Source organism: Heteronotia binoei, chromosome 20, assembly GCF_032191835.1.
Source record: "Heteronotia binoei isolate CCM8104 ecotype False Entrance Well chromosome 20, APGP_CSIRO_Hbin_v1, whole genome shotgun sequence".
Classification (NCBI taxonomy): domain Eukaryota; kingdom Metazoa; phylum Chordata; class Lepidosauria; order Squamata; family Gekkonidae; genus Heteronotia; species Heteronotia binoei.
Window position 1 is genome coordinate 12,549,128 of NC_083242.1, and position 140,783 is coordinate 12,689,910.

The window sequence follows — 140,783 nt, forward strand, 5'->3', positions numbered from 1 at the left end:
TGAAGTCTGCTTAGAGCATACAAAAGCTTATTCTGAATAAAACTTAGTTGGTCTTAAAGGTGCAATTGTCTACTGCTTTGTTCTACAGCAGAACTGTGTTCACTCTTTTGGCCTCTTTTCCTCCTATCTCCCACTGTCCCTCCCTCCATTCCACTGTTTATTTGTCACTGAGCGGGTCTGGAGGGCTGTTTGTTTAAGGAGGTGAACGACAGGCTTCACACTGAGTCAATTTGTTTAATGGCACGTCTCCTGATGGATGTCCCCTCCCTTCCTCTCCAAGTTTCTCTGTCCAGAAGGATCGTGTTTCTCTCTCTGCCTCGCGCTCCCAACACCCAAAGGCACGAGTCCAGTCGTGGCCTTTATTTAGATAGACTTCCCGTTCCCCCTTGAGAGCTTTCCGTCTTCCTGCCAGTTTTTACGAGATACGCCATAAAAACGTGGAAATACAGAATCCGTTATTCAGATTCTCGGATGTGAAAAAGGAGGACTTTTATGGGCACGAGCATTTCCGGAGGACAGAAGGATCCTGAACCTTTCCAGCCTCCGAAAGATCTGCTTTGTTATCTCTCAGTCAAGCGGTCCCCAACCTTTTTGGCACTGGGGACCGGTTTTGTGAAAGACAATATTTTCATGGCGGAGTGGGGGGGGGGATGGTTTTGAGATGATACAATTGTGCACTTTATTTGGGTGTGATGGTGAAGTGCATGGACTCCTATCTGGGAGAACCGGGTTTGATTCCCTGCTCCTCCACTTGCAGCTGCTGGAATGGCCTTAGGTCAGCCATAGCTCTTGCAGGAGTTGAAAGGGCAGCTTCTGGGAGAGCTCGCTCAGCCCCACCCACCTCACAGGCTGTCTGTTGAGGGAGAGGAAGATAAAGGAGATTGTGAGCCACTCTGATTCAGAGTGGAGGGCAGGATATAAATCCAATGTTGTCTTATTATTATTATTATTATTATTATTATTATTATTATTATTATTATTATTATTATTACTACATTGTAATATATAATGAAATAATTACACAACTCACGGCCTGGTTGCTAACAGGCCACAGACTGGTATTGGTCCATGGCTCAAGGGTTGGGGTCTCCTGTAACAGAGAATGAGCCCAGGCCAATCATGAAAGCCGTTGTTGCCGACATCTAGGCAGGACCTGAAGATACCCTAGAACAGAGGTGTTGAACTCATTTGTTATCTGACATCATTGTCATTTTCTCGGGCGGGGCCATGCATTCCGTAACATGTAACATGAGATACCAGAGATATAAACTTTATAAAGGTGATTTCAGATGTCAGATGGCAATAGTAGGTGAATGGCAATAGCATAGTTGATTGGATTAGGTGTAATATACAGAAGGGCGCAGAGTGGTAAACTGCAGTCCGAGCTCTGCTTACGACATGAATTCGATCCTGGCGGAAGTAGGATTCAGGTAGCCTGCTCAAGGTTGACTCAGCCTTCCGTCTTTCCGAGATTGGTAAAATGAGGATCCAGCTTGCTGGGGAGAAAGTGTAGATGACTGGGGAAGGCAATGGCAAACCACCCCATAAAGTCTGCCATGAAAACGTCATGATGCGACGTCACCCCAGACGTCACCCCATGATGCGACATCACCCCAGACGTCACTTTACCTTAGTAGATGTGGCGTTGCCAGCATTGGTAATGAGACAGGAAACCTAGGTCTCAATTCAGTCCAGGAGGATTCAGTCCAGGAGGATGCAAAGAATAAATGGGTGTAAGTCTGACATTAGAAACCACAACATTCAGGTGCTGACCTAAGAGAAGCAATGCTCTTACAAAGGAATTTTAAAAGGAGATGGGAAAGAGAGACTGCTGAGTTGTAATTGATAATGAAGCTAACGACTGATCTCCAGAGACTGTGGAGATCAGTCCTGCTGCGGAAACTGACATTATGCCCTGCTGAGGTTCCTCTTCTCCTCCAACCCTGCTATCCTCTAGCTCTAGGGTTGCCAGCCTCCAGGTGGGGCCTGGAGATCTCCTGCTTTTCCAACTGATCGCCAGATGGCAGAGATCAGCTCCCCTTCGTATATGTTAAACTGAGAATCTAGACATTTATGTAACATGAAGCTATGATAGCTCAATATGGCAGTGATGTCTTCTCTGAAATATAAAGAGATAAGTGCGAACTTATAGCTTTAAGAACAGTTGAAATTGGACTATTTAACGAACCCTGAAGAATGGGAACAGCGAGAGCCGGCAGCAAAGGTTTAGAGCATGTGTTAATCCGTATCCGTAACATAATTACTGTGGGTGAGTGTGTATTGGATTCCGGTTTAAGTGTGATGTTGGTTGTATTTATGAGCGTTATTCTAATGGTTTTATGTTACAACAGATCCGAAAAACACTGAGAAAAGAGGCTGACGAAGTGTGAGACGGGCGAAACCGTGAGGACTCCTTTCTATACGGTCCCTCCTTTTTCTCTCTGTTGCAGCATCACAGCAGAACATTTAAGGACTCCACCCTAAAACACTTACTTATGGACTTGGTACCTATGTAGAAATGTTTTAAGTGTATGATTTGGGGGAGCACAAATACCTTATTGTTCCTTTGTTCTTCATTTTGTCTTATATTTGCACTAAATCAATAGCATGTACACACAATGAGAGTGTGAATATTTATTGTTGACCGGTGATTTGATCATTTCCCTATTTACACACTAGTACCAATTATTTACATTGTGTCCCCTGGAGAAAATGGCTGCTTTGAAGGGTGGTCTCTACGGCATTGTCTCTTGCTGAGGCCCCTCCCCTCCCCAAACCTCACCTTTTCCTGGATCCATCCCCAAAGTCTCCAGGTCTTTTCCAATACAGACCTGGCAATCCTATCTGCTCTGCCCCCCCAAATCTCCAACACTGAGCTGGCACCCAGATGAGTCACCTGTTGTCCGAAGTGAACTGCTTGCAGAGGTGGCTTTGCTGTGAGTCACAGTGCCGGATTTAGGAAGGTCATTAAAGGAAGGGTGGCGGCCCAGTGTGACTTGGATCTGAACTGTGTGGCACAGTCAGAGAAAGCTGGTGTGGTACCGTGGACCTTAGGACTAGCAGATCTCCGACTCTGACCCTGAGATTCAGTGGGGGGGCTCAAACTCAGCGCAGGGGGTCTGCGATGCCACAGTGGCCCTGGAGGAAGGGAACTGAGCAGCCCACCCAGAATTTCCCCTGTAAGCTAGAGGGGCCCATCTGCTCCTGAATGACAAGTTGAAGTCTCAGGATCATCAGCTAGCCCAGATTTCTTAAAGACATCATCTTGTGGTAGCTACAGCACAATGATTAGAAAGGGAAGGCAATGATTGACACTTAACTTAGCGACACAAGAAGGAGGAGGAGCAGGAGTTGGATTTATACCCCCACCCTTCACTCGGAGTCTAAGAGCAGTTTACAATCTCCTTCTCTTCCTCTCCCCACAACAGGCACTCTGTGAGGTAGGTGGGGCTGAGAGAACAGCTCTGTTAGAACTGTGGCTGACCCAAGGTCAGTCTTTTCCTGCATTCGGCCTCACTGAAAAGGAACATATGAACATATGAAGCTGCCTTCTACTGAATCAGACCATCAAAGTCAGTATTGTCTACTCAGACTGGCAGTGGCTCTCCAGGGTCTCAAGCTGAGGTTTTTCATGCCTATTTGCCTGGACCCTTTTTAGTTGGAGATGCCAGGGATTGCACCTGGGACCTTCTGCTTACCAAGCAGATGCTCTAACACTGAGCCACCATCCCAAGAATGTATCTAACCTGATTTTCAAATGGGCTCTCTTTCATTACGAGGTTAAGATGTGAACGATTAATATGATGCATTATTTGAACAGCACCATCCGTTTTCCTTACTGTAACCTTAACCAATTTCTCACTAGCCTTACCTCACTCTCACACTCCTCTTCTCCGTGGGGCTTCTGTTGGATTTCGCACAGGCTGCCTTGGCGCTGCAACTCGCTCCGCCTCTTTCACGCAGCAAACAAAATCCTTTAAAAACCAGTTTCTGTTTGCGTGCGAGAAAGGCAAAGCGAGTTGCAGCCCTGGGGCAGGTGGTGTGAAATCCAACAGAAACCCCACAGAGAAGAGAAGAAGAAGAAGATATTGGATTTATATCCCGCCCTCCACTCTGAAGAGTCTTAGAACGGCTTACAATCTCCTTTGCCTTCCTCCCCCACAACAGACACCCTGTGAGGTAGATGAAGATATTGGATTTATATCCTGCCCTCCACTCCAAAGGGTCTCAGAGCGGCTCACAATCTCCTTTCCCTTCCTCCCCACAACAGACACCCTGTGAGGTAGATGAAGATATTGGATTTATATCCTGCCCTCCACTCCAAAGGGTCTCAGAGCGGCTCACAATCTCCTTTCCCTTCCTCCCCCACAACAGACACCCTGTGAGGTAGATGAAGATATTGGATTTATATCTCGCCCTCCACTCCAAAGAGTCTCAGAACGGCTCACAATCTCCTTTCCCTTCCTCCCCCACAACAGACACCCTGTGAGGTGGGTGGGGCTGGAGAGGGCTCTCACAGCAGCTGCCCTTTCAAGGAGAATTCCTGCCAGACCTATGGCTGACCCAAGACCATTCCAGCAGGTGCAAGTGGAGGAGTGGGGAATCAAACCCGGTTCTCCCAGATAAGAGTCTGCACACTTCACCACTACACCAAACTGGCTCTCCAGTGAGCGTGAGGTGCGGTGTGAGAGGAGAGTGAGAGCAAAGGGAGGGATGGTGGCTCAGTGGTAGAGCATCTGCTTGGTAAGCAGAAGGTCCCAGGTTCAATCCCCGGCATCTCCAACTGAAAAGGGTCCAGGTGAAAAACCTCAGCTTGAGACCCTGGAGAGCCGCTGCCAGTCTGAGTAGACAATACTGACTTTGATAGACTGATGGTCTAATTCAGTATAAGGCAGCTTCATATGTTCATATAACCAGAGATGCCAGTGATAGATCCTGTGTTAGAGCTACATAGAATAAACAGCAGATGTTTGAGAGCTACAGGAGAGGGAAGGAAGGAAGGAAAATAGAGGGGGAGGGAGAATGGAGAGGGAGGTAGAAAGAAAGCAACTTTAACAAACCAGCTGGCTTGGTTTGGAGAAGTGATTTAAAGAGACAAATATCTTCTCCCAGTTGGCCGATGGGGTGGTGGGGGCTTCAAGAGTGTGAAATAGATGTGAAAATCCTCAGCTTGAGACCCTGGAGAGCTGCTGCCAGTTTGAGTAGACAATACTGACTTCGATGGACCCAGGGTCTGATTCAATAGAAGGCAGCTTCATATGTTCATATGAGGCAAGGGTAGTGGGAAATCGGTCACTGTCTTTCCTCTGAAGAGCTCCTGATCTGCCTTTCTTTCATTTTATCTCACGAAAACTCTATGAAAATAAATTAGTCTGAAAGAAAGTGACTTGCCCAAAATCATCCAGCGCATTTGGTACCAAAGCAGGAACCTGAATCTAGTTCTCCTTGGTTCTAGCACTACACACAGGCATTGTTCCCTTTAACGTGAGTTAGTGTGAGCTCGCTCACAGATTTTTAGCCTCCAGCTCACACATTTTTGTCTTAGTTCAGGAAGGATGACCCCAGAGCACACTAATTTATGCAGTAGCTCACAACATTAATGCCAGTAGCTCACAAAGTAGATTTTTTGCTCACAAGACTCTGCAGCTTAGAGGGAACTTTGCACACAGGTATCTTATGTATATTTTATATGTAACATGCATATTTTCCCTTGCAGGGCAAAAAACGACTGGGGTGGGGTGGGGAACATACACTGGAAACATGGCACAAGAAAGAGGTTTGAAAATAAACCTCTTCCAAAAACATGGTCCTCATCTGACGCCGTCACGCCTGTGGGTTGCTCTTAGCTCTTTAAAAAATTCCATCGGCTCATAGTCAGAGATTTTCCAAGTCGTGTCTGGTTTGACCTAAGCTACAGCCCCCGAACGTCTTGGGTCAGCCCTAATTGCTATTTTTGCATGTGTGGTTTTTGCATGATTTCTCAAAGTCATTTCCAGTCCATTTGTGAACTGGACGGATAAATGGAAGCAGTTCTCATTGCACAATGCTTTAGCAGATGGAATTTGTTACCCCAGGATGTGGTCACGTTGATGGCTAGGTCACGCTGATTGAATGGCATGCAGACTTTGGTTTTCCTGCAGGTCTTCGCTTTCATTCTTTTAAAGTAAGTTTCTGGCCGTTATGGGAAATATGTTTGAAAGGATGGGGTGGGGCGGATGACACATAGTTATATTATGACATCAAGTACCTTTTCCTGATGTACATCATAACCACTACACCAGACTGGCTCTCAATACCTTATATTGAGAGCCAGTTTGGTGTAGTGGTTATGATGTACATCAGGAAAAGGTACTTGAGATAAAAGAAATAAAACTTAGCTTACTAGCATAGATAACTATGTCTAATTTGCTACAGGTTAAGTGCACAGACTCTTATCTGGGAGAACCGGGTTTGATTCCCCACTCCCCCACTTGCAGCTGCTGGAATGGCCTTGGGTCATCCATAGCTCTCACGGAGCTGTCCTTGAAAGGGCAGCTTTTGGGAGAGCTCTCTCAGCCCCACCCACCTCACAGGGTGTCTGTTGCGGGGGAGGAAGGGAAAGGAGATTGTGAGCCACTCTGAGACTAAGATATGGAGTGGAGGGCGGGATCCAATATCTCCTCCTCGCCCTCCCCCCCTCCTTCTTCCTCCTCCTCCTCTACACTTCCTATATCCAAGTGGGCAGTCATGTTGCTCTGAAGCAATAGAAAAAAGCAGTAGACAAGTGGCAGCTTTAAGACCAACTGAGTTTTATTCAGAATGTAAGCTTTTGTATGCTATAAACAGACTTCATCAGACAAAAAATGGAATGGCAAGCAGTTCTTAATATAGAGAAAGTGGGCAGCATGTTGGTATCTAGAGTCATGGGAATGACTATATCCAGTATATCCTATAGGAAAGGAAAGGTCCCCTTCGCAAGCACCAGTCGTTTCCGACTCTGGGGTGACGTTGTTTTCACGGCAGACTTTTTTACAGGGTGGTTTGCCATTGCCTTCCGCAGTCTTTTACACTTTCCCCCCAGCAAGCTGGGTCCTCATTTTACCGACCTTGGAAGGATGGAAGGCTGAATCAACCTTGGGCCGGCTACCTGAATCCAGCTTCCGCCGGAATCGAACTCAGGTTGTGAGCAGAGAGTTCAGATCACAGTACTGCAGTACTGCTGCTTTTACCACTCTGCACCACGGAGCCACTTATATACTATATCTTATATCCAGTAGCTAATCTATGAAACTTGTTGCCACGGGATGTCAGGTACAACCTCCATATGGGGCCTTGGGGTTCTCCTGGAATTGTAGTTGCACTCCAGGTGACAAAGACCAGTTCCCATGGAGGAAACTGGCTACGAAGGGTGGATTCTATGGAATCACATCCCACTGAGCAGCTCTCCAGTGAGTTGCCAACCTCCAGGCGGGGCATGGAATCTCTTGGGATTACAATTCACCCCAGATTACAATTCCTCCAGAGGAAAGGGCCGCTTTCAAGGATGGATTCTATTATATCCTTAGGTCCCTCCCCTCCCCAAATCATGCCCTCCACAGTAGGCTTCCCAACCCTCCCGCCCTGGCGGGAGACCCCAGGATTTCCACCCTCTTACCCCACTCCCCAAAAAAACGGAAACGGGGGGAGGGGGGAAACGGCACCGGGGAGCATGGCGAGCCGCCCCATCCCCAAGCGGGCAAGGCCGCCGCGCCGCCGCCGCCCCCTCCCCGCCCACCGCAGCTGCTCCTCCAAGATGGGCCCAGGCTGAGCCCATCTCGGAGGAGCAGCCAAGAGGCGGCAGCAGCGCAGGCAAAACCAGGGGAGGGTGGAGGCAGGCCAGGAGCATGGCGAGCCGCGAATCCAGGCCCTTCTAGGACCCGGACTCGCGGCTCGCCACGCCCCTGGCCCACCTCCACCCCCCCTCCGATTCCACCCCAGAGGCGGAGCGGAGCGGGCGAGGCCGCCCGCTGCTGCCACCTCTTCTCTGCTCACCGTGGCTGCTCCTCCGAGATGGGCTCAGGGTGAGCCCATCTCAGAGGAGCAGCCACAGCAAGTGGAGAAGAGGCGGCAGCGGCGTCGCCCGCTCCGAGACGGGGCGGCTGGCCACGCTCCCTGGCGCCGTTTCCCCCCCTCCCCCCTAGCTCCACCCCAGTGTCTCCTGGCTCCACCCCCAAAGTCCCCAGATATTTCTGGGGTTGGACTTGGGAACCCTACTCCACAGTCTCCATCCCAAATTTCCAATTTCCCCAAACCTAGGGTTAACAGTCTCCAGGTGGGACAACAAACAAACAACTGTGAAAAATAACAAAAATTATCTCAAACAAATGCTATTCAATAAACAACTTACAACAATATAATATTACTGCATCAACCACTAAATACTGGGAAAAAAATTCTACGATTACAATCCTAAAAGAGAATACAAAAAATAACAGTCCAAAGTTGATTCATTCCTTCCAGGTTAACGCAGACTTCGGCAAAAGATCTTTATGACTTCCAGAATCTTCTTAAACGCCCACATTCAAGGCTTCAATTGTTAGCTTTGGAACTTAATTTTCAGAGCACCAGCACTTTAACCATACCCGACAAAATGGGTGAATCTTGGCAAGTTTTAAAAGTCGGAAGCAGACGTCTGCATTAAACTGGAAGGAATTAATCAACTTTGGACTGTTATTTTTTGTGTCCTCTTTTAGGATCGTAATCATGGGGTTTTTTGCAGTATTTAGTGGTTGATGTAGTAATATTATACTGTTGTAAGTTGCTTATTGAATAGAATTTGTTTGAAATAATTTTTCACAGTTATTTGTTTTTTTGCCTTTCACTGTGATACTCTAGGACAGGAGTGGCCAACGGTAGCTCTCCAGATGTTTTTTTGCCTACAACTCCCATCATCCCCAGCCATTGGCCATGCTGGCTGGGGCTGATGGGAGTTGTAGGCAAAAAAACGTCTGGAGAGCTACCGTTGGCTACCCCTGCTCTAGGGTTGTTCAGTCTCGAGGGGGGGGCAGGGGGTCCCCCTGTTTGAAGGCCCTCCCCCTGCTTCAGGGTCATCAGAAAGCACAGGCAACAGAGATAACTTCCCCTGGAGAAATGCGCTGATTTGGACTCTTTGGCACTATCCTCTGTTGAGGTCCCTCCCTTCTTCAAACCCCTCCCTACCCAGGCTCCGGCCCAAATCTCCAGGTTTTTCCCACCCAGATTGGCAACCACAGGTTGTTGCTAGTCATGGGCTGGGGCAGGGAGGAAGATGCTGTATTCTGATAGAGATGCCAGCCTCCAGGTGGGGCCTGGGGATCTCCTGGAATTACATCTCATCTCCAGGCTACAGAGATCAGTTTCCTTGGGGGAAAACGGCTGCTTCAGAGAGTGGGCTGTGTGGCATTGTAGAGTTGCCAGGTCCTCTCTGGCCACCAGCAGGGTCTGGAGGGGCGGGGATAAAATTACCAGATCCAAGTTGAGAGATTTGAGAATGGAGCCTGGGGAGGACAGGGACCTCAGTGGGGTACAATGCCATAGAGCCCACCCTCCAAAACAGCCATTTTCTCCAGAGGAACTGACCCTTGTAGTCTGGAGATGAGCTGTAATTCCAGGGAGTCCCCAGATCCCACCTGGAGGCTGGCATCCATAGGAGATCCCTGTCCTCCCAAGGCTCCATCTGCAAATCTCCAGGAATTTCCCAACCTGGATCTGCCATTTCAAAAATGTCTTTTTAGTTGGAGTTGCAGGGACCCTCTCATGGATTGCTGCCTTGACGTGGCGAGAGGGCTTGCGCGGTTCAGTGAGGCTGTGGGCTATGCTACGCAGGGCCACCCAAGATGGACAGGCCGTAGCTGAGAACCCAGACGAAATGCGATCCCCTGGAGAAGGAAATGGCAACCCACTCCAGTATTCTTGCCAAGAAAACCTCATGGACAGTAACAAAAGGCTAAAAGATATGGCACTGGAAGATGAGCCCCTCAGGTTAGAAGGTGCCCAATATGCTACTAGGGAAGAGCGCAGGGCAAATCCAAGTAACCTTGGAAAGAGTGAAGCGGCTGGGCCAAAGCCGAAAGGACGCTCAGCTGTGGATGTGTCTGATGGTGAAAGAACAGTCTGATGCTGCAAAAAACAATACTGCATTGGAACATGGAATGTAAGATCTATGAATCAAGGTAAGCTAGATGTGGTCAAACAAGAGATGGCAAGACTGAACATTGACATATTGGGAATCAGCGAACTAAAATGGACGGGAATGGGTGAATTTAACTCAGAGGATCACTACATAATAATAATAATAATAATAATAATAATAATAATAATAATAATAATAATAATAATAATAATAATAATAATAATAATAATAATAATAATAATAATAATAATAATAATAATAATAAAATAATTTTATTTATATCCCGCCCTCCCCGCTGAGGCGGGCTCAGGGCAGCTAACATCATATTCATAAAGTTATACATCTATTATTGTGGGCAAGAGTCCCGTAGAAGAAATGGTGTGGCCTTTATAGTTAACAAGAGAGTGAAGAAGGCAGTAATGGGATACAATCTCAAAAATGACAGAATGATATCAGTCTGTATCTAAGGCAAACCATTCAATATTACAGTAATCCAAGTCTATGGCCCAACCACTGATGCAGAAGAGGCTGAAGTGGACCAGTTCTATGAAGATCTACAACACCTTCTAGAATTAACACCAAAAAAAGATGTCCTCCTCATCATAGGGGACTGGAATGTCAAAGTGGGAAGTCAAAAGGTAACCGGAACAATTGACAAGTTTGGCCTTGGAGAACAAAATGAAGCCGGGCAAAGGCTAATAGAGTTTTGTCAAGAGAACAAGCTGGTCATAGCGAACACCCTCTTCCAATAACTTAAAAGGTGACTGTACACATGGACATCATCTGATGGGCAACACAGAAATCAGATTGATTATATACTCTGCAGTCAAAGATGGAGAAGCTCCTTACAGTCAGCAAAAACAAGACTTGGAGCTGACTGCAGCTCAGATCATGAGCTACTCATTGCAAAATTCAGGCTTAAACTGAAGAAAACTGGGGAAGCCATTAGGATATTCAGGTTTGACCTTGATCACATCCCTTATGAATATACAGTGGAGGTGAAGAATTGGTTTTAGGGACTAGAGTTGATAGAGTGCCTGAAAAACTATGGACAGAGGCTCATGACATTGTACAGAAGGCAGCAACCAGAACCATCCCAAAGAAAAAGAAAGCAAAGTGGCTGTCTGATGAGGGTTTACAAATAGCTGAGGAAAGAGGGAAAGCAAAAGGCAGAGGTGAAAAGGAAAGATTCACCCAACTGAATGCAGATTTCCAGAGAACAGCAAGGAGAGATAAGGAGACCTTCCTGAAGGAACAATGCAAAGCAATAGAGGAAAATAATAGAATGGGAAGGACAAGAGATCTCTTTAAGAAAATTGGAGAAATCAAGGGAACGTTTTGTGCAAAGATGGCCATGATAAAGGACAGAAACGGTAGGGACCTAACAGAAGCAGAAGAGATCAGGAAGAGATCAGGTGGCAAGAATACACAGAAGAATTATACAAGAAGGATCTCAATGTCCTTGACAATCATGACAGTGAAATCACTGGCCTAGAGCCAGACATTCTGGAGTGTGAAGTCAAATGGGCCTTAGAAAGCATTACTAACAACAAAGTGAGCGGAGATGATGGTATCCCAATTGAGCTATTCAAAGTCCTAAAAGATGATGCTGTTAAAGTTATGCACACATTATGTCAACAAGTCTGGAAAACGCAACAGTGGCCACGGGATTGGAAAAGATCAGTTTATATTCCAATCCCAAAGAAGGGTAATGCCAAGGAATGTTCAAACTATCGCACCATTGCACTCATTTCACATGCTAGCAAGGTCATGTTAAAAGATCTTACAAGCTAGGCTTCAGCAGTATGTCGATTGGGAACGACCAGAAGTTCAAGCTGGGTTTCAGAGAGGTAGAGGAACTAGAGATCAAATTGCCAACATTCACTGGATTATCGAGAAAGCACAGGAGTATCAGAAAAACGTCTATTTCTGTTTCATTGACTACGCCTTTGATTGTCACAGCAAACTGTGGCAAGTCCTTAAAGAGATGGGCGTACCAAACCACCTCATGTCTCCTGAGAAACCTGTATAAGGCTCAAGAAGCAACTGTCAGAACGGGATATGGAACAACTGATTGGTTTAGAATAGGAAAAGGAGTTCGACAAGGATGTATATTGTCACCCTGTTTATTTAATTTATATGTGGAGTACATCATGCGGAATGCTGGCCTGGATGAAGCACAAGCTTACCAGGAAAAACATCAACAACCTCAGATATGCAGATGACACCACTCTAATGGCAGAAAGTGAGGAGGACCTAAAGAACCTCTTGTTGAGGGTGAAAGAGGAGAGCACAAAAGTAGGCTTGAAACTCAACATAAAAAAAAAACTAAGATCATGGTAGCCGGCCCCATCACACCTTGGCAAATAGAAGGGAAAGATATGGAAGTAGTAACAGACTTCACATTTCTGGGATCCAAGATCACTGCAGATGGTGACTGTAGCCATGAAATTAAAAGACATTTGCTCCTTGGGAGGACAGCTATGGTGAACCTGGGCAGTATAATAAAAACATCACCCTGCCAACAAAAGTCCGTATAGTCAAAGCAATGGTATTCCCAGTAGTAATGTATGGCTGTGAGAGCTGGACCATAAGGAAGGCCAAGCGCAGAAGAATAGATCCTTTTGAGCTGTGCTGCTGGAGAAGAATCTTGAGAGTCCCTTGGACTGCAAGAAGATCCAATCAGTCAGTCCTAAGAAGATCCAATCAGTCAACCCTGACTGTTTCCTGGAAGGTCAGATGCTGAAGCTGAAGCTCAAATACTTTGGCCACCAAAGGAGAAGGGAGCACTCCCTGGAGAAGATCCTGATGCTGGGAAAGACACAAGGCAAAAGAAGAAGGGGACGGCAAAAGATGAGATGGCTGGACAGTGTTACTGATGTAACAAACACGAATTTGAGCAGACTTCGGAGGATGGTGGAAGACAGGAGGGCCTGGCATGACTTTTTCCATGGTGTAGCAAAGAGTCGGACTCGACTGTGCCACTGAACAACAAAAAACAGCGAGCCCAGGAGGGTTTTTAAAAAATGTGCTACCTAAGAGCCTAGAGTTGCTTAAACCCCAAACAGAGCTTAGCCTGGGAGGAACAGGGAGATCTTTTAGCTCCGGAGGCGTGACTAAAATTCTTGCCCCTCCCGCATACTACTTCGCGTTGGGTTTTCCTCCTTCTGAGCGCCGGAACTCCTAGAGGGGAGGACCGGTTTCCACACGGAACCGAATAAAGGTAGGACCGCCGGAGCAGGGAAACAAACCGAGCTTCCTGAATAGGTAAAGCAAGGCGTTTGTCGTGTATTGATCCATTTGTTGCCTTGCAGGAGGGAGGAGTGGCTTGCTTTATGTCCCGAGAGATAAATAGGAGACGGCGCTCATAGTCCCATTTGCATGCTGATCTAGAAGGGTTGCCAACTCTCCAGGAGAGGTGAAGCCTGGAGATTTTCTGGGATTGCAACTGGTCTCCGGACTACAGAAATCGGGTCCCCTGCAGAAAATGGCTGTTTTGGAGGGTGGAATCTAGGGTACTACCCACTGAGGTCCTTCCTGTCCCTCCCCAGTTGTAAAAGTGGGAGATCTCCAGGCCTCACCTGGAGGATTGGCAACCCTACCAGCTCTGGGTTGGAAAATGCCTTGACATTTGGGGGGTGGAGTCTGGGGAAAACAGTTTGGGAAGGGAGGGACCTCAGCAGGGTATAATGCCATACACAAAGGAAAAGGAAAGGTCCCCTGTGCAAGCACCAATCGTTTTTCGACTCTGGGGTGACGACGTTGCTTTCACAACGTTTTCACGGCAGACTTTTGCCCTTGCCTTCCCCACTCATCTACACTCTACCCCCCCCCCCCCCCCGCAAACTGGGTACTCATTTTACCGACTCGGAAGGATGGCCGCTCTCCAAATCAGCCATTTTTCTCCAGTGGAACTAATTTCTGTTTTCTGGAGATCAATTATAATAAGTCTAGGCCTTAGGCCACACCCTTAATTCCAGATATTTCCCAAACTGGAGTTGGCAACTGCACCTCGCATCCTGAACCTGAATATCGAGAGGGGATGCCCAGAAGCACATGCTTCTCAGCCCTTCTCCTATTTAAAGTCTCCCTGCCCCCTATTTCCTGCCCCCTAATTGAATTAAAAACTGGCATCTACTTTCTTTCTTACAAATGCATTCTTGCAACATAAGCTTGAGTCATCTGGGCTGCCTTGGCTCAGATCAAGCCAGGATTTTCTGTCACGTTTTGATCCTGCTGCTGCAAGCTTTTGCTCCAAAAAGGAGTTTTCTTGGTAGTCCCCTCCCCCATCTTATTTTCACAACAAGCTTTTGATTCAGATGGGGTAGCTGTGTTGGTCTAAAGCCGTAGAACAAAGTTTGAGTCCAGTTGTACCTTTAAGACCAACAAAGCTGGTGTTTGTAGGGATAGTCCCAGAAATCTGCATTGCTGTTGCTTTCTGGGATCTACACCTCAGTAGGATGATAGTGGCCAGAATCTAGCCCCCTCTCCCCCCCTTCCATGTGCCACTAGACACAAAATGTGGGGTTCTAAGAGGGGAACTTCCATTCTGAAAGAAAATTTGCCAGTTCAAAACATCAAGCACTCTGCATTAGCACTGTCAGGTTCCTAACTTTTTTTTGTTGTATTTTTATATTTGTGTATGTGCATGTGAGTGTGTGTGTGTACCTGGAAGTCATGGCAGCCTTTCATGACTGAACCCTACTGGGGGCGTGGAGGATATTCAGAGAGATGGCTGAATACAGCCTGCCCCGATTAGCTTCCAAAATCTGATGATCACATATTTTTGTGAGTGCACGCATGTAAGTGTGTGTGTGTGCACCTAGAAGTCATGGCAGCCTCTGGTGCCTGACCCCTACTGGAGGCCTCAAGGTTATACAGAGAGGTGGCTGAATACAGCCTGCCCTGCCCTCCTGACTGCTGGTATTCCAAGGAGGTGTCCCCTCTAAGTACTTCCCAGAGTTGACCCTGCTTAGCTTCCAACAAGATCGGGCTTGCCTGGGCTATCCAGGTCAGAGCTCAGCTTCCTATTTTTGAGAATCATCTCTGGCTCGCCATCACCTTAGAAATGTCACCGATTGTGACTCTTAAGCGACAAAGCACATGCACGCACATAAGGAGAACACAAAGGTGTGTGGTAGAGGCACCTGCTTGTGCACGTGAATCAAAATCACATCCCGCTATGCAATTTTGAGCCTTCCTGCTGTTCCTGTTTCCTAACACTGAGGCTCACTCACCCGTCATTTCAGATTCCAAGACCAGGCAAATCAGCATTGAAAGGAAGTGGAAGAACCCTTTGGGTGGTAGTCAGAGGATATTTTTGGCTCATCTTTTCTGGGTGACCTTCAGAACCTGAGCAGGCAAAGATGCTGTGTGGGATGAATCTCTGAAATAACAAAAACGAGGTCGGAGTGTATTGAAGGGCAAAAGCAGAAAAAATATACAGTGTCTAATGGCTGCCAGTGAAATAAAGTATAACACACCTTTTGCCAATGGTATTTCATTCAGAAGGCTTCGCTGCACTTTACTGTTGAGCAGGGGTGGAATTCCAGCAGGAGCTCCTTTGCATATTAGGCCACACGCCCCTTATTTAACCAGTCCCCCAAGAGCTTACAAGGCTCTTTTTTATAAGCTCTTGGAGAATTGGCTACATCAGGGGTGTGTGGCCTAATATGCAAAAAAGCTCCTGCTAGAATTCCACCCCTGCTGTTGAGATTGGCTACTCTTTGTTTGAATTTGCCTTTAGAGATTAGTTCCAGGCTAAGGGTGACAGGATAACCTCTTTGGAGTTGATTTGACTTTAAACAGAGGCTAGAGGCAGTGCTGATTCTCTGCGAACTTAGGCAGATTGTAGGAAGGAGGGCAGGAAGGGTTGCATCAGTGTTTAGTTCTCATGGCCCCTTCTTGAACATATGAAGCTGCCTTATACTGAATCAGACCTTTGGTCCATCAAAGTCAGTATTGTCTTCTCAGACTGGCAGCGGCTCTCCAGGGTCTCAAGCTGAGGCTTTTTCACACCTATTTGCCTGGACCCTTTTTTGGAGATGCCAGGGATTGAACCTGGGACCTTCTGCTTCCCAAGCAGATGCTCTACCACTGAGCCACCGTCCCTTCTTACATGCCCAGGGGAATGCTGATTGCCACTTAGGTGTCAAGAAGCAATTTTTCTCCAGGCCAGTTTGGCCAGGGATCCTGGAGGGTTTTTTGCCATCTTCTGGACATGGAACAGGTCACTGGGGGTGGGGGGGAGGAGGTATTTGTGAATTTTCTGTCTTGTAAAGAGGGTTGGACTAGATGACCCTGGAGGTCCCTTCCAACTCTTTTATTCTATGACTTTGAGGAAGACAACTAATAAAATGAGCTGAAATCTAGGTGTTCTTCGGTCGGAGCTTCTGTCGGTTTTTTAAGGGCTTCTATGTACAATTTCATTGGAACTGTTAATGTGATTCTTTCCAACATTGTGATTCTTGTCCACATTGTGGTATAGAAATATACAGCTCGTCCACATTGTGGTATAGAAATATACAACTCGTCCACATTGTGGTACAAATCGTGATTGGTGTGAACAACTTGTAAACTGAATGATTTTTTTAAAATGCTTTACATAAATAATAGATTGCATCACTGAATAAATGACTCAGGTCTTGTGCCCCGTGGCGCAGAGTGGTAAAGCAGCAGTACTGCAGTACTGTGATCTCAACTCTCTGCTCACAACCTGAGTTCTGTTCCAGCGAAAGCTGGTTCAGGTAGCCGGCCCAAAGTTGACTCAGCCTTCCATCCTTCTGAGGTCGGTAAAATGAGTCCCCAGCTTGCTGGGGGGAAAGTGTAAAAGACTGGGGAAGGCAATGGCAAACCACCCTGTAAAAAGTCTGCTGTGAAAATGTTGTGAAAGCAACGTCACCCCAGAGTCGGAAATGACTGGTGCTTGCACAGGGGACCTTTCCTTTCCCTTGTGAGATAGTTACATTATCCGATTAACAGCCATTTGACACAGAATATATCTTTGGCCAGGGGTGGAATTCTAGCAGGAGCTCCTTTGCATATTAAGCCACACACCCCTGATGTAGCCAATCCTCCAAGAGACTCTTTTTTGTAAGCTCTTGCAGGATTGGCTACATCAGGGGTGTGTGGCCTAATATGCAAAGGAGCCCCTGCTAGAATTACATCCCTGATGTAGCTGTATGCCACAGCTAGTCAGGTGAGCCTACCTACACCTTTTCAGATCCAGGTGGGCAGCCATGTTGGCCTGAAGCAGTAGAATAAATTAGAGTCCAGGGGCATCTTTAAAACCAACAAAGTATTATTCAGGGTATGAGCTTTCATGTGCACGCATGCCTCTTCAGATAAAAGGAGATGGAAAGCATGTACCTTGAATAAAACTGTCGGTCTTAAAGGTGCTGCTGGATTCTAACTATGTATCTGTTCAGGTACGCCAGGAACCTTCACTGCTGTGCTTCTTGTGGCCTCTGGTGGCAGCACAGTGCACAAACAGAACAGGACCAACTTACACTTGAGGAGGACTCCCTCTTATTTATCCATTGAACGTTGGGTGCAATGATATAGAAGCAAAGCATTGCTGAGCATGCCTCTTTGAGGGCTGTTGGGGTCCTTCCATTATTTGGACACTTATCATGGGGTATCGCTGGACTTTTTGCTAAGTTGTTTGTGATATATGTTTATGGACAAAAAGGTAAAGATAGTCCCCTGTGCAAGCACCAGTCGTTTTCGACTCTGGGGTGACGTTGCTTTCACGTTTTCACGGCAGACTTTTTACAGGGTGGTTTGCCATTGCCTTCCCCAGTCATCTACACTTTCCCCCCAGCAAGCCGGGGACTCATTTGACCGACCTCGGACGGATGGAAGGCTGAGTCAACCTGGAGCCGGCTACCTGAACCAACTTCCGCTGGGATCGAACTCAGGTCATGAGCAGAGGGCTCCGACTGCAGTACTGCAGCTTTACCACTTTGCGCCACAGGGCTCTTTTATGTTTATGGAGACAATAGCAAAGTTTTTGGTACATGGTGCTTTATCCGTGGATTGATATTGCACAGTTGTTTTTCAGTTCTGTCTTGTGGCTTCCTGGCATATTGACCAGGGGTGTCATTTGTAATGAAGGCCGAATCAGACATATGTGAGACCTTGCTGGGCTGGGCCACTTGTGACATAAAATGTAATGCTGGGTAGTGGGGATATAAACTTTATTAAGGACACAGACAAACACAATTAAAGATTAGCATTCTTGCAATATTTTGTTTATTTGCAGTCTTTGATAACTGACACTTCTTGGCTCTGAATTATTGCATCAAAATCTAGCATCGAAATCTGAATTATTGCATCAAAATCTGTGCTGTAGCAATCTTGACTATGCTGTTCAGGTCTTGTTCGGGTGTGCATCTGTAAGTTGCAAACCTACTTTTGATATATTGACAACCATTACTGAAGTCTCACGGTGAATGCTTTGCGCCTAAGACCCAAAGGACAACATGAAATGGCTGGGCATTGTGAGGGTTTTTTTGTAACATAAAGTGCTTCATGTGCTGGTCAGCCAACGGGAAAAATAGAGGTTTTGCTCTGTAGCTCTGTGTGATTGAGCAAGCCTGGCAAAGCAAGCTGTGATGCAGAAGGAAGCAAGAGAGGGAGAAGGAAGCAGATGACAGTGGGTTGCTTGAGGGCCTGATAGGAGCCTTCCGGGGGCCTGATCCGGCCCTCGGGCCACATGTTTGACACCCCTGTGCTACACTAAATGGAAGCGATAAGAAGCTGTGTTCCTAAATAATTGCTTTGCAAAACTTTTCCTTAGTTCTGAACTTGCGGCAATCTTAGACGTCTGTGCGCTTCCACGTTGCCTTCTGATACTCTGCTGTCTCTTGACGGTTTGCTAAATTTCCAAAAGAGAACAAGAAGCACCTACTCACTGCTCAAAATGTGATATTGCTAGGAAACGGCAAGCTTTTGACGGCCCTTCCCCGCTAATTAAGACGCTCTCCGAGACAAGCGGTGAGGTCAGGCGGGTCCCAGAGCTGTCATTTGGAATGCACGAGCAGCATTTGATTTGCAGGTCCCTTTTTTTTTTGCTTTTGCAGACATGGATCCGGAGGATGCCGAGCAGCTGGCGGCGGAGGTGCGTGGAAGGACTGCCGACGGCTGGGACCTTCTGCAGATCGCCACGGGCACCGGTTTGGCCGCCTACGTGGTGTGGGCGGGAATTCTCATGCCTGGATTCCGCAAAGTGCCTTTAAAACTCCAGGTAAAGCGACAGGTGATTCGGCAGGACTTTTTAAAGAGCAGGTGGGAAAGAGAATTTGACAGCTGGGAAGGAATTTCTGCAGCCTGGGCCATCTGCATGCAAAATATATGCTGTATCCAGGACCTAAGTTTGCCAGCTTCCAGGTGGAGCCCGGAGATCTTCTAGAACAGGGGTGGCCAAACTTGCTTAAAATAAATGTCATATATTTGAGAGGCGGAAGGCAGGCAGGCAGGCAAAGTAAATAGATGGGGGAGAGGGAAAGAAAGCAACTTTAACTTTAAATGCATTTTCCAAGCCGCTGGTTGGCTTGGCTTGGAGAAGTGATTTAAAGAGACAAATGCCTTCTCCACGCTGGCTGACGACGGGGGGGGGGGGGGGGGGCGGGGCGGCTTTGAGAGCCACGCAATTTGTGCGAAAGAGCCATATGTGGCTCCTGAGTCACAGTTTGCCCCCTCTTCTAGAATTACAGCCGATTTACAGACATCAGTTCCCCTGGAGAAAATGGCTGCTTTGGAGGGTGGACTCTATGCCGTTATATCCCTAATGAACTTCCTTCCCAAACTCCACCCTCCCCAGGCTCCACCCCAGTATCTCCCAAGAATTCCCCAACCTGGCCTTGGCAACCCTACCAGGACTCCTTCCAACTCAGGTCTTGCCTTCCTCTCTCTCTCTTCCCTCCAAACTAGGTGCCGTACATCCCAGCAAGTGCCAAACAGCTAGAGAATGTGATGTTGCTACTGGAAGGCCGCTCTGGGAAGATGGTGGATCTAGGGTCAGGAGACGGCAGAATTGTAAGAAAGGAGGGATTCTCATTGAACACAATGTTTTGGGAGTCTTGCTACAGGCCTCGGGTTCCGGATGCCTTCTCCCTGAAACACTGGTTTTCTGTATGGAGGATAGTTTTTAGTCATGTGGGGAGAGAAGGTGATAAGGTATATATCTCAGAAACTAAGCAGGGTTAATACTTGGGAGGGAGACCGCCAAGGAAGACTCTGCAGAGGAAGGCAATGGCCAACCCCCTCTGCTTCTCCCTTGCCTTGGAAGCCCCTTGCTGGAGTCGCCATAAGGCTTGGATGGTAGACCACCAAGGAAGGCTCTGCAGAGGAAGGCAGTGACCAGCCACCTTTGCTTTTCACTTGGTTTGAAAGCCCCTTGCTGGGAATCACCATAAGTCTTGGATAGGGGACCACCAAGGAAGACTCTGCAGAGGAAGGCATGGCCAACCACCTTTGCTTTTCACTTGGTTTGAAAGCCCCTTGCTGGGAATCACCATAAGTCTTGGATAGGGGACCACCAAGGAAGACTCTACAGAGGAAGGTCATGGTCAACCACCTCTGCTTCTCACTTGCCGTGGAAGCCCCTTGCAGGGGTCACCATAAGTCTTGGATGGGAGACCACCAAGGAAGGCTCTGCAGAGGAAGGCAGTGACCAACCACCTTTGCTTTTTACTTGCCTCCAAAGCTGCTTGCTGTGGTCACCATATGTCTTGGATAGGAGACCATCAAGCAAGACTCTGCAGAGGAAGGCAATGGCCAACCACCTCTGCTTCTCCCTTGCCTTGGAAGACCCTTGCTGGGGTCACCATAAGTCTTGGATGGGAGACCACCAAGGAAGACTCTGCAGAGGAAGGCAGTGGCAAACCACCTCTGCTTCTCCCTTGCCTTGAAAGCCCTTTGCTGGGGTCACCATAAGTCCTAGGTACTCAACCTAAGTGCAAGTGTACTGCTTCACCAAGAGCTGTGCTTAAACCTTGGTAGGCTTGTAGTGGCTTCCAATGTTTCTGCTGTTTGGGGAGGGAGGGTGGCTCTGCTTGGTAAGCAGAAGGTCCCAGGTTCAATCCCCGGCATCTCCAACTAAAAAGGGTCCAGGTAAGTAGGCGTGAAAAACCTCAGCATGAGATCCCGGAGAGCCGCTGCCAGTCTGAGTAGACAAGACTGACTTTGATGAACCAAGGGTGTGATTGAGTAGAAGGCAGCTTCATATGCTGTGTCTCACAAACCACTGATGTTTCTGTCCGGGTTGGCAGCCCTCTTAATTTGGCCAGGAATCTACCGGAACTGGCAACAGGGTTCTTATGAGGATACAATAGAGATCAGTATAAGCTGTGTTGGGTCTCCATTGGGGAGAACAGTAGGAAATGAATAAAATAAATATGTTGTTTGTATAAAATTTAAAAAACATACTATCCAAATAAAATAAATATTTAGCAATTTCATTGCTGCTTTCAGGAGGAAAAGTTAGTTAAATTTTGTATTTATGGTAATGTTGTTAATAATAATAATAATTGACAACACTGTATCAATCTAAAATCCAAATGCCTTTTTGAACTGTTTTGAAGTGAAAACTGTGAATTGAAAAGCTTTATTGGATTGGAAACGAATCAGGATGTAAATCTTTTTTTTAATAAAAAAAAGGGTTTAAGACCTTTCTCATGACTGGGGAGGGTGGAAAGTACTGTCTCATCATATTAGGCCACACACCCCTGATGTAGCCAATCCTCCAAGAGCTTACAAGACTCTTAGTACAGGGCCTGCTGTAAGCTCCAAGAGGACTGGCTACATCAGGGGTGTGTGGTCTAATATGCAAAGCAGTCCCTGCTCCAAAAAAAGCCCTGCAGGTGCTCTTGGGGAAGAGGTGGCCTCTCTCTCATGGGTCCTGCCACCCTGGTCACTTTGGGGAGTCCTCACGGGGCGATACTCTGTGCTTCCAGGTGCTGGAGGCCTACAGACGAGGCTTCAGGCCCGCCATCGGTTACGAACTCAATCCGTGGCTGCTGAGACTGTCCAGCTATCGCGCCTGGAGGGCTGGGTGCTACCGCAAGGTTTCTTACCGCCGGGAGGATCTGTGGAAGGTAAGAAGCCCCCAGGGAACAGCACGGAGGGTAGGGGCATCGTCAGAGGGTGCAAAGCACATTGGTCTGAAGGCGGTCGCTTTCCCTGGTCAACCTCCGTGTCATGGTTATTTCATTGATAGAGCAAGATCTTAAGACTGGTTGGATACAGCAGGGGGTATTTTGTAGCAGGAACTCCTTTGCTTATTAGGCCACACCCTTCTGATGTGGCCAATCTTCCAAGAGCTTACAGGGCTCTTAGTACAGGGCTTATAGTAAGCTCCAGGAGGATTGGCTACATCAGGGGTGTGTGGCCTAATATGCAAAGAAGTTCCTACAGCAAAAAAAGCCCTGGGATAGTAAACAGAACTAAACTGTAAAAGCTTTGAGGGGGCGGGGGGGGGAGGGGACAAGTGTACCATTTCAGGCTGCGGGGGTGGGGGGGCGGGCACTTGCAGAAATACAGTATCCACACAGGAGGAAGAGGGATTCAGTTTAGCCTGAAGGGCTCAGTCTAGCCAATTATGGTGTGGTGGTGAAGAGCGGCGGACTCGAAACTGGAGAACTGGGTTTTGATTTCCCACTAATACTCCTCCACGTGCAGCCAGCCCTAATCCCGCCTCGGCGGGGAGGACGGGGTATAAATCAAATTAAACATAAACAGCTGGGTGACCTTGGGTCAGTACCGGTTCTCAGAGCTCTCTCAGTCCATTCTACCTCATGGGGTGTCTGTTGTGGGGAGAGGAAGGGAAGAAGATTGTAAGCTGTTCCTGGACTCCTTTGGATAGTGAACAGCGGGGTATAAAACCTTCCTCATCTTCTTTTTCTCCTCTTCCTTTTCCTCCTCTTCCCCTTCTTCTTCCTTAGTACAGGAAAATGATGAGGAAAATGGGCTGATTTTCGTGTGCCAAGCAAGGACAGGGGTTTGTTGTTGCTTGTTTGATGGCGGTATATTCTGCGGTCCTGTCTAGGTAGAGATGCTGGGGCGTTTAGCACTGGACCTTGCTAACCATTTTTTCTGGTTGTTTCCTTTGAGGTGAATCTGTCCGACTGTGCTAATGTCACTGTCTTCCTGGCACCTAGTGTGGTAAGTACAATGTTTCTCCCCAGGACTGATGTAAATGAGCCATATATTCCTCCATTTCAGCCAGATTTCTAGAGGAAGGAGGTGGAATCGATTGCGTAAGAACATAAGAGAAGCCATGTTGGATCAGGCCAGTGGCCCATCCAGTCCAACACTCTGTGTCACATAAGAACATAAGAGAAGCCCTGTTGGATCAGGCCAGTGGCCCCTCCAGTCCAACACTCTGTGTCACACAGTGGCCAAAAAAACCAAGTGCCATCAAGAGGCCCACTAGTGGGGCTAGAAGCCCTCCCACTGTGCCCCCCCAAGCACCAAGAATACAGAGCATCACTGCCCCAGACAGAGTTCCAACAATAAGCTGTGGCTAATAGCCTCTGATGGACTTCTGCTCCATATGCTTATCCATTCCCCTCTTGAAGCTGTCTATGCTTGTAGCCGCCGCCACCTCCTGTGGCAGTGGATTAATACAACAGGACACGCTCGAATGTTAGAAAGAAGATTGACACAGGCTTGTACATAACCACTTGCCTGGTCACCTATGGCAAGGAAAAGGAGGATCCCTCGGCAACCAGAGATGGAAACTTTACTGTGCTTCAGTCTGATTTTCTTTTAGGCCATAAAGACGGCGGACAAGCTGGGAAAAGTGTTTAGGGTCTTTGTAGATTTGTGCTAGGGACAGGGGTGGCCAAACTGCAGCTCAGGAGCCACATGTGGCTCTTTCACACATATTGTGTGGCTCTCAAAGCCCTCACTGCCCCATCGGCTGGCTTGGAGAAGACATTTCTCTCTTTAAATCAGTGGTTCACAACCTGGGGCCCCAAGATATTTTACCAGGGGGGCCCCAGGTAAAAATTGCATAAATGGCATGAGTCTAGGGGGCCACAGAGGGAAGTGAGAAGTGAAGAAAACAGAGAAGTGACTGAGAAAAGAAAACAGAAAAGGCAGTGTGTGGGGTGCTGTTTCTTCATGCGAGTGTAACCCTGAGTCCACTAGGGGAGCTAAAGAGCAGGGGTATTCCATATAAGGAAGAAAAAGCGCAATTTCCCCAGAGTTATTGGGGGGCCTGAAGGACTCCAGATTTTGTTATAAACCTACATATTTGATAATTCTAGGTATGAGAATTCCTTATACTTATGTTAATTGGCTGTCAGTTTGTATTTTGATTGTTGTTGTGAATGTTTGTAATGGATGTTATATGAATCTTCTGAGAGTTATTGGAGGGCCTGAACTGCCAGCTTTATTATAAAAGCATGTATTCATGGGCCAGAGCAACATGGAACTCTTGAAAGGAGGAACTGACAGACCAAGACAGTGCAGAGCTGCGTGTTCACCTTCAAGGGACTATAGATAGGGTTACCAAGTGCCCTGCCTCCTGCACCCGGGAGGTTCTCAACCCGCCAGCCCACATTGAGCTGGCGGGGGGAACCTCCCCCTATGTTGCTGGCATGATGATGTCACCCGGAAGTGACATCATCGCACTGGCGACACATCGCATGGCCGCTCTAGGCGTTTCTGGAAAAACTATTGTTTTCCCGAACATTCTAGCCATTTGGGAGGGGAAAACTCTATGGTACCTATTGTGCCATAGTTTTCCCTTCCAAATGGTTAGAGCGTCTGGGAAAACCATAGAGTTTCCTCAGAAATGCCTAGATGGGCCAGCGCGTGGCATCGCTAGCACGATGTCACTTCCGGGTGACATCATTGTGCCGGCGACGTGAGGGGTGGTTCCCCCCGCCGGCCCAATGTGGGCCAGCGGTTTGGGAACCCCTAACCGTAGAAGTCAGAAAGGACTGAGCTCCTGGTCTGGTTGAACACAGCAGGCCTGAACTGTTACATGTTAATCAAGTTGGGATTACATTGTCAAAGACTTGACTTCCCTTAGTTCTTAACTGAAAAGAAAAGTTTTCTTTGGTATCCCTCTTCTAATTAAATTAGGGTTACACAAACATTACTGTGAAAAGAGGTACGTTGCTGCATGGAAGAGTTCTCCACGTAATCTTTAGGTATTTTTAGCCACTGTGTTTACCATTCCTTTCGCGGTCGCCATGTTCAGTTGCTTCTCATTATAAAGGTCTATTGGGATCAGACACAATTTTTCATTTGTGTTTGTTCAGATGTTCTGACACTGTTTTATTTCTGAGAAGTCATCTTCATTGTTAGTTTGTAGTTGCAAACATGTGTAACATTTCAGTTTCCCAGTAAGAACTGCACGTGTGCATTTTGTGTGGCTGTTTATGCTTATTTGTTCCTTGGCTATTTACAAACACAACATTGAAATAGCTACCTTCAAGTGCAACATCTTTATTGGCATATAAAATAGCTACCTTTATACCGGTAGGACCAGGGGGGGGGCCACAGGAAGGAAACAAGGTCGGAAGGGGGCCACGGTCGGAAAAAGGTTGAGAAACACTGCTTTAAATGAACTCACCAAGCCAAGCCAGCCAGCAGCTTGCATTTAAAGTTGCTTTCTTTCCACCTCTCCCCCCTCCTTCCTCTCCAATGGAGCTCTTCTTCTGCTCTCCTTAAGATACAGGTATTGGCACTACTTTCACAATTAACCCTTCTTCTCATCTTCTCCCAGCTCTTCTTCTGTTCTCCTTAAGATACAGGTATTGGCACTACTTTCACAATTAACCCTTCTTCGCATCTTCTCCCAGTTTGGTGTAGTGGTTAAGAGCAGTGGGCTGTAATCTGGGAGAACTGGGTTTGATTCCCTGCTCCTCCTCCACATGCAGCCAGCTGGGTGACCTTGGGTCAGTCACAGTTCTCTTAGAGCTCTCTCAGCCCCACCTACCTCACAGGGTGCCTGTTGTGAGGAGAGGAAGGGAAAGGAGGTTGTAAGCTGCTCTGAGACTCCAAGTGAAGGGCAGGGTATAAATCCAATCTCTTCTTCCTAATGTGTTAGTTCAGCCCTCCAGGCAGGGCCTGTTTTACTTTTGTGCAGCACCCAGGGATTTTAAGTACAGCACCGAGAACAATCACCACTGATGTAACATAAGAACATAAGAGAAGCCAGGTTGGATCAGGCCAATGGCCCATCCAGTCCAGTGTGTGACCCAGTGGCCAAAAAAAACATCAGGAGGTCCAGCAGGGGGCCAGGACAACAGAAGGCCTCCCACAGTCCCTGCCCCCCATAGCATACAGATCATCACTGCCCCAGGCAGAGAGTTCCATCTATACACTGTAGCTAATAGCCGCTGGTGGACCTCTGCTCCATATGCTTATCCAATCCCCTCTTGAAGCTGTCTATGCATGTACTGCCACCACCTCCTGTGGCAGTGAATTCCATGTGTTAACCACCCTTTGGGTGAAGAAGTACTTCCTTTTATCCATTCTAACCCGACTGCTCAGCAATTTCATTGAATGCCCAGGAGTTCTTGTGTTGTAAGAAAGGGAGAAAAGCCCTTCTTTCTCTGCTTTCTCTATCCCGTGCATAATCTTGTAAACCTTGTAAACCACAGGTTTTAAATGAAGGAGCACAAAAAGCACACACTGAATAACACAGCCTCTTTTATTTCTTTTCCAGCTGCAGCTTCTGGAAAGAAAGCTGCTCACAGAACTTCCGGATGAGGCCCGGGTGGTTGCTGGGCGCTTCCCACTTCCCGGCTGGATGCCCACAAGCACGGCTGGGGACGGGCTGAACCGAGCCTGGGCATATGATCTCAAGGCCGTACGGCAAGCCCAGCAGGACAATCCGGAAGGAAGCTCAGTGTGAGAAGTGAAGACCAAAGCTGATGGCTGCTACTAAGAGAATGGACTCAACGGAGAGGCAGTGCGGCGTAGTGGTTAAGAGCCACCGGACTCTGATCTGGAGGGCTTGTGTTCGATTCCTCCTCCTGAAGCCAGCTGGGTGACCTTGGGTCAGTCACAGTTCTCTCAGAACTCTCTCAGCCCCACCTACCTCACAGGGTGTCTGTGGTGGGGAGAGGAAAGGAAGGCGATTGTAAGCCGCTCTGGAACTCCTTCAGGTAGCGAAGGGCGAGGTATAAAACCAACTCTTCTTCTTTGCCTATTAAGGAAGGTAGGCCTTTTTTCAGCTCAAAACACCACGAAGTGCCAATTGCAAAGGGAGCAAAACAAGACGATGTGATAATTTGACAGGCAAAAGTCACATCACAAGCCGAGGATGCTGATTCTGGGACTTCCCTTGAATCTTTGCAAAAAAACAAACAAACCAGGGCGGGCTAATTGATTGGTTTTTAATGTGAGCAGTTTGTTTTAATCTGTTTGTAAGAAGCTCTTCCCACTTGATGTCACTTTATCCTTTGTACAAAAAGATCATCCCTGCCTACAGAAAGCAAGCATGTCAGGGATTGCCTGACAAGCTAGCTTTCTAGGTGCAAGGAATGTGTGAAGTAGAGGCGTTCTGAGCTGTTCTTTCAGTCCGGTCAGTTGGGTGTCCCTGTTGTCAGGACAGCGGCTCAGTCTCATTACCTTTCTCTGTTTCGTTGACCTCCCATTTCTTGGATCACAAGGCACACAAGCAGAGCCCCTCTCTAGAAATATTACCGCATAACCCTTTGCGGTGTGTAATTAACAGGCCGAGAAGGGACTCGATGAGCCGCGTTCAGTGCCTCTGAATTATTTTCAATGCTTTCACTGTGGCGCTTTTTGTGGCACGGCGGTGAGTCTCTCAGAGGATCTCCAAGCGAGAAATTCATTTTACAAGAAACCGAAAAGGCTTCGCTTCTTGAGACACTGAACTGTGTGCTGGAATACTGATTTACTGCGCTTGTGTGGTGCAGTTGCTGAAACCAAGGCTTTTTTTGTAGCAGGAGCTCCTTTGCATATTAGGCCATGCCCTCCTGATGTAGCCAGTCCTCCTGGAGCTTACAGCAGTAGGCCCTGTGCGAAGAGCCCTGGAAGCTCTTGGAGGATTGGCTACTTAAGAGGGGCTTGGCCTAATTTGCAAAGGAGTCCCTGCTGCAAAAAAAGCCTTTGCTGAAACCAAACGCTGCTTTGGAATCCAGGGCCAACTCACGAGCTGATGTGGGCCAACATACAGGACATTATCCTTCTAGTAGGAAGACCCAGGTTCAAATCTCTGCTTACCCACAAAGCTCACAAGGTCGGGATGCCATTCCCCAGTGGGGGGTGGGGGATCCCCTGGGTTTGGGAGCTCCTGCCAGCTGGCCGGCGGGGGGAAATCCCACCCCCACATGCAACATGCTGATGTCACACAGAGGTTTGAGAGCAATTTTAACAGAGCTCGGGAGACATATGTGGCTCCTTCACACATTGCATGGCTCTCAAAGCCCCCACTGCTCCATCGGCCAGCTTGGAGAAGGCGTTTCTCTCTTTAAATTACTTCAAGCCAAGCCAGCCAATGGCTTAAAGTGATTTAAAGAGACAAATGCCAACCGGCAGCTTGGAGAATGCATTTAAAGTTAAAATTGCTTTCTTTCCAACTCTCCCTCCCCCATCTTCCTTCCTTCCTTCCTTCCTTCCTTCCTTCCTTCCTTCCTTCCTTCCTTCCTTCCTTCCTTCCTTCCTTCCTTCCTTCGTGTCTTGCAGCTCTTAAACATCTGACATTTATTCTATGTGGCTCTTACATTAAGCAAGTTTGGCTACCCCTGCCATAAGAGTTTCCCCCAAAAAACAGAGCCCCACCTTGCGACGTCGCTAATGTGACAACATTGCTTCTGCATGACATCAGCACATCGTGGCACTCTGCACCCACTCCAGGAAAGTCCCTCCCTCTCCCCCATGGGCGTGATCCTCCGACCTGGCAACCCGACAACCTGGTGATCTTGGACCACTTGTGGCTTCGCAATCTAACCTCCCTTGCAGGGATGTTGGGAAGATTAAATTTGGAGGGGGTCGGGGTCGGACAGCAGCTCTTTGATGGGATTTTTGTTAAACAAGCAATTGACTGCCCAAGACTAAAGAGCTCCAAGTTTGCTATCTGGCAAGCGAAGTCGTCTGTCCTCTTGATGTCCTTTCCATAGCCACTACATTTCATTGCTCCGATTCCTTTGGGGTTTCAAAATCGGTGGAATGTCGGCAGCTCCCGCACTCAGTGCTCGGGGTCCATCTGTTCCCAGGAGCTTCCTCAGCCTCACAATCTCTTGCTTGTACCTGCAGCAAAAACAAGAAAACCTGTGTGTCGTTTCAGGTAGATTCATAGCCTAGCTGTTGACACAGATGCCCAAATTTGGCTTTCACAAGCCCTCTCCCCAACAAATGGGAAAGGGGCATGTAACTAGAGACGAGGGAGAAACCAGTGAACAGATAACAAGATAAATAATTCTGGTGGCAGATTTGGGGCTCTCTCAGCAATGCAGTGACCAGGTGGGGATTATACAATAGATTTTGAGGCTGTGTAGGAGGCACTAGCGTTGGGTTGGCTGTCTAGAGCCACCTGAATCTCAGGAAAATCTAGGCTGCGATATTTGCTTTTAACTGCCAGGGGCTTTCTCCAACCACGTGAAGTGGCAGATAGCCACATTGGACCAAAGCAAAAAAAAAAAAGGGCGGGGGGGAGTTGCATGGCTTTTGAATCTCCCTTCAACCAGTGGCCTACACTCCACTTAAACACGACGCAGGCACGGGATGGGGGAGCCGAGCATCCAGCCATGTCCCTGCACAGTGTGTCACTTAAAAAGCTTTTGGATGCTATATATACAATCTAGGGAAGCCAACACAATGCCTGCCTGTGCTCTGGATCTCTGCTGTGCTAACACATGGCAACAAAGGACTCATTTTGGATAAGACTCTGGGTGTATGCTGAGTCCCTCAGATAAAGTCTTGCCTGCCGGCACCAGCGTCACAGTGAAACCAGGCCCGGAGAGGAACAAGAGGAGGGAAAGCCAGCAAGGTGAGGCAGGGAAGCCTTTCAAGGTAGGTGGCAGCCAGACCTCAAATTCACAGAAATCTTCAGTCAGGAGGGACCTCACCTCACAAGGTGCTTATCCACATACTCGTGCAGTTCGGCCACCTGCTCTTCTGCAACCATCGCCCGTGTCAGCAGCTGGCTCCTCTCTTTCTCCAGATCTTCCTGCGTAAAGGCGAGCAGGGAGGCAGGAAGATTATCAACCCAGCAAGAATCTAGGCTAAGCCACGTTGCACAGCGAAGCCTTGTGGAATGGCTGCGGGACAGGTTGCGCTTGCGCATGGGTAGCTCAGATTGGAAAATATGTACCAGGCCACAAAGGAAATGGTATAAGCATTGGGTTCCCAACTTCCAGACGGGGGTGTGAGCAAAAAGGAACAAAGCTGCAAACAAAAATAACTCAGAAATACTTTCTACTCTTATAATTATACAAGACTTAGAATTTGACTACTGTTTTTTCAAATTGCATACAATTATGGTTTAAAGAGTCCACAAATAACAGGTCCGAAAAATCGAGTTTGCTAAGAAAGGCAAATGGGCTGCTATAGATAAGTGGGAGTCTTCGTTGGCACCCGTAATTTCCGAAAGAAGGCAAATGGACTAAAGGTGGTTTTTTTTTTTTTTAAAAGGTCAAGGTAGTCCCCTGTGCAAGCTGTTAGAGTATTTTGCACGCAGCAGAAGAGCTGAAGGAGAGGGACAGGCAAAACACAGGAATTAATAGACAAGAGAAACAGCTGTATTCAATGGTAGATATATTTACCAGGAATAGTATCCAATATTCAGAGTCGTTGCCAGGCCAAGGTCATACACAGTAATCAGTACACACTTCAGTAGATAACAGTATACAGCAGTAAGTATACACAGCACGATCCAAGCACAGTAGCATAGGATCCAACACCAGCAGTGATCGCTGCCACCCAGATAGCGGGCCTCACAGAACCCACAATCCTTACAGGCAGACTGAGCAGGCTCACTGAGCTTCCCTAAGTACACGTACCAATCATCAGGGTTGCATCAGCTCTGTGAGTCAGCACAAAGCCTAATTACAGGTGAGGTCATCCCACCTTACCTCAGTAACAGGTAACAGCTGGATCATGATGCAGCATGACTCAGCATGACATTGCAGAAACAACATTACTATTACTAAGATGGAGTCAGTCAGCCATTTTAGGACTGAGTTCCAACACAAGCACCAGTCGTTTCCGACTCTGGGGTGATGTTGCATTGCAACGTTTTTACGGCAGACTTTTTATGGGGTGTTTTGCCATTGCCTTCCCCAGTCATTTACCCTTTAGCCCCAGCAAACTGGGTACTCATTTTACCAACCTTGGCAGGATAGAAGGCTGTCAACCTTGAGCTGGCTATCTGAACCCAGCTTCAGCCAGGATCGAATTCATGACCAGAGCTTGGACTGCAGTACTGCAGCTTACCACTCTGTGCCACAGGGCTCCTATATGGATTTTGCACAACCACTATAATTCCAGATAGAGAATAATCAGATGCAGGGGTTTTTTTTGTAGCAGGAACTCCTTTGCCTATTAGACCACACCCCCTAATGTAGCCAGTCCTCCTGGAGCTTACAGTAGGCCCTGTATGAAGAGCTCACCCGCTCTTAGAGGGTTGGCTACATCAGGGGTGTGTGGCCTAATAGGCAAAGGAGTTCCTGCTACAAAAAAAAGCCCTGATCAGATATATGAACTGTGAAATGTCTACAACTGAGAACTTTGAGTGCAAATGAAGACTTTGGGTTTACTTGAGAGTATTTTTAACGGTGACGCTTAAAAACTGGAATTGCCAGTCCCCAGGTCTGAGCAGGGGAATCCTCAGTTTCGGAAACTTCTCCCCATCGCAGACCAGCTGACTGGGAAGAAACCCCGCCCCTAAACAGGGACATCACCGTGCAACGTTCCCAATATCAACGTTCCTGTGCTTTTGGGACAAAACTCTAGTTTAAGAGTGAACTTGCCATAGAGTCTTCCCCCAAAACCAGAGCATCGCCCCTGGAACTCCTGATGCGATGATGTCACTTCCCACCCCCTAGAATGCCTCCCAGATTCCCATGCCGGGACGACAAAAGGATTATTTGGCAACCCTACTTCAACTGTGTCACCTGCATTCACTGACGTACGGTCCATCTATCATTTGTACTTCTGTAATCTGCAGTTCGAGCTCTCTGCTCCCGACCTGAGTTCGATCCCGGCGGAAGCTGGGTTCAGGTAGCCAGCTCGAGGTTGACTCAGCCTTCCATCCTTCCGAGGTCAGTCAAATGAGGACCCAGCTTGCTGGGGGGAAGGTGTAGGTGACTGGGGAAGGCAATGGCAAACCACCCCATAAAAAGTCTGCCCTGAAAACATTGTGAAAGCAATGTCACCCCGGAGTCGGAAACGACTGGTGCTTGCACAGGGGACTACCTTCACCTTTAAAGCCAAGTCTGTCAGTGTTAAGTCAACCTCCTGTTCTTTATTTTGTCTTATATTTGCACTAAATCCAAAGCATGTACACACTATGAGAGTGTGAATATTTATTGTTGACCAGTGATTTCTGCAATTTTTCCATTTATACACTGGCACCAGTTATTTGAAGCCCCATGGCACAGAGTGGTAAAGCTGCAGTGCTGCAGTTGGAGCCCTCTGCTCATGACCTGAGTTCAATCCCAGCAGAAGCTGGTTCAGGTAGCCAGCTCCAGGTTGACTCAGCCTTCCATCCTTCTGAGGTCGGTAAAATGAGTCCTCAGCTTGCTGGGGGGGAAGCATAGATGTCTGGGGAAGGCAATGGCAAACCGCCCCGTAAAAAAGTCTGCTGTGAAAACGTGAAAGCAACATCACCTCATGGGTCGGTAATGACTCAGTGCTTGCACAGGGGGCTATCTTGACCTTTTTACCTTTAATCTGCAGTTTATCTTCCTCATACCCAGGACTTTTTTGGGGGGGGGGTAGAAAAAGGCCCAGCAGAGACTTATTTGCATATTAGGCCACACCCCCAGATGCCAAGCCAGCCGGAACTGCATTCCTGCTTAAAAAAAAAAAAAAAAAGCCCTGCTCTCACCCTTAAATTTGAAGGAATCTGAACGGAGCACGTAACATTTTGAGGTCTGCTCTCGAGGCACACTTGTTCTTTTAAAAAAAGAAAAAGATACGCGCAAAAGTCTCCTGAAGATGCTCTCGGTTCGAGCGTTTTTACCTGCACGGTGTGCGTGAACTCTCGAAGCTGCTTCCTAAGCTCCGCCCAGCCTTCATTCAGCATGCTAGGAAAGAAAGACGTTTGGATGAATTGAAGCCAGCCTGAGCAACCCCCTTTATTCATCATCCGCCCCCAGGATGTATCTGACCAAGAGGCCTTTCTGTCTGCAAAAAGCTTCTGCTGTTGGTTTAAGGCGGGGTGTCAAACATATGGTCCAGGGGCTGAATCAGGCTCCTGGAGGGTTCCTATCAGGCCCCTGGCAACTGGCTGTCTGCTTCCTTCTCCCTCTCTCTTGCTTCCTTCTACATCACAGCTTACTTTGCCAGACTTCCTCAGTTGCACAGAAGCTACAGAGTGAACCTGTTTTTTCCATTGGCTGAGGCTCCTCCCTTGTGGAGGAAGGGGGGAGGTAGAGCTTTCTTTGCCAGGCTCTCTCAATCGCACAGCATAGCTACTGAGCCAAGCCTCTTTTCCTTCTGTTGGCTGGGTCTCCTCCCCCTCCTGGTCCCCTGGGAAAGGCAGGAAAGAGCCAGAGCTTCCTTTCCCCGGTTCCCTGGATTGCACAGGAGGGATACAAAGAAAGCACCTTTAAGACCAACGAGTGCCAACATTTAAGTTTTTTAAAAAAAATAAAATCTTTGTGTTTGTCTGTCTCCTTTATAAAGTGTATATCTCTGCTTTAAAAAGTCAAGGTAGTCCCCTGTGCAAGCACCAGTCATTTCCGACTCTGGGGTGACGTCGCATCACGTTTTCATGGCAGACTTTTTACGGGGTAGTTTGCCATTGCCTTCCCCAGTCATCTACACTTTCCTCCCAGCAAGCTGGGGACTCGTTTTACCAACCTCGGAAAGATGGAAGGTTGAGTCAACCTTGAGCCGGCTACCTGAACCCAGCTTCCGCCGGGATCAAACTCAGGTCGCGAGCAGAGTTTGGACTGCAGCACTGCAGCTGACCACTTTGCACCCAGGGGCTCCTATGTGAACTTCGCACAATCACTTTAATTCCACATAGAGAATAATCAGATACAGGGGGGTTTTTTGTTGCAGGAACTCATTTGCATATTAGGCCACACCCCCTGATGTAGCCAATCTTCCCGGAGCTTACAGTAGGCCCTGTACTAAGAGCCCTTTAAGCTCTTGGGGGATTGGCTACAGCAGGGGTGTGTGGCCTAATATGCAAAGGAGTTCCTACTACAAAAAAAAAAAACCCTGATCAGATATATGGACTGTGAAATGTCTACAACTGAGAATTTTGAGCACAAATGAAGACTTTGGGTTTACTTGAGAGAAGTACAGAAACTTTTTTTGTACAGAAACCCAGCAGGAACTTATTTGCATATTAGGACACACCCCCTGAGGTCACCATTGTTTCACACAGGGCTTTTTGATAGAAAAAGCCCAGCAGGGATTCATTTGCATATTAGGCCACATCCCCTGAAACCAAGCCAGCTGGAACTGCATTCCTGTGCGTTCCTGCTCAAAAAAGCCCTGCTTGATCGAACTTGGGTCGTGAGCAGAGTTGAGGACTGCAGTACTGCAAGTTTACCACTCTGCGCCATAGGGCGCAGTGTACACATGGCCCGGAAGGATAGAACTTTGCCGTTCAGAGGAAGGGAGGTAACATTTCCTCTTCATCGCTGGATGCCCGTTATTCAGAACCCTGCGCGTTCCTTATCAGTAACCTCCCTACTGTGTGGCTTTGAGAGTTCTGCTGCAGATACAGGACCTGCACAACCGTGGCTCGTCTGAAAAGAGAGTGACCACCAGCAGAGTGGTCCGTGGGCTTCACTCGCCCCCTGCCTGGCGCTGCAGGCACAAACGGCTGCCATAAATGGAATCAAATCGTTGGGTTGCCATGGTCTGTACTGGGTCTCTGCAACGGGTCTTTCTCATTGCCTGCTGCACGATCCTGTAACTGGAGATGCTGGAGACTGATTGTCCCAGATCTGGATAGCCCAGGCTAGCCTGATCCCATCAGATCTCAGAAGCTAAGCAGAGCCAGCCCTAGCTAGTATTTGGAAGGGCGACCTCCAAGGAATACCAGGGTCATGACACAGAGGCAGGCAATGGCAAACCACCCCTGAAATGTCTCTTGCCTTAAAAACAAGTCTAGCTCGCCACCTAGTGGTGCATAATGCTAAAAATGAGCTAGAACTTCTGGCTGCCAGACAATCTTCGGATCTCCTGGCTATTCTGTGATAATAATTGTTATTATTGCTGGGGTTTTCTCATTGCCAATTTTAATCTTGATTGCAGGCTTCCCGCAGTCTAGACCAGAGGTGGCCAAACCGTGGCTCTTTCCCACATATAGTGTGGTTCTCAAAGCTCCCATCGCCCCATCAGCCAGCTTGGAGAAGGCATTTCTCTTTTGAAATCACTTCGCCAAGCCAAGCGAGCTGCTTGGAGAATGCATTAAAGGTTAACGGGTGGAATTCTAGCAGGAGCTCCTTTGCATATTAGGCCACACACCCCGGATGTAGCCAATCCTCCCAGGAGCTTACAAGCAACGTTCCCTCTAAGCTGCAGAGTCTTGTGAGCAAAAATTCTACTTTGTGAGCTACTGGCAATAAAGCTGTGAGCTACTGCATAAATTAGTGTGCTCTGAGGTCATCCTTCCTGAGCTAAGACAGAAATGTGTGAGCTAGAGGCTAAAAATCTGTGAGCTAGCGCACACTAACTCAGCTTAGAGGGAACACTGCTTACAAGGCTCTTTTTTATAAGCTCTTGGAGGATTGGCTACATCAGGGGCTGTGGCCTAATATGCAAAGGAGCTCCTGCTAGAATTCCACCCCTGAAGGATAAAGTTGCTTTCTTTCCACCTCTCCCTTCCTCCTGCCATTTATTTGCCTGCCTGCCTGTCTTCCTTCCTGTCTTGTGGCTCTCAAAATCTGACCTTCATGTCTTGCAGCTCTTAAATATCTGACAGTTATTTTATGAGGCTCTTTCTTCTAGAACTTTGCGTGCTCCAGAGTTTCAGAGGCTGAGAATATCCTGCCAAGAGAGCCCCCCGACCTTCAGCAGTTATTCTAATCTAACGCCCCCAGAAAAGAGTTCTTCTAATTGAGGCACTTTGGCCAGTGGGAAACAAAGGGAAGGTTTCCCAGAATGTCAACTCTAGCCTTCAAAAAAGAAGATAAAACTCTTCTGTGCTTCTGGGCAAAATCCACATTCTTTTGCACTGGGGGTGGAACTCCAAACCGTGGGGATAGGTGATTTAATTGTGACAGAGAATGCCGGGCAACCGTGGGAAAGTTCTTCCTGGTTTGCCTGGGGACTGTTTAAGCCGAATATAGGTCACATTTGAGGTTTGGGGGGGAATTCGGGCTGTATAGAACGGATGGTATGAATTGAGGAATGTATTGTGTTTTAGGCTTGAGGTATTTAGGACGCGGAGGATGCGTTGAGGACGCGAGAGCGCCCTCTAGGGGTGCGTGAGAGCCATTAAAGCCCAGGATCTGGTCTTATTTTGAGCCTTCATACAGATAGTCTTTCTGGGAACATCTGTTAATTGTGTTTGATCACTATCTGGTCTATGATAGGTTAATACTCTGGAATTGTTTTAATTGTTTAAATTTGTTGTATAGCTATAGTCTGTTGCTGTTGTTCGGTCGCACAGTCGATTCAGGCCCTCTTGTCTTCCACCATCCTCCGAAGTCTGCTCAAATTCATGTTAGTTACATCAGTAATGCTGTCCAGCCATCTCCTCTTTTGCCGTCCCCTTCTTCTTTTGCCTTGTCTTTCCCAGCATCAGGGTCTTCTCCGGCGAGTGCTCCCTTCTCCTTTGGCGGCCAAAGTGTTTGAGCTTCAGCTTCAGCATCTGACTTTCCAGGGTACAAATTGTTAAATAATTATTGCTGTAACCAGGGGTCGTTTTGTAGAAAAATAGGTGGTGGAGCTCATCCAGGGATCGTTCTGCAGCTGCACCTACTATTCAATGGACAAGGAGGTGGAACTCTCAGAAAGGTTCAGGAGCTGCGCTCCTGGGAGCTCCCACTGAATCCGAGGCCTGGCTGTAACCCACCCTGAGGCCGGCTGTGCAGGGGAAAGTGATCTTGAAATTCAAATAAATACCTAAACCCTGCCGAAAGAGAGGCTGTAGTTTTCACAGCTACTTGGCACCACTTGAGGGTTGTTGTAAGGGGAGCAGATGCATCAGTGCTTAGTTCTCATGGCCTCCTCTTCTTACACGCCCGGGGAAATGCCGATTGCCACTTCGGGATCAGGCAGCAATTTTTCTCCAGGCCAATTTGGCCAGGGATCCTGGAACAGTGTTCTTTCTAAGCTGAGTTAGCATGGAGCAGTTCATGGATTTTTTAGCCTCCAGCTCACACCTTTTTGTCTTCGCTCAGGAAGGAGGACCCCAGAGCACACTGATTGATGCAGTCGCTCACAGCTTTAATGCCGGGAGCTCACAAAGTAGACTTTTTGCTCACAAGACTCTGCAGCTTAGTGGGAACATTGTCCTGGAGGTCTTTTTGTCATCATCTGGGCATGGAACAAGGGTCACTAGGGGTGTGGGGGGGAGGTAGTTGTAAATTTGCTGCCATGTGCAGGGGGTTGGACTAGATGACCCTGGAGGTCCCTTCCAACTCTATGATTCTGCATATTCTGTATATTTTGTCCGACTCTTCCCCTAAGGAGCTCCAGGTGATGTACAGTACACCCCACCCCTTCCTCAATTTTATCCCCTGCAACAACACTGCATGGAAGGTTAGGCTTAGGGTTGCCAATCTCCAGGTGCGGCCTAGAGATCTCCTGAAATGATAATTGATCTTCAGATCTCCAGGAAATGGCTGCTTTGGAGGGTGGACTCTGTGGTGGTAGACCCCTCTAAATTCCCCACCCTGATAGTCCAGGCAAGCCCAATCTCATCATATCTCAGAAGCTAAGCAGGTCCGACCCTGGCAAGTACTTGGAGGTGAGACTTCCAAGGAATACCAGCAGTCGGGAGGGCAGAGGCAGGCCATATCAAGCCACCTCTCTGAATGTCTTCCATGCCCCTGGAGAGGTCACCAGAAGACAGCCATGACTTCCAGGCATTCACACATACAAAAGAGAGAGAGAGAGAGAGAAAGAAAGAGAGAGAGAAAAAGAAAGAGAAAGAGAGAAAGATTGAGAGAGAAAGAAAGAGACAGAGAAAAAGAGAAAGATTGAGAGAAAGAAAAACAGAGAAAGAGAAAAAGAGAAAGACTGAGAGAGAAAGAAAGAGACAGAGAAAAGGAGAGAAAGACTGAGAGAGAAAGAGAGACAGAAAAAGAAAGAGACAGAAAAAGAGAGAAAGGTTGAGAGAGAAAGAAAGAGAGAGAAAGAAAGATCCTTCTCCTTCCCAAGCAAGCACCACCACCAAATCTCCAGGAATGTTCCAGTCAGCAACCTAGTAATGCTCTGACCGCTCCATGACACTGTTTCACATCCAATAACAACAAGTGCTCACTGTGGAGGTGAAGTCCTTGCGCTGTTTTCACTGAACTTGACCTGGAAGGGTAGAAAGAAAGGTCTGATGCATTTGAGCAAAGGTGTTCGAAAGCTCTTCTTCTAAGGAGATGTACGATAGCAAGCCAGTTAAGCCTCTTTACACATAACAGTTTGTAGGGACTGACATTAGCCATGCCGGCCTGTAAAATCCCGGTGGTCATATGTTCTCCCCCCCCCCTTCCCAAAAAACCCCAAACCCATCAAAGCATAGATCAAGATGGGTCGCCATGTTAGTCTATCTATAGCAATAGAAAAGAGCAAGATTCCAGGAGCATCTTCAAGACTAACAAAATTTGCGGCCGGGTAGGAGCTTTTGTGAGTCACCGCTCACGTCTTCAGGTATAAGTGAGCAGTGAGTCACGAAAGCTCCTACCCTGGCAGAAATCTTGTTAGTCTTTGAGGTGCTAACTGGACTCTTGCTTTTTTCTACTGTTCTTGTATCTGTATCTGAAGAAGTGATATTCTTATGAAGGCCTGTCTCACACAGTGGCCAACCTGTTTCTCTTAAGGGCCAACAACAGGACAGAGAGGCTGAGGCCTTCCTAAGAACATCAGAAGAGCCCTGCTGGATCAGACCAGGGGTCCATCTAGTCCAGCGTTCTGTCTCGCACAGTGGCCAACCAGTTCTTCTGGAGGGACAACAACAGGGCAGAGAGGCTGAGGCCTTCCTAAGAACATCAGAAGAGCCCTGCTGGATCAGACCAGTGGTCCATCTAGTCCAGCATCCTGTCTCACACAGTAGCCAACCAGTTCCTCTGGAGGGCCAACAACAGGGCAGAGAGGCCGAGGCCTTCATAAGAACATCAGAAGAGCCCTGTTGGATCAGACTAGGGGTCCAGCATCCTGTCTCGCACAGCGGCCAACAGGATGGAGGGCCAACAACAGGGCAAAGAGGCCAAAACCTTCCACCAGTGTTGCCTCCTGGCTCTGAGATTCAGAGGCTGAGTGCCTCAGTCACCATGGCTACTAGTAGCTGCTGATAGACCTGTCCTCCATGAATTTATGTAATCCATTTTTAAAGCTGTTTATTCCATTTCTGAATTCACAACATTCATGGAAGGTGCAGGTCTCTCAACAGCAATTATGATGCTTAAATGGAACCTTCCAGTTCAGGGGCAGTGTACCTTTGAATAGCAGATATTAGGGACCAGGGCTTTTTTTTGTAGCAGGAACTCCTTTGCATAATAGGCCACACACCCCTGATGGAGCCAATCCTCCTGGAGCTTACAGTAGGCCCTGTACGAAGAGCCCTGTAAGTTCTTGGAGGATTGGCTACCACAGGGGTGTGCAGCCTATTATGCAAAGGTGTTCCTGCTACAAAAAAAGCCCTGGTTTGACACAGTACTGGGCGATTTCAAACAGGCTGAAAGGAGGAACTGAGAACCAGTGTGTGTGTGTCAGAAGTACTGCATCAAACCAAGGCTTTTTTTGTAGCAGGAGCTCCTTTGCATATTAGACCACACCCTCCTGATGTAGCCAATCCTCCAAGAGCTCACAGGGCTCTTTGTACAGGGCCTTCTGTAAGCTCCAGGATGATTTGGCTCCATCAGGGAGGTGTGGCCTAATATGCAAAGGAGTTCCTGCTACAAAAAAAGCCCTGCCCGGCAACATCCCACCCCTTCCAAAGGGACCCGCCAGCCAAAAGGCAGGCAATCCATCCCCCATCATGACCTTCGTCTGCAGTTCGTGCAGCTCGCCCTCCAGCCTGGCTTTGTCTTCCCGCAGCCGGTTCAGCTCTTGAGAGGTGCTGGACAGCAGCTCTGCGTCTGTAATGGCGAGGTGGTGCTCCGGCGGGCCAGCGTCCATTTCATCACTACCCAGCAACCGGATCTGTTCGCGCTGCATCCTGTCACCAAGTAGGGGGATTAGCTCGCCAGCCTTTGAGCCCCAGAGGGTGGTTGATAACGCTGCCTGGACAGTCGCAGCCTTACCCAGAATCCCTAATAGAATTCTTCCAAATAATGAAATAATTTGGTCTCCAGTAGGAAGTGAGCTTTGCTTTGATGGGCGAATAGCTCGGGACCATGTGCATGCCACAATTTCCTGTAGGCTACCGGGGGAAAAAAAAAGGTGATCTAACCTTGATAGTCCAGGCAAACAAGATCTCGTCAGATCTCGGAAGTTAAGCAGGGCCAACTCTGGCAAGTACTTGGATGGGAGACCTCCCTGGAATACCAGTGCTGGAGCGCAGGGGCAGGCTTTAAGCAGCCACCTCTCTGAATACCCTCCAGGCCCCCAGTAGGGGTCAGTCACCAAAGGTTGCCATGACTTCCAGGTACAGACACACACACAAAAATACAAAAAAGAAAGAATGAATCCATGCTAAGCAGGGTAAACTCTGGCAACTACTTGGGTGGGAGATATCTTTGGAATACCAGCAGTCAGGAGGGCAGGGGCAGGCTCTATTCAACCACCTCTCTGAATATCCTCCAGGCCCCCAGTAGGGGTCAGTCACCAGAAGTTAACATGGCTTCCAGGTTTTTCTCTGGCAAGTACTTGAATGGAAGACCTTGGAATACCAGAGCTGGAGGGCAGGGGCAGGCTCTATTCAGCCACCTCTCTGAATATCCCCCAGGCCCCCAGCAGGGGTCAGTCACCAGAAGTCACCATGGCTTCCAGGTTCTTTTCTGGCAAATACTTGGAGGGAGACCTCCTTGGAATACCAGCAGTCGGGAGGGCAGGGGCAGGCTTTATCCAACCACCTCCATGAATATCCTCCAGGCCCCCAGTAGGGGTCAATTATCAGAGGTCCCCATGACTTCCAGGTGCACTCACACTTGCACATATAAAAATACAAAAAAAAAAGGTGATGAGTTTAGTAATTTAAGGATCTCTGCCCTCACTTGCATGGCCCTGGATGGGGGGGCAGAAGCCGCACCATCAGAACAGCATCTGGTGAGGCTCCAGCCTGCTTTGGCCAGCCACGTTTGTCATTCAGATACAAAAGAAGAAGAAGAAGAATTGCAAATTTATACCCCGCCATTCTCTCTGAATCAGAGACTCAGAGCACCTCACAGTCTCCTTTATCTTCTCTCCCCACAACAGACACCCTGTGAGGTGGGTGGGGCTGGGAGGGCTCTGACAGAAGCTGCCCTTTCAAGGACAACTCCTACGAGAGCGATGGCTGACCCAAGGCCATTCCCGCAGCTGCAAGTGGAGGAGTGGGGAATCAAACCTGGTTCTCCCAGACAAGAGTCCGCGCACTTCACCACTACACCAAACTGGCTCTTCTCGGCTGCAGCAACCATCCCCTGCGGCCTTCCCGGATGGCGTCTTCCCCTACCTGTATGCAATCAGCAGGTTCTCGTGGGTCTTCACCAGGTTCTGCAGGCGTTTCTTGTAGCCCCGGGCCGCCGTGGCCAGCTGCTCCTCCCGAGACTTGTACGAAGCCCGGATGTCCTTCAGCATGCTGTCCACGAAACGCTTCATGTGAGCCGCTTCCGATGGGGCTTTCCCGGGCCCCATCTTCTCTGCAGACTTACTGTCCATGTACGCCTTGAGAGACACAGGAGCAGTTTGCGCCAGCCCCGGCGGTGGGTGTGGGGGCACACGGAGTGCTGGGAAATGTGTGGATTTAAAAGGCTGACCCAGAAAGGAGCCCCTTCTTGTATGATCAGGAAAGTGGAGTTGCCAGCCTCCAGGTGGGGCCTGGAGATCTGCTTTTACCACTGATCTCCAGCTGGCAGAGATCAGCTCCCCTGGAGGAAATGGCTGTTTTGAAGGGTGGACTCTAGGGCAGCAGTCCTCAACCTTTTTGGCACCAGGGACTGGTTTTGTGGAAGACAATTTTTCCAGGGACCGGGGTGCAATAGTTTTGGGATGATACAATCGTGCACTTTATTTCTATAAGTCTGGCGTGGTGCTTAAGTGTGCAGACTCTTATCTGGGAGAACCGAGTTTGATTCCCCACTCCTCCACTTGCAGCTGCTGGAAGGGCCTTGGGTCAGCTATAGTTCTCACAGAGTTATCCTTGAAAGGACAGCTTCTAGGAGAGCTCTCTCATCCCCACCCACCTCACAGGGTGTCTGTTGTGGGGGAGGAAGGTAAAGGAGATTGTGAGCCGCTCTGAGTCTCTGAAATTCAAAGTGGAGGGCAGGATATAAACCTAATTCTTATTCCCATTCTTATTACTTCTACATTGTAATATATAATTATACAACTCTACAATTCTAATTCCCATTCTTCTTCTTATTACTACATTGTAATATATAATGAAATAATTATACAACTCACAGCCCAGTTGCTAACAGGCCACAAACTGGTATTGGTCCATGGCTGGGGATTGGGGACCCCTGCTCTAGGACCCCGTAGCCCGCTGAGGCCCCTCCCCTCCCCAAACCCTGCCTTCTCCTGGATCCACTCCAAAAGTCTCCAGGGATTTTCCAGGAGAGACCTGGCAACCCTGCAGGAGAGTCTTGTGACTGTCATAGGATGGTTGAGTTGGGTGGATGCTGGGGCAGAGAGCATCTTCACCTGGTGACCCTTGGAAGACCCATGGGGATTGCTAGCTCCAGATTGGGAAACACCTGGAGATTTGGGCGTAAACCTTAAGGAGGGCAGGATTTGGGAGAGGAAGGACTTCAGCGGAGTCTAATGCCTTAGAGCAGGGGTGTCAAACAGGCGGACTGAGAGCCATATCTGGCCCCTGGAGGGCTCCTATCAGGCCCACGAGCAACACGCTGTCATCTGCTTCCTTCTCTCTCTCTTCCATCTGCATCACAGCTTGCTTTGCCAGGCTTGCTCAGTCACACAGCAGCTACAGAGCAAAACCTCTGTTTTCTCCATTGGCTGACTAGCACATGAAGCAACTTAAGGATAAAAGCTCGCAATGCCCGGCCATTTCGTGTTTTCCTCTGAGTCTTAGGCTCAAAGCATTGACCATGAGTTAATGAATGTCAATAAATCAAAAGTAGATTTGTACCTTACAGACACACCTGAACGGCATACTCAAGATTGCTACCTCCCATAAGAATGGGAATTAGAATTGTATAGTTGCATAATTATATATTATAATGTAGTAATAATAAGAATGGGAATAAGAATTGTATAGTTATATAGTTATATATTACAATGTAGTAATAATTGTAATAATATATTACAATGTAGTAATAATAAGAAGACATGGTCTCCAGATTTTGATGTAATCATTCAGAGCGAGAGGTGTCAGTTATCATAGACTGTTAAATAAACACCTGGCATTACATTTTATAACGCACATGCCCTGGTCCAATAAGGTCTCATTTATTTATTTATTTATTTATTTGATGGACTTATTTATGTCAGATCCGGCCCTTGTAACAAATGAGTTTGACACCCCTGCCTTAGAATCCACCTTCAAAGCGGCGGTTTTCTCCTTGGTGAGCTGAACTCTGTCTCCTGGAGACCAGCTGTAATCGGTGTTCCCTCTAAGCTGAGTTTGCATGAACTAGCTCAGAGATTTTTAACCACCAACTCACACATTTTTGTCTTCGCTCAGGAAGGATGACCCCAAAGCACAATAATTGATGCAGTCGCTCACAACTTTAATGCCAGTCGCTCACAAAAGTAGAATTTTTGCTCGCAAGACTTAGAGGGAACATTGGTTGTAATCCCAGGAGATCTCCAGCCACTAGCTGGAGGCTGGCACCCTTCACCCTTGGCTCCCAGAAGATAACTGCTCACCGCCAGATCCGTGACGTACTGCACAAGCCGCGATCGGTACTCTTCATTCAACTCCTTCAGCTGCGTCTGGAGGCAGGAATTCTCAGCCTCAACTTCTTGGAGCTGGTTTTGGGAGCTGAGGAGAACCTGGACCCCAAAAGAGGGGGCGGGGAGAGAGAGCCTGGGGCGTTATTGTGGTTATCGGGAGGGGCAGCTGTGTTGTGGTGCGTTTCAAAAAAAGCCATGGATGGATGGAATTGATTTTCCTGAATTTAATATTTTTCAGGCCATAGATGCTTCCTTACCGCTGACTGTTCCGCTAGCTTGTGCTGGGTGTTCCGAATTGCTTTCTTGGCCTCCTGTAGCTCTTTGCCCATGGCCACCCTGCAAAGAGAAGGAACACCCACAATTATGCCCGTCACACTGGCTGGCATGCACGTCATTCACAAAGGCCTCAACGCTGGCATCTGTGTGATATGACTCCAGCACTTCCCGCATCCCTCACATCTGCATGTGCTCTGTACACCGGGTTGCCAGCTCTGGGCTGGGAAACGCCTGGAGATTTGGGGGTGGAGCTTGGAGACAGCAGGATGTGAGGGGGAGGGATCTCAGCAGGTGTAACGCCACAGAGTCCACCCTCCAAAGCAGCCATTTCCTCCAAAGGAACTGATCGTCAGCTGGAGATCAACTGGAATTCTTGGGGGTGGGGGGATTGTGCCTACCTAAAGGTTGGCAACTACTAACTCTCAATCTCACAGCACAGATCCTGAACTTTCTAGTACATGCAGGCTAGGGTTGCCAAGTCCAATTCAAGAAATATCTGGGGACTTTGGGGGTGGAGCCAGGAGACTTTGGGGGTGGAGCCAAGATCAAGACTGTGACAAGCATAATTGAACTCCAAAGGGAGTTCTGGCCCTCACATTTAAAGGGACGGCACACCTTTTTAATTCCTTCCTTCCATAGGAAATAATGAAGGATAGGGGCACCTTCTTTTGGGGCTCATAGAATTGGACCCCCTGGTCCAATCTTTTTGAAACTTGGGGGGTATTTTGGGGAGAGGCACTAGATGCTATAACGAAAATTTGGTGCCTCTACCCCAAAACACAGCCCCCCCCCAGAACCCCAGATACCCGTGGATCAATTCTCCATGATTTTCTATGGGAATGAATCTCGATAGGGAATAATAGAGTTCCCAGCAGACATTTCCCTCCCCTCCCCCCGCTTTCTGACGACCCTGAAGCGGGGGGAGGACCTCCAAACTGGGGGATCCCCTGCCCCCACCTGGGGATTGGCAACCCTAATGCAGGCTTCTGGGAGTCCCACCTTCCCCCACCCCTTTCTAAAATCCTCTTAAGTTTCTATCCCTCATGGTTGCAGAGGAAAGCTTAGAAAGCATTCCTCAGCTGGCCTGTTCACGATCCTGCTCAGGTCTGATCTGGTGCTCTTTCTAGGTTTGGCAAGTCCCTGCCCCAGCCTCCGGCGAGTGAAGTCATCAGGCCAGCTGCTTTAGGCGTTTCTGGGAAAACTCTATGGTTTTCCCGGATGCTCTAGCATTTTGGGAGGGGAAAACTTTATGGTACTTTTCCGGCCGGCACAATGATTTCACTCACCCAAAATGCTCTAGCGTTATCTGGAGGAGCAGCTGCGTTCTTGTGCGGTCTAGCATTTTGGGAGGGAAAAACTCTATGGTACCTATTGTACCTATTGTTTTCATCAAGAGAGGCCCGGCATTATAAATTTATCCTAATTACACAGTTCCCTCTTGATGAATTCAGATCCTGTGAATTTAGGAGGAGGTGTTTGTGAGTTTCCTACATGGTGCAGGGGGTTGGGCTAGATGACCCTTCCAACTTTATCATACTATGATTCTATCATTCTATGATTCAGAAAGCTTTTGATAAAGTTCCTCATCAAAGGCTCCTTAGAAAGCTCGAGAGTCATGGAGTAAAAGGACAGGTCCTCTTGTGGATCAAAAACTGGCTAATTAATAGGATGCAGAGAGTGAGTATAAATGGGCAGTCTTCGCAGTGGAGGATGGTAAGCAGTGGGGTGCCGCAGGGCTCAGTACTGGGTCCGCTGCTCTTTAACTTGTACATAAATGATTTGGAGTTGGGAGTGAGCAGTGAAGTGGCCAAGTTTGCTGATGACACTAAATTGTTCAGGGTGGTGAGAACCAGAGAGGATTGTGAGGAACTCCAAAGGGAGTGAGTGGGCGTCAATGTGGCAGATGAGGTTCAATGTGGCCAAGTGCAAAGTAATGCACATTGGGGCCAAGAATCCCAGCTACAAATACAAGTTGATGGGGTGTGAACTGGCAGAGACTGACCAAGAGAGAGATCTTGGGGTCGTGGTAGATAACTCACTGAAAATGTCAAAACAGTGTACGATTGCAATAAAAAAGGCCAACGCCATGCTGGGAATTATTAGGAAGAGAACTGAAAACAAATCAGCCAGTATCATAATGCCCCTGTATAAATCGATGTTGCGGTCTCATTTGGAATACTGTGTGCAATTCTTGTCACCGCACCTTAAAAAGGATATTATAGCATTGGAAAAAGTCCAGAAAAGGGCAACTAGAATGATTAAAGGGTTGGAACACTTTCCCTATGAAGAAAGGTTAAAACGCTTGGGGCTCTTTAGCTTGGAGAAACGTCAACTATGGGGTGACATGATAGAGGTTTACAAGATAATGCATGGGATGGAGAAAATAGAGAAAGAAGTACTTTTCTCCCTTTCTCACAATACAAGAACTCGTGGGCATTTGATGAAATTGCTGAGCAGTCAGGTTAAAACGGATAAAAGGAAGTCCTTCTTCACCCAAAGGGTGATTAACCTGTGGAATTCACTGCCACAGGAGGTGGTGGCAGCTACAAGCATAGCCAGCTTCAAGAGGGGGTTAGATAAAAATATGGAGCAGAGGTCCATCAGTGGCTATTAGCCACAGTGTGTGTGTGTATAAATATATATATATATAAATTTTTGGCCACTGTTTGACACAGAGTGTTGGACTGGATGGGCCATTGGCCTGATCCAACATAGCTTCTCTTATGTTCTTATGATTCTTCCTGGGAAACTCTTGAAGGGAACGCTGAAGATCTCTTAACAGAATTCTCCGTTCCCTTTCCAAACTACTTTTCCCAGGATTCTCTGGGACATGGGCCACACCATTTTAAGTGATATAACCCACCCTCCCACCCCACCCCCACCCCCACACACGTGTATCCCCTAGGTCACTAGCTGAGACCTGCTGGTCTCCCTCACATTCTCTCCTCCAGTTTTTGTTGCTGGGAATTGTACATTTCCTTCATCTTTTCCATCTCTGCGGCGATGTGGTCTTGATTTCCAAAGAGCTGTAGAGGAGGGAAACAAAAAGAAGGATTGCATTCCATCCTGCAAATTGCAAATACCGGCACCGACCCCTAAGAAACTGCCAATAAAAGGAACTGAACGGAACGGAAACTTCCAGAGAATTACAGGGAAGCAAAAGACTACTTCCAACTAGGCCAGCCTGAGGTTATTGAGGCTTTCAGACTCCTAACTTTTGGTGCTTGGCTCCCAGATTGGCTGTGCCAAAGCATAACTGGGGACTCAAAATGACTTCATTATGTGAGCTGTTCAGGCTATAGTCTCAAGATGCCACAAAGATGAGGAAAATAGGGTGATTAACATGTGGAATTCACTGCTACAGGAGGTGGGGGTGGCTACCAGCATAGGCAGCTTCAAGAGGGGTTTGGATAAGCATATGGAGCAAAGGTCCATCAGCGGCTATTAGCCACAGTGTATTGTTGGAACTCACTGTCTGCAGCAGTGATGCTCTGTATTCTGGATGCTGGGGGGGGGCACAGTGGGAGGGCTTCCATTGTCCTGGCTCCACTGATGGACCTCCTGATGGCACTGGAGTTTTTTGGCCCCTGTGTGACCCAGAGTGTTGGACTGGATGGGCCATTGGCCTGATCCAACATGGCTTCTCTGATGTTCTTATGCGTGACACAGAGTGTTGCACTGGATGGGCCAATGGCCTGATCCAACATGGCTTCTCTTATGTTCTTACGTGACACAAAGTGTTGGACTGGATGGGCCACTGGCCTGATCCAACATGGCTTCTCTTATGTTCTCATGTGACACAGAGTGTTGAACTGGATGGGCCATTGGCCTGATCCAACATGGCTTCTCTTATGTTCTTAAAATACTTACAGCCTATGATCTTCCTTTAAAACCCAAGTTGTTACTAAACTACTGGACGGATCCCATAGTACCATAGATAAGGAAGGACCAGACTGGGACCCTTTTAGTAGCTGCTAAACTGGCTATTGCTTCTAAATGGAAAGAAAAATCCATCCCTACTATCTTGTTGTACAGTAAAATCTGGGGACATGAAGAAAATATCAGATAGCACTGTACAATTTGAGCCACATGACAACCAATTAGGTTTTTTGAGTGGTGGTTTCGGGTTTTAGATTATAGGGTGAATCGTAACTTAGTTCTTAATAACTTTTGTCCATTAGATTTGTTGCAATTATAATCGTATGGTTTTCTGTATAAGACTTATCCGTTATTCATTGTGCAGCCTATCTCTTTAATGCTTCTATGAAACCTAGGGCGTTTTCCCACAGAGCTTACCGCAGAGCGACGTCCCTCTTCACTGCGCAGCGTCTGCGCGGATTTCCTACCAACTGCTCCGCAGAACCAGGAAGTGCCAGACCTTTTGCGTCGCAGATGTAAACCGCTAAAAACCAGTTTACGTTAGCAACGCAAAAGCCGCGGCTCTTCCTGGTTATGTGGAGCAGTTGGTGGGAAATCCGCGCAGACGCTGCGCGGTGAAGAGGGACGTCGCTCCGCGGTAAGCTCTGTGGGAAAATGCCCCTAGTCTGTAGTACATCTTCTTGAACTGGTTGGTCTTAACAATGTTGTAAATTTTGATATGTAGGCGTTACTGTTTCTGTATAAAGTTAATTGTTTGTAATTTTGGCGTTCTGTGTAAATCTCGAAAATAAAAATACATATACAATTTTAAAAAGAAGAAGAGGAAAATACCAAAACTCATGGGAGCTGCATAGGAAGAGTCCTGTTGGTTTAGAGAACTTTGTGTGGGGGAAAACTTCCTCTCAGCCTGGGCCAGTATTATAGGGCGCCATTTTGATCCCTCTCCGCTACCGATTGACACCATGTGCGGGGCCCATGCTCACCGTTTTCTCCAATTTCCGACGTTCGTGTTCTGAAGCAATCACATCTTCTGGCTAACAGCATTAAAACACAAAAGACAGTGTGAGAACACGTTAAAGTGTCTTCTCTTGAGTCACACCATTGGACTGTCAAGGTCCACATTGTCTAGTCTGACTGGCCATAGCTTATCAGGGGTCTTTCGCATCAACTCCTATCTGATCTTTTTAAATTGAAAATGCTGAGGATGGAGCAGGTAACCAAAAACATTGGGGAAAAGAGGATTGTTTTGGATACCAAAGGACTAAGCCCTGGGACCTTCTGCATGCCAAGCAGCTGCTCTACCCCTAGGGTTGCCAATTCCCAGGTGGAGGCAGGGGATCCCCCAGTTTGGAGACCCTTCCCCCGCTTCAGGGTCATCAGAAAGCAAGGGGGTGGAGGGAAATGTCTGCTGGGCACTCTATTATTCCCTATGGAGACCAAATCCCATAGGAAATAATGGAGAATTGATCCACACTTATATGGGGCTCTGGGGGAGCTATCTTTTGAGGTAGAGGCACCAAATTTTCCTTACAGCATACAGTGCCTCTCCCCAAAATATCCCCCAAGTTTCAAAAAGTTTGAACCAGGGAGTCCAATTCTATGGGCCCCCAAAGAAGGTGCCCCTATCCTTCATTATTTCCAATGGAGGTAAGGCATTGAAAAGGTGTGCAGTCCCTTTCAATGTGATGGCCAGAATTCCCTTTGGAGTTCAATTATGCTTGTCACAACCTTGCTCCTGGCTCCACCCGCAAAGTCCCCAGATATTTCTTGAATTGCACTTGGCAACCCTATCTACCCCTTAACCATGGCTCTGGTTTTGCTTGCTTGGGGGAGGTAGGCTTTTGGCAAGGGGCAGAAAAAAGAGTAGACTGACATTACGGGCTTAGATTGGTTTCAAGGGCCTTTGCCGCTGGAAGCTCTCGTTCTGCAAGAAGGGGAAGGACGTCCCTCAGAGATTCCTCAGCACCAGGACTGGCTGTGGGTTCTAAAGAGGCTGTAAGGAATTGCCTTCCTCTGCCCTTTGCATGCAGAAGTGAAAAGTGCATTCGCCGGGCACGAGGGCTTTTTTCGTAGCAGGAACTCTTTTGCATATTAGGCCACACACCCCTGATGTAGCCAATCCTCCAAGAACTTACAAGGCTCGTATTCCAGGGCCTACTGTAAGCTCTTGGAGGATTGACTACATCAGGGGAGTGTGGCCTAATATGCAAAGGAGTTCCTGCTACAAAAAAAGGTCTGCCAGGCACTAGGGTTGTCAAGTCCAATTCAAGAAATATCTGGGGGACTTTGGGGGTGGAGCCAGGAGACTTTGGGGGTGGAGCCAGGAGACTTTGGGGTGGAGCCAGGATACATTGGGGCGGAGCCAGGAGCAAGGGTGTGACAAGCATAATTGAACTCCAAGGGAGTTCTGGCCATCACATTTAAAGGGACAGCACACCTCTTTAAATGCCTTCCTTCCGTAGGAAATAATGAAGGATAGGGGCACCTCCTTTTGAGGCTCATAGAATTGGACCCCCTGGTCCAATCTTTTTTAAACTTGGAGGGTATTTTGGGGAGAGGCACTAAATGCCATACTGAAAATTTGGTGCCTCTACCCAAAAAAACAGCCCCCCCAGAGCCCCAGATACCCACAGATCAATTCTCCATGATTTTCTATGGGAATAAATCTCCCTAGGGAATAATAGAGTTCCCAGTAGACATTTCCCTCCCCTCCCCCCGCTTTCTGATGACCCTGAAGTGGGGGGACGGTCTCCAAACCGGGAGATCCCCTGCCCCCACCTGGAGATTGGCAACCCTACCAGGCACTAACCAAAACTGTGCATAGAATAGGTAGGATATCCTAAGATTGTCTGGCAGGCGTGACTTCTAGCTCTAGAGGTGAGCTAGACTCGCTTTTAGAGGCTGAGAGAGCTCTGAAAGAACTGCGACTGGCCCAGGGTAGTTGGAGCTGAGAGAACTCTCACACCCTTTCAAGGACAACTCCTCAAGAGCTATGGCTGACCCAAAGCCATTCCAGTAGCTGCAAGTGGAGGAGTGGGGAATCAGACCCGGTTCTCCCAGATAAGAGTCTGTGAACTTAACCACTACACCAAACTGGATCTCCAGCGAAACAAGCATCCTATCTATGTCAGCTGCAGGGGTGGAATTCTAGCAGGAGCTCCTTTGCATATGAGGCCACACACCCCAGATGTAGCCAATCCTCCAAGAGCTTACAAAAAAGAGCCTTGTAAGCTCTTGGAGGATTGACTACATCAGGGAGGTGTGGCCTCATATGCAAAGGAGCTCCTGCTAGAATTCCACCCCTGGTCAGCTGGCCACACAGATTGACCCAAGGAGTCATACCTTCACTTTGCGGGCAGAGAGACGGTGGACCAAAGCGCGCACCCGTTCCAGTTCGGCAGAAGGCTCGTCGGCTTGGCCGCGGGCCTGGGGGCTGTAATTCCGCCCGCAAGGGTGAGAAGTCCTAGTGCCGGCCAAGTTGAGTAGCTCTAGACTCAGCTCTTCATTCTTGGTGACCTACGAAACCAGAGCAGGTTTTGATGATTTTAGGGAACCAGAGCAGGTTTTGATGATGGTCTGGAAGAGGCCTAGAAGGTCCCCACTGCGTCCCCCACCGTACTTCCTGCTCGTGCTCCCCGCTCAGCGCCAGATAATTGCTCTTCAGAACCAGGTATTCATCCGCCAGCTCCTTGTGGTTCGCCTCTAAGGCCTGCAGCCGTTCCCGCAAGGCGTCCCGCTCCCCGCTGGTCTTCTCGTCATGGAGCTCGACTGCCAGAATACGATTCTCCAAGGCCAGGATCTGGGAAAGCAAATATCCAGCTTTGAGAGTGGAGCAGAGAAGTACGTAGTTCCATCCAGGGACGGAATTCTAGCAGGAGCTTCTTTGCATATTAGGCCACACACCCCTGATGTAGCCAATCCTCCAAGAGCTTACAGTAGGCCCTGTAATAAGAACCCTGTAAGTTCTTGAAGGATTGGCTACATCAGAGAGGTGTGGCCTAATATGCAAAGGAGCTCCTGCTAGAATTCCACCCCTGGTTCCATCCTAATCCTGCCTTGGGTTGGGGGGAGAAGGGGGATGCTATTTGAATATTGTGCATCTCTGCGCGTTTAGGATCCCTGCATCTAGTAGCCGAGGGCTGTTCTGACCAGCCCCAGTGACGATTTGGGGTTCTGCAAACTGAGGGCAAGACCACTAAATTTGCTGATAAAAATATGGCTTCAAACCCTCTCCCGAAGGTAACGGCTTCATCTGCACGGCTTCATCTGCACATCTGCAGATGTTCAGACCATCCCTCGTCCCTAAGAATATGAACCTGCAACCGTTCTTTCCTTGCCCCTCGGTAGGTTTTGAGAACACAAGTAAAATTGTCACACGCCACTCATTCCTTTGAGAGCCAGTTTGGCCTAGTGGTTAAGTGTGTGGACTCTTATCTGGGAGAACTGGGTTTGATTCCCCACTCCTCCACTTGCACCTGCTTGGAATGGCCTTGGGTCAGCCATAGCTCTCACAGGAGTTGTCCTTGAAAGGGCAGCTGCTGTGAGAGCCCTCTCAGCCCCACCCACCTCACAGGGTCTCTGTTGTGGGGGGAGAAGATATAAGAGACTAAGCCGCTCTGAGTCTGTGATTCAGAGAGAAGGACGGGGTATAAATCTGCAGTCTTCTTCATCATCTGATCCTTTTGTATACCTCTTTTCTGATTGTCTGCCCTCCCTGTCCCTCGACTAGATTCCCCTTCCTCTCCTATTTGCAGGAAACACAATTTGCAGTACCATTTAACATGATTTTGGTGTAAAGGGGGCCAGCAAGAGATATACAGCTCTATGCTCTGACCTGGATGGACGAGGCTAGCCTGATCTCGTCAGATCTTGGAAGCTAAGCAGGGTCAGCCCTGGTTAGTATTTGGAAGGGAGACCACCAAAGGAATACCAGGGCTGGGACACAGAGGCAGACAATGGCAAACTACCTCTAATGTCTCTTGCCTTGGAAACCCTATATGGACATCATAAGTTGTTTGAGACTTGATGGCAAAAATGCCTGTCTGCCCTATAAAATTAGAGTCAGTTTCAACCTCTGTAAGGTCTACAGCAGGGGCGTCAAACAAGCAGCCCGGGGACCAAATCAGGCCCCCAGAATGCTCCTATCAAGCCCCCCAGCAACTGGCTGTTGTCTGCTTCCTTCTCCCTATCTTTTGCTTCCTTCTGCATCTCAACTTGCTTTGCCAGGCTTGCTCAATCGCACAGGAGCTACAGAGCAAAACCTCTATTTTCTCCTTTGGCTGAGGCTTCTCCCTTGGGGAGGAAGGGGGGGAGGCAGAACTAGTTTTTCCAGGCTCTCTCAATCACACAGCAGAGCTACAGAGCCAAGCCTTTCTTCCTTCTATTGGCTGAGGCTCCTCCCCCTCTTGGTCACCTGGGGAAGGAAGGAAAGAGCCAGAGCTTCCTTTGCCCAGTTCCCTGGATCACATGAGAGAGATACAAAGAAAGCACCCTTAAGACCAATGAGTGCTAAAGTTTTAAGTTTAAAAAAAAATAATCGTGTTTGTCTGTGTCCTATATAAAGTTTATATCTCTGCTACCTAATCTAAAATAGGAACACCCACGGCCTGGCCCGGCAAGGTCTCATTTCTGTGAGATTCGGCCCTCATAACAAATGAGTTCGACACCCCTGGTTTCTGGCTTCCTGCAAAAGAATCCTGGGAACTGTATTGTGATGGGACATGCTCTGCTAGCCCTCCCGGTTGGGTTGCCAACTTGGGTTTGGTATGTTTAGCCTGGAGAGGAGATGACTGAGAGGTGATATGATCACCACCTTCAAGTACTTGAAGGGCTGTCCTATAGAGGACGGTGCGGAGTTTTTTCCTGTTGCCCCAGAAGGTCAGACCAGAACCAACGGATTGAAATTAAATCAGAAGAGTTTTCGGCTAAACATTAGGAAGAACTTCCTCGGTGGTTCCTCAGTGGAACAGGCTTCCTGGGGAGGTGGTGGGCTCTCCTCCTTTGGAGGCTTTTAAACAGAGGTTAATGACCATCTGACAGCAATGCTGGTTCTGTGTACTTAGGCAGATCACGAGAGGGAGGGCAGGAAGGGCTGCACCAGGTTCTCGCGGCCCTTTCTTATACATCCCGGGAAATGCTGATGGTCACTTAGGGGTTGGGCGGCAATTTTTCTCCAGGCTGGTTTCATCATGGATCCTGGAGATTTTTTGTCATCTTCTGGGCATGGAGCAGAAGTCACTGGGGGTAAGTGGGAAGGCAGGTAGTTGGGAATTTCCTGCATTGGGCAAGGGGGTTGGACTAGATGACCCCTGGAGATCCCTTCCAACTCTATGATTCTATGAAATCCTTGGAGATTTTAGGGATGGAGTCTGAGGAGGGCAGGATTTGGGGAGGGGAAGGACCTCGAGTGTGGTCTAATGCCACAGAGTCCATCTTCTGAAGCAGCTATGTTCTCCAGGTGTGTTGCCTGGGAAGCAGTGGTAGCAGGAGATCTCCAGCCAGGGGTAGAATTCTAGCAGGAGCTCCTTTGCATATTAGGCCACACAGTCCTGATGTAACCAATCCTCCTGGAGCTTTTTTGTAAGCTCTTGGAGGATTGGCTACATCGGGGTGTGTGGTCTAATATGCAAAGGAGCTCCTGCTAGAATTCCACCCCTGTCTCCAGCCATCACCTGGAGGCTGGCACCCCATCCTTGGGAAGAGAATATGGCTGCTTAAAGGGATTCAGATGGATCTGCCCAGTGTCTGCAAGGTGAGGAGTTTGAAAGTCAAAAATACAGCATCTTATACTGCCTTGGGGGACCTGCCCCAATAGACCTACCGTGCTCCTCAGTTCAAAACATTCCTCCTCGTATTGCTCTCTCATTTTGTTGCTCTCGATCTGGAAATCAACCAGGTCCTTGGAAATCTATGAGGAAGAAGAAATGACATTTCCTACTTTTGGACACAGAATAGCAGCCTGCCAGCTCTTGAAATCCCAAAATATCGAATGTTAAAAGATCAGCTCATGCCTGTCGTATCCCGCCTCCCTTGCCCCTGAAATACATCCTTGTGTGAGATGTTAGTTTTAAAGAGAACACTTTGCCTACTTTGCAGGGCTGGTGTACGGATTACTGAAATACCGCAATTGAACACTTTGGAAAGAATTCCTCCGCTCTTCAGGGAAGCTGAATGTTGTAAGATGTTCCCATGGGGCCAGCTAGCCTAGAAAGTGAACCTTCAGCTGTTTTATAGCATCTCTTATGCTTTGTGCATTGTGTAATGCTTCTATCATACTCAAATGTCTGCTGTGTTACAGAATACTGTGTGCTGAATTCTAACAATATATTTACAGGCACGTTTTTAGCTGTGAAAGCCACCCTGATTTCCCAATGGAAAGAAATTCATTTTCTACAAACAAATAAAATAAATACTGTTTATCTCTAAGTATTTTGCACCCCGCTGCTCAACCAAAGTGCTTGTTTCTAGAGTGAACATCAACAGTAAAACAGGTTTTTAAAACCCTTAAAATGTCAAATTCTAATGTGAAACTATATAATATCAAGCCATATAATATCAAGCAGGAAAAAATATACATAACGTAGTAGAGAGTAATGTATAGAACTAGCAATTTTAAACCACAGGAACCATAAAGAAAACTGACATAAAAGCATAAGCAGGCAAAATGTGTCTTTCTCCGCATTTTGTAAGAACATAAGAGAAGCCATGTTGGATCAGGCCAATGGCCCATCCAGACCAACACCCTGTGTCACACAGTGGCCAATATATGTGTGTGTGTGTATACACACACATATACATACATACATATATACACATATATATATACACACACATATGCATACATACACACACACACACACACACACACACACACACATATATACATACACTGTGGCTAATAGCCACTGATGGACCTCTGCTCCATATTTTTATCCAATCCTTGTTTAAAGCTGGCTATGCTTGTAGCTGCCACCACCTCCTGTGGCAGCGAATTCCACATGTTAATCAACCTTTGTAGAGCCCAGCAATGTTTTTGTGGGGGGGCATTTTTTGAGCAGGAGCACACAGGAATGCAGTTCCAGCTGGCTTGGTATCAAGGTGTGCAGCCTAATATGCAAAGGAGTTCCTGCTGGGCTTTCTCTAGAAAAAAAGCCCTGTGTGAAACAATGGTGCTGTTAGGGGGTGTGGCCTAATATGCAGATGAGTTTCTGCTGGGCTGTTTCTACAAACAGAAGCCCTGGTTTTGTGATTGAGGGCCTCCATTTAGTGATTGGTTCTACCTTTGTGGTAGCCATTTTCAGCTAGTACCTGCAGCAGGCAAGCCTCCAGGGGGAGAACATTCCAAACTGGAGGTCACCACTACAAAGGCCCTGCTGGTTGCCATCATCCTTCTGCCCTCTGTAAAAGGAAGACGTAGCAAGACCTCAGCTGACTGTCTGAAGAAGGAGGGAAGGCAGGAAAATAGGATAGAAGATCATATTCTCATGTCCGACATGTGCCGCTTGCGTCCCATTACCTTCAGTTTCTCTTCTTCGCTGCGGACCAGCCTTGATGACAGCGCAGTCTTCGACCCGGCCAGCTGCCCTGTCTTCTCCTGCAGCTCCCCGAGCCTGGCGTACAGCCTTTCGTTGCGGTCTTGCAGCTGAACCTGGCAACAGATAAGAGAATAGGGTTGCCAATCCCCAGTTGGGAGCAGGGGATCCCCCGGTTTGGAGGCCCTCCCCCACTTCAGGGACATCAGATAGTAGGGGGAGGGAAGGGGAATGTCTGCTGGGCACTCCATGATTCCCTGTGGAGACCAATTCCCATAGGGCAGGGGTGGCCAACAGTAGCTATCCAGAAGTTTTTTTGCCTACAACTCCCATCAGCCCCAGCCATTGGCCATGCTGGCTGGGGCTGATGGGAGTTGTAGGCAAAAAACATCTGGAGAGCTACCGTTGGCCACCCCTGCCATAGGGTATAATGGAGAATTGATCTGCGGGTATCTGGGGCTCAGGGGGGGCTGTTTTTTGAGGTACAGGCACCACATTTGCAGCATAATATCCAATGTCTCTCCTCAAGGTTTCAAAAAGATTGGACCAGGGGGTCCAATCTATGAGCCTCAAAAGAAGGTGCCCCAATCCTTCATCATTTCTATTGGGGGGAAGGCATTTAAAAGGTTTGCAGTCCCTTGAAATGTGATGGCCAAAACTCCCTTTGGAGTTCAGTGATGCTTGTCACAACCTTGCTCCTGGCTCCACCCCCAAAGTCCCCAGATAGTTCTTGAATTGGACCTGGCAACCCTAGATAAGAATGAACGCCCTCCACTTCCCCCATAGCACAAGAGGCCTGGTTCCCCCTACCTTGCATTGCAGCTAGAAGTCACAGCCTTACTAAAGGGCTGCAAATGCGATTGTCGTGCAGTATGGGGTGCGCCAAGGAACGTCAGCTCCATGTTGGAGAGTTCTGGGAGATTTAGAGGGAGAACCTTGGAAAGCGGCCTTTTTGCAGTTTTATGCCATTGAGTCCAGCCTCCAAACGAGTCATTTTTCTCCAGGGGAACTGATTTATCTGTAGCCTGGAGATTGGTTGTCATTCCAGATCTCCAGGTCTTACCTGAAGGTTACCAAGAAGTGGAGGGGGGAACACTGCAAATGGCTTGCCGATTGTGTGACATCAACCTTATCTATATACTATAACAAATAAACTCTTCTTTTAAAAAAAGAAAAGAAAGAAAGTTTACCACATTATGTTTGTTAATTAACCACCATATACAAATATCCAATAGAATTCCATACAGATTACAATATCATACAACAATCGATACAAAGCAGTATACGTCGCTGCGCCTGTATTTTACTCACGCAGTAGCCTTGTGAGGTAGACTGAGACACATTACCTGTCCCAAAGTTCCCCTTCCCCTTGCTGGGTATATAGCAGCCTTGTAGCCCTCAGAAGCTGCCAGGGGCCCCAGAGTTTCAGCCCTTAACTTCCCTCCTGAAGAGGCCCAAGACCGTCAACATTTCCACAGGACAATACTGAACTTAGAAGGAGGAAGCCTGCTCTGGAGGCCCCTTAAAGAAGGTGTGTGTGGCAAACTTGGGAATTCACGTAGGCAGTTTCAGATCTTCTTGGGTTACAGGGAAAACAGTGGCTCAGTTGCCTCTGCAGCCTTTGGTAAAGAATGACTTCTCAGAGCCTGGCCAAATGGGACTAATAATTACCTAGACTGATGTGTATTAACCCTTGAAGAATACGCTTTCTACACTGTCCAGCTGATTTGGAGAGGACATTTCTCTCTTTAAGTCATTTTGCCAAGCCAAGGCAGCATTTAAAGTTGCTTTCTTTCCACCTCTTCCCTCCCATTTCTTTGCCTTCCTTCCTTCCTTCCTTCCTTCCTTCCTTCCTTCCTTCCTTCCTTCCTTCCTTCCTTCCTTCCTTCCTTCCTTCCTTCCTTCCTTCCTTCCTGTCTCGAGGCTCTCAAACATCTGACATTTCTGTCTTGTGGCTCTCTTGTGGTTACGCAGAGGTTGGCAACCGCACACCACAGCATACCCAGTATTTCCCGTTATGTGGTAAAGACAGCTTTCTAAGGTGGTAAGGTGGTTTGTCTGAACTGATGCCAGCATCAGAAGAAATGCAACATTCTGTGGCTCTCTGAACCCAGGTACTTCTACTTTACAGTTGCCAACTCCTGGTTGGTAAATTCCTGGAGATTTGGGGAGTAGATCCTGGCGACAGTGGGGTTTGGTGAGGGGAAAGCCCTTAGCAGGGGTGGCCAAACTTGCTTCATGTGAGAGCCACATAGAATGAATGTCAGATGTTTGAGAGCCACAAGGAAGGAAAGAAGGAATACAAATAGGGGAAGGGAGAAGTGGAAAAAAGCAACTTTAAATGCATTCTCCAAGCCACTGGCTGGCTTGGCTTGGAGAAGTGATTTAAAGAGACAAATGCCTTCTCCAAGCCAGCCTGTGGGGTGGTGGGGGCTTTGAGAGCCACACGATACATGTGAAAGACCCACATGTGACTCCTGAGCCACAGTTTGGCCACCCCTGAGCCACTATAGTAGAGTGCCATAAAACCCACTCTCCAAAGTACCTGTTCTCTCCAGGGGAACTCATCTCTGTCGTCTGGAAATCAGCTGTCTGGGAGATCTCACCTGGAATTTGGCAACCCTATATAAATCTGCTGCTATTATTTCCAGGAAAGCAATTTTTTAACAGGGGAGACTTACATTCTCATTGGTAAGGCGCTGGACCTGTTCTCGAAAGGCATTGGTGGCACTGGTGCCAGAAGCGTTTCTGGAGTCCATGAGTTCCAAATGGGAAACAAGTGGGAGATTCTGGAGGGTTTATATGATGCACAGTCAGCTGCAGTGGAAAAGCTAGAAAGAATCCCGAGGGCTGTATCTGCCAGAGGCTGATTTTTCGGGCATTGCACAGTCTGGGTTGCTATCAACTCAGGTTGCTAATGGGCGTGGCTTCCACCTTGTGGACAAGGTAGAACGAGGCACCGTTTTTCTCTGGGAAGTGCTTTGGAGAATAAGGGCATGGGGTTTTTTTCCCACTTGCAGTGCTGGAAACAAAAGGAAACTCAGCCTCAGTTTCCTTTTTGTAAGGTTGCCAGCCTCCAGGCAGGGCCTGGAGATCTCCCGCTTTTCCAACTGATCTCCAGCTCGCAGAGATCAGCTTCCCTGGAGAAAACAGCTGCTAGGAAGGGTGGCCTCTGTGGCACTGGAGCCTGCTGAGGCCCCTCCCCTCCCCAAACCCCGCCCTCTCCTGGCTCTACCCACCCCCCAAAACACAGACCTGGCAACCCTATTTTTGAGAAGCTACAATGCTTCAGAGAAACGGAAAGGGGAGGGGAAACAAATCTGACTTTTAGATTTTGAAGGTCAGGGTGAATGACAAAATTAGAGGTTTTCAGACCGAAGCACGTTTTAGAACTCCCAGTTCTCTGTTTAGTCCCTAAATTCTGATATTTTTATGCAGCTTGTTCTTCTTTGCAAATCCCACAGTTTTGAATGGATGAAAAGCATATCCGTGCAACGGCCTCTCAAGATCTTGGCACCGGATCCTGTGGCAGTGAGTTCCATAAGTAAATTTAGTATTCTATGAAGAAGCAGTTCCTTTTACTGGTCTAATATGTACTGCCTTCTAGTGTGCTAGGCAGGACAACTGAAGTAACTCGCATTGATCTTGTTGCAGAAGGTGGCCCTGCTGGTCTCGAATTCGAATTCGTAGCACTTTAGAGACCAACAAGATTTTGGGGGGGATGAGCTTTCGAGAGTCAAAGCTTTGGTGAAGGGCTAGGGTTGCCAGGTCCAGTTCATGAAATCTCTGGGGACTTTGGGGGTGGAGCCAGAAGACTTTGGGGGTGGAGACAGGAGACTTTGGGGGTGGAGCCAGGAGCAAAGTTGTGACAAGCATCATTGAACTCCAAAGGGAGTTCTGGCCATCACATTTAAAGGGACCACACATCTTTTCAATGCCTTCCCTCCACTGGAAATAATGAAGGATAGGGGCAACTTCTTTTGGGGCTCATAGAATTGGACCCCTTGGTCCAATCTTTTTGAAACTTGAGGAGAGGCACTGAATGTTACGTTGAAAATTTGGCACCTCTACCTTAAAAACCAACCCCACCCCCTCAGAGCCCCAGATACCTGCGGATCAATTCTCCATTATTTCCTATGAGAATCAATCTCCATAGGGAATAACGGAATGCCCAGCGGACATTTTCCACCCACCTCCTTCCTGCTTTTTGATTACTCTGAAGCGGGGAGGGGGAGGGCCTCCAAACCGGGTGATCCCCTGCCCCCATCTGGGGTTTGGCAACCCTACAAAGGGTGTTTTGACTCTTGGGAGCTTACACCTCAAAAATCTCATTGCTCTTTAAGATACTACTGGACTTGAATCTTGTGGGAGTAACTAGGCATAGGATTGTGGTATAAAGGGCTCAGTTACTTCCAGATGGAGCATTGGGAGTAGGACTTTATTTGTAGCAGGAGCTCCTTTGCATATTAGGCCACACTCCCCTGCTGTAGCCAATCCTCCTGGAGCTTACAGTAGGCCCTGGACTAAGAGCCCTGTAAGCTCTCAGAGGATTGGCTACATCAGAGGGGTGCAAAGGAGTTCCTGCTACAAAAAAAAAAAAAACGCTGATGGGGAATAAGTCTCTGGGCACACATTTGGTTGGCACCTCCACATTTCTGCAAATACTTTCCCCCGCTACTGTGAGATACTGAGTTCTATTCTATCGATGAACACTAGAGGGCAGCAACAAGCTTGCCTGTAAAGAGCAGCCGCCTGACAGCAGAAGGGCTAATTCCCATATGGAAACAGTAAGCCGGAGGCAGGTGAGAACAAACGATACAAGCCATTAAAAAAAATAACTAATACCAATAAATAAAATGTCCAAAAATATATATAATTATATCCACAAACTTTTATACTGCCAAAAGTCCACATATACAGTCAGTACAATCTATAATCACAGGGAAAATCCTTGTAATATTGTGAATGTCTATTGAGTTGCCACACTGCGTCACGCAGGTCTTCTTATGCGCTCCTTTATTCTTCATGGAAAGTGCTTCTTGTGCCAGTCCCACAAGCTTGTTGCCGGTATCGGTACAGTTCTCTGATTTGTATGTTATTAGAGTTGGGCTTCTGATCGTGCCTCTTTGATAAAGACCTGGGAAGAAATGGATGGACAGTCGATAATGCTGAAGGAGGCTTATATTTGGACTGATACCTATATTGGAATGTGAAAATTGACAAGACCGAACTACCAACGGATTGTGAGAAACACTTCATTTATGAACTGGGACTGAATTACAAGTGATGCAGTTTGGCAACTCATTAGACATTTGCAACATTACAAGGATTTTTCCTTTGATTATAGATTGTATTGTCTGTGTATGTGGGCTTTTGGCTGTATAAGAATTTGTTGATATAATTATATAGGATAGAATAGATAGATAGCTATAGATCAGGGTTGGTCAAACTGTGACTCTTTCACACATCCTGTGTGGCTTTTGAAGCCCCCACTGCCCCATCAACCATCTTGGAGAAGGCATTTCTCTCTTTAAATTACTTTCTCAAGCCAAGCCAGCCAGCAGCTTGGAGAATGCATTTAAAGTTAATGTTGCTTTCTTTCCACCTCTCCTTCCCTCCCCCCATCTATTTGCCTCCCTCCCTCCTTTCCTTCCTGTCTTGCGGCTCTCAAACATGTTCGTGTCTTGTGGCACTCAAACATCTGACATTTATTCTATGTGGCTCTTATGTTAATCAAGTTTGGCCACCCCTGGGATGGATGGGTGGATAGATAGATGATAGATAGATAGATAGATAGATAGATAGATAGATAGATAGATAGATAGATAGATAGATAGATAGATAGATAAGAAGAAGAAGAAGGAAAGAAAGAAAGAAAGAAAGAAAGAAAGAAAGAAAGAAAGAAAGAAAGAAAGAAAGAAAGAAAGAAAGAAAGAAAGAAAGAAAGAAAGAAAGAAAGAAAGAAAGAAAGAAAGAAAGAAAGAAAGAAAGAAAGAAAGTTGTATTTATTGGTATTAGTTATTTTTCCATGGCTCCTACCTTCTGTTCTCACCAAATTCCAATATCTTACCTATCGCACGGTTGCACAAGACTGCTGCGTTCTTGTTTTGTATATATGTTGTAATAAGCTCAATAAAGTTTTTAAAGTTAAAAAAAAAAGAAGTCTGGCATGAGCTGCAATTCCTGGAATTCTCCCTGGAGGGTGGCACCCCTACCAGTGCCTCCCAATGATTCCTTGATGTGGCGTCAGAGGGAGGGTGGGTGGGGGAGAGATCACAGGAGCCTTGGAGGCTTATCTCCTCTCCTCCTCCGAGGCACCAGGGAATCTTCGTCTGCCCAAAGACTTATCGATTTTGGCCTCTGCAAGGGGAGGGCAGAAGGTACGGCTCGCTTTTCATGCTGATAAGAGCATTTCTGTTCTCAGAGGAGAAGTTTACTCAGGAGAAGACAAAGGATTTTTGGCTGATAGCCTGCTGCAAAGCCCAAGAGATTCCAATCATCGTCATCTTCCCTTTCCTCACACAAACACCCTCTTCTCAGGTGACATTTGGGGTTTCCATACCTTGTGGATAAGGCTTCTTTTGTAGCAGGAACTCCTTTGCATATTAGGCCGCACCCCTGATGTAGCCAATCCTCCTGGAGCTTACAGGACTCTTATTCCAGGGCCTACTGTAAGCTCTTGAAGGATTGGCTACATCAGGGGTGTGTGGCCTAATATGCAAAGGAGGTCCTGCTACCAAAAAAAAGCCCTGCTTGTGGATATGGGAGAAGCGCTCTCCTCCAGGGTCATAATATTTAGCCGAGGTGTTTTGGAGCAGGGGTGTCGGACCGGATCTGACATAAATGAGACCTTGGGCCAGGCCATGTGTGTCATAAAGAAGAAGAAGAATTGCAGCTTTATACTCTGCCCTTCTCCCTGAATCAGAGACTCAGAGCGGCTCACAATCTCCTTTATCTTCTTCCCCCACAACAGGCACCCTGTGAGGTGGGTGGGGCTGAGAGGGCTCTTACAGCAGCTGCCCTTTCAAGGACAACCTCTGCCACAGCTATGGCTGACCCAAGGCTATTCCAGCAGCTGCAAGTGGAGGAGTGGGGAATCAAACCCGGTTCTCCCAGATAAAAATCCACACACTTAACCACTACACCAAACTGGCAAAATGGAATGCCAGGTAGCCCAGACAGAAACTTGATAAAGGACACAGAAAAACACAAAGATTTTTAAAAGCTTAAAATAAAACATGCTTAAACCATTAGCATTTGTTGGGCTTAAAGGTGCTTTCTTTGAGAGCCAGTTTGGTGAAGCGGTTAAGTGTGCGGACTCTTATCAAGGAGAACCGGGTTTGAGGTGGGCCACTCTGAGACTCTTCGGAGTGGAGGGCGGGATATAAATCCAATATCTTCTTTGTATTTCTCCCATGGGATCCAGGGAATTAGGCAAAGGAAGCTCTGGCTCTTTCCTTCCTTCCCCAGGGGGCCAGAAGGGGGAGGAGCCTCAGCCAATATAAGGAAGAGAGGCTTGGCTGCACAACTGAGAGAGCCTGGCAAAGCAAGCTCTGCCTCCCCCCTTTCCTTCCCAAGGGAGGAGCCTCAGCCAGTGGAGAAAATACAGGCTTTGCTCTGTAGCTCCTGTGCGATTGATCATAGGGTTGCCTGGTCCAACTCAGGAAATATCTGGGGACTTTGGGGGTGGAGCCAGGAGACTTTGGGGGTGGAGCCAGGAGCAAGGGGTGTGACAAGCACAATTGAATTCCAGAGGGAGTTCTGGACATCACATTTAAAGGGACTGATCTCCTTTTAAATGCCTTTCCTTCATTGGAAATAATGGAGGATGGAGGCACCTTAGGGCGCTCATAGAATTGGACCCCGTGGTCCAATCTTTTTGAAACTTGGGGGTCCTTTTCTGTGCCTCTACCTCAAAAAACAGCCCTCCAGAGCCCCGGATACCCACAGATTGATTCTCCGTTACACCCTATGGGAACCAGTCTCCATGGAAAGCCCAGCAGACATTTCCTTCCCTCCCCTCACTTTCTGATAACCCTGAAGTGGGGGGAGGGCCTCCAAACCGGGGGATCCCCTGCCCCCAACTGGGGATTGCCTTACAGTTAGGGTTGCTAGAGATATTTGGGGTGGGGCAGAGCCTGGGAAGAGTGGGGGTTTGAGAGGACAGGGACCTCAGTGGTATTCCACACCATAGAACCTCCCCCCCCCTCCCAAACAGTCATTTCCTCCAGGGGAACTGACCTCTTTCATCGAGGATCAGTTATATTTTGGGGAGATCACCACAGACCCCGCCTGAGAGCTGGCAACCTGAAAATAATTTCCCTTTTCTTTATAAGAGGAGAAATACCAGAGACATACAGTGTTCTAGTCATATATATATATATTTTTTTACAAATCCACAGATTGAGGAAAGAAGACTCCCAGATGACTAAGAGTGACCCACCCTCATTAAAAAAAAAAATTGTTACATGTGTATCCCCCCTTTATTTATGCACAGGACAGATTATATGGTATTCCCTTCCTCTATTTATCCTCACAACAACCCTGTGAGGTAGGTTAGGCCAGGGCTTTTCTATAGCCGAAACTTCTTTGCATATTAGGCCACAGACCCCTGAGGTAGCCAATCCTCTTGGAGCTTACAGTTGGTCCTGTTCGAAGAGCCCTGTAAGCTCTTGGAGGATTGGCTACCTCAGGGGTGTGTGACCTAATATACAAAGGAGTTCCTGCTACAAAAGAAGCCCTGGGTTAGGCCAAGAGTTAGCACGTGGTCTACACTACAGTCCTCCAGCGAGTTTTGTGGCAGAATGGGGATTTGACCCTGGTTCAGCCTGGTCCATGCTTTAACCTTTTGTGAGCTCCAGCCCAATCTTCACAGACCGCCGAAATGGTCGGCGTCCGCTGCCCGCTGGTGAATCTCGCTCACAAGCTCTCGGCCAGCCAGAAGTCCTTCCTGACTGGCTTCACAGGTCCAGTTGGCCAAAAGGTCGCTGAAATCGGGGGGGTTGCTGTTGAGGAGGCCGATGGGGCTTTGAGATGGCTCCTTCCAGAAGGACTGGGGGAGCTTCCTGCTCTGCATGGGGGTGACGTGGGCGTACTTCCTCCCCACCCTTGAGTTCTGGCCTTTGGAGCTGGCGCGATGCTCCATGTACTGGCACAAGCCATACTCAAAGAGCTCGGCCAAGGGCCCCAGCTTCCCCGCCCCGTCTTTGCCACAGAGGCACTTCCACAGTTGTGGGTCCAGTGTCTTTGGGGTGGCCAAAAAATCGTCCCCTTCCTCCGGTTCCCCGCTCTGTGACATCCTGACCAAGTCCGCGTAGTACAAGACCCGACCCGACAGCTGCAGGGACCCACGGTCGTCGTAGATGTTCTGCGGGTCTCCCTCTTCATCTTTGTTCTTGCGACCAAAATACCTCTGGATGTCATCACTGATGCGCTCCGCAAACTGGAGGAGCTGCAGGGTCATTTCCGCATTGCTCAAGCTGGGCTCGTCTGAGGCAGCCTGTTCCCCTCGACCCGGACTGAGGGTCTGCGGGCTGTCCTCTGGATCTGTGTCATCCCTTTCCTCTTCTTCCTCCTCCTCCATTTCTTCCTCCTCGGATGAGTCTTGGAAAACCATCTCCTGGCAGGTGGAGGTGGGCTGGAACGAATGCTGAAAGGCCATGGGCAGCCGGAATTTACTTAGGTTCTGTATGACGCCGGCGGCCATTTTGAGCTCCCGTGATCTAGATTAAAGAACAGCGGGAAGAACAAAGCATCATTTCCCATCCATCCTACCAGGTGGATTTTTAGCTTGCTTTTCTGGGATCAGTAACCTTTTACAACACAAACAACAAATTCAGAGCGGGACACAAACAGGTGAACAAGTAAATGAGAGGTCAAGAGAGATGGAGTCTAAGAAAGCCCGTCTGCACAACTGGTCAACCGTATCGAAAGCGGCTGGCAGATCTAATAACAGCAGCACCACTGAGCCGCCTTGATCCAGATGCTGCAGGAGGTCATCTATGAAGGCAACCAGAACTGTCTCTGTCCCGTGACCCGGTCGAAAGCTGGACTGAAACGCATCCAGCACCAAAGCGTCATCCAGGAACCCCTGTAACTGAGCCGCTACAGCCCGCTCTATAACCTTACCCCAAAAGGGTAGGTTTGACACCGGTCGATAGTTTGCCAATTCGGCCGAGTCAGAAGATGGTTTTTTTAAGAGAGGGTGAACCACAGGGGCATGGGAAAGATCCCTTCACAGAGGGATCTGCTGATAATCACCTGTAATGGTTCACGTAGCATTGCCTGGCTGGCTTTCACGAGCCAAGACAGGCACGGATCCAACCCACAGGTGGTAGGGTGCACAGTGACAAGGGTCCTGTCAACTTCCTCTAGGCTGAGTGGAGTGAAGGAATCCAGAAAAGGATCAGAAGACGTGCTTGGTGCCTCGAGTTCACTCACTGTATCAAATGTGGTGGGAAGATCGTGGCGGAGTGACGAGATCTTATCTGCAAAGAAACTCGCAAAAGCCTTGCAGCCTATTTCCAATTCCCTAGCATTTGGTTTACCTTGTGACAAGGTTGTTAATGACTGAATTATACTAAATAATTGTGCCGGGTGTGAGGTCGCAGATGCAATCCGGGTCGCAAAGTACGCTTTCTTCATGGCTCGGACTGCTATCTCATAGGTCCGCATAAATGACCTATAGGATGTTCTCGCCACCTCGTCATGGGAATGTCATCACTGCCTCTCTAGTTGTCTTAGTAGCCATTTCATTGATCGCAGCTCCGGGGTATACCACGGAGCCTATCATGAACGGGGGCGAAGAGGACACCAAGGAGCAATCTCGTCGATAGCTGCGAAGAGTCGGCTATTCCAAGCCTCCGCAAGCTCATCCAACGCGTCACCTGAGGTGCATCGCCTGATGGGAGTCGCCTGAGTGCACCACTAATGCATGGTGCATTAGTGCTAGGGTTGCCAAGTCCAATTCAAGAAATATCTGGGGACTTTGGGGGTGGAGCCAGGAGACACTGGGGGTGGAGCCAGGATTAAGATTGTGACAAGCGCAATTGAACTCCAAAGGGAGTTCTCTGGCCATCATATTTAAAGGGACTACACATCTTTTGAATGCCTCCCATCCATTAGAAATAATGGAGCCCCATTTTATTTTGGGGCTCATATAACTGGACCCCCTGGTCCAATCCTTTTGAAACTTGGAGGGTGTTTTGAGAAGAGGGAGCGGATGCTATGCTGAAAATTGGTGCCTCTACCTCAAGAAACAGCCCCCCCCCAAAGCCCCAGATACCCATGGATATATTCTCCATTATACCCTCTGGGAATCCATTTCCATAGGAATGAGTGCCCAGCAGACATTTCCCTCCCCACACCGCGCTTTCTGATGACCCTGAAGCGGGGGGAGGGCCTCCAAAGTGGGGGATCCCATGCCCCCACCTGGCGATTTGTAAACCATAAGAACAACGTGGATAAATGGAGCGGGGGGGGGGGGGAGGTAAAAGCCTCCATGTTAAGCAGCCTCAAAATAATTTCACAGAATAAATATTTGATCCATCAGGTATAAATATTCTCATATCCAACACATAATATTAATGCATACAAACAAGAACATCTGCTCCCCCCACAACACAGTCTTTTATGATGCCACCATAGCAATTTCTTCAAATAAGGGCATCGGGAGGAAACTTCACAAGTAAGTATTCTTAAAAGAGTCCAGTGCTCCAGCTGCAATTTCTTGAAATCAATGCAGCTTGGCAATAATATTCAGCGACGAGGCCATACTTGTATCCTCGTTTCACTCCAGCTTCGACGAGCTTATACAATCCAATACCAATACTTCAAATACAGGCAGTCATAAGACATGCTGCAATGAAGCATTGCATTGAAGTAGGATGCAGCATGTCTTATGACTGCCTGAATTTGAAGTATTGGTATTGGATTGTATAAAGCTCATCGAAGCTGGAGTGAAACGAGGATACAAGTACGGCCTCTTCGCTGGATATTATTGCCAGATGTATGCATAAAGCCAACGCTCACAACCCGTGTTATACTGGATATAAAAGTGGTTTTATTTTTGCAGTATTTGGGTTGTGAGCTTTGACTTTGGCATACGTCAGGTTCTACACGACCTTCTCCTTGGATATTATTGCCAAGCTGCATTGATTTCAAGAAATTGCAACTGGAGCACTGGACTCTTTTAAGAAGGAGAAGGAGAAGGAGAAGGAGAAGGATGAGAAGGAGAAGGAGGAGGAGAAGGAGAAGGAGAAGGAGAAGAAGAAGAAGAAGAAGAAGAAGAAGAAGAAGAAGAAGAAGAAGAAGAAGAAGAAGAAGAAGAAGAAGAAGAAGAAGATGATGATGATATTGGATTTATATCCCGCCCTCCACTCCAAAGAGTCTCAGAGCAGCTCACAATCTCCTTTCCCTTCCTCCCCCACAACAGACGCCCTGTGAGGTGGGTGGGGCTGGAGAGGGCTCTCACAGCAGCTGCCCTTTCAAGGACAATCTCTGCCAGAGGTATGGCTGACCCAAGGCCATGCTAGCAGGTGCAAGTGGAGGAGTGGGGAATCAAACCCGGTTCTCCCAGATAAGAGTCCACACACTTAACCACTACACCAAACTGGCTCTCCAAACTGGCTTTTAAGAATACTTACTTTGTGAAGCTTCCTCCCGATGCTCTTTTTTGAAGAAATTGCTATGCTGGCATCATCAAAGACTTGTGGGGGAAGCAGATGTTCTTGTTTATATGCATTAATATTATGTGCTGGATATGGGAATACTTAAACTTGATGGATCAAATATTTATTCTGTGAAATTATTTCGAGGCTGGTTAACGTGGAGGCTTTTGCCTTTCCCCCCCTGCCCCACCTGGGAATTGGCAGCCCTAATTAGTGCTCATGCGCAGGCCTTGACTCTCATGTGCGCTAGAGACAAGATGCATCCATGCCCCTGCGCGGAGATTTAATTTGCACAGACTCGGAAGGGCTGAACCCCTGAAGAACGTTTATGCTAGAAACGTGCTCTGGCAAAACTGTAACAAGACACAAGTCGAAAATCGGAGGACATGGGAACCATTATTTGTGATGCGCAGGGACCACTCCATGGGGATGATGCATGGGAAATCACAGCTCTCCGAACTTATCTTACCGCTTATTTCTTTCTAATGTGCAGGGATAGTTTTGGTTCTCTCTCCCTCACACAAGACACCAGTGTCCCTGTTGTGCGGAACGAGGGCCTAGCAAAACACTCCACACCAATGTGGGTAAATAAATGTAGACACGAGCCACATAATTCGGATTTCTTTTAGAAAATTCATTCTACAAGAGAGTCAATGGAACACATTTTGAAACACAGTGGGGAGGGGCCGGGCTCAGTGGTAGAGCACCTCTTGGCATACAGAAGATCCCAGGTTCAATCCCGGAATCTCCAGTTAAAAGGATAAGGTAGGAGGTGATGGAAAAGGCCTCTGCCTGAGACCCTGGGGAGCCAGTCAGAGTAGGCAATAGAGATTGTGATGGACCACCAGCAGAGGAGGAGGAGGAGGAGGAAGAAGAAGGAGGAGGAGGAGGGATGGATTTATACCCTGCCTTTGCTTGGCATCTCAGAGCAGCTTACAATCACCTTCCCTTCCTCTCCCCACAAAAGACACCCTGTGAGGTGGCTGGGGCTGAGAGAGCTCTGAGAGGACTGTGAGTCTGTGCGTGACCCAAGGTCACCCAGCTAGCTGCATGTGGAGGAGGAATGGGGAATCAAACCTGGTTCCCCAGATTAGAGATTGCCGCTGTTAACTGCTACAGCAAACTGGCTCTGTGTTTGTGAGAAAGCAGCTCAGGGCGTTGGGAGGCAGCAGGGGATTCGTTCACCCTTCCTCTCCCTCTTCTCTTCTCCACTCCAAATCGACCCCTTCCAAAGCAGTAAGCAGGACAATGCCGTGAGTGAGGAGAACAGGTTCAGACGCCTGCTTGGCCATCAAATTCCCCATCTGATTTGGGGTCTGTCCCTCTCCCTCAGCCTACCCCGCAGGGTTGTTGTGAAGATGAAACAGAGGCAGGGAGAACCCAGTACACTGCCCTGAGATCCTTGGAAAGAGGGCAGAATGGAAACACGATATGTACATCCGTCTTCTAACAGTCCAGGGGACTAGGGTGTAAAATTTAACAGAGGTTTCTGCCAGGAAACGCCTTCAGGGTCATCTTTTGCCAATGCAATAGGGTCACTAATTGGGCAGTCTTGTGCAGAATCATAAAGTGGGCTTTGACAGGTATAATTCTCTTCAGGACTGCACTGATCAGTGCTGTCCCAAGTCATTAAACAACAGTCCCTATGCATTTACGATACCAGTTAAAGGTCCCTTTATAGCATTGGAGAAAGTCCAGAAAAGGGCAACTAGAATGATTAAAGGGCTGAAACCCTTTCCCTATGAAGAAAGGTTGAAACGCTTGGGGCTCTTTAGCTTGGAGAAACGTCGACTGTGGGGTGACATGGCAGAGGTTTACAAGATAATGCATGGGATGGAGAAAGTAGAGAAAGAAGTACTTTTCTCCCTTTCTCACAATACAAGAACTCGTGGGCATTCGATGAAATTGCTGAGCAGCCAGGTTAAAATGGATAAAAGGAAGTACTTCTTCACCCAAAGGGTGATTAACACGTGGAATTCACTGCCACAGGAGGTGGTGGCGGCTACAAGCAAAGCCACCTTCAAGAGGGATTTAGATAAAAATATGGAGCAGAGGTCCATCAGTGGCTATTAGCCACAGTGTTTGTGTATGTATAAAAAAAATTTGCCACTGTGTGACACAGAGTGTTGGACTGGATGGGCCATTGGCCTGATCCAACATGGCTTCTCTCATGTTCTTATGTTCCCTTTGGTCATTTCCTGGCCGACAGAAGGGACATAATTCCAAACTCCCAGTGCGGCATGCATCCAATTTTTTTATCCTCCCTCCCCTCCCCTCCCAAGAACCCTGCATGAAGAAAGCTAGCACCTCAGGAAAGACTACTTTTCTCCTTGCAGTGCTGTTCTCTTACATGCTTTTAAAAAAAAATCAGGTGGGCAGCCGTGTTGGTCCGAAGCAGTAGGACAAAGTTTGAGTCCAGTGGCTCCTTTAAAACCAGTGAAGTTTAATTTTGGGGAGAGGCTTTTGAGTGCATGCACGCTCCTTCGGATAGATTGAACAAAGTTTGTGTTCAGGAGCACCTTCAAAACAAGCAAAGTTTTATTCAAGGTATGAGCTTTTGAGTGCAGGCACACTTCCTCAGATACAGCGACATGGAAGTTGTCAGTCCATATGTATAGCTACAGGGCTAGCAACTTTCATTGCAACGTGTCTGAAGAAGCAGGCCTGCACACAAAAGTTCACATACCTCAAATAAGACTTTGTTGGTCTTAAATAGGGGTGGCCAAACTGCGGCTCAGGGGCCACGTGTGGCTCTTTCACACATACTGTGTGCTCTTGAAGTCCCTACTGCCCCATCGGCCAGCTTGGAGAAGGCATCTGTCTCTTTAAATCACTTGCCAAGTACGGTTGCCAATCCCCAGGTGGGGCAGGGAACAAGGTATACACCTCCGCAAAAAACCAGCCTCAAAAAAATATAACAAATTATATAAACGTTTATAAATATAGCAACCAAACATATAAAGCGAAATTAATCATGAAACAGACAAGGACCACGTTCGCACTCAAGTCCCTTTACAGGCGAATTAACGCCAAGAAGATGTGAAGAGTAGTCCACGTCGTGGCAAAGGCAGCTTCTTCTAGGGAGTCCAACGCTCCAGGACGTCGTCACGAATTTTAAAGATGAAATAATCCCGTGCAGCAGCTTTGGAAAACTATCATACATTTTACAATAGAGCAGAGCCTCAAAGATCTTAACGACGATGTTGTTTATATCATTTGTTATATTTTTTTGAGGCTGGTTTTTCACGGAGGTGTATGCCTTGTTCCCTGCTCCATTTTCCCGCAAGTCTCTGTTGGTTGCCTAATCCCCAGGTGGGGGCAGGGGATCCCCTGGTTTGGAAGCCCTCCCCCCGCTTCAGGGTCATCAGAAAGCAGGGGAAGGAAATGTCTGCTGGGCACTCCATTATTCCCTACGGAGGCCAATTCCCATAGGGCATAGTGGATAATCAATCTCTGGGTATCTGGGACTCCAGAGGAGCTGTTTTTTTAGGTAAAGGCACCAATTTTTCAGCATAGGATATGGTGCCTCTCCTCTAAACGCCTCCCAAGTTTCAAAAAGATTGGGCCATGGGGTCCAATTCTATGAGCCGCAAAATAAGGTGCCCCTATCCTTCATTTTTTCCAATGGAGGGATTTGAAAGGTGTGCAGTCCCTTTCAATGCAATGGCCAGAATTACCTTTAGAGTTCAATGATGCTTGTCACAACCTTGTTCCTGACTCCACCCCCAATGTCTCCTGGCTCCACCCCCAAGGTCCCCAGATATTTCTCGAATTGGACTTGGCAACCCTATTGCCAAGGCAAGCCAGCCAGCAACTTGAAGAATGCATTTAAAGTTAAAATTGCTTTCTTTCCACCTCCTCCTCCTCCCTCCCCTATCTATTTCCCTCCCTCCCCTCTCTCAAACATCTGGCATTCACGTCTTGCGGCTCTCAAACATCTGACATTTATTCTATGTGGCTCTCACATGAAGCAAGTTTGGCCATCCCTGGTCTTAAAGGTCCCACTGGACTCAAACGTTGTTCTACTGCTCTTTTTTTGTTCCGAAACGTAGATGCCATTCATTCCTAGAGCACCACACGCACCACAGCAGCCCACCGTTCTGCCTCTCGAGCCATGCATCTCTCGGGAGATCCCAAACCTTGAAACGTTGCCCTCTCCTCCTCCCCACCTTTGGAGCCTGCACTGCTTACCTGGCTGCTGCAGTTCGGACACCCCCCACGTTACTTCATGGCCATCTCAGCCCTTCCACCCGGGGGGCTGAAGTATTTATAGCAGACCTCCCCAACAGGCCGCTGGCAAATATTTAGCGGCTGTATTGTCATCGTAGGCTCGGTAAACAAAACTCTGGTTTGTTTTAGTGCCCGGCAACCAGGGAACACCGCAGACAAGGAGGAGGCCGGGACGGGAGATAGGACCCACCTTAATGGCCGACTTCCTGGGGGATTTTCAAGTGTTATTCCTGTTGATTCACCTATTAGGTCCACAGGCCCAGCTGCCGATGGGGCCAGGCCTGCGTGGACCGAGGCCTCTTATCTCCCCTGCATTGATCTGGAGACTAAATCAAGCCTCGGCAAATAGGCGTAAAATTAAATTTCACGGTGTTTTGACTCCAGGAGTAGGCATCATCTCCTGAAGAAAGCTAATGCTTATCCAACAGCCTTTGTGCAAACAAGAGGTGCCAAGCCACAGCCGGGGAGGGCGAGGGGGAGAGAGAGACTGAGAGAGAGAGAGAGAGGATAGCTACAGAACAGGGTCTTCCAGTTCGAACCCCCCTGTACGTAAATGCTGCACTCTCCTTCTTTGGAGGTTTTTCAACAGAGGCTAGATGGCCATCTGACGGCAATGCCGATTCAGTGAATAGGGGTACTTAGGAATTTTCCTGCCTTGTGCAAGGGGTTGAACTAGATGACCCTGGAAGTCCCTTCCAGCTCATGCTATGATATTGTGAGTAGCAGCACACCGCTAGGTATTTGGGGACAGGGGTCTTCGTCCAAGTTCCCTCTAAGCTGTAGAGTGTTGTGAACAAAAATTCTAGTTCATGAGCTACTGGCATTAGAGTTGTGAGCAACTGCATAGATTAGTTTGCTCCAGGGCCATTTTTCCTGAGCCGAGACACAAATGTGTGAGCCGGGGGCTGAAAAATTGTGAGCTAGCTCACCCTAACTCAGCTTAGAGGGAATCCTGGTCTTTGTGCACCCCTGCCTTTTTAACCCGCAGTTCTGAGTCCTCCACGAAATTCTGTGGCCAACTTGGAGCAGGCTTTTAGAGATGAAAGAAAGCGCTTCTATGCTGGAGCTGAAACGTTCCCTCTAAACTGAGCTGGTGTGAGCTAGCCAACAGTTTTTGAGCCCCTGGCTCCAATTTTTGTCTTTGCTCAGGAAAAAATGGCCCCAGAGGAAAAAGTAATTTATGCAGTAGCTCAAAACTTTAATGCCAGTTAGCTCACGAAGCAGAATTTTTGCTCACAAGACTCCACAGTTTAGAGGGATTATTGCCAAGGTTACCCATGGAACTCACCGCCACTGGATGTTGCTCTGCCCACTAGTTTAAGGCTAAACCAGAGGAGAGGGCTTTTTAAAAAAAATACCATTATGGCAGGGCTTTTTTTGTAACAAAAACTCTTTTGCAGAGTAAGCCACACACCCCTGATGTAGCCAATCGAAGAAGAAGAAGAAGACCGCAGATTTATACCCCGTCCTTCTCTCTGAATCAGAGTGTCAGAGTGGCTTACAATCTCCTTTATCCTTCTCCTCCACAACAGACACCCTGTGAGATGGGTGGGGCTGAGAGGGCTCTCACAGCAGCAGCTGCCCTTTCAAGGACAACTCCTGCGAGAGCTATGACTAACCCAAAGCCATTCCAGCAGGTGCAAGTGGAGGAGTGGGGAATCAAACCTGGTTCTCCCACATAAGAGTCTGCACACTTAACCACTACACCAGACCAGCTGTCTTAGAGCTTACAGGGCTCTTTGTACAGGGCCTTCTGTAAGCTCCAGGAAGATTGGCTATGTCAGGGGGGTGCGGCAAAGGAGTTCCTGCTACAAAAAAGCCCTGTTTATCAGGCATAGGGAGAGGTTAGCTGTCCATGCATTTAGTCCCCACATAAACATTAACAAGATAAGACAGGAATAAACGGCCTCGATACTGGCTAGTAGCCTATGGCCACAACTTTTAGTGAGCTCCAAATTCTAAGTTTTCTATCTTTATGTTTGTGGCGGTTATGCCACAGTAGAGGGAAGAGAAGTACCTCCCCACCAATAGTCCCTCTTAGCTGTGGAGTTTTGTGAGCAAAAATTCTACTTTATGAGCAACTTGCATTAAGGACCAGTGGGGAGCAGTGTTCCCTCTAAGCTGAGTTAGTGTGAGCTAGCTCACAGTTTTGTAGCCTCTGGCTCAAATATTTTTGTCTTAGCTCGGGAAAAATGGCTCCAGAGCAAACTGCAAGAAGATCAAACCAGTCAGTCCTAAGGGAAATCAACCCTGACTGTTCCCCGAAAGGTCAGATGCTGAAGCTGAAGCTCCAATACTTTGGCCACCAAAGGAGAAGGGAGCACTCACTGGAGAAAGCCCTGATGCTGGGAAAGACAGAAGGCAAAAGAAGAAGGGGACGGCAAAAGAGGAGATGGCTGGACAGCGCTACTGATGTAACAAACACAAATTTGTACAGACTTCGGAGGATGGTGGAAGACAGGAGGGCCTGGCGTGACTTGGTCCATGGGGGTCGCAAAGAGTCGGACTCAACTGTGCGACTGAACAACAACAACAACAACATGCACAGTGAGAGCGTAAGAGCGGCCATCTTGGACCAGACCAGTGGCCCATTCAACCCATCTGCTGTTATCGTTACAGGCAAAGGACCAGGCCGTACTGATTGTTTGGGGATCAGTTGGCAACTGTAAACACACTGCACCCTTTCTAGGGATGCCAGCCTCCTGGTGAGACCTGGGGATCCTCTGGAATTACAACTCATCTCCAGACTAAAGAGATCACTTCCTCTGGAGAGAGCAGATGTTTCGCAGGGAGGACTTTATGGCAGTCTGCCCAGCCCACTGAGGTCCCTCCCTGTCCTCCCCAGGCTCCACTCCCAAACCTCCATGAATTTCCCAACCTGGAGTTAGCGACTCTGCCCTCTCATCCTCCCCCCAGCTGCTCGTGGCCCACAGGACTGATCTTCCACTAAGCAAACTAGGTGATCGCCTAGGGCGTTGGCCATCGGGGGGCACCAAACTGGGCGCTCCCTATGTAACTTGGTGACATTATCATTTGGAGGGGGGGACTGCCAGAAGTTAGCCTCGCCTCGGGTGCCAGACAACCTAGGGCCGACCTTAGTGGCCCGGCAATCCTAGCCATTTCTGGGTTGAAGCAACTGGGGTCCCACCCCCGCAATGCCAATCCATCAGCATGCCTCAATTCAGTCCAAGTGTTGGAAATGAACTGCTCTTCGCAGGCCTCAGATTCAGCAGGAGCACGACTCCTGAACCTTTCTGCTGGTTCCTCCTTTTCCTCCCCACCTACCTTGTCCATTGAATAGTGGGTGCAGATGCATCACAATCCCTGGATGAGGAGAGCGGGCAGCCAGCCAGCCACCAGGCCACACCCCCAGCAGCCCTCATTAACCCCTGGAGAAGCCCACACCACCCTTTCTCCACTTATGATGTGATTTGGGGCGGTGTGTAGCTTGCTGGTCTTTTGTCTGGGTGGCCCAGGAGACCCCAGGTGAGCGAGACTTGCTTGGGCTGGCTGGATTTCTAGCCAGCCCAAGCAGGCCTCGCTCACCCGGGGCTCTCCTTTCTTGCATTAGGTTGCTTTTGGCTGGTGGGAGGCGGATATATGCTAATTAGTTATGCAGCTCCACCACCTATTTTTCTATAAAACGACCCCTGGCCCCTTGGATGAGGCCGCATCTGTTTCCAGACCCAGCAGGAACTCCCCCCCCCAATAATACCTGCAGAAATGGAGCTTCTCAGATGCAGTCCTCAAATGGGGCTGCAGACCATATGCATACACGCTGTCATAAACCCTTCTGAGTTTGGTGGTGCTTGCTTCTCTACAAACATGGAGGATTGTGCCATGCGTGTATGTTTGAAACGACTGGGAGAGGGCACGGAATGTTTGGAAAAAAGGTTTGTTTTTGTGAATCTGAAGCTGGGGGAAGCAAGCCAGATTGGCTGCTTCAGGAGCCAGGGTTGTAACAAGTGCGGGGGACGTGGGGGAATATGTCCCCTATCCAGGCCTCAGATTCAGCAGGAGCTCACAGGAGCGCAGCTCCTGAACCTTTCTGATGGCTCCCTCTCTTCCTCCCCATCTACCTTGTCCGTTGAATAGGAGGTGCAGCTGCATAACAATCCCTGGATTAGGAGAGCGGACAGCCAGTTTTGCCACGCCCCCAGCAGCCCTCATTAACCCCTGGAGAAGCCCACCCTTTCTCCACTTCTTACATGATTTTGGGTGGTGGGTGGCTTGCTGGCCTTTTGTCTGTGGGGGGGGGCAGCCCAGGAGAGCCCCAGGCGAGCTTCCCTCCAGATCTTGGGGAGTGCATTATAGTTTTGCAAACTTCTTTTTCTTTTTAAGCTCAAAGAGAGAAAGAGAGGCACCAGTATTTTATCTCAAAGGGCAATGGTTAATGAACAGCTGAAACCTCTCTCTCTTTTTTTCCACCTGGATCCATTTCCTCTCTCCACTCCGGGTCCCTAATGGGCTGATAATAACGGTGCTGTTGAAGTGATCTGCCTCCTTTTCTAATTGATTTGTGGGAAATCGTTTGTATTGTAAATCACCTGTAGCAACCTAATTATTTTATTTATGGAGCCCTTAGGAGGGCACACTGCAAGAGGCTTTGTACTCACAGACATCTGCCTGTGTGCAGGGAAAAGAGATTTTTGGAGCAGCGTGTGTGTAGCAGGGGAGAGATTGCATGTATCCCCCAGATAAACCAGTGTCCGTATGTCTGCAGGCTGATATAACATTATAGAGAAATGGTTGGGAGTGTATGGATAGGCCTGTTCTAGTCCTCTATTCTACAGTTCTGGAGTTGTTCTGTTTTCTTGGGGTAAAAAAAAACCTCATTGAGATGGGCAGCTATTGGCTAACATCAGTAACGTCACCCAGGCTCATTTCTTTCCCCATCTCAATTCTTGCAGTAGTTTGCAGCTGCTTGGGAAAGAAATGCGGAAACCACGGAAAGGCCAGCAAGACACACAAATATAAACCATGGCCAAATCACTAAAGAAATATGCTTATTCTCATTTCAATAAATATTATGCTAATTTCTCAGCAGTTCATTCAAGGTACGGCCAAACTGATTTGCAATACAAATAATTCCAATATGGTGTGACACAATAATCCAGTCTGATAAAGTGCTTGCACGATGTCTTCCTTCATTTTGATATTAATTCCTTAACTTCAATAAAAGGTGCCAAATCTGATGTGGTTCTGAGATATCCAACACAAGATTTCAGATTTGGCATCATTTATCAAAATTAAGGAATTAATTTCCTTATATTTATTGAAATAAAGGAAAACATCGCACAAGCATTTTATTGGATTGGATTATTGTGTCTCACCCTATTGGAATGATTTGTATTGCAAATCAGTTGGACTTATCTTGAACGAACTGTTGAGAAATTAACGTAATAGTTATTGAAATAAGAAAAAACATATTTCTGTAGTAATTTGACCACAACTGATATTTGTGCGTCTTGCTGGGGCAAGAAATGAGTCTGAGTGACGTTATTGATGTTGGCCAATAGGTGCCCACCTCAACAGGCTGTGTTCTTTTACCCCAAATATATAGATATTGCATATGTGCAGCTTCTGAAAAATAGGACAGAAGATGGGAAAAGCACGCCAAATTCATTAGATGTAAAGCAAGACTGAGGACTGACACATCGTTTTGGTGTGGGAAGCAGCTAAGCGTTTGCTCATTAGTATGTATATCTGTGCCATAAACTGGGATGCTGAGTTCTCACCAAACGTGAGATACTCACGATGTCGCCTCTTAAGACCAAAGAGGATGAGATGCTGCCTTTGCTGTCGATCACAAGCACACACACGAACACGTGAAGCCGCCTTATACTGAATCGGATGATCAGTCCATCCCGGTCAGTATTGTCTACTCAGACAGGCAGTGGCTTCCAGGGTCTCAGGCAGGCAGAAGTGGAGTTCTAGCAGGAGCTCCTTTGCATATTAGGCCACACACCCCTGATGTAGCCAATCCTCCGAGAGCTTACAAAAAAGAACCTTGTAAGCTCTCGGAGGATTGGCTACATCAGGGGTGTGTGGCCTAATATGCAAAGGAGCTCCTGCTAGAATTCCACTCCTGCAGGCAGGGGTCTTTCACGTCACCTCCTGCCAGGTCATTGTAACTGGAGAGGCTGGGAATTGAACCTGGGACCTTCTGCATGCCAAGCAGGCGCTCTATCACTGAGTCACAGGCCTTCAGTAGTATCCTAGGGAGGGTGGGGGTTCCTGTTGCAGTGGTCAGCTTGGGAGGAGCCACCCCCCCCCCTCTGTTTGGTTAAGTGGAAAAACAAACCTTGTGTATCTGGCTTCTGAACTCGCTCCCCCCTCCCCAGTTACCAGCCTTCAGTGTAGGGTTGCCAATCCCCAGGTGGGGGCAGGAGATCCCCCGGTTTGGAGGCCCTCCCCCCACTTCAGGGTCATCAGAAAGTGGGAGGGGGGAATGTCTGCTGGGCACGCCATTATTCCCTATGAAGATCGATTCCCATAGGGTATAATGGAGAATTCATCTGCGGGTATCTGGGTGAGGGGCTGGTTTTGAGGTAGAGGCACCAAATTTTCAGCATAGAATCCAATATCACTCCTCAAAACATGCCCCCCCCAAGTTTCCAAATGATTGGACCAGGGGGTCCAATTCTATGAGCCCCCAAAGAAGGTGCCCCTATCCTTCATGATTTCCAGTGGAGGGAAGGCATTCAAAAGGTGTGTGGTCCCTTTAAATGTGATGGCCAGAACTCCCTTTGGCGTTCAATCGTGCTTGTCACAACCTTGCTCCTGGCTCCACCCCCAATGTCTCCTGGCTCCACCCCCAAAGTCCCCAGGTATTTCTTGAATTGGACTTGGCAACCCTACTTCAACCTGCTGTGGCCTAATATGCAAATGAGTTCCTGCTGGGCTTTTTCTACCAAAAAGCTCTGTCGAACACTACTGAGGGACCTGAGACGATGGGGAGGGACGGTGGCTCAGTGGTAGAGCATCTACTTGGGAAGCAGAAGGTCCCAGGTTCAATCCCTGGCATCTCCAAAAAAGGATCCAGGCAAATAGGTGTCCAGGATCCAGCTTGAGACCCTGGAGAGCCGCTGCCAGTCTGAGAAGACAATACTGACTTTGATGGACCCAGGGTCTGATTCAGTATAAGGCAGCTTCAGATGTTCATATGAGACCTGAAGGAGCAGTGTTTAAAAAGTCAGTCCTTTGAGATCCAGTGGCTCCAGAGGTGGGAGGGAGATGCCTGTCCTTCCCCTGGGCTTGGGAGTGGGGGCGCAACCTCGTCCCCATGGCGCCCTTCTGCCTTCCGCGTGGTGACGTGGGGACCCAGCCCCACACGGGAGCACTTAGCCTTCTCCAAACATGTTCACCGGCAGCCCTCCCACCTCAGCGGAGCCGAGCCGGCTCGTTTGCTGGCTCAACAAACAAGTTGTAGATACACAGACAGATTCGAGCAGTGACTGATAAGGCCAGGCCGGCCATCAGCCGTCCAATATGCTCTCCTGACGTCACCAGTGGCATCGTCGCCACCTCTCCGGACATAAGGGGGAAGACAGAGGGATGCAGATGCAAGACTGGGGTGGGGCAGAGGTAGAGGAGGATGAAAGATGTGTGACTGACACCAAGTCACACCCAAGTGAACAGGCGAAGAGAACAAAGCCTGAATCTAGGGGCACCTTTAAGACCAACAAAGTTCTTTCGAGGTATCAGCTTTTGTGTGTGCTCACACTTCCTCAGACGCAGAGGAATGGAAGGTAACTGTTCATATAGAAGATGATCAGGGCTGTTTTTGAGCAGGAATGCAGTTCCTGCTGGCTTGGTGTGTGTGTGGGGGGGCTAATATGCAAATGAGTTCCCACTGGGCTTTTTCTAACAAAAGCCCCGTGTGAAACGATGCTGTCAGGGGGTGTGACCTAATATGCAAATGAGTTCCCGCTGGGCTTTTCCTACCAAAAAAACTACGTGAAACTACGCTGATGTCAGGGGGTGTGCAAATGAGTTCTACCAAAAAAGCCCTGAAGATAACCATTCCAACGTATAGACCAGGGGTGGCCAAACTGTGGCTCGGGAGCCACATGTGTCTCTTTCACACAGATTTTAATTTTCATTTTGGATTTATAGCCCGCCCTATCCCGCAAGGAGGCTCAGGGTGGCTTACAACAGTGAAATCAAACAGAATTAAAATAATATCATAAAAAGTATTACAAAATCAGGAGCAGCACAATAACAAACTTGTGTGGCTCTTGAAGCCCCCACTGCCCCACTGGCTGGCAGCTTGGAGAATGCATTTAAAGTTAAAGTTGCTTTTTTCCACCTCTCCCTCCATCATCTTCCTTTCTTCCTTCCTTCCTGTCTTGTGGCTTGCAAACATCTGACAAATTTGGCCATCCCTGTTATAAACAGAGGCTGGACAGCAAATTAACATGTAACACAATGAAGATATTTTAAGATCTCCAGAGACAAAACAGGGATAACAAGTTTATAGGGTCAACAGCAGTTTAGATTAAATTACAGGGGAACAACAGTGAAGCGATAAATATGTCAAAACAGGAAATAAATGTGTAAAATGATCCTTTCTCATCGTAAGAGGTTAACGTAAACACTCCATTCGTCTCCTCTCAAGCATGAAGGTAACAAATAGCATTTTTTCCCTTTTGCTGGGGAAGGATGCAGTGATATGTAAGGAAAAATATTCCAATTTTCATTTCTCTCCTGGCTCCACCCCCAAAGTCTCCAGGTATTTTCCAACACAGACCTGGCAACCCTACACTCAATCTGTGAAGCAGAAATGGTTTTGTATTTTTTTTTGCAGAATTTTCCAAAGAACAACAAAAAAGTCAATACAGCATTAATAATGCTTATTACTGTTACAACAATTTGGCTTTTTCCTTTTTCTCTTCCCTTTTATATTTCCAGATAACAACACCTGGTGAGGATTAATGTATATTATTTTCTGGATTTTTTTTTTTACACTTATTGGCTGCTGAGAAGGCTCATGAGGCCGAAACACATATGGCCTTGTGTTGACCACTTGAAATGTCCATCAAATTTTTACAGCATGTACAGACCTTCAAGCTTTTTTTGGTAGAAAAAACCCCAGCAGGAGCTCATTTGCATATTAGGCCACACACCCCAAAAAACCATCACCATTGTTTCACTCGGCCTTTTTGTAGGAATTACCCAGCAGGAGCATATTTGCATATCAGGCCACACCCCCGACATCACCATTGTTTCATGCAGGGCTTTTATTGTAGAAAAAGCCCAGCAGGAACTCATTTGCATCCTAGGCCACACCCCCTGACTCCAAGCCAGCCGGAACTGCATTCCTGTGCATTCCTGCTAAAAAAAAAGCCCTGCAAAGGTTGTTTTGACTCTTAAAGTAGCCTTATTCAGGTCCTTTGTTTTTAATTTGACTATTGTGTACAGGGTATAATAAATATTTACTTTGAGATTATTTTATCTGCTGTAACTTGACCTTTGAAGCAGTTACACGGCTCACTTCTTCGGATATCTTCTGTACTTGAAGAAGCAGTGACTCACAAAAGTTGAATTCTCATCAACAGTTCTTGTCAGCTCTACCAGATTTGGGGCAGGGCACCTGAAGAAGTGAGCAGTGACTTGCAAGAGCTCACATCCAGCTACGCATTGAATTCTCATCAACAGTTCTTGTGAACTCTGATATCTGATGAAGTGAGCAGCGACTCACAACAGCTCGCCCCCTGCCACAAATTTTGTTAAGTCTTTTAGCAGGGGTGGTCGAACTGTGGCTCGAGAGCCACATGCAGCTCTTTCACACGCATTGTGTGGGTCTTGAACCCGCCCCCCACCACCATTGGCCAGCTTGGAGAAGGCATCTCTCTCTTTAAATCACTTCTCCAAGCCAAACCAGCTGGTGGCTCAGATAATGCATTTTAAATTAAAGTTGCTTTCTTTCCACCTCTCCCTCCCCATCTTCATTCATTCCTTCCTTCCTCCCTCCCTCCCTCCCATCTGATGTTCATGTCTTGAGGCTCTCACATTAAGCAAGTTTAGCCACCCCTGGTCTTTAGGGTTCTGCTGGACTCTCACTCTTTTCTACTGATCATTAATTTGTTAGATTAAACCACCGTGCAAACCTCTAGCTCATAACACGTCCTGATGGCACAGAGAGACAGCATCTGCCGGGGGCATCTGTTTAATGTCGGGCAGCTGAAGTCTTTCCCATCTACCTGTCAAACCCGGCTTCGGTCTTATCACCACCCCGTTGGCTTGGAGGCCACAAAAGTGCATTTCAGTGAGGGGCTACGGCTCCAAAACCCTGCAGGAGGATTCTGGACCCTCTCTTTGGTCTCCATGCGGTGTGTGTGTGTGAAAAAATCAATAGCAGCAATATGTTAGCTCTCCATGCAAGCAGCAATCGTATCACGCCAGCTATTAACTTCAGAAGTACGTTCACTAGGGTTGCCAATCTCCACGTGGGGGCAGGGGATCCCCCGGTTTGAAAATCCTTCTGCCCACATCAGAGTAATTAGAAAGCAAGGGGGGGGGAGAGGGGAAGGCCATGTCTGCTGGGCACTCCGTTATTCCCTATGATTCCCAAAATGGAGAATCGATCCATGGGTGTCTGGGGTTGTGGGGAGGCTGTTTTTTGAGACAGAGGCACCAAATCTGCAGCATAGCATCTGGTGCCTCTCCTCAAAACACCCTCCAAGTTTCAAAAGGATTGGAACAAGGGGTCCAATTCTATGAGCCCCCAAAAAGGTACCCCTATCCTTCATTATTTCCAATGGAGGGAAGGCATTTAAAAGGTGTGCAGTCCCTTTAAATGTGATGGCCAGAACTTTCTTTGGAGTTCAGTTATGCTTGTCACACCCTGGCTCCATCCTCAAAGTCTCCCGGCTCTACCCCCAAAGACCCCAGATATTTCTTGAATTAGACTTGGCAACCCTAACCCTGTCCATTAGAAAGCACGTTAGGCAGGGGCCTCGTGTGTGCCTCTATTCACCAGGGTCTCTCTCTTGGACAGCTAATACAGGGTCAGACATTTTGGGGCAGGACAGAGCTTGCTCGGAGAAATCATTGAAAGGATTGCCAACTGTTGTATATGTGATCGGAAATGTGTCTAATATATTGAGTCCCCGTCTGGCTCATTGGAGCCTGAAGGACCAAGCTCGGGGACTCGGGAACAATGGGCAGTAGGATCCAAATCCCTGTTGCCCTGCTCCAATCACGGGCCCCCTGCTGGTTTGAATGGTCCAATAGGATGCTAGCGAAGGAAGCTGTAGTGTATGTGTATGTATATAGATATATACAGGCCTCAATTTCAGTGGGAGTTCACAGGAGTGCAGCTCCTGAACCTTATATATAAATATAGTTGGCCCATTTGGCAGTCTTGGTAGTCTTCACTACCACCTCACCTCTTCATTGCGTGGAACCCACTCAGGGGTGGCCAACGGTAGCTCTCCAGATGTTTTTTTTTGCCTACAGCTCCCATCAGCCCCAGCCAGCATGGCCAATGGCTGGGGCTGATGGGAGTTGTAGGCAAAAAACATCTGGAGAGCTAAAGTTGGCCACTCCTGCACTATATTATACCAACTTTCAAGCGGTGGCGATTTCTTGAAACTAAAGGTGATCCCCAGGCGACAGGGGTCAGCTTCCCTGGAGAGAATGGCTGCTTTGGAAGGTGGACTCTTTGTCATTATACCCCATTGAAGTGAAGTCCCTCCCCTCTCCAAACCCCACCCTCCATGCCCAAAATCTCCAGGCTTTTCCTGACCCAGAGCTAGAGTTACCAAGTCTGGGTTGGAACATATCTGGAGACTCTGGGGGGGGGGTTTGGGGAGGGGAGGGGCCTCAGCAGGGTCCAATGCCCTGTATCCACGCAGCTCTTACGTTAAGCGACGGCCACCCCAGAGCTAGGTCGAAGCTCAACTTGAGCTTCTCGAGCGGGACTACAACCCCCAGTGACCTTTGCGACCGAGGCCTAAGAGGTCACGTCCCACCTCCAGCGCCGAGCGGGCGACCCAGCCGACTTCAGCTCCCAGAGTGCATTGCGCGCGGCCGGCGCCGCTGCGCCCAATGGGGGAGTCGTGGATGACAACTTCCGGCGGAGGAAAGAGGAAGTGAGAGACGCGGAGGCGACGACGACGGCAGACGCTGTAGCCCTCCGCTCCCCCTCCCCCGCTGCCCTAGTCCCGTCGTGCTTTGCGACCCCAGAGTCGATCGCTCGCTCGCTCGCGGTCGGGGCTCGCGCCGCACCCCCCCCTTCCCCCGGTTTCCAAGGAGACGCGCCTTTCTCCCCCTTCTCTCCTCAACCGCCGCCGCCATTATGTCGGCCCAGGCCCAGATGCGGGCGCTGCTCGACCAGCTGATGGGCACAGCTCGGGACGGTGAGTAGGGGCCTGCTGGAAGGAAGCGAAAGGCCCGCCGGTCTCCTTCTGTGACCTCCTTTTTGACGGCTCAGCGGCGGGAGGGAGGGAGCTCGGCCTCGCTTGGCCCTCGTCGCCGCTGTCTTGACGGTTTGGGGCGGAGGGGAAATGGAGCAGAGATCCCGGGTCTCCAGCTCGCCGGGTGGAATCCTGACGGAGGAACACTCTGCACGTGCTCAGAGGGCACTGCTGCCTTGTTAGGTTCCCTTGAAGATGGATAATTCCTTTGCACGTGCTCAGAGGCACTGCTCCCTCTGCTGCCTGGTTAAGGTGTCATTAAGAAGGGTTATTCACTTTGCACATGCTCAGAGGAGCTGCTCTCTGCTGCCTGGTTGAGTTCCTGTTAAGGATAATGAACTTCGCACGTGCTCAGGGGAACTGCTCTCTGTTGCCTTGTTAGGTTCCCTTGAAGAAGGATAATTCCTTTGCACGTGCTCAGAGGAACTGCTCTCTGCTGCCTGGTTAAGGTGTCATTAAGAAGCGTTATTCACTTTGCACATGCTCAGAGGAGCTGCTCTCTGCTGCCTGATTGAGTTCCTGTTAAGGATAATTAACTTTGCACGTGCTCAGGGGAACTGCTCTCTGTTGCCTTGTTAGGTTCCCTTGAAGATGGATAATTCCTTTGCACGTGCTCAGAGGAACTGCTCTCTGCTGCCTGATTGAGTTCCCATTAAGAAGGGTTATTCACTTTGCACATGCTCAGAGGCGCTGTGCTCTGCTGCCTGGTTGAGGTCTGGTTAAGAAGGATAATTAACTTTGCACATGCTCAGAGGCGCTGTGCTCTGTTGCCTGGTTGAGGTCCCGTTAAGAAGGATAATTAACTGCACATGCTCAGAGGCAACGCTCTCTGCTGCCTGGTTGAGGTCCCGTTATGAAGGATAATTAACTCTGCACATGCTCAGAGGAACTCCTCACTGCTGCCTTGTTAGATTCCCCTGAAGAAGGATGATTCCTTTGCATGTGCTCAGAGGCACTGCTCTATGCTGCCCTGTTAGTTTCCCCTGAAGAAGGATAATTCTTTTGCACGTGCTCAGAGGCACTGCTCTCTGCTGCCTTGTTAGGCTCCCATGAAGAAGGACGACTGCTTTTGCACATGCTCAGAGGTATGCTGGTTTTTCAGGCTCCAGTGGAAGGTGTATATCTTTCTGCGTGCTCTGAGACACTTTTTGCTGTGACATTATCGCTCAGGCCTTTGAAAGGGGGAAACACAGTGCAGAGGCACTGCTCTCTGTTGCTGTGTTAGGTTCCTGTGCAGGATAGCTACTTCGCACGTGCTCAGAGGCACTGCTGTGCCTGCTGGGTGTTCTCAGGCCCTGGTGGAGGGTGTAAAATTTTCCACAAGCTCTGTGATACTGCTTTCTGTGACATTATTGCTCAGTAAGGTTGTAAAGGGGAAAACTGCAGAGGCGCTGATCTCTGTTCAGTTAGTTCTTCAGGCTCCTGAAAACTAAAAATTCTGCACATATGCAGATGCACTGCTTTGTTCCATGATATCTCAGGCATTTATGGGTAAACACTCTTTATGTGTTCCAAGGTGCAGTTCGCTGTTTGCCCTGCTTGAGAATTGGAGTTATCCTAGAGACCATTGGTGGGAACGTTAAAGAACCCTACTATTTGCGATAGGCAAGAATCTGCACTTTTAAGGCTGGTTCATCTGGTCTTTGTAGGTAAATTTAAAACACACATACAGCTTTTAAAAAGCTGCTTTCAGAGCGTGAGCTGTGGCTAGTGCTCATGCGAAGCCTCCACGTTCAGACGCAGTTTACCTCTGAATGCTGGGAGAAAGATCTGTTGCCCTCACCCCCTACTTCTGAGCTTCTCAGAAGCAACCATCTGCTCAGCGTTGAACATGCAGTGCTGGACTAGGTGGACATTTTGTGTGATCCAGCGTGGCTCTTCCTAAACTATTACGTGTCATATATATGTGAGTCTCGAGGAAAGACGGCCGGATGGCAGAGCGTTGAGAAAGTCAAACCAGTCTGGCCAGTTCAAAGTTTGGCCGTGCAGCTAGCCTGACGTTTGGGCAGCGAGATTCTCCTCTGGGCCCAGCCCTCAGTGGCAAGATGCCCAAACAGGATGGCCAAGTCCCCCGCCACCTGCGTCATCACATCCTCGAGGTGTGCCAACCCTAACCGCCCACCAAAGCAGGTGAGACTGTTGTTGGCACAACAGTTGATCCCCTGGAAACATCTGCTCAGTAGAGCAAAGCTCTGGTACACATGGCAGAAGGGGAACAATCTGGCCTTTCCAGAGTAACGTGCAGCATGCTCAGTGTATTTCTGGGGCTGTTTGGAAAGCAAGGAATAAATATACGTTTAATTTCTGTTAACTTGGAGAAGTCAAAGCTTTCAGAGCATGGAGTTTTTAGATGCCAGGTTTCTCTTCCATGGCTCTGTACTGTGAGCTTTTAAGTGGTGAGGCTTTTCTTCAGTAGGCTCACCCGTAGCGTTAACGCTCCACGTGTTAAAAAAAAAACACAAAGGCAGACCTGTTCTGTGTACAGACAGGATCTTAGTGTTTTTGCTCCAGGAAAACATTACGTCCCTTCCGAAAGCTGTGCATTCCTGACAAAGGTTTGTATCTGCTTCTCCGCTGGAAATCGGCAACTTAAAAAAATATATTAAAAAGTCTAGAGCATTTGCAGAACTCTGCAAGATAACCTCTCTTTTTTCTTCCCCGCACTTGGTTTCGTAAGTGAATAAGTGCTCGTTCTTTCTTTGTGTATTTGAGTTGCTTTTGAATTGCTTCCCATATTTTTATTTCATACAAACTGAACAATTGTGGCCCCTCTATTTTATTTATAAAGGTTCAGTGTATCTTTGCCTGCCTACACCAATCTGCAAGGGAGTTGCAGAAAAGCCTCATGTTCATCGAGCCGTGAGTCACAAAACAATTTTTAAAGCTGTTATAACAAAAAAACAAAGTGTTTGCTTTTTTTTTTCCACAAATAACTTTAAAAGTGTAGCTTAGAAAGAAGAAGAAGAGAGAGAAAAAAAATTTAAAAAATACATTTTCAGTAGACACAACATTTAATCCTGGATGCTTGCAAATCCTGAACTATACACAGACTAGCTTTCTTTTTTAAAGAAAAGAAATTGTCACATACCATTGCCACTTTGCCTTTACTTCTTATGTATCATTCCCCTGACTTCCTTACTGCAGGTATGGGCAAGAAAACTTTTCCTTTAAAACTTTTCAACAGCGGGCATAAAATTCTGCAGCTGAGGTCTTGAAGAATGCAGATGGGTATAGTATGTGTTGGAGCTCGCAGTGTGTATTAACCACCTTTTTTTTTTTTTTTTTTTTGGTTTTGCTTGTTTTAAGTGGCTCCCAAATGTAAAATGTTTTCGTGGGGTGGGAAGGGGGTGGGATACGACGAGATTGCCGCTTTCCAAGCCAGGACCTAACTGTCCCTGTGGCTTTGGGAAAGTCTGCTGCATGTTAATCTTTGATGTGCAGCTTGGCAGTATTCCTTTCTCCCATTACTGGATTCAGAAATAATTGCCGATCGGAATGATTCCCCCAGGCATGGGTATCATGATTCACGGCCTCCAGGTAGCGTGGGTTTTGGTATCTCCAGACCCATGTTCTTTTAGGGAAGTCTGTGTTGTCTCCATGCAGACTGCCTTTTGTTGACAGCGCCATCTCTTTTCCATAATCATCACGGACGACGTTACGATCTGCGCCATCTTTAGTCGGTGGCGCAGGTCACATTTAAATGCTACCTAGCGTGGTTCTCGGCCGTGGCGGGAAAATGACAGTTCTGTAACTTGCGCTTTTTGTAGTTTTTCCAAGCGGCCCTGGGGCTCGTGAAGTATTTTAATCCGCGCAATGAAGCAAACGTAAAAAGCATACCGCAGCTTTGCCTTGTTTGGTCCGCTCTTTTTTTTTTTTTAATGCTTTTCATATTTATAACCAAACGTGAATTTCAGGAGACGAAACCAGACAAAGGGTGAAGTTTACAGACGACCGGGTGTGCAAGAGCCATCTTCTGGACTGTTGCCCTCATGATATTCTGGCGGGAACGGTAGGTGCTCTGGGCCAGGCAGCCAAATTGTGCTGAGAATCGTTGTGGGCGATGTCTTGCTGCATGGTGGCAAAGCCTGTTTGTTATATTACTTATTAAATTGGATTTTAAACTGCCTTCCTCTGTAAAAAAACAAAAATCGGGCTCAGGGCAGTGTACAGCATGGAATAAATTCATATAACACCTAATTAAAATAGTAAAAACACAACAATCAACCTAACGGGACACTAAAAATTTCAGTTGTGCCGCTGCCTTGGAGGGAGTGGGAATGCCCGGAAGGTGGAACCACCGCTGTCCTCAACAAAACGCCTGTCAAAACCTTACAGGGCCTGTGAAATTCTTATCAGGTCCCGCAGGGCACAGATGAACATATGAAGCTGCCTTATACTGAATCAGACCCTGGGTCCGTCAAAGTCATTGTTGTCTACTCAGACTGGCAGTGGCTCTCCAGAGTCTCAAGCTGAGGTTTTTCACACCTATTTGCTTGGGCCCTTTTTAGTTGGAGGTGCCCGGGGATTGAACCTGGGACCTTCTGCTTACCAAGCAGATGCTCTACCACTGAGCCACTGTCTCTCCCCATGAACATATGAAGCTGCCTTATACTGAATCAGACCCTCGGTCCATCAAAGACAGTGTTGTCTACTCAGACTGGCAGCAGCTTTCCAGGGTCTCAAGCTGAGGTTTTTCATACCTACTTGCCTGGGCCCTTTTTAGTTGGAGAAGCCAGGGATTGAACCTGGGACCTTCTGCTTCCCAAGCAGATGCTCTACCACTGAGCCACCGTCCATCCCCTGACCAGCAGTGGCTCTCCAGGGTCTCAAGCTGAGGTTTTTCACACCTATTTGCCTGGGCCCTTTTTAGTTGGAGAAGCCAGGGATTGAACCTGGGACCTTCTGCTTCCCAAGCAGATGCTCTACCACTGAGCCACCGTCCATCCCCTGACCAGCAGTGGCTCTCCAGGGTCTCAAGCTGAGGTTTTTCACACCTATTTGCCTGGGCCCTTTTTAGTTGGAGAAGCCAGGGATTGAACCTGGGACCTTCTGCTTACCAAGCAGATGCTCTACCACTGAGCCACCGTCCCTCCCAATTGTTACTGTAATTGTAATGTTATTCGGCCACTCTGAAATAACCTCACTGGTGAGATACTACGGCTGCCGCTGTTCTTCCTACAGCAATGATAGGTGTTTTGTGCTGTGGTTGTTTCCTGAGCATCAGGCAAGGGCTGGGCTGAACAGCACCACTCAGCTTCTTGAGCAGGGAGGGCGCAGTCTTGTCACAGACGGGTTGAATGCCTCTTTGCCAAGCTACCAATGAACAATGAGCTTCAGTTGGGTCGCTGTCATCAGGCCCCTTACCAGTTGTAGGGACTTGGCTCAGTACCTGTGTTTTGGATGGAAAGGAGACCTAGAGGTGAGTGCTGCCTGGAAGTTGATGGGGTTTCACTTCAGGTTGCCAGACCACCTTGGGCAGGACTAGAGGAGCTTTGTGGGGGGGGGGGGTTAGAACCTTGTGGATCAGCCAGTACAGATAGCATACCTGTGAACTACACCAGTTTGGTGTAGTGATTAAGTGGGCAGACTCTTAACTGGGAGAACTGGGTTTGATTCCCCACTTCCAGCTGCTGGAATGGGCTTGGGTTAGCCATAGCTTTCACAAGAGTGGTCCTTGAAAGGGCAGCTTCTGGGAGAGCTCTCAGCCTTTGCAAACTACCTCACAGGGTGTTTGTTGTGGGCGTGGAAGGTAGTGAGCCCACAGGAGATTGTGAGTCGCTCTGAGATTCAGAGTGGAGGGTGGGATATAAATCAAATGTCGTCATCGTCTCTTCCTCTTTGTGCACATTTCCTGCCAGCAACAAGAAGTCTGTGCCCAGGTTTCAGTTCCCAGGCAGGTGGTCCAGAAAGATCACACAATCATCATTATTTGAAACAACACTGAGTGATCCAAGAACCAACAGGGTGTCTTGCTCGCTGTTTCTGAATGTAGGTTGCCTCTATGTCACAGAACTGGCCCTGGCCATCACCTAGAGATGTGTTAAAAGTATAGTTTCCAAAGTAATTAAATTCTTGCAGATATCGATTGCTGATAGTCACGTGTTGTCACGCTTGTACCAATATATAACAAATTTTTCACTGATCTTCCCCCTCTCCTACCTGCCTTTTCTTTGTCAACAGCGCATGGACCTGGGCGAATGTACAAAAATCCACGATTTGGCTCTCAGAGCAGATTATGAGATCGCGAGCAAAGAGAAAGACCCGTTCTTCGAGATGGACGTAAGTTCTTTTGCATTTCCTGGCACGGATATCGGGTTGGGCAATAGCAAGTCCTGACGTTCCCAGCAGTCTCAAAGAAGTGACTCTTTCTTCAGGGAACGTTCTCATTTCTAAGGTCATCCCAGGTGCGGTGCCATTTCAAAAAGTTAAGCAGTTTCTTGCTTATGCGGAACTGCAGCTGGTGGCGTTAAGATAATAGGGGCTCGGTATTCTGCACTGGGAGTGCACTTAGCAGTTCTTATAACCAATGTCCCCTCTTAAGCTGCAGAGTCTTGTGAGCAGAAATTCTACTTTGGCATTAAAGTTGTGAGTTACTGCATTAATTATTGTGCTTTGGAGTCATCCTTCCTGAGCAAAGGCAAAAATGTGTGAGCTGGAGGCTAAAAATCTGTGAGCTAGCTCACGCTAACTCAGCTTAGAGGGAGCACTGCTTATAACTGAACTGTTCTGGGATGCTTCTCTCCAGAGTTAATCCGAGATGTGGTTTAAACAATTTTATTAATAACATATGGTAACAATATCTAATTATACATTACTATCTCTAACCCATATGATATTTTCCAATCCCCCCTCCCTCCGTTACTAGACTCCCGCCGAGGTTATATACTTAAGTTCAGTTATAAAGGTACCCTTAACCAATCAAAGTTCAATATCTTTCTTTTCTTATATTCATGTTAAAAAATTGTCCAATGTCGTTTTACATTCCACTCTTTCTCTATATATCCTCTAAATTTCTTCCATTCCTTTTTAAACACATCCAAATCATAATCTCTTAAAGTTCTTGTTAATTTGTCCATCTCACTCCATGATAAAACTTTCACAATCCAACCCCATTTCTCTGGTATTTTTTCTTGCTTCCACAACTGCGCATACAATGTCCTAGCAGCTGAGAGCAAGTACCAAATTAGAGTTCTACCTTCTTTTGGAAATTTTTCCATTTGTAATCCCAGCAGAAAAGTCTCTGCAACTTTCTTAAAGTCATATCCCAAAATTTTAGAAATTTCTTGTTGTATCATCTGCCAAGTCCACCACATATGAAAAAATTCGAGATGATCCTGTTCTGTTTATTTGCACCTGCTTTCCCCAGCCCGCCAGTTGCCAAGGCGGCTAATTCACCTTTGCTTATAGCGTTTCAGCATCATAGGCTGCGTAAGCCAGCCAGCTACAGTTTTACTTGGTGGACATTGTTTATATAATCCGTCCCTGAAGTGTTGCTGTGAGATTGAGTTTGTGGCTTTTGAAGGCCCAATTAGGAAACCTTTTCCCGTTAACCTAAATTTGTTGAGATCATCCTGATACTTGCATCGAATAAGATTACCTGAAGGAGGGTGGAGTTTAGCCTGTGGGCTCACCTTTTTGTATGTATCTGTATCTTTTTAATTTTTTAAAAAAGTCATTTGAATGCTGAATGATGCTAAGCATGAGTTCAGCACTTACCATACAGTAAACAGCACTTGCAAATACACGTGCATGTGAATAAGCATATGGAGCAGAGGTCCGTCAGTGGATATTAGTCACAGCGTATTGTTGGAACTTTCTGTCTGGGGCAGTGATGCTCTCTTCTTGGTGCTGGGAGGGACACAGTGGTAGGCCTTTTAGCTCCATTGGTGGACCTCCTGATGGTGCTTGGTTTTTTTGGCCACTGTTTGACACAGAGTTTTGGACTGGATGGGCCATTGGCCCAATCCAACATGGCTTCTCTTATGTTCTTATGACTGGGGCAAGTGATGCTCTGTATTCTTGGAGGGGCAACAGTGGGAGGGCTTCTAGTGTCCTGGCCCCACTGATGGACCTCCTGATGGCACCTGGATTTTTTTGGCCACTGTGTGACCCAGAGTGTTGGACTGGATGGGCCATTGGCCTGATCCAACATGGCTTCTCTTATGTTCTTATGTGACCCAGGGTGTTGGACTGGATGGGCCATTGGCCTGATCCAACATGGCTTCTCTTATGTTCTTATGCAGGTACTGTCATCTTGGATGTTGCAGGTGCTATTCTTGCACCCTTAGGATACTAGTTGCACCTTCTTTTCTGGGGATTCCACCTCAGTATCTGACAGGATTGTCTCTAAAAAGGCCAGCTTTACTCTTGAAATAATTTCCCTAAGGCGTCCAGTGTTTAGCTGTTGTTTATTTGTTTGTGAAATTTATATTCCACCCTATCCCGCAAACAGGCTCAGAGCGGATTACAGCATAAATAATAAAAACAATAGGATTAAAGCTAATAAAATCAGTACATTAAAACAGTTGCCCTCTTCGTGACAGAGCAGGAGACAGAGTAGTTTACAGCAGTACAATTTCTACCTGACCAAAAAGTCAGACGATATAATTGAGCCATCAGATGGTGCATTCCAGCACTCTTTCAGTGGACCGCAGCGTTCTTCGGCAAGGGAGGCCAGTTATGTTTTTTTTTCTCCTCTCACGTTTCTGGTCCTGTTTCACAGATATTTGCATAAACAAGGAAATGAGTACCACCATTCTGTTTAGCAATTCAGTGTCACCACAGTGAATAAGTTTCAGCTATTCCCGGGTGCTTCGAGAAAGGGGCAGCACCGTTGCCTTTGCCAGGAAGAAACCCTTCACCGTCTTTCGCTTCCTTCACTCTGCCCATTTTGATCTATGACGTCCCACAGTTGATAACTAGAACCAGGGCTTTTTTTTGTAGCAGGAACTCTTTTGCATATTAGGCTGCACCCCCCCCTGATACAGCCAATCCTCCTGAAGCTTACGGAAGGCCCTGTACTAAGAGCCGCATAAGCTCTTGGAGAATTGACTACATCAGGGGGTTGTGGCCTAATATGCAAATGAGCTCCTGCTACAAAAAAAGCCCTGACAAGAACTAACTGCAGTGTTCTGTTGCTCTGTCCAAGCCGAACACCTTTGCGTTGGCCTCATGAGCACATGAAGCTGCCTTATATTGAATCAGTCAGACCCTTGGTCCATCAAAGTCAGCATTGTATGCTCAGACTGGCAGCAGCTCTCCAGGGTGTCAGGCTAAGGGCCTGTCACATCACCTACTGATCCCTTTTTAGCTGGAGATGCCAGGGATTGAACCTGGGATATTCTGCATGCTGAGCAGGTGCTCTACCACCAAGTCACGTTTTCTGGGAGCTTTTTCCCCCCAGGACGGAATTGCTTCAAAGCAACATCTTAAGAATGTCCAGGCACTCAGTTTTGCTTTGTTTTGTGCGCAGGCGATGGATCACTTGGAGTCCTTTATCGCCGAGTGTGACAGAAGGACCGAGTTGGCCAAAAAGCGGCTGGCAGAAACGCAGGAGGAGATCAGCGCCGAAGTGGCCGCAAAGGTATCTGATGGCTTGAGCAAAACCATGAATAGCAGGCTGCTTTAATTGTTTGGCATCTTTGGTAGAGCAGTTTTATACATCCCAGCGAAGAGCATGGACAGCTGTTGGGAAGCCTCTTCTGGCTGTCACTACAGCCATGAACTCACTAGGCAGCCTTAAGCCCCCTCACCCTCCAGCCTGCAGGGAACTTTTGGAGCAGGGGTGGCCAAACTTGCTGAACGTAAGAAATGCCAGATGTTTGAGAGTCATGAGATAGGAAGGAAGGAAAATAAATTGGGGGAGGGAGAGGTGGAAAGAAAGCAACCTTAACTTTAAATGCATTCTCCAAGCCACCAACTGGTTTGGCTTGGAGAAATGATTTAAAGAGAGAAATACCTTCTCCACCCCGGCTGACAGAGCGGGGTGGGGGGGAGGCATTTCAGGAGCTGCGCAATATGTGTGAAAGAGCCACATGTGGCTCCTGAGCCGCAGTTTGGCCACCCCTGTTTGAGAGAGTGCTGGTGATGCAGGACCATGGGTGGGAAACTAAGCAAGTCTGGGTCTGATTAGCATCTGGGTCAGAGACTGAAGGCCGAGGTGTGAACTGATGTTTGACTGGCAGTAGCCTGGTGTGAGTCTTGACCGGTGAGGTCTCAGCTCCAGCCGCCTCCTGACAGATTGAACCCCTACTGGTTTCTGAGTGTAACTTTTGTTAGTGAGGCTTAAGGGGGGAAAAAACCATAGTAACCTTTATTAATTTTCTCGGATGGCATAAGGTGGTTGATTTGAAGCTGCGTACAGGTATACAACGCACAGCGTTTGCTAAACGTACACAGTTGTAAGTTTTTGGTTGACGATTAGGAGTGCGGTCAACCAGCGAAGCTTTTCTTTTTTCTTTTTAAAAATAATTTTTATTTTAAATTTTTAAGGGGAAAATACAGAAAGAAAAAAAGGGCATTGGAGAATAGGGAGAAACGCGTGTATTGGCAATTTAACAGATGTTAAGGACATTTCTTAAAGTACATTTATGTGTAAGAAAGGTATATAATAGCTTCGCAGTTACATAACACAAAATATATACCATTTTAACATGAGAGGGTGTGTGTGTGTGTGTGTGTGTGAATGATATATGTATAGCATTATATAGCATAATTGTTTAAAAGACCAATATAGCAGCCTATATTTTACAGTATTCTCATTCCATCATGACATTTTTATTTTAACCAATGTTATCTATTATCTGATGCAGTATAAACGACCTCACGCAAACCGCTATAGAATTTTTCATGCTACAGTTTATTCTTGAGTGGCTCTTTGGCCCTTCCCCAACCTTGGGAATCGTGCAGCATAAGCGTGAGCTCTTCTGTAAATGCCAGTTCTTTAGCAAGCTTTCCTTCAGAAACCAGGCGCTGAGCCAATACAAAGCATTCACTGAAGTTAACCCTCCTTCTCCCAAAAGGCAGCCTCTGAGATGAGAGTCTTGCTCTCTGAAAGGTCAGATGCTATCTGACAAAAGTTAGTAGTAAAGGGAGAGAGGTCACTTGTAGGATAAAGACAGCACAGCCAAAGTTATAGTGACCAAATAACTAAGAATGTATTGAAACAAAATGATACGAATATGTTCCATAGAAGACTAAATAGCAATAACAATTCCTCAAAAGTTTCACAGTCCCGTCCAAGGCGTCCCAGCGAACAGGAGGTCGACTCAATTATCCCTGCTTTGAATCCTCTTCTAGCATAGGGTGCCCCAAGCACATCTCTCAACCACTGCAAAGAATAACAAAAACTCAAAAGTGTAAACTTTATACAAACTTTATACAAACAGGGATACGTGACTATACAAAAAAAAAAAAACCCTTGATGTGGTTGAGATCTGTGGTTGGAGCCCCCTATGCTAGAAGAGGATTCAAGGCAGGAATAATCGAGTCGAAATGTTCATTGGAATTGTGAAACTTTGGGGGAATTGTTATTGCTATTTAGCCTTCGGTGGAACATATTTGTATGATTCTGTTTCAATACGTTCTTAGTGATTTGGGCACTCTAGCTCTTGTTGTGCTGTCTTTAGCTGACAAAAGAGATTTTTCTCTTTCTCTCCCTCTCCCCCTCTGGCTCCGTTGGCCTTCCTTGGGTGTTGTTTTGCTGTTAGCTGCTCTTTGCACACCCCAATCAGGAATAAAGGGGACTGGGGACAGACAGGAAGGGGTAGGGCCTTTGCATCTCCATCACAGATATATAGATGAAATCCTGTGTAAGCCATCTTGCATCCTACAGTAGAAGCAACCCTGGAATACCAAGAATAAATCCACACTACAGGAATTATAATGGCCTAGTTTAAAAGGCTTAGATAATGTATATGTGCAGATTCAAAAGGCAGGCTGTGTTGTTCTGCAGACGAACAATTAGATTCAAGTCCAGTAGCGTCTTGGAAACCAACAAGCTGCCTTTGTAAGGTATTCTAAATATATATGTGCTTGAAGCATATAAGAAAATCACTGCGCAAATAGCGGATACTATTTAGTTGCTGAAAAGCGTTGCAGAATCAAAGGATGCAGGCAAAGAAAGCAAAAAAGGATGTGTTCCTTTTTTTGCCCCCTTGGAAACAATTTAGCAGTTCAACAATTCAGTTGCTCACTTCTACAAAACAATAAAGATGCAGCCTGTGCATTCAGTTGCTAAAAGAACCCGTCCTCCCCTCCCCTGTAGGCAGAAAAGGTGCACGAGCTCAACGAAGATATTGGCAAACTGCTGGCTAAAGCGGAGCAGCTGGGCGCCGAAGGGAATGTGGACGAATCCCAGAAGATACTGATGGAAGTCGAGAAAGTTCGAGCAAAAAAGAAAGAAGCAGAGGTTTGTTTGGCTTTCTCTTCTTTTTGGCTCAAGTCCCGGTCAACTGCATCGGCCTAAGACCGTAACAAAGCAAAATACAGAATTCCCTAAAGCAAAGCACGACTGAGGAGGTGCCGGGTGTCTAGACTGCTCATCTTGCTTTGAAATCACTACTGTGAGTCATTTGCACTGAACATTTTTGTGGGTTTTTTTAAAAAGAAAGATTTTTTTAATTGATAGCCTGAGAAGTAAATTTGTTGCCCATCTTGGTTCTTTGGGAGCAGGAGGAGTTAAATGACCTTTCTCTCCACTCCCAGAATATTGGGATACGGTCAGGTTCCATAAGAACTCAGTTTCAGTTTCAGACCTTTAAGGACATAGAGTTCCATAAGAACTGTTACATTTCTGCCAACAAGCTTGGTAGCTGGCCTATCAGCCTAGTGCAGGGGTGTCAAACATGCGGCCCGGGGGCTGAATCAGGCCCCCAGAGCACTCCTATCAGGCCCCTGAGCAGCTGGCTGTCATCTGCTTCCTTCTCCCTCTTTCTTTCTTCCTTCCTTCTACATCTCAGCTTGCTCAATTGCACAGGAGCTATGGAGCAAAGCCTGTATTTTCTCCATTGGCTGAGGCGCCTCCCTTGGGGAGGAAAGGAGGGAGGCAGAGTCTGCTTTGCCAGGCTCTCTCAATCGCACAGCAGAGCTACTGAGCCAAGCCTCTCTTCCTTCTGTTAGCTGAGGCTCCTCCCCCTCCTGGTCCCCTGGGGAAGGAAGGAAAGAGCCAGAACTTCCTTTGCCCAGTTCCCTGGATCTCATGGGAAAGATACAAAGAAAGCATCTTTAAGCCCAAAGAGTGCTAATGTTTTAAGAATGTTTTATTTTAAGCTTTTAAAAAAATCTTTGTGTCCTTTATAAAGTTTCTAACTCGGCTACCTGGCATTCCATTTTATGACAGACATGGCCTGGCTCGACAAGGTCTCATTTATGTCAGATCCAGACCTCATAACAAATGAGTTTGGCACCCCTGGTCTAGTGCTTAGACAGTAAATCCAGGACTTTTCTTTTTGTAGCAGGAACTCCTTTGCATATTAGGCCACAACCCCCTGATGTAGCCAATCCCCCAAGAGCTTACGGTACGCCCTGTAAGCTCTTGGAAGATTGGCTACATCAGGGGGTTGTGGCCTAATATGCAAAGGAGTTCCTGCTGCAAAAAAAGCCCTGAGTAAATCAGACTAGGAATTCAAGAGAGATGGGATATGAAGGCTGTGCATGTGGCCGGTTGCAGGAGAATAGGCAGAAACTGGTTGCAGCAAAGGGCAGATAAAAGATAATTTTGGAAGCCTTGGCCACATTACCTCTCTGCTTTTACTTCCACAGGAAGAATACCGCAATTCCATGCCTGCCTCCAGTTTCCAGCAGCAGAAGCTGCGCGTGTGCGAGGTCTGTTCCGCGTACCTCGGCCTCCACGACAACGATCGCCGCCTCGCCGATCATTTCGGAGGCAAACTGCACCTGGGCTTCATTCAGATCCGCGAGAAGCTGGACCAGCTGCGGGTAAAGCTCCTTTAGCCCCTTTGCATCCGTTTAGCGAGGTGGCAGCCGCCTGTTGCTCCCCTGCATTGGAGGCACCAGAGAGCCAGTTTGGTGTAGTGGTTAAGTGCATGGACTCTTACCTGGGAAAACCGAGTTTGATTCCCCACTCCACTTGCACCTGCTGGAATGGCCTTGGGTCAGCCAGAGCTTTCACAGGAGTTGTCCTTGAAAGGGCAGCTGCTGTAAAAACTCTCTCAGCCCCACCTACCTCACAGGGTGTCTGTTGTGGGGGTGGGGGGGAAGGTAAAGGAGATTGTGACCGCTCTGAGACTCTGAAATTCAGAGTATAGGAAAAGGAAATCTCCGCTGTGCAAGCACCAGTCGTTTCCGACTCTGGGGTGATGTTGCTATCACGTTTTCATGGCAGACTTTTTATGGGGTGGGGAGTTGCCATTGCCTTTCCCAGTTTTTTACACTTTCCTCCCAGCAAGCTGGGTCCTCATTTTACCGACCTCAGAAGGATGGAAGGCTGAGTCAACCTCGAGCCGCTACCTGAAAACCCAGCTTCCACCAGGGATCGAACTCAGGTCGTGAGCAGAGCTTAGGATTAAAGTACTGCAACTTTAACACTCTGCGCCACAGGGCTCTTTTTTCAGAGTATAGGGTGGGATATAAATCCAATATCATCATCATCTTCTACCTTGCACTTGATGGTGAAGTTCCACCAGTGGCCACTCTTCTGCCATGACATATATTGTATCTGTTCGTTTTTTCCTCCCAAACTCATGTTCCCTGGTAGTGTTGATGCATTCAGGAGTCCACTGATTGCGGTACTTGTCACAGCCATGGAGGGGACGTGTATATTTCTGTTCTGAGACATCGTACCTATTACGTCCTGCAAGGAACTCAGAGCTTTGTACGGGGTTCTCTCCTCCTCCAACAACCTCGCAGGGGAGATTAGGCTGAGAGGATGACTTGCCCACAGTTATCCAGTACGTTCAGTGGCTCCATGGGTAGTTGAACTCGGGCCTTTCTGGCCCTGGACCTCTGAACTGTTACCCTGGCTATATGTTAGCCTGTAGGACAGATCTTTATTTGAGTGTTCTACTCGGCTACATGGAGCCCCGTGGCGCAGAGTGGTCAGCTGCAGTACTGCAATCCAAGCGCTGCTCACGACATGAGTTGGATCCCGGCGGAAGGTGGGTTCAGGTAGCCAACTCAAGGTTGACTCAGCCTTCCGTCCTTCCGAGGTTGGTAAAATGAGGACCCAGCTTGCTGGGGGCAAAGTATAGATGACTGGGGAAGGCAATGGCAAAGCACTCTGTAAAAAGTCTGCCAAGAAAACGTTATGACGTGACGTCACCCAATGGCTCAGTAACAACTCTGTGCTTGCAGAGGGGACTACCTTAACTTTTACTTAACCCGCTAGGTATAGGTTGTATGCAGGTTGCAATTCTAATTTAAAAAAAAAGAAAGTAGAGCAAAGCTCCATTTTCCACCCTCACAAGAAAATGCAGCTTAAAGCCTGTTAAAAATATCTCCCAAATAAATTGGCTTTACATTCCCCACCCCCCACCCCCAAATTTGGTCAGGAAGCCTGTTCCATAAGTTGCAGCTGTTGGAAGTGGCAGGCTGTTCTAGACGACAAATAGGCCACCTTAAGGAAGGGAACAACTGGAAGGTGGCAGCCAAAAGACTGTATTTGATGCACAGGGCTCTGTGGGGTGAGACGGCCCTTCAGGCTTAGAATATTACTTGTTTGTAAGCATCTGACAAAATCCACTCCCTTTCAAAAGCTCGTGACCTGATTGCCTTCCCTTCCATGACTGAATTGCTAGCTGCTTTGGCTTCCTTGTGTGGTTATAATAGTGCACGTGTTCAACAAGGTGTGTTTTCGGACCCTAGAAAACCGTGGCGGAAAAACAGGAGAAGAGAAACCTGGATCGGATGAGGCGAAGAGAAGAAAGAGAGCGAGACGACCACGTGGGCCAGCGGTGAGTGGATGAGGAGGGCCGTGCAGGCTAGTAGGACCTGTGCTGAGAGAGCTGGCGCGTCAGAAACATTTGGTCCAGGGGCAGTTTGCACCGAATGAGGCTGTTGCCCTTTGAAGTAGGTGCAGAGAAAGCAAGAGGGCTGGAGTCCTCTGTGGAGTCCATCAGTAGCCCATCTCACCTGGCAGCGTCGAATGGAGAGGTAAACTAGCAAGGCCCAGTTCACCAGCTTGGCTGGGACCAGCGCTCGTTCGGCTCCATCCATCCTAGAAGTGCCTCTTCCAGTGCTCATTTCCAGAGCCAGTTTGGTGAAGTGGTTAAGCATGTGGACTCTTAACTGGGAGAACCAGGTTCGATTTCCCACTCCTCCACTTGCAGCTGCTGGGATGGCCTTGGGTCAGCCATAGCTCTTGCAGAGATGTCCTTGAAAGGGCAGCTTCTGGGAGAGCTCTCTCAGCCCTACCTACCTCACAGGGTGTCTGTTGTGAGAGAGGACGATAAAGGAGATTGTGAGCCACTCTGAGATTCAGAGTGAAGGGCGGGATATAAATCCAATATCTTCTTCCGATATCTGTCAGTTACTATGGGGGACAGTTCTGTCAGCCACCTAAGAGTTTAGTGTTTGCATTTGCTTGTTTTTCTCTACCCTTTTGTTCCCCTTTCTTTTCTCCTTTTGTAAGCATTATTAGGCCAATTCCGCACTAGACCTTTAATCCTGGTTCATCCCGTGCTCCCAATTGACATTCTACACTTGAATCGTGGAATTGTAGAAACAAACTCTTATGAGTTTGTGATTCTAGTGTAGAAAATCATTTTGGGGAGAGGGCTGAACCAGGATTAAAGGTGTAGCGCGGAATTGGCCTTTTGCATCCTGGGTGTTCTAACATTCAACAGCAAAAAAGGCAAAAAACAAACAGCAGTTCTTTACACTTAAATGGGCCAGTGGGAGTTTGCTGGGCCTTCTTTTCCACCTGTCGGGGCACAGAGTAATTTGCAGTGGTGTTGTAAGGGAGGTGATGTTTGAGCAGAGGAGGAACAGAAGTAATCCACGTGGAACTGCCCAGCTGGTCACCTGAGATACATCATTGGGCCCTGCAGGCAAGCAGCAGGTTGCAGAACTGGTCCAGGGGGCTAGAGAAGGGCTCCCCAACACGTGGCACCCACCCACACTTTCCCTGCTGCCCATCAAGTGATTTTAGAAAGTCTGCAAGGCCGCTTGCGGTTTTTGCTCAGCAGGGCTTCAGATCGGCTGGGCAGATGAAAAGGCATCCAGTTAAGCTGTTTCTGCCCCCCAAATGTCGAGGAGTTGCTATTAAAATGGATAGAGCTTAACCCCCGGCCTTTTTTTAGTTGGCTTTGCCTCAAGCAGCAGCCATTTTTGCAGCCGTACCCACCGCCCTGTGTCAGAATTCGAAAGGCGTCCACAGGCTCTAGAAGATTGGGGACCCCCGGTCTAGAGTTTTGGACTAGGAAGCCTTAAGACTGTTTTTATTTGTTTATGTCCCTCCTTTCTCCCCCGTCGGGGATCCAAAGCAGATTACGTCCTTCTCATCACCTCTGTTTTATCTTCACAACAACCCTGCGAGGTAGGATATGCCAGCAGCCCATAATTGTTCCAAGGATACCCAGCAAGCTTCCATTGCTGAGTGGGGATTCGAACTTGGGTCTCCCAGATGCTAGTCAGGCACTTTAGCTACGACACCACGCTGGTGTTTGGTGTATGGAGTGTATAACATAATTCACGTGACTGAATGAGAAAAAGGGGTTGTGAAGCATCCCCGGCAGCGTTTTAGAAGTGACGGCTTGCAGCTATCACTGATGGGACCAAGAAATGTTTTTTTCCGAGCGGCGTAACCTCCTTAGAGACTTGAGTTTGGAGTTTGCTACTTCAAATGATCCCAGCTGAATGTGAAGCCTTCCCTTATTTGTGCTGCGAATGACTGTATTCTGTGAAACAAACACTGCTTTTCTTCTCCTCCAGGTCTGGATCAAGAAACAGAGATCGCAGGAGGTGGGTCATTCTCTGTTTGGGGGGAGGTTATATGAACGTTTGGGCCCATGCACATAGATTCAGAGGAGTTAGCCATGTTAGTCTGTCACTGCAAAATAGTAAAGAGCCCAGTAGCACCTTTAAGACTAACCAGTGTTAGTCCAGATGTTTTTGCCTACAACTCCCATCAGTCCCAGCCAGCATGGCCAATGGCTGGGGCCGATGGGAGTTGTAGGCAAAAAAACATCTGGAGAGCTACCGTTGGCCACCCCTGTATTATAGCATAATAAGCTTTCGAGAAACAACTCTCTTCGTCAGATGTTAGACGAAGAGAGCTATGTTTCTCAAAGGCTTATGCTGCAAAAAAACCCTGTTCGTCTTAAACAGGGGTGGCCAAACTTGTGTAATATAAGAACCACACAGAATAAATGTCAGATGTTTGAGAACCACAAGACATGAACGTCAGATGTTTGAGAGGAGGGAGGAAGGAAGGAAGGGGGGGGAAGAAGATGGGGGAGGGGGAAAGAAAACAACTTTAACTTTAAATGCCTTCTCCAAGCCAGCTGACAGGGCGGTGGGGGCTTTGAGAGCCGCACAATAAGTGTGAAAGAGCCACGGGCGGCTCCCGAGCCACAGTTTGGCCACCCCCTGGTCTTAAAGTTGCTACTGGACTCTACTATTTTGGTCCAATGCAGCAACTCCACACACTTCTTTTCTCACTGCTTATACCAGGGGTGTCAAACATGCAGAACTGGCCCGTCCAAGGCTTCTATCCAGCTCACAAGTATCTAGTACGAGAGCGGGAAGGTCAGAGGCTGCTGAGAGGGAGGGGAGCAGGTGCATGGGCGCACCTGGTGAGGTGTGTGTGGCCAGTGCTCTCAAGAAATGGAGGGAAATGGCTAGGGGGTGGGTCTGGTATCCCTTGGAAAAAAACTAGTCTTGCAAAAGATTAAATACATTTATTGGGGATTTTGTGGATTCCCCAGTAAATCAGTTGCTTGTGCTCCTAGCTAAGAATCGGTTGCTTTTGTTGGTATTTTGAGTAAGAAATACTATTGTTAATTGGGTTTGCCTGTGTCCATTATACAGTTTATGTCTCTGGTACCTGGCGTTTCATTTTATGGCAGACATGGCCAGACAAAGTAACTTTTATGTCGGATCCGGCCCTTATAATGAATGAGTTTGAAACCTCTGACTTGATTCTAGTCGGTCTCTAAAGATGCTACTGGGCTCAAATCTGATTGCTTGACGATTGTCATCAAGAGTCAAAAACGTACCTGTGAAAGGGGCCTTGGTTTTGTCCTTCTGTCAGACCTCCAGAGCAGGCGGGGCTCTTGCCGTTTGTCCTTCCAGCCAGGAGGGAACTGTTAAGGGGCAGCTCTCAGCAGAGCATAGGTGGGACTGAAGAAAAACAACAAACTCACTTCGTGTACAAAATAATTCTCTCCATAATCCACAAGATACAGTTTATAGTCTTGAATAACGAATCAATGATACAGCAAAAAAGACCGTCAAATGCACTGCACAACTGCCGTCCAAAAAACATATTGGCATTTAAACTGTAGTCCAACAGTAAAAAAGAACGGGTCCAATTTCGTTTCGTATATGAACTATCCTTCTTCAGGGGACCGTCTTCCAAATTCATAGGTTCAGTAGAGTTGAAGTGCCATATTTCATTTCCTGGCTTTCCAAGTTTCTATTTCATTTTAATTAATTGCTAATTACAATCCATCAGCATTTGGTTGCGATCGTAGGTGGAAGGCGGTTCAGAAGCTATGTAGGATCAATGGCGGCTGCAGTTACCACTGCCTTATAGAAACCCCTGAACGGAAACCAACAACAGCAGCTGCTGCCCACGTGCCATTGGGTTTCAGTCGGTTTGTTTCTCCGTCCCCCGGCAGGTCTCGATCTCGCGAGCGGAGGCGAAGACGCTCCCGGTCCGCTTCCCGGGAGAGGCGGAAGACGTCCCGCTCCAAGTCCCACGAGCGGGAGAGGCACAGGCGCCACCGGAGCCGTTCCCGCAGCCACAGCCGAGGCCACCGGCGGGGCTCCAGGGACAGGAGCACAAAGCACAAGTACGCGTAGCCCCTTTCTTGATGGTTTTCCCCACGGGGGAGCGGCTTTCGGCTCGGCCGCGAGAAATAACCCCCACCTCTAAATTCAGAGCCGGAAGCCGCGAGAGGCATCGGGGTGGGGTTCCCAAGTTAGTGAACAGTGGGGTGGGTGGGGGTGCGCATGTGTGAAAATCCAGATTAAACCTTTTGAATCAGCCAGGGCCATTTAAATAGGACCCGTAGATCTCGGCCGCAAGCTCCAAAAGCCATCCGGGGCTCATGGATTGTATCACGGCAGAGATCTGTGTCTCACTTTCTCCATGCTAGAAGAGGCTCCCCTCTCTTTCCCTTGCGACCCCCGACATCTGCTCAGAGGCAAGCTGGCAGCGCGTAGAATTGCCCCAGGTGGACCCTTTGCGTTTGCACGGCGTTAAAGAGAAGCGCGAAAACATTCCAGTACAAAACCCAATACGCAGGTGGATTCTCAAGTGTGAAGAAATTGGCCACCTGGTGCTGTACTAAGCTTCCTTCCCCACTCTTCCTAAGATTTGGGGGTGAGCTGGGACAGAAGCGGGTACTCTGTGGTCGCAAATGCAGCAGGAACGGCCAGGTGTAGTTTCTGGGGTATAGCCGTCGCATTCCACCTGTTTCAAACCAGCCCATCTTTTTAGTTCCGTCGCCCAGCTTAATAGGAATTTGACAGTCCCCTCTATGCAGAGTACGTTAACCCAACTGCCCTTCAGTGCAGCTGCATCTAGCACACCAGAAGCCGCAGCTGCTGCATTGCATCAGTGTCAGTACCCTTGTTTTGTCTTCAAAGGCCCCCCAGATGAGCCGTGAGGAATGAGAAGAGCTTTTACTCCCCTCTTCTCTGGGGTGAAGTGAGTATTGACTGTTAGGGAGGAGGGGGATGCTAAAAACCAAGGGCTCGTGGCCGAGACGCAAAAACCTGTCTTCGAATCCATCTTGAACCTGAACAATAACGAAAAGGAGCTCGGACAATTAGGAAACGGGGCAGAACCAAGTAATTGCTGCAGTGCAGATAAGGGGATAGTTTGGGAAACTTAAATGAACATAGAGTGGCCCACTTCAAAGGGGGAGGAACGACTTCGGGTTATTTTTTTTTTTTCCTTTCCTGGGGGGAAAATGGGAAGGTGTCAAGAAAAAGGGGGGAATTGTAACTTCTTCCAAAGGGCAGGCTTAGTTGCATTTTTAGAAATGGCAGTAGGTGTAGAAAGAAGCATTCCAGTTTTCGGCAGGCGTGGAAGTCCACACATGAGAGCGGTGCGTGAAGGAAGGAGATGCACCTTGTTAGAGGATATGGAATCGCTCCCGTCTTCTGTCTTTTGCTTTGTGTTCAGTTAAACTTTTAGATGTCAACACCTGGTAGCACATGAGCTTTAATGTTCCAGAATACTTCAAAAGCATTGTTAAACACTGAAGCTTTGTTCTTGAATAAATCTTTTTTTTTTTGTTTCAGTTTGTTAAATCTTTTTCCCTCGGAGACACCTGTTGCAAAATAAAGCTAATTTCGTATGAGCAGTTGCTGCTGGGTCTTTCTTAGCTTGGCAAAAAGAAACTGGGACCCCACCCCCATCCCCCCGGGTGTCAGATCTGCAGCTGCCCTTGGCTGACCCCACTATGAAAACGGGCACACGTCTTTGAGCTGAACGTGTTGATGGCCGATAAAATGTTAGAAGCGACAGTCTGCTGCTTTTAGGGGATCTGTTTTTAGTTGTTCATGGAGCCCCGTGGCGCAGAGTGGTAAAGCTGCAGTACTGTGGTCTGAACTCTCTGCTCACGACCTGAGTTTGATCCTAGCGGAAGCTGGGTTCAGGTAGCCGGCTCGAGGTTGACTCAGCCTTCCATCCTTCCAAGGTCGGTAGAATGAGGACCCAGCTTGCTGGAGGGAAAGTGTAGATGACTGGGGAAGGCAATGGCAAACTACCCCATAAAGTCTGCAGGGGAAACGTCGTACTGCGACATCACCCCAGAGTTGGAAATGACTGGTGCTTGCACAGGGGACTTTTCCTTTCCCTTCCTTTTAGTTGTTCTAAAGCAGGGGTGGCCAGACTGGCTCTTTCGCACATACTGTGTGGCTCTTGAAGCCCCCACTTACCCTGACTTGGAAAAGGCACTTTTCTCTTTTAATCACTTCTCCAAGCCGGCTTGGAGAATTCATTCAAAGTTAAAGTTGCTTTCTTTCTACTTCCCCTCGTCTGTTTCCCTTCCTTCCCTCCCTCCCTCCAACATCTGACATTCCTATCTCGCAGCTCTCAGACATCTGACATTTATTCTACGTGACTCTTACGTTTAGCAAATTTGGCCACCCCTGTTCCAAAGGGCTGCCTTGTATGTGGGATTTCACGAAACATAAACTGTATTTAATCCATATCATGCACAGTGGCAGAAAGGGCCGTTCTGTCGCAGACAACATACGGCGACCCCATAGGGTTTTCAGGGAAAGAGATGTTTGGAGGTGGTTCGGGGTTGCCTGCCTCTGTGTAGCGACCCTGGGCTTCCTTGGTGTTTTCCCACCCAAGGCCATACTGTCGCTGACCCTGCTTAGCTTCTGAGAACTGACAAGATCAGGCTAGCGTGCGCCATCCAGGTGGGGGCATGTCACGTTTACGTACCTGCTGTTATTCCCAGGGCTTGCTTTGTAGTCCCGTGGTGCGGAGTGGTAAAGCTGCAGTCGGAGTCCTCTGCTCACGACCTGAGTTCGATCCCAGCGGAAGCTGGTTCGGGCAGCCGGCTCCAGGTCAACTCAGCCTTCCATCCTTTCAAGGTCGGTAAAATGAGTCCCCAGCTTGCTGGGGGGAAAGCGTAGATGACTGGGGAAGGCAATGGCAAACCATCCCGTAAAAAATCTGCTGTGAAAACGTTGTGAAAGCAACGTCACCCCAGAGTCGGAAATGACTGGTGCTTGCACAGGGGACTCCCTTTACCTTTTTTTTCTTTGTAGCAGGAACTCCTTTGCATATTAGGCTACACCCCCTGACATAGCCAGTCTTCCAAGAGCTTACAGTAGGCCCTGTATGAAGATTATTCCATTGAATGTCTGATGCCCCCTCCAAAGTCACTCCAGGCTTGAGGAATAGCAGATGGTGGCCCCCGAGTCATCCAGGGAGCTTCTCGCGTTAATCTACTCAGGTTTTCCACTTCCAGCCTTCTGTGCCTTAAGATTGCAGTGCTGAATGCGGCATTCTTTGCTACAGCCCCCGAGTGACATCTGTTCGGTTCTGGTGGTTAGGCCTGCAGTCTTCCTGTTCTGCTTTTCACACTGCCCTTGCGGTGTTCAGCCCCTGCAAAGACCAGCTGCAGGGAGGAAGTGTTTGGGTGCAGGGCGACGTGCAGGCCAAAACAGAAATGAGAGGAGAAAGGCTTAGAAGTTTCAGCAGCTGACCTGTAGGGGGAGTCCTCTGAAGTGTCATAAAGAGCCTCGCTGAGTCAATAGGAGTCAGAGGCCGCTGGGTACTTGGCAGACTTCACTTGACTTGAATGAGCCCGGTTTGTGTTATTACGCAGTGGCGTGCTGATTTGTACGGCGTGCTTCTCTGATGTTGTGGGCAGTTCATTCCTGTGTGTCGCTAAATGAGGGATTTGATCAGGGGTGGCCAGACTTGCTCAACGTAAGAGCCACATAGAATAAGCGTCAGATGTTCGAGAGCCTCAAGACAGGAATGTGAGATGTTTAAGGAAGGAAGGCAAATAGAGGAGGGAAGGGAGAAAGTGAGCAACTTTAACTTTCTCCAAGCCACCGTCCGTCTTAGCTTGGCTTGGAGAAGTGATTTAAAGAGAGAAATGCCGTCTCCAGGATGGGGCAGTGGGGGCTTCAAGAGCCACACAATACGTGTGAAAGAGCCACATGTGTCTCCTGAGCCACAATTTGGCCACCCCTGGCTTTGATCAACACAGCCCGGCCCAGAGAGAACCATGCTGTCTGGTCTGGTCTTGGGTTTGCCTTAGGGCAGGGGTGGCCGAACTTGCTTAACATAAGAGCCACATAGAATAAAGTTCATCAGGAAAGGTAGTAAGAAAGGTGGAAAGAAAGCAAATAAATAGGAGGAGGGGGAAAGAAAGCAACTTTAATTTTAATGTATTCTCCAAGCCAGTTGACGGGGCAGTGGGGGCTTCAAGAGCCACGTGATGTGTGAAAGAGCCACATGTGGCTCCCGAGCCACAGTTTGACCACCCCTGGTGTAGGAGAGTTTAGACTCAGCGCAGGTTGACTGCCAAAGGCCAGGTCTACTGCCGTAGTGGACCAGATCACTTTTGGCTCATGGCCTGGCGCTTTTGGTTCACAAAGGAGAATGTTTGCCCATAGCACTTTGCAGCGTAGAGGGAACGCTGGCCATCCTGTTCCCCCTGGCCGAGGCACAGGACTTCCATTTTTGCTGGATTTAGTTTCGGCCAGCTCTGTTTCAACCCACTTTTAGCTTTAAAAACCCCTTGGCTAAAACATCTGGGGCAAAGTCCACCGTCCGTCCAATCAGCAGATATAGCTGGGTGTCATCAGCATTATGCTGGCAGCTGAGCCTGAAGCTCCAGACCGAGTGGGCGAGGGGGGCATGTATAGACGTGGAACAACGTGGGCGACAGGATCACCCCTTGCGGGACTCCGCATACCAAAGGGTAACACGGGGAAACTCTTTCCCCAAGCGCCACCCTCTCTCCCCAATCATGGAGAAATGAGACAAACCACTGCTCGACAGTCGCGCATGATCCCCAGTCAGTAAGGCAGTAGGGTCACGAGATTATAGTTGTATAGCACGCTGCTGTCAAATCGAGTGATAACTGCAGGGTCGATCTGCCTCAATCCAGTGTCTGCAGGGAACATCTGTGAGGGTGACCAATGACGTCTCAGTCCTGTAGCCAGGGTGAAAGCTAGTCTGGTATGGTCCAGGATGGAGGAATCTTCCAGGAGTTCCTGGAGCTGCTCAACTAGAGCCAGTTTGACATAGCGGTTAAGTACGCAGACTCTTATCTGGGAGAACCAGGTTCGATTCCGCACTCCTCCACTTGCAGCTGCTGGAATGGCCTTGGGTTAGCCATAGCTCTCGCAGAGTAGTCCTTGAAAGGGCAGCTTCTGGGAGAGCTCTCTCAGCCCCACCTACCTCACAGGGTGTCTGTTGTGGGAAAAGACGATAAAGGAGGTTGTGAGCCGCTCTTGACTGATACAAAGTGAAGGGCCGGGGTATAAAACTGCAGTCTTCTTCTTCAACTACTGGTTTTTCAACCACCTTACCCAAGAACGAAAGATTCAAAACTGGGCAGTAGCTGGCTGGATCGGTGGAATCCAGAGATGGTTTCTCTTAATCCAGGGCAACTTTGCATTTAAGAAAAAAACCAACCCTTGAAACTAAGCTGATGTCGGATAGTTGTAATCCATTCTGAGAGAGAGAATGGGATCAAAGGGGCCAGCTTAACCTGCCCCGGGAGCACAGGTAGCTCCTTGGGTCTGGGCACAATGCAGAGAGGGTCAGCTAGAGAACATTGCCATGTCGTTCTTAACCTTCAGGCTAGCAAGGGGCTAGATCAGGCCAAACTGGCTTAACGTAAGAGCTACATAGAGTAAACATCAGATGTCTGAGAGCTGCAAGACGTGAATGTCAAATGTTTGAGAGCTGCAAGACAGGAAGGAAGGAAAATAGATGGGGAGGGAGGGAGAGGTGGAAAGAAAGCAACTTTAAATGCATTCGCCAAGCTGCCAGCTGGCTTGGCTTGGCGAAGTGATTTAAAGAGACAAATGCGTTCTCCGAGCTGGTCGACGGGGCAGTGAGGGCTTCGAGAGCCGCACAGTTTGACCACCCCTGGGCTAGATCTTTCATCTTCCTTGCCTTACCAAACCAGGAGAATGCTTCCCCCTACTCACCCCAGGTTTGCCTCCTGAGCCTAGGGTCCGGAAAGGAGAACCAGCTAGGTAAGTCCACCATTAACCTTACCCTGGTCAACGTTATTTTTTTTGCGCCCTGCTCAAAACGCTCACCCCATTGCGGCGCCATGTTTACAGCGTGGTTTGGTTTGTGCTTCAGATCCTCGCGAGATCGCTCCTCGAGGGAGAAGTCGCGGGAGAGAGAGAAGAAAGACAAGAGCTCTTCCGAGAGACGGCACGAGAGCACCAACGGCAAATCTCGCTCCAAGAGGTCAGAGGAGAGGGAAGCCGGCGAGATCTGAGCACCGGCAGAAGGCCTCTTTTGTCGTACTGTATATAGCCCTCAAGAAATGTTCGACATGGTCCGGAAAAAAACGTCCCATTTATATTAACTGAATGCAGCACATCTTTTTTTTTGTAGGTCTCAATTTTTATTATTTCTGCAGGCAGCGGAGCTGGTCTTGTCACAGTTCTTCAGTTCTTTACCACTGACTGAGACCTTTTTTCCCTGAAAAAGGGTATAAACAGATAAAGCAACCAGTCTTCAGTGCAGATTGGCAGGGCTTTTATTGTAGCAGGAGCTCCTTTGCATATTAGGTCACCCCCCCCCCCATGTAGCCAATCCTCCAAGAGCTTACGGGGCTCTTAGTGCAGGGCCTACTGTAAGCTCTAGGGGGATTGGCTACACCAGGGCTGTGTGGCCTAATATGCAAAGGAGTTCCTGCTACAAAAAAAAGAAAAGCCCTGCAGATAGGTGATTTAAGCAAATAAGGCGGCTGAAAGCTAGTCATTAGGGCTGGGGTGGGGGGGTCATAGCTTGCTATATACAGACCTCTGTTTCCTCCTCACCTCATTTTTTTTTAAAAGCCTTTCCATTGCAGGCAAAGTTCATGAAATGCTAAATGACTCTCTGCCAGCAGCCCTGGCGCTTGCTTCTTTTCTCTGATTGGCAAGCCCCGTATTCCGTTTCCTGCCTTTAAGTCCTAAATGTAAACAAGCCAGATCGGTCAACATCCCTCCCCCGAAAAAAAAAGTTTTTCCGGACAGGTTGTGCCACGATACGGTCCTTTTTTCCCTAGACTTGTTTTTAATGTGGCCTGGTAAAATAGTACGGCATCCCATTAAATGAGTATTGGTCCTTAGATCCCCCTTCCGCCCCCCCATCAGTTTCTGCTTTTACAGTTTGATCTTTGTACACTCCTGAACTACTCCCCCCCCCACCCCCGCAGCTGGTTTAGATGTCCAAAATTGAAGAATCCACACACCAGCGTGTTAACTTGAGAGGTGGGCCGTGCACCCTGCCGTTGCGGTACCCTCGGAGTATTCTCGAATAGCGGGGCCTGGAACAGTTCTGTCGAGAGCTCTTATTCAAGTAGCGCAAGCGACTCCACCCCTTTTCGAGTGACGTCAGAATCTTGGACGCGTGTGTTTGTGTGGACCCGGTAAACCAGTGGCCCACGCACCTAAATTTATCATTTCTGACGGCGGGTTGCTTGGCAGCCGCTCGCGACGCCTGAACCTCATCTCCTCGTCCCCGTTCAACTGAGGCTACCTTTCATTTGCTTGATTAGCCGCTCCCACACCTAACGTAACACCCCGAGGGGTGAAATAAAGCTGCGTGGGGGTTTTGAAGCGGAGGTTGCACTGGAGCCGTGTCCAAGGGCTTGGTTACTTCTGTTTGGGGGCATTCCATCTTGTACAGTGAAACATTTCTGTTCGGGGGGAGGCGGGGGGGAGAGGTGTCATGTGCTGCATTGCCCAAGTTAATCTTTGTATTTCCGTCTTAATTCTCATCTAGAGTTTTGTCCCCCCCGCCCCCATCCCTGTGGCATTCGGTCTCCTTCAGCAGCGACCGGGGAGGGGGTTTGTAGGCATCGTGACAAATTCCCCGCAGGTGCATTTGGTCCAGGAGGTGTTGCTCCCAGTTCGCCCCTGTGTCTTTTCTCACACAGTTTGGGGGAATGAGCAACAGCTGGGCGCGTATCCTGCTTTCCGAAACGCTGTAAGCCCCGTAAAAGAAACCAGTAAGGGCTGGTCACGTGGAAGCGTGCGTAGGAGTAGAGGTTATCCATCCTTCCGTGGGATTTGGGCATTTGATTTCTTTTTCTTTTTGCTTTGGATGCATTCGGTCTAAAGATGTGAGTAAAACGCTGTTCTGTTGCCTGTCTGATTCACATTAAAAGCTTATCTTTGTGGCTTGGAGCGGACTGTGGCTCTCTTCATGCCCGGATCTTCCTCGGCCGCAGGGCCCTTCGCCAGCCCTGACTCCAGCCCTCTGTGTGTAGCCTGAAGCCAGTGGTTTGGTCCCCACTTCCATGGGTGGAAAAAGAAACAAAACCGAAGGAACTGGGAATGGCAAAACCTTGCAGTGGAACAAAGCAATAAAGGCCTAGTGTACATTTTTTTTAAAAAAACACCTAGCATTTATGTTGTATTTTTTAGCTTTAAGTGTGTAACCCGCGTTGCCTCAGTCTTCCCCGTATTATAGATTGGGGGCATGGGAGAATGGGTTTGCCTGAGCCTGCCCAGGAAGCAAAGGTTCGTGGTCGAGGTAAGATTTGGACTCAGAACTTCTGGGCTTGCAGCCTTCCCCGGGTGGACTATTTCATGAGGTGAGGATGGCAAATGGAAAGCCCCGTTAGCAACAACAAACCCAAACCCGACACTAGGCAATTACGTCCAAAGAAATTAAGTCCCCCGTCGATAGTTTCTAGCCCAAGTATTCTGCACAAAGACCCGGGTGTTTTAATTTCTCCGTTTCCATTTTCAATACAAATCTTCCACAGCGGTTAGGCTAGAGAAATTGGTGGTGTGAACTGGGATATTGCCGATTGAGTCCACTTCCTGAAAGGCTAGCCTGAATATAAATTTTTATAAATTGATTACATGTTACTAAAAATAAGTAGGGATTAACTATATGCTGTTTGTTATGTAGAGAAGGCGAAAAGAAGCAACTGGAGTATATTTGGTGATGCAGACTGGGACATTGCTGCTTGAATCCTGTTGTTGACAGGTCAGCCTGTAATGAAATCCCATTAAATGAGTATTGGTCCTTAGATCCCCCTTCCCCCCCCATCAGTTTCTGCTTTTACAGTTTGATCTTTGTACACTCCTGAACTACTCCCCCCCCCCCTTCATGGTACATGAAGTAACATTAGTAATAATTTTTATTGTAAAAATTAATTTCTCTAGCCCAACCACCGTGGAAGATTTCTATTGAAAACTGAAGTGGAGAAATTAAAACACCCGGGTCTTTGTATGGAATACTTGGCCTAGAAACTATCTACATGGGACTTGATTTCTTTGGACATAACTGCCTAGCGTCGGGTTTGGGTTTGGTATTGCTAATTGTGTACATCGCAGCACTCCGTATTGCTCCTTGTTGGTATAAAAATGTAAAACCCCTTTGGCACAATTGGGTTGCCTTCTGCCACTGTACTAAGCGCAGAGCTTGATGCTGGAGGAAAATGCCACGTCCCGGAGGGGGAAAAACACACGAGGATCCAGCCCCCATGATCTGAGTAAGAGGCTGGGGCAGAATTTGGTGTTTGTGCTGAGGACATCGGAACACCTGCTTGATCTCAGGAGCCACCCCCCCCCCACTGTGTAAGTCAAGGGGGAGTAGATGTGAATTGTGATGAGCTTGCTGAAGCAATGACTGTTCAGTCGTGCTACTGACTCAGAATCATAGAGTTGGAAGGGACCTCCAGGGTCATCTAGTCCAACCCCCTCCACAATGCAGGAAATTCACAAATACCTCCCCCCTCCCCTCCATGCACAGTGACCCCTGTTCCATGCCCAGAAGAAAGCCCTCCAGGATTCTTGGCCAAACTGACCTGGATAAAAATTTATTCTTGACCTCAAAGTGGCAATTGGCATTTCCTTGGGAATGTTAGAAACGGCCGCGTGCAACCATTCCTGCTCTCCTCGTGATCTGCCTAAGTTCACAGGATCAGCATTGCTGTCAGATGGCCATCTCGCCTCTGTTTAAAAACCTCCAAGGAAGGAGAGCCCGCCACCTCCCGAGGAAGCCTGTTCCACTGAGGAACCGCTCTAACAGCCAGGAAGTTCTTCCTAATGTTGAGCCGGAAACTCTTCTGATTTAATTTCAACCCATTGGTTCTGCACCATCCTCCTGGGGCCACAGAAAACAATTCCACACCATCCTCTGTATGGCAGCCCTTCAAGTACTTGAAGATGGGGATCATATCACCTCTCAGTCATCTCTTTGAATTTCCCTGCCAGTGTGCAAGCTTAGCCAAACCCGTTAGGCTGGTGACAATTCATGTTGAAACAACTGTTTTCCATTGCCTCCTGTTCTCACTGCTATACTTGAATCCCACACAAAGGAAACAAGCAGTTTTCCTTCTGAACAACTATATGGCCAGTAGTGTGTTTAAACATTGCCTTAATTCGGAAGGGACTTGATAAGAACATAAGAGAAGCCATGTTGGATCAGGCCAATGGCCCATCCAGTCCAACACTCTGTGTCACACAGTGGCAAAAAAAAAATATTATATACACACACACACACACTGTGGCTAATAGCCACTGATGGACCTCTGCTCCATATTTTTATCCAATCCCCTCTTGAAGCTGCCACCACCTCCTGTGGCAGTGAATTCCACATATTAATCACCCTTTGGGTGAAGAAGTACTTCCTTTTATCCATTTTAACCCGACTGCTCAGCAATTTCATCGAATGCCCACGAGTTCTTGTATTGTGAGAAAGGGAGAAAAGGACTTTCTCTACTTTCTCCATCCCATGCATTATCATGTAAACCTCTTATGTCACCCAGCAGTTGATGTGCCTCCAAGCTAAAGAGCCCCAAGCGTTTCAACCTTTCTTCAAAGGGAAAGTGTTCCAACCCTTTAATCATTCTAGTTGCTCTTTTCTGCACTTTCTCCAATGCTATAATATCCTTTTTGAGGTGCGGTGATCAGAACTGCACACAGTACTCCAAATGAGACTGCACCATCAATTTATACAGGGGCATTATGATACTGGCTGATTTGTTATCAATTCCCTTCCTAATAACTCTCAGCATGGCGTTGGCCAGTATCATAATGCCCCTGTATAAATCGATGGTGCGGTCTCATTTAGAATACTGTGTGCAATTCTGGTCACTGCACCTCAAAAAGGGTATTATACCATTGGAAAAAGTGCGGAAAAGGGCAACTAGAATGATGGCCTTTCATACACTTGAATCCCACACACAGGAAGCTAGCGCTGTTTGTAGATTCCCTCCCACATCTCAGAAACTTCTATCAAACAGCTTTTCAAGTATCTTGTTTCAAAAGTAGTTGGTTTGGGGGTGCAAGAGGATACTTCACGCTCACAGTGCTAGCTGCAGAACACTAGGTTCTGGCCTAATCCTTATCACCTTTGTGTTCTTAAGATCCAGATTACAGATCTCACACGCTGCCTGTCCATTGTTCCCTTGCACTGCTGTTGCACATGGCAAGTGTGCTGTCCTAATTTTGCCACACGAACACAATTGTCTGCATAAAATCTGATTTTCGTTTTGTGGTCCAATGGCTCTGGTGCCGATGTCACCGTGAGACGAATGTGACATCTAAACTGTATTCTAGGATACGCCATGGGAGGGCGCCAAAGCCTCTTGGAAGTTTAAAGGTATTAAAAGGATGAACAGGAGAACGACATAGTCCTTTCATTCTGTTCAGAATGCTCTAAATCCCTTTACAGAGCACAATAGAAACTGGTAGGGTGGGATGTGTAAAGCATCCCCAGAGCCCGGAGCCTAGGCTCAAAATCCCGCTTGGATCATAAAACCCTGAGAAACACCAGCCTCATCTAGCTCACAGAGTTGTGAGAAAGTGGAAGAAAGAACCATACTCTGATCTCTGTTCAGGAATAGCAAGATGAAAATGGGAACAAATGCTTTTGTGAGGCACTCCAAAGGGATCTGTTGAGGCTGGGTGCGTGGGCATCAACGTGGCAGATGAGGTTCAATGTGGCCAAGTGCAAAGTAATGCACAGTGAGGCCAAGAATCCCAGCTGCAAATACAAGTTGATGGGGTGTGAACTGGCAGAGACTGACCAAGAGAGAGATCTTGGGGTCATGGTAGATAACTCACTGAAAATATCAAGACAGTGTGCGATTGCAAAAAAAAAAGGCCAACACCATGCTGGGAATTAATAGGAAGGGAATTGAAAACAAATCAGCCAGTATCATAATGACCCTGTATAAATCGATGGTGCGGTCTCATTTGGAGTACTGTGTGCAATTCTGGTCACCGCACCTCAAAAAGGATATTATAGCATTGGAGAAAGTCCAGAAAAGGGCAACTAGAATGATTAAAGGTTTGGGACACTTTTCCTATGAAGAAAGGGCTCTTTAGCTTGGAGAAACGTGGACTGCGGGGTGACATGATAGAGGTTTACAAGATAATGCATGGGATGGAGAAAGTAGAGAATTTTCTCCCTTTCTCACAATACAAGAACTCGTGGGCATTCGATGAAATTGCTGAGCAGTCAGGTTAAAACGGATAAAAGGAAGTACTTCTTCACCCAAAGGTTGATTAACGTGGAATTCACTGCCACAGGAGGTGGTGGCGGCTACAAGCATAGCCAGCTTTAAACGGGGATTGGATAAAAATATGGAGCAGAGGTCAATCAGTGGCTATTAGCCACAGTGTGTGTGTGTGTATATATATATATATATATATGTGTGTGTGTGTGTGTGTGTGTGTGTGTGTATATATATGTATATATAAACACACACACACATATATTGGCCACTGTGTGACACAGACTGTTGGACTGGATGGGCCACTGGCCTGATCCAACATGGCTTCTCTTATGTTCTTACGCTTTCTTGTACTGGGGCAGATCCATCATCCTTTAGAGCAGACTTCCCCTCCCTTTCTGAGGCGGCTTTGGGAATCTAGCCCAGGCTGGTGGGTGTAACCTCAAAATGTCCGCCGCAGCAGGTGGAGCCAACCACAAAACATCAGTGAGGGGTATCACGCAATGTTCCCTCTAAGCTGCAGAGTCTCGTGAGCAAAAATTCTACTTTGTGAGCTACTGGTATTAAAAGTTGTGAGCTGCTGCTTAAATGTGCTCTGGGGTCATCCTTCCTGAGCTCAGACAAAAATTCCACAGCCAGTTTCCTTATCACCACCCTTCCAGGAAGCCCCACCAAACAATGGGTACATTCACAAACCGATTGCCCTCTCACCACACCCCCTCCAGCCTAGAAACAGCAACTCTCCAGCAGCCCTGGCCTCACTCAATGCACAGCAGCCAAGAAGGTCAGAACGCCTGCTCCGGCTGCAACGCCACTGAGGATGTTCTCCGCAGCTGAGAACGAAACGTCTGGAAGAAAAACTTTCTCCAGTAGAACACGGCACTTGAGCCCGAAAGATTCTACAAACCCTAATGATGATGACAGCCGTGAAAACCTGAAATCTTTGATATCAGACAAAAATGTGTGAGCTGGAGGCTAAAAATCTGTGAGCTAACAGCTTAGAGGGAACACTGCACATAACATATTGTTTAAGAATGATTTCTCAGGCATACACACAGCTTCCCTGCAGTCGTACAGTGAAGATCCTCATGCTGGGGTGGTGGCCGCTGCTGAAGCAATGTTTGTTCTACCCGTTGACATGCTCAGTATGGTCACAGCACAAAGAGGAAGAGGCTGCAACGGTGCTCCCGTTCCTTTCCCAGGATATTTCCCAAGAGTCATACACCCAGGACTTCTTTTGAGCAAGAGCGCAGTTCCAGCTGGCTTGGTGTCAGGAGGTGTGGCCTAATATACAAATGAGCTCCTGCTGGGCTTTTTTTTTTTTTTACACAAAAAAGCCCTGTGCGAAACAATGGTGACATCAGGTTGTGTGGCCCAGGGCTTTTTTGGGAGCAGGAACACACAGGCACGCAGTTCCAGCTGGCTTGGTGTCAGGGGGTGTGACCTAAAATGCAATTGAATCCCTGCTGGGCTTTTTCTACAAAAAAAAACCCCTGTGTGAAAAAATGGTGATATCAGGGGCTGTGGCCTAATATGCAAATGAGTTCCTGGTGGGCTTTTTCTGACAAAAAAAGCCCTGCATGCACAGAATAAATGTACTGGTGGCAGAAGGTTCTAAGTTGCGGCCAAGTTATAGCAGCCCCCTAGGGTTTCCTTCCAAGGCAAGAGAATGGACAGAGGTGCCTCACCATTGCATGCCTCTGTGTTGTGGCACTGGACTTGAACATATGAAGCTGCCTTATACTGAATCAGACCCTGGGTCCATCAAAATCAGTATTGCCTACTCAGACTGGCAGCCGCTCTCCAGAGGCAAGCGGAGGTTTTTGGCTCTTACTTGCCTGGACCCTTTTTAGTTGGAGATGCCAGGGATTGAACCTGGGACCTTCTGCTTACCATGCAGATGCTCTACCACTGAGCCACCGTCCCTTCCCTTGTTTCACTCGAAGATTTGACCAGTTTTCAATAACTCTTTCAGAGCACGGCAAGATTCCAATTCTTTGCGCGCAATTAAGTTACAATTTTCAAAAAGCCTTGGCTTTAGCTTCTAGTGAAATGAGGGAATATAAAGTACTACCTCATCGCTGTGTTATGCTGTGTACATAACATATTTGGAATTGGGACTATTCAGAAACACTACGGGGTCTTCTCAGGAGCAACTGGACTGAGGTTTCCTTTGAATGTGGAAGGACGGATTATTGACTACGTGGGACTGCTTCTTATGAACCTGCTAGGTTGCATCCTTCCTTTGTTTTCACTTTAGGTGTTCTGTATATCAGGGTATGTTTGTAAGATGGTTTGTCTGAGAGAGTTTGTAATAATATAGATTATAGACGTGTATTTTGTATATTTGTATAAGTGTCTTTATGCTGCTTTGGAGGCTGGTTATCACAGAACCCCGTGGGGTTTTCTCCAGTCACTCTCTGCTGTGTTTCTCTGTTGCACAAATCCCCAGGTGGGGGCAGGGGATCCCTTGGTTGGAGGCCCTCCCCCCGTTTCAGGGTTATAAGAAAGCAGGAGAGGAGAATGTCTGCTGGGCACTCCATTTATTCCCTATGGAGATCGATTCCCATAGGGTATAATGGAGAATTGATCCACGGATATCAGGGGCTCGGGGGGGGGGGCTGTTTTTTGAGGTAGAGGCCCCATATTTTCAGCATAGCATCCGGTGCCTCTCCTCAAAACACTCTTCAAGTTTCAAAAGGATTGGACCAGGGGGTCCAATTCTATGAGCCCCCAAATAAGGTGCCCCTATCCTTCATTATTTCTAATGGAGGGAAGGCATTTAAAAGGTGTGCGGTCCCTTTAAGTGTGATGGCCAGAACTCCCTTTGAAGTTCAATTACACTTGTCACACCCTTGCTCCTGGCTCTACCCCCAAAGACCCCAGCTATTTCTTGAGTCGGACCTGGCAACCCTATAATGGTGGCTGTCATGATTCTAGGCCTGGTGAGGCCTGTAGGCTCTAGGGAAGCCTGTGTAGGAGTAGCTACAAGGCCTCCGTTTCCCAGGATCCCTTCAGACCCTTCTGATTGGCCGGGCAGCAGTTTGGGTGGGAAAACTTGCCCTGAGGGGGTGGGACCTGGGAGGAAAGCATAAATAGGCCTTGTTTGAGAGCGGTTGTTCGCTCTGGAAAGGCTGAGCTGGAGGCAGGTTGCAGCTGGAGAGGGTGAGCTGGTTTGAAATTAGTAGAAGGGAACGGCTAGTTAATTGCATTAGGGTTTTTATTTCTTTGTACCAGCCTTTACTGTTTTCATATCCACTGTTGCACTAAACGGTTCTCTCTTCCTTTTTTTTTTTTTACAAACTACTTGTTTTTGAGCACTTATCATAAACCTGTTGTCATATTGTTCCAGCCCTTTATTAGGGTTGCCAGTCCCCAGGTGGGGGCAGGGGATCCCCTGGTTTGTTTCAGGGTCATCAGAAAGCAGGGGTGGGAAGGGAAATGTCTGCTGGGCACTCCATTATTCCCTATGGAGACCAATTCCCATAGGGTATAATGGAGAATTGATCCACGGGTATCTGTGATACAGAGAAATTGGGTATTTCCTATGATGGGACTGAGAGAATGCTCCCAGAAGCTGCCCTTTCAAGGACAACTCCTACGAGCTGTGGCTGACCCAAAGCCACTCCAGCTGCAAGTGGAGAAGTGGGGAATCGAACCCGGTTCTCCCAGCTAAGAGTCTGTGCACTTAACCACTACACCAAGCTGGCTCTGTTTGCTGCTGAAGGTGCCGCTGAATTCAAACCTTGTTCTGTTGCTTCAGACCAACACGGCTGCCCACCTGGATCTATGGTTAGTAGGCATCGGAGAAAAAACGCCATGCTGACCTTTAGATGGGAGACTGAGAAAATTTTAGTTTCTTGAAAAGAGAGGTGCTGAAGTTGTGGCTACTTGGGAAGCTGTATTGATCCCGGAAGTGTTTCTGTTGAACGCTGAGTGAGTGTCAGCATATGGTTCCCAACAGGCCTGGAGGAAAATGTCCCTTTAATAAAGATGTGATGAGCAGAAGTGAACAGTTAAAGCTGTCTGTGGCATGGAGGTAAATAGCATCACCTGGTAAATCACACCCCACTCAGACTCTCTGGAAGGAATAGGATTTTTTTCTCTCCAGCCAGGGCTTGTTTTTGTAGCAGGAGCTCTTTTGCATATTAGGCCACAACCCCCTAATGTAGCCAGTCCTCCTGGAGCTTACAAGGATCTTCTTACAGGGCCTATTGTAAGCTTCAAGAGGATTGGCTACATTAGGGGGTTGTGGCCTAATATGCAAAGGAGTTCCTACTCCAAAAAAAAGCCCTGCAAGTCCAGGCAGTTGGGAACTCTGTGCCAGGCCTGTTGATCCACTGTGTTGGGTTGTTGTAAAGTAATTTACCATCTTGTGTGAGAAACGGTTGCATGAGACCCAAACCCCCTTTGAGGGCATGGAACGAACTGAGGATTCTGCCTATAACATGCTCAGAACAGTTGAAGCATGAAGAGAAAGAGGATCTGAGGGGGGCTGATACATGTCTGAATCAGATCGTCTACACAGGACTGGCAGCGGTTCTCTAAGGCAGTGGTCTCCCACTGTAAGCTCCAGGACTGGTTTTGTGGAAGATGATTTTTCTACAGACCGGCGGGGAGGGGTGGGGATGGTTTCGGGATGATGCAATTGTGCACTTTATTTCTATTAGTTTGTTGTGGTGGTTAAGCCTGCAGACTCTTATCTGGGAGAACCAGGTTTGATTCCCCACTCCTCCACTTGCAGCTGCTGGAATGGCCTTGGGCCAGCCATGGCTCTTGCAGAGCTATCCTTGAAAGGGCAGCTTCTGGGAGAGCTCTCTCAGCTCCACCCACCTCATAGGGTGTCTGTTGCGAGGCGGTGAAGGAGATTGTGAGCCGCTCTGAGACTCTGAAATTCAGAATGGAGGGCAAGATATAAATCCAGTGTCGTCGTCATCTTCCATTGTAATATATAATGAAATAATTATCCAACTCATGGCCCAGTTGCTAACAGGCCCCGAACTGGTACCAGTCCACAGACCAGGGATTGGGGACCCCTGCTCTAAGGTCTCAGGTGAAGGTCTTTCATATCACCTATTCCCTGGTCCCTTTAACTGGAGATGCTGGGGATTGAAGCTAAGACCTTCTGCGCGCCAAGCAAAGACTCTTCCACTGAGCCACAGTGCCTCGTAGGCATGATGCATGGTCTTTTCAGTGGTGGCATGTCTTTGTGGCAAACATTCCTCTACATGTCAGAAACCAAATCTTGTTTTCTGCACCACGGCGAAACTGGATGGTGGCTTCGTTCACTAGCCAGCTTGGTGTTTTCCTTGCAACCGATTCCCCTTCTTTTAACAAAAAAAAAAAAAGGTTTTTAACACAGGAATATGATTTATATGTTTCGATTGGTTTTCGGCAGTGTAAATGATGCGTGTCATCTTTGGAAAAACAATTTTGAGTGATTTCTTTTTTAATTGGATGGCGCAGCGGACCAATATTTTCAGTAGTTACGGCAAGCGTGCTTTATGAAGCACGGACTTTATAATTCGAAATGGATAGCGGGGAGGAAGGCAGGACCGTGAGGCTGTGCTGTGTGTGTCAGCCCAGGCTCCCAAAAGCAAAACCGCAGCGTCTCTGCTTCTCTGGAAACCTCGCTCCCCCCCGTCCTTTTAAGTAAGTTTGAAGCACTACTTGATTTTTTTTTTTCATCTGTAGCTCAGTTCTCATTTCTGCCTTCATGGTAATTCCCCCACTATTCCACTTGGGTAAAAGACACTGCAGTCGAGTACAAAGCCGCTACGCATTTCAGGGTGAGAGACTCTAGAATGGTACATTAACAAGTTGGTAATAATGGGGTTCTGCCCTTATCTTGGAACTCATTGCCGGCTGCAGTGATGAATTCTCGTATGTGCCTCGCACTCATCGATATCCACCAGGGTTCTTAAAGAAACGTGGCTGAGGTGCTGTGTTCCTGAACGCTCGTTTTTTTATATCAATAAAATAACAGGAGATGCCATTTCCCTGAGACCCAGAGTCATCTTTCTGGGAGTTTTATTGTCTAAAACCATCCTTCAGATCTGAAGGGAACATGAAGCATTTCTTCAAACTATTTTATTTTTACCATTTAAAGCGGTACAGAAGAAAAAAGGGATAGGAGGGTAAATAAGGAACATTAAGTACTGTTCGTTAAAGGCATTTTAAGGACATTGCAGAATGTGAAAATGTAAAACGTTAAAAAAAAAAGCGTGACAAGTCAGAATGCAGCAAAATTGATCAGCACTTCCACACAACGTATTTCCATTATTTCCTCTCTATAGGGCTAGGTAAGAAAGCTTATAAGCGGAAAACAGAAGAAAAGGGGGGGAAAGGACATTTTTATATTTTATACTGTCGCATAATAACTTGTGCAGAGAGCCCTGTGGCGCAGAGTGGCAAGCTGCGGTACTGCAGTCCAGGCTCTGCTCATGACCTGCGTTCGATCCCGGCGGAAGCTGGATTCAGGTAGCCAGCTCCAGGTTGACTCAGCCTTCCATCCTTCCGAAGTCGGTAAAATGAGTGCCCAGCTTGCTGGGGGTGAAGTGTAAATGACTGGGGAGGGCAATGGCAACGAAAGGCAAGGTCCCCTGCGCAAGTACGTCATTTCCGACTCTGGGGTGACATTGCTTTTCCACCCCGTAAAAAGTCTGCCGTGAAAACATTGTGAAAGGAACATCACCCGAGTCAGAAACGACTGGTGCTTGCACAGGGAACTACCTTTACCTTTTTATAATGACTTGTAAAGGTATAACTATAAAAATTAATGGGAATAACTACAGGAATGTGATTATATAATTTTGACTGTTAATCGATTTAATTCTCTTGATACCTCCTTGGGGACATGTCTCTCGGCTTGGCTTCGCGAACGAAGATTTAAGAAGGGTGCAGTAGTCCACGTTTGCTGCAGGCTCGCTGGTGGCTGACAAGACCAATGTGGGACAGGCAGGTCCGGCCACAGCGGCTGCAGGGAAAAGTCTGATTTAGGGTTGGTCCTGTAGCAGTGCGATTCGTCCTCAATCTCCTTTTGTCCTCAAGACCAGCTATGCGTGCGTTCTCAAAGGAAGAGACAGCCTGGTGGATGGTGTGCCTCCATGCTTTGCGATCTGAGGCTAGGTCAGACCACTGGTGATGGTTGATGTGACAGGTGCTAAGGGATTTCTTCAAGGAGTCCTTGTACCTCTTCTTTGGTGCCCCTCTATTTCGATGGCCGGTGGAGAGTTCGCCATACAGGGCAATCTTGGGAAGGCGGTGGTTTTCCATCCTAGAAATATGCCCTGCCCAGCGCAGCTGCGTCTTCAACAGCAGTGCCTCGATGCTGGGGACATGTAGTACTTCTGCTAACAACAGCCAGATTCTCACTAGCAAGAAATTGGAGAGGTGGGAGCTCTAACATTGCACACTGGAATAATAGTATTGGGGAAATTGTGATAATTGAGAAGACCTCAATGCAAGTGGAAGATCCTTGTAATACCTTGCATTTGGTAGGAAAATGTTTTCCTTTTATATCTTAAGCAGAATGAGTGACAGAATATGGTATGAGATAATTTAAGGTGATCTCTGCATACTAAAAGAAAAGCAAAGGATAACTTTTTCATATGCACATTGAAAAACACACTGTGAGATGAGACAATTGGGGAGGTACGGTGGCTCAGTGGTAGAGCATCTACTTGGTAAGCAGAAGGTCCCAGGTTCAATCCCATGACATCTCCAACTAAAAACAGGTGTCCAGGAAAATAGGCGTGAAAAACCTCAGCTTGAGACCCTGGAGAGCCACTGCCAGTCTGAGTAGACAATACTGACTTTGATGGACCGCTGATGGTCTGATTCAGTAGAAGGCAGCTTCATATGTTCATAAGAAAGTATAGTATACTGTTGACAAGAACTGAATCATAAAGTGTTTTTTATTATTTTCTATTTTCATAATGTGGCATAAGAGCCATGGTTTTATAAGTCAAGTTCTCTTCCTTTTTGTTCCGGACTTCCGTTGTATGTCCGTCATAATTGCAAAGCCAAAATGAAAAGTGTTATGCCAGGGATGGCCAAACTTGCTTACCATAAGGGAAGGAAAAGGAAAGGTCCCCTGTGCAAGCACCAGTCGTTTTCGACCCTGGGGTGACGTTGCTTTCACAATGTTTTCACGGCAGACTTTTTACGGAGCGGGGCGGGGGGTTGCCATTGTCTTCCCCAGTCATCTCCGCTTTCCCCCCAGCAAGCTGGGTCCTCATTCTACCGACCTCGGAAGGAAGGAAGGAAGGCTGAGTCAACCTCGAGCCGGCTACCTGAAAACCCAGCTTCCGCTGGGGATCGAACTCAGGTCATGCTTAGGACTGCAGTACTGCAGCTTTAACACTGCACCAGGGGGCTCTTATGCTTACCATAAGAGCCACATAGAATAAATGTCAGATGTTTGAGAGCCACAAGTCAGGGAGGGGGGGGAGGAAGTAAGTGGGGGAGAGAGGGAGGGAGGTGGAGAGAAAGCAGCTTTTACTTTAAATGCATTCTCCAGTCTGCCAGCCGATGGGGCAGTGGGGGCTTCAAGAGCCACACAATATGTTTGAAAGAGCCACATGTGTGAAAGAGCCACCCCTGGTGTGTGCCTTGCTTTCCATTGACTGCCGAAGCAACCGTTGTCGGATCTGAGCCAGTCCAAGTTCTGTTGTCTAAACTAGAACAACATCTACTTATTTATATGTATTTCGCTTAAGCAGTTTATGGATCAGGTTTAAGATATCACTATCTCTCCAAACTTGGAAGGATCACAAATGATTTTATTCCATTAAAAAGATGGTGGAGGTGAACTGCCTCATCCAGAGACAATGAAGTGTTCAGCTGCTGATCTCTTAGGGTGCTCTATAGCAGTGATGGAATTCTGAGATAGTAGATGATGATAATATTGGATTTATATCCCGCCCTCCACTCCGAATCTCAGAGTCTCAGAGCGGCTCACAATCTCTTTTATCTTCCTCCCCCACAACAGACACCCTGTGGCATGGATGGGGCTAAGAGAGCTCTCACAGAAGCGGCCCTTTCATGGACAACCTCTGCCAGAGCTGTGACTGACCCAAGCCCACTCTAGCAGCTAAAAGTGGAGGAGTGGAGAATTAAACCTGGCTCTTCAGTGTGTGTGTTTGTGTATGCGAGAGTGAAGGAAAGACTGAACAGGTGCTTAATATATTTCAGTTTCTTGCCCTAGAAGGCAGTTTAGACAATACTTGAGTATTGACTCATACGCAGGGGTCATTTTGTAGAAAAAGAGGTGCTGGAGCTCATTAGCACAACTCATTAGCACCACTCATTTGCATATGCCACACACCCCTGAGATCACCAGAAGGGATACTAAATTATTGTCAAGCATGGTAGAATTCCACTGGTAATTAATTGTTTTAGGGTCCCTCATAAAGCTGGTCTGTGAAATATCAGGGGGACCAAGGTATGTTGGCTCTGTTATTCCTTCCCCTTCCCTCCTCTTGCTTTATTGCTTGCGAAAGTAGACTAGAGAGAAACGAAACTGACTTGAGAAGAGACCATTGGCACCTTCCCATGCATTCCTCCTTGGAAGTGAAACATCTCGGGAAAACAAGGACGAGATACTGCTAACATTGTGAGAATGTAGACATTTATGATAGTTTATGTGATAGAGTGCCCCACTTGCCCCCACCCTTGGGAATCCTTTGAAGTATGGCTTAAAAGGAATGTAGCAATGTATTTTTGGCATTACTCTCAAGAACCTGTATTGAGAGCATATCAGTCTATCAATAAACGTAGTTTTGTATCCACTTGACTCGTCATTGACAACTGCATGCTTGACAATTATATCAGCTCAGCATCTACCTTAAAATGCTTCTTGAACGATAATAAAACCTGACTCCCATTGTACTTTTAAAATTACTTTCTCTTATGTGGCCACAATGGCATGATGAAGATTTCCATCTGTCTGCTTGATATGTGTCGGTTATTTTCCCATTTTTGGTGGGGAAAAATATTAGTAAGTTTGTCAAATCTTAAGAGTTCAACGATATTCTCACGGGGGGGGAGGTTGAATGACGGAGCCCAGAAGCAATTATTGGGGGAGGGGGCGGAGGGTAAGAAAGAGCATAATAAAAGTTAGAGGTTCCGCAGCCTCGCTCCTGTGAACTTCTGCCCAAAACAAGGTCTGTTCATATGTCAACTTTGTAGAGTTCTTTGGGCCAAGGGGGATCGATCGGTCCCTTCTCAGGACTTCACTTTGATGTTTGATTTTTGAATTTGTTTGCCTTCCGACAAGGGAACTGCAGAGAAACCCCGACATGCTGCTATGAAGGCAGTGCTGTGTTCTCGGTTCCATATTCATTGTTCTAACAAGAGCGGATGTGCAGAGAATGCTCAGCCCCCTCTCCTGCCCCCAGCACGTGGTTTTTGGCATCCTGTCTGCAAGTTAAGTCTGGTGAAAAGTTCACTCCTGTCACAGTTCATGCAGAGAGAAGCTGCGCCCCGGAGGAATGGCCCACAATTCTGTTTCTGGAGAATGTAATAGCGAGGGCTGTACATATTCCACGGTTCGATGTTTGCGGAGTGTGTGTGGAATTTAGAGTGCTTCTTAGGAGCTCGAGCGAGTTTTGAGCAGCCGAGTACAGCACGGCCTTTCATTAACTTGACTGTTCAGCATTCCCAATGTGGGGTGGTGGGCAGAGTGTCAGATTAGGACCTAGAAAACATGGATTCAAATCCTCACTTGGCTGTGAAGTTTCATGAATAACCTGGGGCCTAATTCCTGTTCCTCATCCTGGCCTTCCTCACAGGTTTCTTGGGAAGGTTAAAGTTTGGGTGGGGGGGGGGAGATACATGCCAATAGGGATCCTGGCCAGAAAAAGAGGAGGAGGAGATCGGATTTATACCCTGCCCTTCACTCGGATTCTCAGGGCAGCTTACAGTCGCCTTCCCTCCCTCTCCCCACAACAGACACCCTATTACAGGGGTGTTGAATTCATTTGTTATGAGGGCCGGATCTGCCATAAATGAGACCTTGATGGCCCGAGCCATGTTGGGCTGGGCCGTGTATATACCTATTTAAGATTAGGTTACAGAGATGTAAACTTTATAAAGGACAAACACAAAGATTTTTTTTTAAAAAAAACTTAAAATATGCTTAAAACGTTAGCACTTGTTGGTCTTAAAGGTGCTTTCTTTGTGTTTCTCCCATGGGATCCAGGGAACTGAGCAAAGGAAGCTCTGGATCTTTCCTTCCTTCCCCAAGGAACTAGGAGGGAGATAAGCCTCAGCCAACTGAAGGAAGAGAGGCTTGGCTCAGTAGCTCTGCTGTGTGATTGAGAGAGCTTGGCAAAGCAAGCTCTCCCTCCCCCCTTCCTCCCCAAGAGAGGAGCCTCAGCCAATGGAGAAAATAGAGGTTTTGCTCTGCAGCTGCTGTGTGATTGAGCAAGCCTGGCAAAGCAAGCTGTGATTCAAAAGGAAGCAGGAGTGAGGGAGAAGGAAGCAGACAACAGTCAGTTGCTCAGGGGCCTAATTCGGCCCCCAGGTCACATGTTTGACACTCCAGCCCTATTAGGTCAGTGAGGCTGAGAGAGCTCTGAGAGAACTGCTCTTCAGAGAACAGCTCTTTCAAGGAACGTAAAGTAAGGTCACACCAGCAGCTGCATGTGAAGGAGTGGGGAATCAAACCCAGATCTCCAGATTAGAGTCCACTAGTCTTAACTATTGCACCTCGCTTGGCTCTAAGAAGAACAGTTGGATTTATACCCTGCCCTTCACTCAAGAGTCTCAGAGCAGCTTACAGCCTCCTTCCCTTCCTCTCCCCACAACAGACACCCTGTGAGGTAGGTGGGGCTGAGAGAGTTCTGAGAGAACTGGGACTGACCCAAGGTCACCCAGCTGGCTTCATGTGGAGGAGGAGCAGGGAATCAAACCTGGTTCTCCCAGATTAGAGCCTGCACACTTAACCACTACACCAAACTGTGGGTGTAACTTCCAGGAGCTTTGGGGGACAGAGCGTCACGGGCACCGTGGTGACACTTTCCAATTATCTGTACATCTGCACATGTGTATGCATGCGTGCATGCCTGGAAGTTATGGCTGACGTCTGGCGACCCCTAGTGGGGCTTCGATGTTTCAGAGAGGTGGCTTTGATATTGCCTGCCTCTGCATTCCGGTCCTGGTATTCCTTGGAAGTCTCCCATCCAAGTACTTACAAGGGTTGGTCGTGCTTAGCTGATGCGATTGGGCTTGCCTGGGCTATCCAGGTCAGAGCCTGAGTCCATCTTCCAAGAAGATGCGGAGTGAGTGAGGCTTCACTTTGCCGCTCAGCTGTTTACACATCGAGCGTCTTCCCATGGAAGAGCCGTGCGGCTTAGAGACTAAAATGTTAACATTCTGCAGCAGGGAAAACGTTGCGGTTTTGCAGCCTGAATAGCTGAATGCAAACGGGGCTCTCTTGAACCTTTGTTTCCTTTGCAGCGAAGGATTTTTCGCCCCACTTGGAAAACCTCTTGTGGTTACAAAGCAGCTTGCAAGTCTGTTTTCGTGATCAAACCACAGTCGAGTCTCAGAAACCCGCCTGTCATGCCCCTGAGATGGAAGGCATTTTTGAAGCTCACGGAGGGTCATCTCTAAGCTCCAGGAAATGGGACTGTTCCCCGGGGAAAAGTAACATCATGAAATGCTGCAGTTGCCAGAAGTGGTGGAGAGGAGTTTTTGCAAAGAGAGAATTATTTGCCCAAACTGCCAGGAAGGACAAGATGGATGACTGTTCCCAGAATATGAGCTGAGCAGTCAAATGTGCGAAACGTGCATTGCACTGTGATTGGAGGTAGGAGCCCACAGTTCCGCAAGGGGTTAACTCCCAGCCTTTGAATTGGACATAGAATCATAGTGCTGGAAGGGACCTCCAGGGCCATCTAGTCCAACCCCCTGCACAATGCAGGGAATTCACAAATAACTCCCCCCCCCCCCAGTGACCCTTGTTCCATGCCCAGAAGACAGCAAAAAACCCTCCCTGGCCAAGCTGGGCTGGAGAAAAATTGCTTCCTGACCCCCAAAGTGATAATCAGCAGGGCTTTTTTTGTAGAAAAAGCCAGGCAGGAGCTCATTTGCATATTAGGCCACACCCCCTGATGCCACCATTGTTCCGCACAGGGTTTTTGTAGGAAAAGGCCCAGCAGGAACTCATTTGCATATTAGGCCACACACCCCAATGGCACCATTGTTTTGCGCAGGGTTTTTGTGGGGAAAAGCCCAGCAGGAGCTCATTTTCATATTAGGCCACACCCCCTGATGCCACCATTGTTTTGCGGAGTTTTTTTAGGAAGAAGCCCAGCAGGAGCTCATTTGCATATTGGGCCACACCCCCTGATAGCGCCAGGGTTTTGTGGGGAAAAGCCCAGCAGGAACTTATTTGCATATTAGGCCACACACACCGATGGCACCATTGTTTGGACAGGTTTTTTTTAAAAGTCCAGCAGGAATTCATTTGCATATTAGGCCACACCCCCTGATGTCACCATTGTTTTGCGCAGGGTTTTCTTTTGTAGAAAAAGCCCAGCATGAACTTATTTGCCTATTAGGCCACACCCCCTAACACCAAGCCAGCCAAGAACTGTGTTCCTGCGCATTCCTGCTCAAAAAAAGCCCTGGCGATCTGCATTTCCTTGGGTGTGGAAGAAAAGACACGCGAACTAAGCCCTGGTGCAGCCCTGCCTGCCCTCCTTCTCAGGATCTGCCGAAGGTCACAGAACCAGCATTGCTGTCAGAGGGCCCTCTAACCTCTATCTGAAGCTCTCTAAAGAAAGAGAGCCCACCTCCTCCCAAGGAAGGAAACAGGATGGGACTTTCAGCCACTCGGGTAGGAAGAGTTAAAAGGCCTCAGCAATCCATTAACGTTGTTTAGAGGCTGGGCCAGCATTTGTTGCTGAGTTCTTTAAAAACTGTAATGTTAAGGTTACATTAGAGAACATATTTTTGTTTGTTTTCCTTAGATCTGCTATAGCAGGGGTGGCCAAACTGCGACTCAGGAGCCACATGTGGCTCTTTCACACATTGTGTGGCTCTTGAAGCCCCCCCCCCCAAGTTTGGCTTAGAAAACGCATTTGTCTCTTTAAATCACTTCTCTGGGCCAAGCCAGCCGGTGGCTTGGAGAATGCATTTAAAGTTAAAGTTGCTTTCTTTCCAATTCACTCCCCATCTTCTTTACTTCCTCCCTCCCTCCCTCCTTCCCTCCCTTCCTTCCCCTCGCTATTACATTTTTGCCTTGCCAGGGTTGTCTTTAAAAGAATACTTGCTCTGATGTGGAGCACCGTTTGGCTTTTCCACCTGAATCTCTCCATTGTCTTGCAGCAGCCTGCCAACTCCTGCAAGTTCTTCTCCATTAAATAACTCCACTCGAGTGGGTTCAAGAATCTTTTTATTAGGATAGTGACATGACAGGATAGATCGGAGTGGCCAAACTTGCTTAACATAAGAGCCACTTAGAATGTCTGAGAGCCGCAAGACATAAATGTTAGAGGTTTGAGAGCCACAAGACAGGAACAAAGAAAAGCAAATAGATGGGGAGGGAGAGGTGGAAAGAAAGCAACTTTAAATGCATTCTCCAAGCTGCTGGAGAAGTGATTGAAAGAGACAAATGCCTTCTCCAAGCCAACCAACGGGATGGTGGGGACTTCAAGAGCCACACAATATGTGTGAAAGAGCCACAGTTTGGCCACCCTTGGGCTAGACGGTCATTGCTAAAACTGGCTTTGGCGGGCAAAAGGAAAAGGAAAGGTCCCCTGTGCAAGCACCTATCATTTCTGACTTTGGGGTGACGTCGCTTTCACAACGTTTTCACGGCAGACTTTTTACGGGGTGGTTTGCCATTGCCTTCCCCAGTCATCTACACTTTCCCCCAGCAAGCTGGGTACTCATTTTACCGACCTCGGAAGGATGGAAGGCTGAGTCAACCTGGAGCCAACTATCTCAGCTTCTGCCGGAGATTGAACTCAGCTCGTGAGCAAAGCTTAGAACTGCAGTACTGCAGCTTTAACATTGCGCCACAAAGCCCCCCTACATATACCTTATGGATGACCGTTACAGTTTCAAAGCAGAAGGCACCAAAAAGTATTCCCTCCCCCCAAAATTCAGTCCCAGCATTCCCTTTGACTGTAGGTGCAAGCAATTCTCTATGAACCAGACTTCCCGCCTTGAGGTGTTTGACCCAGGGCGATAGTGGATATGTGAATGTTACAGTACAGAATGCAATAAGATAGCGTGCATAGCCAAAGTCTGAAAGTTACCACAGGGCAGGGTGGAGGTTTGAAGTGAAAAAGGTTACAAGGACACATCATGGCAAGAGACACTCTTGACACCGCCCCGCTGAGCCAGCGTTGCTCGAGAGGAGTTCTTCTCAGCCTCCAGGTATCACGGAACCCGAGACTCCTCGTGATATTGCTTCCTGCCAAATGTGGGCTTTGGGCTCTTTTCTTTTCTCAGTGGTCACCGTGCACGGCTGTCTTGCAGCTTTTGAAACAAACAGGAAGGAAGAGCAAGTCAGACCCCCCCCCCCCCCACAGCACAGGAAGAGGTGAGCAGCAAAATATTTTACCAAAAAGACAGCGAGAGAGCACCTCAGCCGGAACGGCTCCGGCAGCCAAGGGAAGGGAACCCGCCGATCTGTGAGCGGAGCGGTCCTCAGTCTTTCCGGTTCTGTTTCCTCTGGATCCGAGGACAACCAACGGGATGGGGAAGCTCTCCTTTCCTTAGTGAAGTTTTCCCCAGCCTTCTGGAGGCTCAATTGGCAGAGCAGCAGGCCTTACTGGAAGCCGTGTCTTTCAAACTAGGCCATCTTCGGTTCGTTCAAGTGGCCCTTCCAAAACATACAGGTGTGGCGTGAAGACATCCTGGTGCTGAAGAGGAGAGAGCTGCAGGGGAAGCAGCATTGGTTGGTGTTGCAGGAACAGCTGGATAGAAAGAAGAGATAAATCGATTGGAAAGTCCTGCAAAAAAAAAAAGCCAGGTGTTTGGAGAAGGTAGGGAGACTCTGGATTTGCTTGGAATTTTCTCTCCCCGGGAAATTTTTATGGCAGCAAAGAAGGAATAGCCTTAGAAGAAGAAGAATTGCAGATTTATACCCCGCCCTTCTCCCTGAATCAGAGACTCAGAGCGGCTTACAATCTCCTATATCTTCTCCCCCCACAACAGTCACCCTGTGAGCTGGGTGGGGCTGAAAGTGCTCTCCCAGAAGCTGCCCTTTCAAGGACAACTCTGTCAGAGTGATGGCTGACCCAAGACCATTCCAGCAGGTGAAAGTGGAGGAGTGGGGAATCAAACACGGTTCTCCCAGATAAGAATCCGCACACTTAACCACCACACCAAACTGGCTCTCTCCAGAACCCTCTCCAGGATTTTGGCAGATGCATTTTGGACAGGAGTGGCTAGTCATGCAAGCTGCTCAAGAAGGCAAAAGGAGGCCGCTGTGGTGAAGGACCAGGTTGAGCCATGGGGCTCAGTCTGGTTCTACATCCCAGGAGGTCGCCTTTGGCCTTCCAGATTGCCAGGTAAGGGGTCAGGTTCGACAGTTTGGTGTAGTGGTGAAGTGTGTGGACTCTTATCTGGGAGAACCGTGTTTGATTCCCCACTCCTCCACTTGCACCTGCTGCAATGGCCTTGGGTCAGCCATTGCTCTTGCAGAGTTGTCCTTGAAAGGGCAGCTTCTGTGAGAGCTCTCTCGCCTCACAGGGTGTCTGTTGTGGGGGAAGAAGATATAGGAGATTGTAAGCCGCTCTGATTCAGAGACAACAGCAGGGTATAAATCTAAATTCTTCTTCTTGCCATAGTTGACCCTGCTTAGCTTCCGAGATCTCATGAGATCAGGCTTGCCAGGGCTACCCAGGTCAGGGCCCTACCAGCCATCCTGGGTAGCTTCTCTGCTCCCTTTCGTGGTTTCTTTCACTCTCCTCTTTCCCCGCTGCGCTGTGAGGGGTGGAGGATTGTATTTGCGAGCCAAAATCTAGCTCTGGATTCTCTCTTGAAGAGAGAAACATCCCAGCAGTCAGTCAGCGGGGCTTCTAAAAATTCCACGTTTCTGCAGAAGGGAACGGATGTTCTTCTTTTGACAGAGACAGTGTTTAAAAATAACCCCTGCCTACTCAGCCTTCCATCCTTCCGAGGTGGGTAAAATGAGGACCCAGCTTGCTGGGGGGAAAGTGTAGATGACCGGGGAAGGCAATGGCAAACCAGCCCCATAAAAGGTCAGCGGTGAAAACGTTGTGAAAGCAACGTCACCCCAGAGTCGGAAACGACTGGTGCTTGCGCAGGGGACTACCTTGACCTTTTTTTACTCAGGCAGATCTGGATTGGGCCAGTTGACTTTCTTGCTGACTTCATAGCCGTTCGGGCTTGCCGTCAAGCCTCTGCGTCTCTTCAGAATTCCTCCTTACCTCAGTGGGCTGCGAAGAAAGGCAAAGAAGAAAAGAAAAGCAGTTCCTTTCTTCTGATTGTTCCGTCAGGTTCCCCGTTACATTACTTACATCAATACTTTTAAATGCAGAGATGTTAGGAATCAAACTCGGGGCTTTCTGCATGCCCAGCAGGTGGTCTCTGACTGAGTTGCAGCCCCTCTGGATTCTGCAGTAGAGTTGACAGCCTTTTCAAGTACCACGGGTCGTATTTTATGCTGAACCAGTTTGGTGTAGTGGTGAAGTGTGCGGACTCTTATCTGAGAGAACCGGGTTTGATTCCCTACTCCTCCACTTGCAACTGCTGGAATGACCTTGGGTCAGCCATAGCTCTCACAGGAGTTGTCCTTGAAAGGGCAGCTGCTGTGAGAGCCCTCTCACCCCACTCACCTCATAGGGTGTCTGTTGTGGGGGGAGAAGATATGGGAGATGGTAAGCTGCTCTGTGTCTCTGATTCAGGGAGAAGGGCGGGGTATAAATCTGCAATTCTTCTTCTCCTGAAGCCTTTTGAAAACATGCAGGCCTGCCTTTGCACGTGAGTTTTCGGGGAAAAAACATCCCGGCAGAGGGGATTCTTTCATAGGATGTGCCTCATTCCGGCCTGTGCTTGAACCCAGAGTAAAAGAATGAAAGGTCAAGGTAGTCCCCTATGCAAGCACCAGTCGTTTCCGACTCGGGGAGACGTTGCTTTCACAACGTTTTCACAGCACACTTTTTACGGGGTGGTTTGCGATTGCCTTCCCCAGTTTTCCCCCCAGCAAGCTGGGGACTCACTTAACCGACCTCGGAAGGATGGAATGCTGAGTCAACCTAGAGCCGGCTACCTGAACCAGCTTCTGCTGGGATCGAACTCAGGTCGTGAGCAGAGAGTTTGGACTGGAGTACTGCAGTTTTACCGCTCTGCTCCATGGGGCTCTTCTGAAAGAATGGGGGGGAGCCATTGGCAGGCCCTGGGGGCAGGGTCAAAGGGGGCTGACCCCAGAGTCTTTCCTTTTGAACCTTTATTCGAGAAATATCTGAGGACTTTGGGGGTGGAGTCAGGAGACTTTGGGGGTGGAGCCAGAATCAAGGTTATGACGAGCATCATTGAACTCCAAAGGGAGTTCTGGCCATCACATTTAATAGGGGATCATCACCATAGGGGATAATGAAGAATTGATCTGTAGGTAACTGGGGGCTGTTTTTAAAGGTAGAGGCACCAAATTTGCAGCATAGCATCTGGTGCCTCTCCTCAGAAGACCCTCCAAGTTTCAAAAAGATTGGACGAGGGGATCTAATTCTGTGAGCCCCCCAGAAGAAGGTGCCCCTGTCTTTCATTATTTCCAGTGGAGGGAAGGCATTTGAAAGGTGTGTTGTCCCTTTAAATGTGATGGCCAGAACTTCCTTTGGAGTTTAATTATGCTTGTCACAACCTCCCACCTGGTTCCACCCCCAAATGTCTCCTGGCTCCACCCCCCAGTGTCTCCTGGCTCCACCCCCAAAGCCCGGAGATATTTCTTGAATTGGACTTAGCAACCCTGTCCGGCCTGTGCTTGAGCACAGGCTAAAAGAATGGAGGGAGCCCTTTGCAGGTACTGAGGGCAGGGTGCAGGAGGGCCGACCCCAGAGTCTTTGCTTTTGAACCTTTATCAGTTCCATGGTGACAGCTGGATAGGGTTGCCAGGTCCAATTCAAGAAATATCTGGGGACTCTGGGGTTGGAGCCAGGGGTTGAGATCCACTTTCAATGCACCTTCCAACTAGATTTCACCAGTTCACACAGTTCAAATCCCGTTGGAAAATGCATTGAAAGTTGACTGAAAGCAGTGTTCCCTCTAAGCTGAGTTCGTGTGAGCTAGCGCACAGTTTTTTAGCCTCTGGCTCACGCATTTTTTGCCTTAGCTCGTAAAAAAATGGCCCCAGAGCAAACTCGTTTATGCAGCAGCTCACAGTTTTAATGCTGGTATCTCCCAAAGCAGAATTTCTGCTCACAAGACTCCACAGCTTAGAGAAAACATTGCTATGAAAGTACCTTCTTCAGCGTGCATGATAGCAGCCTAAAACTCCAGCCTTTGCTTTTTGAAACTATAGTGATTCAAAATCAGAATAGAGAGAAAGGTTTGCTTTGGCATCTGAAGGAGAGAGAGAGAGACAGCAATCTTACAATTTGCATGCACAGTTTACCTAAGTAGCTCTTGAGGTTTTGGGGGGAGGAGGAGGAGGAGAGAATCTTTAGAGGGAAAGCTGTCCATTAGGACTGTTGAGTTGATCTCGCTGTTCCACAAGTCCATGGGGTTCCAAGAGGTGCCTTCTTTCACAGGGGGAACTCCCAGCTTGTAGGGATGTGCATTGGGGTCCCCTGCTCCTTTTCTGGTGCCCACCAAGAATTTTTTGAAAGTGGGTGGGGGCCAGATGGGGCTTTCACCCAGCAAAGCTTCTGATTGGCTACTGGAGATTTGATTGGCTATGAAGTTTTTTTTTAAATCTTGCTTTGGCAGCCGCTGCCCCCATAGTGCAGGGATCTTCACCGTGTGACTGAAGTTAAGCTGCTGCAATTATTTTGTGGCTGACTCCGCCTCCTGCGGCAGCCATTTTGTTGCTGCGCCCACTACATCATGCTGGAATTTCAAAAGCACTCACAGGCTCAAAAAGCTTGGGGGCCTGTAGGCTATCTAGCCAGGAGAGCCAGTTTGGTGTAGGGGTTAAGAGTGCGGACTCTATCTGGGAGAACCGGGTTTGATTCCCCACTCCTCCACTTGCAGATGCTGGAATGGCCTTGGGTCAGCTGTAGCTCTCACAGGAGTTGTCCTTGAAAGGGCAGCTGCTGTAAGAGGCTCACCTACCTCACAGGGTGTCTATTGTCGGGGGGGGGGGAAGGTAAAGGAGATTGTGAGCCGCTCTGAGACTCTGATTCAGATAGAAGGGCAGGGTATAAATCTGCAGTCTTCTTCTTCTTCTATCTGAAGAGCAAGTGAATATCCTCTGAGGCTCCCACACTTCTTGGAAAGGCGGTGGTGGTTTCTTGGTAGTTTAAGTGTGCCTTCAGTCTTTGTGGTTGAAGTGCAGATTCCCTTCTCAACGGCTGCAGGGTGTGAGAAGAGTGTTACATCTCCTTGGAGAGAGAGCAAGTGTTGAGCACAGTTGAGAAAAGCTCCAGGACTTTCCTTTTTCTCTTGGCAGATGAACAAGAGCCAACCAGGTGTTGCATTTGTCTGCATTAGGGTTGGCAGTCTCCAGGTGGGGCTTGGAGGTCACCCGCTTTGACAACTGACCGCCTGCTGTCAGGGATCAGCTCCCCTGGAGAAAATGGTGGCTTTGAAGGGTGGGCTCTAGGGCATTAGACCATGCTGAGGCCCCTCCCCAAACCCCACCCTCTCCCAGATCCAACCCCCTCCCAAGCCTCCAGATATTTTCCACAATAGACGTGGCAGCCCAAGTCTGTATGTGCGCAGGTTATTCTAAGCTATCCTGTTTTGTAAGCAAAAATTCTACTTTGTGAGCTGCTGGCGTTAAAGTTGTGAGCAGGGGTGGAATTCTAGCAGGAGCTCCTTTGCATATTAGGTCACACCCCCTTGATGTAGCCAATCCTCCAATAGCTTACAAAAAAGAGCCTTATAAGCTCTTGGAGGATTGGCTACATCAGGGAGGTGTGGCCTAATATGCAAAGGAGCTCCTGCTAGAATTCCACCCCTGGTTGTGAGAGAGGAATTTGGCTGCTGCATCATAAATTAGCTTGTTGTGGGGCCATCCTTCCTGAGCTAAGACAAGACTGTGTGAGCTGAAGGCTAAAAAACTGTGAGCCAGCTCACAGTAACGCAGCTTGTAGGGAACACTGACTGGCAACCCTACAAGCACAAAGTCACAATCTTCGTAAAATATAAGACCTTGAATAAGACCTTGCCAATATTCTTCCCAACTCAAATGCTGCTAGAATAATTTTGAGGAAGGAAGATGGGGTGGGAGGGAAGGAAAGAAGGAGAGAGGGAGGAAGGAAGGAAGATGGGGAGGGAGAGAAAGAAGGGAGGAGAGAGGAAGGAAGGAAAGAAGGGAGGAGGGATGGATGAAGGGAGGGATGAGAGAGGAAGGAAGATGGGGGAGGGAAGGAAGGAAAGAAGGGAGAAGGGAGGGAGGAGAAAGGAAGGAAGGAAGATGGGGGAGGGAAGGAAGGAACTGGAACTAGCCGATGAGTACTCTCTCTCCCTTCCTCTTCCCTGCCCCTCTTTTGAAGTTTCCTTTCTTTGCATCAGAGCCATGGGCAAAGGCTAATCTGATAATGCCCACCCTGCAACAGGACAGGTCTGTGTGAACTGAAGACCACCCATGAAAGGGAGGTGGAGGGATAAGACCTTCACCCGCAGCCTGTGCTCCAGAAGGCGCTCCAATTAATGGTCCCTCAAAAGCTTTGATGGATGGTGAGTAGATGGGCAATTTCCACCAGAAAATATACGTACTAGATTTAGGGTTGCCAACCTCCATGTAATGGCTGGAGATCTCCCACTGTACAACTGATCTCTAGGCAACAGGGATCTGTTCCCTTGGAGAAGATGGCCACTTTTGGAAGGTGGAGTCTGTGGTGCTATACCCC

At 48.0% G+C, this 140,783-nt stretch overlaps 4 protein-coding genes and 1 non-coding gene across 8 annotated transcripts; 2 read left to right on the plus strand and 3 right to left on the minus strand.

Moving 5' to 3' along the window:
* Positions 1-13,302: 13,302 nt before the first annotated feature.
* On the plus strand, positions 13,303-27,648 carry ANTKMT (adenine nucleotide translocase lysine methyltransferase). Of its 3 annotated transcripts, XM_060260816.1 has the most exons (6): positions 13,303-13,396; positions 19,213-19,376; positions 20,063-20,167; positions 22,087-22,227; positions 23,243-23,293; positions 26,817-27,648. In XM_060260816.1, the coding sequence occupies exons 2-6, from the start codon at positions 19,215-19,217 to the stop codon at positions 27,003-27,005; spliced, it is 648 nt and encodes a 215-aa protein (XP_060116799.1). In that variant the 5' UTR covers positions 13,303-13,396; positions 19,213-19,214; the 3' UTR covers positions 27,006-27,648. The 3 variants fall into 3 exon arrangements, with proteins under 3 accessions (XP_060116799.1, XP_060116798.1, XP_060116800.1); XM_060260815.1 differs by lacking the exon at positions 13,303-13,396 and having other exon boundaries at positions 19,209-19,376; XM_060260817.1 differs by lacking the exons at positions 13,303-13,396; positions 23,243-23,293 and having other exon boundaries at positions 19,209-19,376.
* Positions 27,649-29,239: 1,591 nt separating this feature from the next.
* CCDC78 (coiled-coil domain containing 78) lies at positions 29,240-60,011 on the minus strand. Its single transcript, XM_060260820.1, has 15 exons — positions 59,832-60,011; positions 57,135-57,266; positions 55,440-55,526; positions 52,239-52,418; positions 51,962-52,135; positions 49,603-49,653; positions 47,678-47,766; positions 44,722-44,800; positions 44,438-44,563; positions 42,060-42,271; positions 40,448-40,622; positions 38,736-38,776; positions 33,303-33,366; positions 30,187-30,287; positions 29,240-29,368 (listed from the first exon to the last, which is right to left on the minus strand). The coding sequence occupies exons 1-15, from the start codon at positions 59,907-59,909 to the stop codon at positions 29,242-29,244; spliced, it is 1,716 nt and encodes a 571-aa protein (XP_060116803.1). The 5' UTR covers positions 59,910-60,011; the 3' UTR covers positions 29,240-29,241.
* Positions 60,012-65,515: 5,504 nt separating this feature from the next.
* Positions 65,516-77,438, minus strand: PERCC1 (proline and glutamate rich with coiled coil 1). Its single transcript, XM_060260814.1, has 2 exons — positions 77,330-77,438; positions 65,516-66,872 (listed from the first exon to the last, which is right to left on the minus strand). The coding sequence occupies exons 1-2, from the start codon at positions 77,362-77,364 to the stop codon at positions 66,020-66,022; spliced, it is 888 nt and encodes a 295-aa protein (XP_060116797.1). The 5' UTR covers positions 77,365-77,438; the 3' UTR covers positions 65,516-66,019.
* Positions 77,439-86,125: 8,687 nt separating this feature from the next.
* LUC7L (LUC7 like) lies at positions 86,126-112,703 on the plus strand. 2 transcript variants are annotated; one of them, XM_060260619.1, is made up of 11 exons: positions 86,321-86,413; positions 89,259-89,329; positions 90,385-90,479; positions 92,651-92,749; positions 95,943-96,053; positions 98,736-98,879; positions 100,232-100,408; positions 102,293-102,381; positions 104,360-104,389; positions 106,270-106,443; positions 112,458-112,703. In XM_060260619.1, the coding sequence occupies exons 4-11, from the start codon at positions 92,654-92,656 to the stop codon at positions 112,597-112,599; spliced, it is 963 nt and encodes a 320-aa protein (XP_060116602.1). In that variant the 5' UTR covers positions 86,321-86,413; positions 89,259-89,329; positions 90,385-90,479; positions 92,651-92,653; the 3' UTR covers positions 112,600-112,703. The 2 variants fall into 2 exon arrangements, with proteins under 2 accessions (XP_060116601.1, XP_060116602.1); XM_060260618.1 differs by lacking the exon at positions 89,259-89,329 and having other exon boundaries at positions 86,126-86,413.
* Positions 91,489-91,563, minus strand: TRNAT-GGU (transfer RNA threonine (anticodon GGU)). The gene has a single exon. It is a non-coding gene; the product is annotated as a tRNA-Thr (tRNA).
* Positions 112,704-140,783: the final 28,080 nt, after the last annotated feature.

Coding starts and splice junctions, on each gene's coding strand:
- ANTKMT (XM_060260816.1), top strand. CDS start 19,215: ATGGATCCGGAGGATGCCGAGCAGCTGGCGGCGGAGGTGCGTGGAAGG. Junction 19,377..20,062: donor AAGTGCCTTTAAAACTCCAG/GTAAAGCGACAG, acceptor CCTCCAAACTAG/GTGCCGTACATCCCAGCAAG. Junction 20,168..22,086: donor GGTCAGGAGACGGCAGAATT/GTAAGAAAGGAG, acceptor CTGTGCTTCCAG/GTGCTGGAGGCCTACAGACG.
- CCDC78 (XM_060260820.1), bottom strand. CDS start 59,909: ATGGACTCCAGAAACGCTTCTGGCACCAGTGCCACCAATGCCTTTCGA. Junction 44,801..47,677: donor CAAAAACTGGAGGAGAGAAT/GTGAGGGAGACC, acceptor TTCTCTTTGCAG/GGTGGCCATGGGCAAAGAGC. Junction 42,272..44,437: donor AGTACGTCACGGATCTGGCG/GTGAGCAGTTAT, acceptor GTGTCTCTCAAG/GCGTACATGGACAGTAAGTC.
- PERCC1 (XM_060260814.1), bottom strand. CDS start 77,364: ATGCATCTGCACCCACTATTCAATGGACAAGGTAG. Junction 66,873..77,329: donor CTATTCAATGGACAAGGTAG/GTGGGGAGGAAA, acceptor TCTTTAATCTAG/ATCACGGGAGCTCAAAATGG.
- LUC7L (XM_060260618.1), top strand. CDS start 86,353: ATGTCGGCCCAGGCCCAGATGCGGGCGCTGCTCGACCAGCTGATGGGC. Junction 96,054..98,735: donor GCGCCGAAGTGGCCGCAAAG/GTATCTGATGGC, acceptor CCTCCCCTGTAG/GCAGAAAAGGTGCACGAGCT. Junction 100,409..102,292: donor AGAAGCTGGACCAGCTGCGG/GTAAAGCTCCTT, acceptor TTCGGACCCTAG/AAAACCGTGGCGGAAAAACA.